General features: G+C 58.0%; 10 protein-coding genes, 1 long non-coding RNA gene and 3 other non-coding genes across 21 annotated transcripts; 3 read left to right on the top strand and 11 right to left on the bottom strand.

Annotated features, from left to right (window-relative positions):
- The first annotated feature begins 2,902 nt into the window (after nt 1-2,902).
- LOC136023362 (bone morphogenetic protein 8B-like) lies at nt 2,903-14,352 on the top strand. The gene is made up of 7 exons (XM_065697763.1): nt 2,903-3,329; nt 8,909-9,101; nt 10,025-10,173; nt 10,989-11,183; nt 11,805-11,884; nt 12,539-12,649; nt 14,126-14,352. The coding sequence occupies exons 1-7, from the start codon at nt 2,903-2,905 to the stop codon at nt 14,273-14,275; spliced, it is 1,305 nt and encodes a 434-aa protein (XP_065553835.1). The 3' UTR covers nt 14,276-14,352.
- A 1,906-nt stretch (nt 14,353-16,258) lies between these two features.
- PPIE (peptidylprolyl isomerase E) lies at nt 16,259-19,795 on the bottom strand. The gene is made up of 10 exons (XM_065697724.1): nt 19,728-19,795; nt 19,535-19,633; nt 19,408-19,451; nt 18,739-18,765; nt 18,484-18,565; nt 17,839-17,939; nt 17,588-17,711; nt 17,323-17,508; nt 16,675-16,817; nt 16,259-16,598 (listed from the first exon to the last, which is right to left on the bottom strand). Exons 1-10 carry the CDS (start codon nt 19,756-19,758, stop codon nt 16,530-16,532), a joined length of 906 nt encoding a protein of 301 aa, XP_065553796.1. The 5' UTR covers nt 19,759-19,795; the 3' UTR covers nt 16,259-16,529.
- Nucleotides 19,796-20,277: 482 nt separating this feature from the next.
- On the bottom strand, nt 20,278-34,539 carry PABPC4 (poly(A) binding protein cytoplasmic 4). 5 transcript variants are annotated; one of them, XM_065697661.1, is made up of 16 exons: nt 34,468-34,539; nt 33,530-33,785; nt 27,530-27,723; nt 27,100-27,215; nt 26,488-26,627; nt 26,148-26,242; nt 25,415-25,552; nt 24,750-24,845; nt 23,983-24,255; nt 23,634-23,721; nt 23,348-23,467; nt 22,657-22,784; nt 21,930-22,023; nt 21,715-21,845; nt 21,536-21,635; nt 20,278-20,630 (listed from the first exon to the last, which is right to left on the bottom strand). In XM_065697661.1, exons 2-15 carry the CDS (start codon nt 33,720-33,722, stop codon nt 21,549-21,551), a joined length of 1,893 nt encoding a protein of 630 aa, XP_065553733.1. In that variant the 5' UTR covers nt 33,723-33,785; nt 34,468-34,539; the 3' UTR covers nt 20,278-20,630; nt 21,536-21,548. The 5 variants fall into 5 exon arrangements, with proteins under 5 accessions (XP_065553733.1, XP_065553732.1, XP_065553734.1 ...); XM_065697660.1 differs by lacking the exon at nt 34,468-34,539 and adding an exon at nt 34,198-34,393; XM_065697662.1 differs by lacking the exons at nt 23,348-23,467; nt 34,468-34,539 and adding an exon at nt 34,198-34,394.
- On the bottom strand, nt 23,083-23,215 carry LOC136023517 (small nucleolar RNA SNORA55). The gene has a single exon (XR_010616620.1). It is a non-coding gene; the product is annotated as a small nucleolar RNA SNORA55 (small nucleolar RNA).
- Nucleotides 24,351-24,479, bottom strand: LOC136023518 (small nucleolar RNA SNORA55). The gene has a single exon (XR_010616621.1). It is a non-coding gene; the product is annotated as a small nucleolar RNA SNORA55 (small nucleolar RNA).
- LOC136023519 (small nucleolar RNA SNORA55) lies at nt 24,990-25,121 on the bottom strand. Its single transcript, XR_010616622.1, has one exon. It is a non-coding gene; the product is annotated as a small nucleolar RNA SNORA55 (small nucleolar RNA).
- A 4,004-nt stretch (nt 34,540-38,543) lies between the features above and the next one.
- Nucleotides 38,544-46,793, bottom strand: HEYL (hes related family bHLH transcription factor with YRPW motif like). Its single transcript, XM_065697722.1, has 5 exons — nt 46,563-46,793; nt 43,461-43,527; nt 42,924-43,007; nt 42,448-42,529; nt 38,544-41,058 (listed from the first exon to the last, which is right to left on the bottom strand). The coding sequence occupies exons 1-5, from the start codon at nt 46,640-46,642 to the stop codon at nt 40,391-40,393; spliced, it is 981 nt and encodes a 326-aa protein (XP_065553794.1). The 5' UTR covers nt 46,643-46,793; the 3' UTR covers nt 38,544-40,390.
- Nucleotides 46,794-51,341: 4,548 nt separating this feature from the next.
- LOC136023370 (uncharacterized) lies at nt 51,342-54,569 on the bottom strand. Its single transcript, XR_010616560.1, has 3 exons — nt 54,544-54,569; nt 53,212-53,622; nt 51,342-51,953 (listed from the first exon to the last, which is right to left on the bottom strand). It is a non-coding gene; the product is annotated as an uncharacterized LOC136023370 (long non-coding RNA).
- Nucleotides 54,570-57,853: 3,284 nt separating this feature from the next.
- On the bottom strand, nt 57,854-69,124 carry NT5C1A (5'-nucleotidase, cytosolic IA). Of its 2 annotated transcripts, XM_065697697.1 has the most exons (6): nt 68,911-69,124; nt 62,782-62,949; nt 61,965-62,094; nt 61,535-61,657; nt 60,920-61,104; nt 57,854-60,653 (listed from the first exon to the last, which is right to left on the bottom strand). In XM_065697697.1, the coding sequence occupies exons 1-6, from the start codon at nt 69,103-69,105 to the stop codon at nt 60,288-60,290; spliced, it is 1,167 nt and encodes a 388-aa protein (XP_065553769.1). In that variant the 5' UTR covers nt 69,106-69,124; the 3' UTR covers nt 57,854-60,287. The 2 variants fall into 2 exon arrangements, with proteins under 2 accessions (XP_065553769.1, XP_065553770.1); XM_065697698.1 differs by lacking the exon at nt 60,920-61,104 and having other exon boundaries at nt 61,557-61,657.
- A 1,536-nt stretch (nt 69,125-70,660) lies between these two features.
- Nucleotides 70,661-74,349, bottom strand: HPCAL4 (hippocalcin like 4). Its single transcript, XM_065697748.1, has 4 exons — nt 74,248-74,349; nt 72,762-72,931; nt 72,449-72,664; nt 70,661-72,193 (listed from the first exon to the last, which is right to left on the bottom strand). The coding sequence occupies exons 2-4, from the start codon at nt 72,921-72,923 to the stop codon at nt 71,996-71,998; spliced, it is 576 nt and encodes a 191-aa protein (XP_065553820.1). The 5' UTR covers nt 72,924-72,931; nt 74,248-74,349; the 3' UTR covers nt 70,661-71,995.
- A 5,646-nt stretch (nt 74,350-79,995) lies between these two features.
- On the top strand, nt 79,996-83,657 carry LOC136023277 (CYFIP-related Rac1 interactor B-like). 2 transcript variants are annotated; one of them, XM_065697580.1, is made up of 11 exons: nt 79,996-80,039; nt 80,487-80,566; nt 81,060-81,181; nt 81,258-81,363; nt 81,853-81,989; nt 82,130-82,207; nt 82,290-82,406; nt 82,534-82,613; nt 82,707-82,833; nt 83,102-83,172; nt 83,283-83,657. In XM_065697580.1, exons 2-11 carry the CDS (start codon nt 80,494-80,496, stop codon nt 83,344-83,346), a joined length of 975 nt encoding a protein of 324 aa, XP_065553652.1. In that variant the 5' UTR covers nt 79,996-80,039; nt 80,487-80,493; the 3' UTR covers nt 83,347-83,657. The 2 variants fall into 2 exon arrangements, with proteins under 2 accessions (XP_065553652.1, XP_065553651.1); XM_065697579.1 differs by lacking the exons at nt 79,996-80,039; nt 80,487-80,566 and having other exon boundaries at nt 80,912-81,181.
- Nucleotides 83,658-87,169: 3,512 nt separating this feature from the next.
- Nucleotides 87,170-102,822, bottom strand: TRIT1 (tRNA isopentenyltransferase 1). Of its 2 annotated transcripts, XM_065697616.1 has the most exons (11): nt 102,650-102,822; nt 96,375-96,514; nt 95,826-95,925; nt 95,466-95,614; nt 94,455-94,597; nt 94,093-94,204; nt 93,419-93,531; nt 91,866-91,943; nt 90,555-90,664; nt 90,114-90,231; nt 87,170-87,754 (listed from the first exon to the last, which is right to left on the bottom strand). In XM_065697616.1, exons 1-11 carry the CDS (start codon nt 102,797-102,799, stop codon nt 87,615-87,617), a joined length of 1,353 nt encoding a protein of 450 aa, XP_065553688.1. In that variant the 5' UTR covers nt 102,800-102,822; the 3' UTR covers nt 87,170-87,614. The 2 variants fall into 2 exon arrangements, with proteins under 2 accessions (XP_065553688.1, XP_065553689.1); XM_065697617.1 differs by lacking the exon at nt 90,114-90,231 and having other exon boundaries at nt 87,529-87,754.
- Nucleotides 102,823-104,802: 1,980 nt separating this feature from the next.
- On the bottom strand, nt 104,803-109,343 carry MYCL (MYCL proto-oncogene, bHLH transcription factor). The gene is made up of 2 exons (XM_065697548.1): nt 108,700-109,343; nt 104,803-106,585 (listed from the first exon to the last, which is right to left on the bottom strand). The coding sequence occupies exons 1-2, from the start codon at nt 109,202-109,204 to the stop codon at nt 106,026-106,028; spliced, it is 1,065 nt and encodes a 354-aa protein (XP_065553620.1). The 5' UTR covers nt 109,205-109,343; the 3' UTR covers nt 104,803-106,025.
- A 5,753-nt stretch (nt 109,344-115,096) lies between these two features.
- On the top strand, nt 115,097-124,022 carry MFSD2A (MFSD2 lysolipid transporter A, lysophospholipid). Its single transcript, XM_065697578.1, has 14 exons — nt 115,097-115,204; nt 115,303-115,425; nt 115,907-116,031; nt 118,837-118,960; nt 119,111-119,189; nt 119,429-119,601; nt 119,696-119,786; nt 120,354-120,475; nt 120,658-120,741; nt 122,073-122,156; nt 122,311-122,423; nt 122,607-122,750; nt 122,956-123,132; nt 123,447-124,022. The coding sequence occupies exons 1-14, from the start codon at nt 115,127-115,129 to the stop codon at nt 123,502-123,504; spliced, it is 1,575 nt and encodes a 524-aa protein (XP_065553650.1). The 5' UTR covers nt 115,097-115,126; the 3' UTR covers nt 123,505-124,022.
- The last annotated feature ends 269 nt before the right edge of the window (nt 124,023-124,291 follow it).

Raw genomic sequence — 124,291 nt, 5'->3', positions numbered from 1 at the left:
GGGGGAGGGGAGGGGGAACAAAAAGAAAAAAGAAAAAAAAAAAAAAGGAAAAAAAAAAAAAAAGGAAGCAAAACAAAGGTCAAGATGTGAAAGTGTAAAGAAAACCAAGCCTATAAATAGGATTTCTGCGCGGTGCAGGGTGCGAACCTGCTTTATCTTTTAGGATTGTTTCCTAAATGCATCTTTATAAACCTAACTTGCTGTCTCAGCAAGGTAAATTATATTTAAAAGCAAAGACCTGAATCCTGCAGTGTTCAAGGAACTCTCTTTTTTGTAACTCACAGATACCTCAACCGCAGACACGTGAGGTGAGGGGCCGGGGGGCTTCTGTTTCCATTCTCTTTTACAGCTGAGGTGGTTTTAGCTGAAGGAAGCGGGGTTTGACCTGACACAGTTTGCACACGCGGCAGCGAAGGTGCTGGCGATTCCTTGGCCTCAGAGCACAGTCCCGGCTGCTTCGCTTATAAAGGAGTAAATGGGGGGGGGGGGGGTTTGGGGAGGGGGTCACGCTGAAGCTGCCCACTGAAGAGCACGGGGTAGGGCTGCGGGTCTGGACCGCTCAGACCCATCCCTGCGCGGTGGCGGGTCCTACACGTTAGAGGGTTCTCCTGGATCGATGGGGCCGACCCACGGTGTTCACTGTTTTATCTGCATCTCTTTGGGGGTTGGTTTTTTTTTTTCCTATTTATTATTGAACTGGTCATTCCACTTCCAACCAGGCTGAGATGGATGCGACCTCTGCTCCTAGGAGAAATCTGGACTTAACGCGCACAGTTGCTTGTCCTTGAAACGAGTCTCACCAGCACACTTGCTATGAGCCCTGTCTCGCTTTTGTACGCTCCTTTTTCTTTGTAATAGAATCCAACTGACCAAGTGACCAGGAGACGGGCCGGGGCAGGGGCTCTCCGAGCTCCTCTATTTATTAACCACTGTTCCTCTCCGGCTCCGACCGTGTTGCTGTGTGATTCTCTCAATTGGTTTAAATTGAGGCAAAACTGAAGCTCTACCAATGAATTGTTTAAAAACCAGACACATTTTTGTATTAAAATTGCTTGCGGTAATAAACGATCTTGCCTCCTACTTTATTCCACAGTGTTGGATTTGTGAGTGTGAGAGCTGGAGCTGCTCAGCCCCTGCAGGGAGGCGATGGCTGAGCCCACCGTGGGGCTCTGCACACAGGTTTCCTTTGCAGGACAGAGCCAGGACACCCAAAATTCAAAGGCCCAGGTGGGTGGGTGCTTGCTGGTGTGGGTACCCACTGGTGATGGAGGGTGCTTGTTGGAGTGGGTGTTCGCCAGTGAGAGCGAGTGGCTGGAGAGGTGTGCGTGTGGTGTGGTGGGTGCTTGGTGAGGTCGGTGTCTCTGGAAGCGGGTGCACAGGGTGAGGACGTGTTTTGGGATGGGTGCTGCTGAGGTGGGTGTCTGTGAGGGTGGATGCACTGGTTGGGTGCCCATGGGTTTGTGTGCCCATGAGTTTGAGTATCCATAGAGGTGATTGATCATGGTTTGAGTGGCAGTAATGGTGGATGCCCATGGATTTGGGTGCCTACGAGAGTGGGCATCCGTTGGTATCAGTGCTCATGTGCATGGGTGCTCATGGGTTTGAGTGCCCATGGAGGTGAGCATCCATGTGGAAAAATGCCGATGGTTTGTGTGTCAGTGAGAGTGGCTGCCCACGGGTCTGGGTGCCCACAGGGGTGAGCATCCATACAGGGATGGGTGCCCATGATTTTGGGTGCCCATGAAAACAAGCATCCACAGGGATGAGTGCCCATGGGTTTGGGTGCCCACAGGTTTGGGTGCCCACAGGGGTGAGCATCCCTAGGGATGGGTGCCCATGGGTTTGGGTACCCGCAGGGGTGAGCATCCTTAGGAATGGGTGCCCGTGAGTTTGGGTGCCCATGGAGGCAAGCATCGCTAGGGATATGTGCTGTTTGTTCTGGGTGCCCACAGGGGTGAGCATCCTTAGGAATGGGTGCCTGTGAGTTTCAGTGCCCATGGAGGCAAGCATCGCTAGGGATATGTGCTGTTTGCTCTGAGTGCCCACAGGGGTGAGCATCCTTAGGGATGGGTGCCCATGGGTTTGGGTGCCCACAGGGGTGAGCATCCTTAGGGATGGGTGCCCATGGGTTTGGGTACCCACAGGGGTGAGCATCCTTAGGGATCCTTAGTGCCCATGAGTTTGGGTGCCCACGGAGGCAAGCATCGCCAGGGATATGTGCTGTTTGTTCTGGGTGCCCACAGGGGCGAGCATCCTTAGGGATGGGTGCCCATGGGTTTGGGTACCCGCAGGGGTGATCATCCTTAGGAATGGGTGCCCATGAGTTTGGGTGCCCATGGAGGCAAGCATCGCTAGGGATATGTGCTGTTTGTTCTGGGTGCCCACAGGGGTGAGCATCCTTAGGAATGGGTGCCTGTGAGTTTCAGTGCCCATGGAGGCAAGCATTGCTAGGGATATGTGCTGTTTGCTCTGAGTGCCCACAGGGGTGAGCATCCTTAAGGATGGGTGCCCATGGGTTTGGGTGCCCACAGGGGTGAGCATCCTTAGGGATCCTTAGTGCCCATGAGTTTGGGTGCCCACGGAGGCAAGCATCGCCAGGGATATGTGCTGTTTGTTCTGGGTGCCCACAGGGGCGAGCATCCTTAGGGTCGGGTGCCCATGGGTTTGGGTGCCTCTGAGGCTGAGCATCCTCAGGGGTGCCTGCCCATGGGTTCGGTGCCCAGCGCAGCTCCCCGGGGCCGCGGGCGGGGAGGGCCGGGGCGTCCCGGAGCCGGGGCCGGGGCGGTGCCGCCGGAGGGACCGTCCCTTTCCCTCGCCCCGCCGGGGCGGGCCGGGACCGTGCCCGTGCCCGGGGCCGCACCGCACCGGGTGGGGGGGTGGGGGGGGCCGGCCCGGTGGCGCGATGGGGCCGGGGCGCGGGGCGGCGGGCAGGGGTCCGGTGCGGGCGCTGTGGCTGCTCTGCGCCGTGGCCGCGCTCTGCCAGCTGGGCAGCGGCAGCGTCCTCCGCCGCCGGCTCCACGCCGCCGGTTTCCTGCAGCGGCGGCTGAGCGGCGGCGAGCGGCGGGACGTGCAGCGGGAGATCCTGGCCGTGCTGGGGCTGCCGGGCCGGCCGCGGCCGCGGAACCCCCCCTCTGCCCGCGGCCCCGCCGCCGCCGCGCCGCTCTTCATGCTCGACCTGTACCACGCCGTGGCCGGCGAGGAGGAGGCGGAGGGCGAGGAGGAGGAGGCGGCGGTGTCGCGGCCGGTGCTCACCGGGCTCAGCACCCAGAGCCCCCCGCCCGGCAGCGTCGTCAGCCGCGCCGACACCGTCGTCAGCCTCGTCAACGTGGGTGAGCGGCTCCGGGAGCACCGCGGGGAGCCGGGAGGGACCGCGGAGTGCGGGCGGGATCCAAGCCGCTTTGCTGGGACCGGGGCGCACCGGAGGGACCGGAGCCTGCGGAGGCACCGGGATGCTCGGGGAGGAGCGGGGCGCACGGACGGAGCCGGTGGGGGGACTGGGGCAGATCAGAGAGCGCGGACAAGGACCGGAGCCTGCGGGGGGACCTGAGGGACCGGCCGGGACCCCGGGTGGAGGCACCGGAAAGTACAGGGAGGTGCCGGGAGCAGCGCACAGCGGGACGGGGCGCACGGGGCGGCGGCGGCACCGTCGGGGCTGAGCATGGCACGGAGCTCTCCAGCCCGGGCTGAGCCGAGCCCGACCCAGACCCCTCGGAGCAAACCTCGGCCTCCGGCTGCAGGAGGGCACCGGGGCTGGCGAACCGACGGCTCCGAGCATCCCCCGGTGCGGCGGTGCCTCCCCCGGGCATCCCCGGTCAGGAAGGGGGCTTTTGCGAGGAGCTGAGCTTAATAACGGGCTGTGAGGGGCGCGGTGGGCGCGGGGTGCACCCCGCTGGGGTGCTGGGAGAGGGCACCGCGGTCCCTGGCCCCATTTCGGTGGGCTCACATGAACCGGTTGCAGGCACGTAGGCAGGACAGCAACAGCATGAACTCGGTTACCCTCGGTGGGACATTGAATCAGGGCTCAAAGTAAAATCCTTAAGGATGCTGATTATTGCTGGAATCTCATCCAGCTGGATACTGGGCAACGTCAGGCTCCAGAGACCCTCCAATTTCCCACCAGCATCAACAGGGATGTGAGCACTGGCACAAGAGGCGTCCCCTCATAAGGGTAGGCACCGGGGTGACCCAACCCCAGTAGGATGCTCAGGCCAGGCATTTGGGTACAGATCCTTTCCCTGCCTCTGTTCTCTTCTTTAAGGGGTGTTTGGGTGCCCCTGACCAGGCCAAAGCACGATGAGGCTTCTGGGGAGCGTCTGTGCAAAGGCTGAGGGACACGAAGCAGGGCAGGGGATGTCAGTAAGCGCCCACGGCCGGTGTCCCGGGCTCAAGGATGCCTCCCTGGAGCAAGGTTGGATTTGGCTGCTGCACCGTGGTGTGCCAAAGGGCTTGCATGGGGAAAGTGCCTCCCCCAGCACCCCCGAGGACCACACAGGTCCCCTTTGCTCCTCAACAACTCTCGAGGCCCCACAGGCAGTGCTCTGAGCATGGGGAGAAACCCGCCCGGAGATTCCTGGAGCTCAGCATTCCAGGGAAGCTGAGATCGTGGGGGGCAGATACCAGGGCATCAAATCCCAGCTGCCCTCAGCCTCAGAACAACACAGAAACACCAGGTTAGGTGACAGCCAGGGGGGGATGCTGGGGGAGATGCTGGGGAGCAGTGGTCCTGGCACAGGGGTGCTGGTGCCGCTCCCTTTCCTGGTGCTCCTGGAGCAGCCGGGAGAGTTGGGGAACACAATTCCAGCCTTCAATTTGAATGGCTTTGATTTCTGTGGTTTTGTCAGTCCCTTCATGTTAATTAAATTAATGTCTGTGGGAGAAGGCTAGCTCTCATTTGCATGCATAATTTGCTGCACAATTACCCTGATGGGTCATGCAAATGGGGTAAGTCGCTGCACCATTGGGCACTTGGACCTCTTTGCTCCCAGCTACCCCGCACAGGGCTGTGTGAGCCGGGCCGGAGCGCGGCTCCCAACGGCACACCTTGTTCCTGGGAAGGGGAGATGACAAACCTCCCCGGCGCACAAACAGGTCCCGGTTGGGGCGGGCAGAGCTCCCTGACTGCCTGCTGGGGGCATTCCGGGTGACAGGCACCTTCGGTTGGGTTTGGTGATGGTGGAGCATAGAATCCCCCAGCCTGGTTTGGGTTGGGAGGGACCTTAAAGCTCATCCAGCTCCAACCCTTGCCACGGGCAGGGACCCCTTCCACTGGAGCAGCTTGCTCCAAGCCCCTGTGTCCAACCTGGCCTTGAGCACTGCCAGGGATGGGGCAGCCACAACAGCCTGGCCCATCCTTCTTGGTGCAAAGATAAAACCCTTCCAAGCCTGACCCGTGCTATTCCTGGGTGCTGACTGGAGGGTGGGTTGTGTTTTTAGGCCTGGGATAAGGATGGGCTTTTTGGTTCCTCCTTGGCTGAGCCACCAGCCGTGAGTCACGATTCCATGCAGGGTGTAATCATGGAGCAGGGGGTTGTAATGGGAAGGCGAGGAGGTGGCTCACAGCATGCCCGAGTCCCCCATCAGCACCACGACACACACGTCCCCTCCTTCCCTACCTTGCCCTTGGTGGCTGTTTGTAGGGCTGGGGGATGGCAACGGGGGCTCAAGCTGCCCCACGGCCCCATGCAGCTGGGCCCCGTGTCCTGCAGCTCCTGCTCTTCATCCCAGGAGGATGGAGGAAGTGCTCAGGATAACTCCTGAATCTCTCCCTGCTTTGGAAAGCTTATTTTTTCCTGCTTGCAAGCAAAGGATAGCATCTTCCTTGCATCTCCTTTTAAACCTATTTTAGGACCCAGAGCACTTGATGTGGTTGAATATCCTGGCATTTCCTTTTAATTTAGTGTCTGAAATGATCATGGGGACCACTGGGAGCAGCCAGGACCAGTAATTACGACTGATGCGCAGTTTATAGCAACAGAGCAAGTTCACAATGAAAAAGTGCAGCTCAAAATAACCTGGGGAGCAGGATGAAGGGCAGGCGGCCCCATCACCCATCACCCCACCTCTGGGAAGAGATCAGGAGTGGGCTGGGATGCACCAGAGCCAGAGCTGGGTATCCCTTGCCATGGTCCCATGGCCATCTATATATGCCTCTCTTCTATTTCCTTACCGATGGTGGCGTGGTGGGAGCCCGCAGCAGAGGCGTTGGCATTCAGCTCCGGGGAAAGACTCAGCAGCTCTTAGGGGCGAGATGGGAAATGCCACAGGAGGGGGCAAGGAGAGCGAAGAGCTTGGGCTGGGTGTTTTTAGTGCGTCTCATCCGCAATCCGGATCATCCGCCCACAGCTAATTGAGGGTTGCGGAGCCGCTGAGTCAACCACCGCCAATCGATGGCCACTGCCCAGGCAGGACCGGCTCCGGGCTGGGGAAGGGGGGGCCCTTTCCCGCACACCCCAGCACCGCTGAGCACCCACTTTTCCGCCTGGGCAAAGGGTGCTGGGTGCGTTGGGGATGCGCTGCCGCGCTGCAGGGCTGTGGTTGTGTGGATGCTTATGGTCCGGCCAGAAAACACGGTGATGTGAAACCGCCTCCAACCTGCTGGTCATCACCGAGGGGCGGCTGGTGGCTGGTGGCTGTTTGTTGTTTGCAGTTTGATGTTTGCTGTCTGTCCGTGCCCATCACCCTCATCTGCTGCACTAACCCCGTATCAGTGCACGAGAAGATATTTCCCCCTGGGTCCTGCGCTACCAAGGGGGCTCTGCTCCACAAAAGGGCAGAGGAAGCAGGGATCCTCTGAGTCTTACCCCAGATTCTAGGCAGCTTGCTGCTCAGGCCAGCTCATTTGGTTCATCAAGGCGCACAGATAACTGCGGTCTCCTTTAGTATTTCCCTTTTCTGGCCAGGTACTGCCTGGGTGTCCCTGAGCTTCCCACCCCTCAAGCTCCCCCATCAATGCCTTTGTCCCCGGATGCCTCCATCACATAGATGGGAATATTTCATATTGGTTTGTGTTGGGAGGGACCTTAAAGCTCACCCAGCTCCAACCCCTGCCACGGGCAGGGACCCCTTCCACTGGAGCAGCTTGCTCCAAGCCCCTGTGTCCAACCTGGCCTTGAGCACTGCCAGGGATGGGGCAGCCACAGCTTCTCAGGACATAACCAAGAACTTTGCTTCTTCAGCAAAGGTTTTCACTGCTCCCCGGTGTCAAAGCCCTCCCTGTTTCTGTGTTTCTGGGTCCCTATGACCTTGGCCACAATTCCTCCCTGCCCTTCCCTGGATGAAAGGCTCACCAGCAGCATTGCTTTGCTGAAGGTGAGTTGCAGTGATTTCCTCTGGTTGAGTCTTGTTTGATGCCAGGGCTCAATGGGGTGACCCAAGAAATACGCAAGGGGACCGCACTCTGTACCCGGCTGTCCCTTGGGTGCCCTGCTGCGGGTTAACAGTGAGGAAATGGAGGTGATGCCGCTGGTTGTGTTTTGGTGGGATCCAAGGGTTTTGCAAGGGCCACGAGGCACCAGCAGGTTCAGGAGCATCTTTAATGGCCCAGGAGCTTTAAAGCACCAGTGATGGGTTGGTGGAAGAGATGGGAAAGCAGGAAAGAGCCCAAGGGGCTGCAGCAGGGCCGGGGGACTGATGTGACCCCCCCCCAGGGGTGCATGGGCTGGAGCTGGCTCCCCAGCATCCTCCTGCCCGCGGCCGGAGCCTCCCGCAGCAGGAAGCGCTCTCCACATCCTCCCAGGCTTTTTTTATCCATGACTTGTGGTGAGGTTGGAGCTGGAGGGAACGTGGGGCTTTAAACAGGGAAAAGGGGAAAAAACAAGAAGAAAAGGGGAAAAACAAGTAGAGGGAAAAAAAAAAAAAAAAAGACCCGAGGATGCATAATTAAAATCTCAGCGCTCAGTTTGGGGGGATGCGCTGCTCCCCTGTATAGAAACCAGCAGCTTTGTGGGGTGCTCCATTTGGAATAGTTTCACTGCCTGGAATGGGTTAAAAAAATGCGTTTTAAGCACACCCTTTTCTTTCTTTGAGTCTTTGTTTTAGTTTTCAAAGGAAGCACCTGGGCAGAGCTCTGCTGCTGCTGCTCATCTCGGGAAGAAGCTCTTCCCTGTGAGGGTGCTGAGGCGCTGGCACAGGGTGCCCAGAGAAGCTGTGGCTGCCCCATCCCTGGCAGTGCTCAAGGCCAGGTTGGACACAGGGGCTTGGAGCAAGCTGCTCCAGTGGAAGGGGTCCCTGCCCGTGGCAGGGCTTGGAGCTGGAGGAGCTTTAAGGTCCCTTCAACCCAACCAGGCTGGATTCTACGATATTTTGAGGTTTTGGATGTATTTTTCACCCTTTGGAGACTTGCAAAGGGCTGCAGCCCCTAAAATACAGCACAAGGGGCGGCTTCTCTGTGTTCCCACTATAACCAAGCCTTTCTGCATTTTATTTTATTTTATTTTATTTTATTTTATTTTATTTTATTTTATTTTATTATTTATTTTATTTATTTTATTTAATTTCATTTTTTTATTTTATTTTATTTCATTTCATTTCATATCACTTCATTTTTTGTTTAATTTCATTTATGATTTGATTTCTACTTTTTATTGTTTTATTTCGTTTCATTCGTTAATACAAAAGGATAGGGCTGGGAGGCTGGCGGGTTTACAGCAAAACACAGTTGGGGGGGTGTGCAGAAGGAGGGAGGGGTTGCATCAAGATGGATGGAACTGGGTGATCCTTAAAGTCCCTTCCAACCCAACCTATGATGAATAAAACCCTTAGGAGAGGAGCTCTGGCAGCAGCAGGCAGTGGGTGAGGAGCCTGGGGCCAGCAGGGTTTGTCCCCATGGGGTTTGGTGGGGATGCTGCAGGCTCTGACCGGGGTGGCCGGTGGCACACGGAGCTCCCATCCTGACCCCTTGGCTCCGCAGTGGAGCAGGACCGGGACATCTTCTCCCCGAAGCCGTACTGGAAGGAGTTCAGGTTTGACCTGACCCAGGTGCCCACGGGTGAGTCGGTGACAGCCGCCGAGTTCCGCATCTACAAGGCACGAGGAGTCACCCGCCACGGCAACAGCACCCTGCACGTCAGCGTGTACGAGATCGCGGCCGAGCACTCCAACAGGTGATGGGATGGTGGGGACGGGAGTGCGAATGGAGGTGGGGATGGGATGGGGGTGGGAATGAAGAGGATGGGAATGGAGATGAGGATGGGGGTTGAGATGAGAATGGGAATGTGGATAGGAGTGAAGAGAATGAGAATGGGGATGAAAACAGTGTAGACGAGGATGGGAATGGAGATGAGGATGGGGATTGAGATGAGAATGGAAATGAGAATAGGAATGAAGAGGATGAGAAGGGGGATGAAGAGGATGGGGATGAGGATGGGAATGGAGATGAGGATGGGGATTCAGATGAGAATGGGAATGCAGAAAGGGATGAAGAGGGTGAGTATAGGGATGAAGAGGATGAGAATGGGGATGGAGAGGATGGGGATGAGGATGGGAATGGAGATGAGGATGGGGATTGAGATGAGAATGGGAATGTGGATAAGAATGAAGAGGACGAGAATGGGGATGAAGAGGATGTAGGTAAGGATGGGAATGGAGATGAGGACTGGGATGAGGATGGGAACGGGAGTGAAGCTGATGGGCACGAGAATGGAAATGGAGATGAGAATGGGAAAGGGAATAAGAATAAAGATGGTGAGGAAGGAAATGCAGACGGGGCCTTGCCGCAGCCCCAGCTCCTCTCCTTCCCATCACCATACAAGCAGCACAGAAGCTGCTCCGCTCCCACACTTTCCCAGCAGGCAACGCCACATCCCGGTTTTGCAGCCGGGGCTGGGAAGATGCTTTTCCCAGGGAAGGGCCGGGGTGTCACCACCGTGTCGGGCACAGCCGGAGGCGCTGGGAGCTGCCCTCCTGACCTGCTCCACCGGGACCTGTACGGACACGGGCACCGGGAGCCGTTGCCATGAACTCTTGCGGTGCTGGTGCCCTTTGGGTGCTGTTACTCACCTGCCCCTGTTTTCTCCCATTCCCACAGGGAGTCTGACCTGTTCCTGCTGGACGTGCAGGACCTGCACGCTGGGGCCGAGGGCTGGCTGGTGTTTGATGTCACGGCCGCCAGCAACCACTGGTTAGTGGATCAGAAATACAACCTGGGGCTGCGGCTCTACGTGGAGACGGACGATGGTGAGTGTGCTGCCCGCCTACAGCATGGGGGGTACATCCAGGAGCCCTCTCTCCTGCCCTCCTGGTGCCGCTCAGGCCGTGGTGGAGCTCATCTGGATGCAGTTGGAGATTTCCAGATGTGATGGAGAAGCCGGCACCAGGAGCCGGCTGGGTTTGCAGGCAGGGCCTGATGGCAGAGCCTCCCAAAGGCTTCATGCTAATGGGGTTCCTGGTGTGGACTTTAATAACCCCATTAGCACTTAATGAATGTCTTACCTGGAGGCATCCTCCTGTGTGTGCAGGAGGATTAACCCTCTTGTGACCACAGCTTCAAATCTGCTCCAAAGATGCCTTTTGCAGGTGCACAGGCACACAAAGGGCATCTCCTCTCACAGATGGGGAAAATCGCCCATGGGATGTAAATGCCCCATCAATCCCCTTCCCTCCAAGCTTTCCTCCCCAGTGACAAAATCGGTCACTTGGGTCTCACTTGGTTTTAATCCTTGAATTGCTCTATTATGACCACTGCATGGGGAATACGAGGCTGTAACACGCATCATCCCCACCCTGGGCAACGGCAGCAGAACAGGAGGGTCCAGCCTCTTGGGATGCGCAAACCACAGCTCTCTGCTGCATGTTTCCTGCATTCTGTCCTCCTTGGCATCCCTGGCAGTGCTCAAGGCCAGGTTGGACACAGGGGCTTGGAGCAAGCTGCTCCAGTGGAAGGGGTCCCTGCCCCGGGCAGAGGTTGGAGCTGGAGGAGCTTTAAGCTCCCTTCCAACCCAAACCGTGCTGTGGTTCCAAGAGCAAACCCCTGCGTGGTGCTGTCCCCGCAGGGCACAGCGTGGACCCGGGCTCTGCGGGGCTGCTGGGGCGCCGGGGGCCCCGTTCCAAGCAGCCCTTCATGGTGACGTTCTTCCGCGCCAGCCCCGGCCCCGCACGCATCCCACGGGCGGCCAAAGCCCCGAGGCGGCGGCAGCACAAGAAGAGCAACGACCTCCCGCACCCCAACAAGCTGCCGGGGATCTTCGGTAAGAGATTTGTGGGGACAGAAGGGGTTTTCCCTATGGAAAACAGTGCCGTGCCCAAGAGACCTTCTGTTAGCAGCTTGCCCCGTCATAAACCCCAGTTTTGCCCCAGGGGTAGCAGAGCTCTGGTTTTTTAAGGGTTGGGGTTGTTTGCAGTGGGTCTGGGGTTGATGCCTTCGAGGAAATGAGGTTTTGGGGGAGTTTTGGGATACCTGAACATTGGACTTTTTGCATCCCTCCTCTTGGCTTTGAAGCTGCCCTGGGAGGGCATCACGCCAGGAGGGTGTCCCAGCCCCAGGAAGCTGCTCAGGCAGGAGGGGAACAGGAAGCCCCGGCTCTCCCAAAGCCATTTACCTTGGAAAACCCTCAAGGCTAGCTCCATGGTGAGCAGATTTAGCCCTTCCAAGGCTGAGTCCCCCTGCTCCGAATGCTGGAGCATTAAATTGCAGGCCAGTCTGAAGCTCTTTTCCCTTTATGCAACCACGGGGACTCCTCTTTTATTCTTTTGGACTAAGATCATGGGGGCTGTTCTATCGCACCCTTGAGCGGGGTGGCTGCAGGGGAGGGTGGGATGCGGGATGCGGGTACCAGGGGGCTGATGCTGCTTGTCCCCTTCTCCCACAGATGATGTCCATGCTGCGGATGGGCGGCAGGTCTGCCGGCGCCACGAGCTCTATGTCAGCTTCCAGGACCTCGGCTGGCTGGTACTTGTCTATGGGGAGAAGTAAACACCAAACCCCATGCGGCTGCCCATGGCCAGCAGCAGAGCGGGGCAGCCCCATCCAGAAGCTGGGAAAGCAAATGGGAATTGCCACAGCCCCAAACGCCACCAGTGCCCCACGGTTCAACCCTTGCCGCTGGCACAGCCACCTGGGGATGAGCCCATTGGGGTGGTGGTGTAATTGGGGATGGATGAAGGGGCACAGAAAGGGTGAAGGCCATGGCTGAGAACATTGGGGCTGTTCAGCCTGGAGAAGAGGAGCTGCGTGGAGACCTCAGAGCAGCTTCCAGTGTCTGAAAGGGGCTACAAGGATGCTGGGGAGGGACTCTTCATCAGGGACTGTAGGGACAGGACAAGGGGTGATGGGTTCAAACTGGAACAGGGGAAGTTTAGATTGGATCTAAGGAGGAAATTCTTTCCTGTGAGGGTGGTGAGGCACTGGAATGGGTTGCCCAGGGAGGTTGTGAGTGCTCCATCCCTGGCAGTGTTCAAGGCCAGGCTGGACAGAGCCTTGGGTGGGATGGTTTAGTGTGAGGTGTCCCTGCCCATGGCAGGGGGTTGGAACTGGATGATCTTAAGGTCCTTTCCAACCCAAACTGTTCTATGATAACCAGGGTAAACCCTTTGTACGTTGCAGGACTGGGTGATCGCTCCGCAGGGGTACTCAGCCTACTACTGCGAGGGGGAATGCGCCTTCCCCCTGGACTCCTGCATGAACGCCACCAACCATGCCATCCTGCAGTCCCTGGTCAGTGCAAGCCGGGGGGGGGGGGCACAGAGGGAGTGGTTGGAGGCCAATGGGTCCTAATGGAGAGCTGGATTTGGGGCTGGGAGTGGGGTTAGGTTGGAGCGTGCAGTTCAGCTGCAGCTCCCTGTAAAGCATCAGTGGCTGCCCGCACATCTGGATGGGCTGGTGCCTGCTGTGGGCTCACCACAAGGGGCCATAAAGGCAAACATGGAGAGAGCAGCATGAGGGCACACCGGGTCAGCAGCTCTGCCCATTGCCCTCAGCCACAGGGGCCTAACAGGGGGATGCTGCAGTGCTGGTGCTCCTCCACCTCTTGATGTTGTGACTGGCAGGATCCCGCTGGGGGTTAACAGCAGCAGGCAGGGTAAAACCAGGTGGTTTCTGCTGGGGTAACAGCAACGTCCCATTGGAGCAGGCTCTGGGATGAGCCCTGGTGCTCACAGGAGCCCCCAGTTCCTCCCCATCACCAAGGGCATCGTGTCTCCAGCATCCTCCTCAGCAGCCACACGAGGGTTTCATCCGGTCCCCATAGAACACCTCTGCGCTCAGCGCCCAAACCTCGGGCTCAGCAGATTCCAAGCAGGAAGGCTTCAACGCCCCGTTTTTCCCAAACCCACCCCGCATCCCAGCCGGTGCTTTTTAATGTCTGGAATTTCCTGCCCTGTGAGTGCTGGATTTCCCAATGGCAGAGGCCACACCAGCTCCGGGGTAATTACAGGGAGCACCGAGGCCTCGCATGAGACTTTGAAGGCGGGTTTAATCCCCGCACTAATGAAGCTGCCGGGGCTGGGTGCGATGCTGCAGCACGGGGAGGGGGCCCCAGCACCCACCCAGCACCTCTAAACCCAACGCTCTTCCCAAAACAGAGCCGTTTGGGCAGGATGTGACTCACCTGGCACCCGGATCCAGCCCTTCTGGGAAGCGCTGGGGCACAGGAGCGGTGCCAGCCCCAGCCCGTGCTGCAAATAGCAGCGTTGGGCAGGAAAATCCCGGACTTCCGAGCCGGGAGAGCGAAATGAGTCGCACATGGTGGGTAAAGGCAGAGGCCAGCAGCCTGCAGCGGATGCCTGGGATAACGGGTGTCCTGAGCCGGGTCAGAGGGGTGCGATGCGTTCAATGCGGGGCAGCGCTGAGCCCTGATGGAGAATCCCTATTGCAGCAGCCCCCCCCCGAGCACACGGGGAAGCTCTGCATGGCCCTGACTGATTTCTTTTTGGCCATTTATTTATAGGGAGAAAAGAGCCCAGAAATCCCAGGTTCCTGCAGGGGCTGCCTGGCCCTTGCAGTGCCCCGAGCCCTGATCCAACACAAACGGCAGCGAGGGCTGCCCAAGGCTCAGGATAAATATTTTTGCAGGAAGCTGGAAATAATCTCCCCATTCACGCAGGCTTTTCATGCCGTTAAGAACCGGTTCGATGCTTTCCTCCTGCCCGGAGCCGCATCCATCGGCACTGAAGGGCTCCATCCATCCCTTAGGTCCACCTGATGAAGCCGGAGGCCGTGCCCAAGGCTTGCTGTGCCCCCACGAAGCTCAGCGCCACTTCTGTCCTCTACTACGACAGCAACAACAACGTCATCCTCAAGAAGCACCGGAACATGGTGGTGAAGTCGTGCGGCTGCCACTGACGGCCGCGTCCCATCCCCACTGGAGCAACGCGACCCCGGGGAGGTGGGATCCCATGGGCTGCATCCCAGCAACGTCCATTCGGAATAATGAGCAATAAAAATAACCCCCTCCCACCCCTTCCTAGAAGTGGATGTAAATAGTACAAAGCTTTTATTCTCATACCACACTTCATGGGACACATCCCATATAGAGAGGAAAGAGAGGATTTGTGCCTGGTTACGTGTGCACTGATGTGTTTTCCCCTCACTGCAGTCTCCGATGGAGGCAGTTTGGGCTCAGGGGCAATGAGGACAAGGTTGCTGTGGGATGGAGCTGGGTCTTGTCCTGTCCATCCACCAACCCCCCTTGTCCCCTTAATGAACACAGCAGCAGGCAGGAGCCGGTTGCCTCCCCTGCTCCTGTTTACTTCAGGTTCATAAACCCCAGGCAGGGGGGGAGAAACAAAACTCAGAACCCACCCTGAGCTACAACACTGCTATAAAATAAACACCTCGTCTGGAAAGCAAACAGGGAGCTCCTCTTGCTCTGTGTGCTTTGGTAAATGTCACGGCACAGCAGCGCTCTGTTCAGGGCATGCGGTTTCGCAATGAAAACACACTCAGCGTTGGCTAAAAGGGTCGCTGTTCGCCCCAACCCGGCCCTGCCAAGCTGGTGGGATGCAGGTTTAAGGCCAGGCAGCATTGCCCCGGATGGGAGCGTGGCTGCACTCGCCCCTGGACACGTCCCGCGGGCTCGCAGTGGGGCTGTGACCGCAGCTTCCCCGCGCTGTTTGCACGATTCTCACTTATTTGCTCTGCTTTGAAAAGGAAAGGGCCTGGCCTCGCAGCTCCGGTACCCAGGGAACCGTGTGCCATTGAACAAACATCCTGGCCTAGCCACAGGCGAAGATCCCAACAAACCCACCACCGTCAGGTCTGCCCCGTGCCAGTGCCCTGCTACCCGAAGAAAGGTCTCACTTCTTCGGGAAGAACTGATCTGCTGACTGAATTCCACCTGAAACCCAGCTCAGGATGTGCTCCTGGCTCTGTGCAGCAAGGGAAAGGGCTTCCACTGATGCCCGAGTGGAGCAAGGGCTCCCCCTGCTTCAGGGGTTCTTGAAGGTGACTGCAAGGATTTGGCCTTTAAACCTCAGCTTTTTGGAGACAAGGAGGGAGCAAGGGAAGGAAACGCTGGGTGGGTTTGGCTGTTTGTCAGGGATCACATCCGGGTGCCTGCATCTCGCCTTGTCCCAGCTGTAGGGCAGTGCACAACCCCTGACCAGTGCGGAAAAGCAGGAAGGGAATAGAAGCAGCCTGTGTTTATTATGGAAAATCAACCTGCCCTGGGAGCAGCCGGGCTGGCAAACCTGGGAATTCCCAATAGCACAGAGAACATCCCCCTAAACCGCAGCCATGCAGCCCTCATCCCCCCCTCTGGTCTGGCATCCCCCATCCCTGCTTCCACACACCCCTTCCTGCCCAGGAACACACATTCCCAGAAGTACCCAGTGCCATCATTTCATGGGAAGCCCCAAAGCCCACTGATGGAAACTGTAAAAGTACGTGGCTATTCCCACTTTGAAAATTAAAGCACTACCCCAGCCTCATCACTTAGTTCTGTTCTTCTGACAACCAATCAAAGGGCTTCTTCATTTCCTGGAGCTTCTTGTCCCAGCCTTATTCTCCCACCCACATCCCAGTGAACACCCCCACTCTCAGATGGAGATGGAGATGGATCGGGCTGGCTTCCCAGCAAGGACATCCACCAGCCATGGACCTGCCTCCCTCTGCTGATGGGAAAGGAGACTACAGGGCCAGGGACACATCAGAACACCTGCATAGGAGGTGGAAAAGGCACGAGATTCCCTCGGCTCTTCTTGCCCCAGCGCACGTAGCTCCCATGGAGCCAGGATTTAGGCACCAGCTTTGAGAAGACGAAGAAACCACTACAGCAAAGACCATCCTCACCCAGTGAGAATTCAACAGCCGGGGGCAGGCCCTCGGTATTTGTAAAACTAGGCTTTATTTTTACCAACCCAAGGCCTTCCGAACACAGCAGCAGGACCAGCCCTGCCCTGCGCGGGGCAGCGTGGCCTGGAAGCGGTTTATCCCTGCAGGGATCGGCCCCCCGCAGCACGGCCCATGGGCATGTTCACACCAACAGCGTAGCAGGAATCACCCCAGCAGCCACTGGAGCTGGGCACTGCAGGGGGTACCACGGGGCCAACCCACCCCAGCCGGGTCCCAGCCCCTCCTGGCCAGGCTCAGCCCACGCTCAGGGGCACTCTCCGCAGTCTGAGATGATCACCTTCTGCTTCGGTTTCCCGTCCTTAGTGCCCTGAGCCTTGGGGAACAGAGCAGCAGGAGTCAGAGGCACGAAGCCCAAGGGTGCGAAGGAGGTCGGCTCTGCTCGCACCTACCTCGATCTGCCGCACCACGTCCATGCCCTCCGTCACCTCCCCGAACACCACGTGCTTCCCGTCCAGCCAGTCTGTTTTCTCGCACGTGATGAAGAACTGGGAGCTGTTGGTGTTTGGGCCCGAGTTTGCCATCGATAACAGCCCTGTGATCAAAGAGGGCAGTGCTCTGGTTGGGGTGGGAGAGATGAGCCCCAGCACGGGAGCTGATGCTTTGACCCAAACCCATTCCTACACCCTGCAAAACACTGCCAGTTTTAAGAGAGCCTCTGGGTATTAACACCAGAAACTACTGGAAACAACAGAGAAACACCTGCAAGCACGAAAGACAGAAAAGGGTAGAGATTGCTCATCCATTTATAGCTGCAGTAATAGAAAAGCTGTTTGCATGGAGATAAACCTGCTTGCTTTTTGCTGTGCTTCATAATCGCACCGTGACTCCTTCAAAATCAAAGGAAAGCAGCTTTGAAACTCTTTCCATCATGCAACCCTGGAAGTTCACAGTGTGTGAACACCAGAAGGGTTTTGCCAACAGAGGTTGTAATTCAGGGCTGAGACTATCAACACGGTCTATCAAACCAGCCCAAGGGTGGCCCCTGGATGACACTGAGCCCCTTTGCTCCCCAGCCCCTGCCCAGGAGATGGCTCTACCTGGCCCCGTGTGTTTCAGAATGAAGTTTTCATCATCAAACTTCTTCCCGTAGATGGATTTGCCCCCGGTGCCGTTGTGGTTGGTGAAGTCGCCGGCCTGGCACATGAACTGGGGGATGATGCGGTGGAAGCTGCTCCCTTTGAAGCCAAAGCCTTTCTCATGGGTGCAGAGGCAGCGGAAATTCTCTGTCCAGAGCAAGGGGAGAGAGGTGAGAGCTGCGTCTGCTGGAAGGCTCCACGCCGGGGAGGCTGAACCAATCCTCACCTACGGTCATGGGCACCACATCCGAGCGCAGGAGGATCTGCAGCCGCCCCGCAGGTTTGTTCCCGATCTTGATCTCCATGAAAACCCGAGGGTTCGCCCGGGATTTCTTGGCAGGAGGCTCACCCTGAGCAGGAAAAGGAAGCAATGGGCTGGGATGACATTCCTCTGCTTTGCCTCCAGCGGCAGTTAGGCCTCACGCTCTCAGCCTACAGGACAGCAGGGATACAGGCAGCTCTGTACGGTTTTCCTACCTCCTGCACCTCTTTTTTGGAGGCCTCTGCTCCTCCCTCCTCTGTGTTCTCTTCCAAAGTCTTCCCTGAAAACTTCTTCAGCCAGTCATCATCCGACCAGACTGCGATGGCAAAAGGAAGGGTCAGAGCACAGGAACCAAAGGGCCACACAGGAGCACACACATGAGCACACACACGCCTGCACAGGTCAGGGAACACCCTACCCCAGGAGATACAGCATGTGGGTAAAGAAGAGACAAAGTCACCTCTTCTTCCTCCCAGAGGTGCCTCCACGCAGGGTAAGCTTGTGGCCTGTTAGCTGCCACTGCCCATCACACTGCATGAGTGCTTGGCAAGCCTTTGGCCCCCTCTGCTTTCACAGATGTGTGCCCAGCTGTGTGCTCAATTTTGCCTGGCACGGCATGCACGCTGTGCCCTCTGTCAGCAGGCATGAAGATACTCAGAAGAGCAGCCAAGAGTGTTTCCACCCAAGGAATGAGGGACTATTCTGGGTTATGTGGTTATTAAGTTACTTGGATGCTGCTCAGACCCATGAGCTCTCCAGATGGGAAGCAGAGCAAAGGTCTCTGCCCTAGGGTCTGATGGCTGATGCACAAAGCTCTGATCACCCATGGGGATGTTCCCCCCTCCCAGACACCAACTCACCAGGTCTGGACGATCCTTCTTTAATTCGCATGGGTCTGGCCAAGTTCACCCGAATTGTCCTGCCAAAGAGCTCGGACTCGTTCTGCCGAGGAGAAAAGCACAACAAAGCCCACCAAAGGGTATAAAAATCACCGTGCCCCCCAGCTCCCCATAGAGGAGAACCACAGAGCTCTTGGTGTAGCCCACACCATGTGGGGCCTCAATGCTGGGAAGGCAGCAAAGCCACTCGTCCCCATGTGCGAACAGGGTCCCTACCATGTTGTCAATCGCTGCTGCTGCATCCTGCCAAAAGAGGTGAAAGAAGATCATTATTGTATCACCTCTTCTCTCCCTTTCAAAGCAAAGCTCAGCATATACATGCAAAAGCGACTGTCCAGGGACTGTGCTCCTAAACCTCATCTATATATGAACCAATGGATCTTGCAGGAGCTGTACCCCATCCAGTACATGGGGCCCCTCTTCCCACATTTGATCCCATAAACCCATTTTATTTAAGATGCTTTATTGCTGACACCAGCGTTTGGGAGAGGAGGAGAGACCGTGTGTGTGAAGCCCAGAACAGGCTGTAAGATCCTGGCAGTGCTCAAGGCCGGGTTGGACACAGGGGCTTGGAGCAAGCTGCTCCAGTGGAAGGGGTCCCTGCCCGTGGCAGGGGTTGGGAGCTCGATGAGCTTTAAGGCCCTTCTAAAACAACCCAGTCTGGGATTCTATGAAACACACAAATGGCCACGAAGCCAAGAAGCCCGCCCGCTGCTGCTGAGCTCCAGGAACAGCTCAGGTGAGCAGTGCCCATAAGAAAGTGGGAACTTGGAAAACCAGAGCAGCACCAGAGGTAGCCCCCGTTTGCTGCCGCCAACCGCATCCACCAGGAGGAGGCTCCAGCCCAAAGCCCCCCGTTAGGAAGTGCCCTCGCCCCTGTCTCACCTCTGCCAGCTCGAACTCGATAAAGGCGAACCCGCGGTGCTTTTCTGCAGAGGAAGAAGCGAGCGGTCACGGGCAGCACCGACACCCGCTGCCGCGGGCGCCCAGCAGCGCCGTCCGGGCCACGCACCCGTCTCGTAGTCCAGCGGGATCTGGATGTCGGTGATGTCGCCGAAGGGGATGAACGCGGCGTGCAGCACCTTCTCGTCCACCTCCTCCGCCAGCCCGCCTGCGGAAGGACACCGGTCACGGACACCGGTCACGAACAGCGGCCCCGGCCCCGGCCCCCGGTCACGGACACGTGCAGCGGCCCCGGCACTCACCTACGTACAACACCCGCTTGGTGGCCGCCATCTTCGCGCCGGAACCACGTGACAAGCGCGACCCGGAATCACGTGGCTCCCGCCCCGTCCTGCGGCGCGGCTCCGGGGCGGGGCTTGCTTGCTCGACGGCAGCGGCAGCGCTCCCGATCCCAAAGCAGCACCCAAACCGGCTCGAAGCATTGACTGACCCCACTGCGGGCATGCGGCAGCGTTAGAGGGTGGAGGTGGAGGAAGCAGCATCGAGGAAGCATGAGACGCACTCGATTGGATCCCTTTTACATCAACAGGCTCTCCAAGAGCAGCCAAACCATGGAACGCCAGCATTCAAATGCAGCCCAAGGGCAGCAGAGCTGCTCTGCAGCAGTGGGGGGATGCAGAGGAAGCCGCCACACACAGACAGCTCCTGGCACACCACTGTCACCCAGCCTCAAGCAGCCTTTCTCCACAGTCAGCCATAACTCCAATCACACTCTTCACATAGCAACCGTACACTCAAATTTGACTGCACTGAGCTCTATTCACAACACTTAGCAAATGAAGATGACAAATATAGTGGAATTTTATTCCTTTATTGATAAATGCTTTCCAGACTTTCCAAACTGGACTGCTGAGTTTAAAACCAAAACCACAAAATACTTCCAACCTAAAATCCCAGGCGTCCTCCTCAGAAGACACAAAGGGTAACTCTGTTCTGGCCACAACGGAGAAGCTCGTGAGCCCAGTTCTGGTTTGGGAGATCTACAGCTTCAGACCTGGCTTTTTAAATAAGACCTTAAAGATTAATTTACAAAATGCAATAAACTATGTGATAGGATGCATGGCATTGAGATCTGCAGGACAGGGAGGAGCCTCCAAACATCTTCAGCTGATGGCTACAAAGGGGCTATTTGGCTTCTTTGCATCCTAGAAGAAAAGGGGCAGAGGTTACCCACAGCCAGCACACCTCAATCCAGAGAGCCAAGTTCCCCACAGCACAAGCTGTGTATAATACAGCTCCAACATGAGCTTATTATATTAATATTTAATACATATATGTTAAAGTATATTTCAAGTGACTCCAATATCATTTGCAAGGTGCAGAAAGGCTGTTAACAGCTGTGGAAAATACCCATTTCTGATCATCTGACAAGAAACTTAATTCCTTGGATGGAAGTACCATTCTGCACTCCTGTGAGCTGGGACATCAGACCACAACAGCATCACAAAAAGAACTGAAGTTGTCAATTCTAGACAACCCACAGAAAAATGGATCATTAAAGCAAGAAGAGGCATTCAAATAATCAAAAACCTTATTAAGATTAAACAGGATCCAGCTCCAAACACAGGAGATGGCATTTGCTTGGGCAGACCCATGCAGTACAAGAACATTTCCAACACCACCACCTTAATCCACCCTGTAGGCAGATGATTGTCAGGCTAAGGTACAGGCATGAACAGACTGTGTTGACCTCACAGTCACTGAAGCATCTTGTGTCTCTTTTTATTTCCCAGATTAGCAGCTTCACAAGACTCAATATGTTAATCCTTCCTTGACGTGTCAACTGCTAGGAACATGTCAGGGACTTACCATCTTTCTGATGCTTAATGAAAGTAAGATTTCTGAAGAGTATTTCTAAAGCTTCCACAAAATAAGGATTATATTGGGGGAAAACCACATCAGGGGGTTGGGTTGAGATGGATTTTAAAGAATGGAGTAAACTCAGACGAGTGCTGCACAAGGGTCTCCAGACTGGCTGCATTCATAAACCATCACACTTTATTCCCTCCGACATGGAAGCTTTTAAGTGAGTTTGAGGACAGACACTCACCAGTCTTCCTGGTTTAAGAGGTAGCAGCAACCACGCCCACCTTCTGGGCAGCTTCCTTCTTGGCTTGGTGAGCCTGCAGCACTGCAACAGCCTCCTCCACCTCAGGAGACAATTCAAGGCATGAGAGCAGCTCTCCTGAGCAGAGCTCCCCATCCCACCTAACAGAACAAGCCATCTACCTTCGACCGGAGGGACTCCGGAGACTCCAGCATGTGCAGCAGCTCTGAGTTGTCAATCTCTAGCAGCATTCCTGTGATCTTCCCTGCCAGGCTGGGGTGCATAGCTTGGATCAGAGGGAACAAACGCTCTCCTGGGGGTTACAAAAGAAGGGAGTTCAGACAGCTGCGTTTCAATTACAAAGTAGTCTCTGAAACCTGGTAAGAGTTTCCCTTACCCAGCATCTGTTTCTGCTCCTGCGGTGGGGCAGCAGCCAGCATGGAGGCTGTCAGTGGCTCCTGTCCTTGCACATGGACTGCAGGCTGAGGTGCCTATGGAAGGGCAGGCATGAGGTTTCTGAATCAGGTACTAGGGCTGATTGCTTCATATTTAGAGACAATCAAACAACATCCATTCCCTCCCTTCAAAAACACAACCTTTGTCAAGCCTATAGCAGACTGGAGTTTCAAGAAAGGACAGGTAAGTGCCCTTGGTTCACAACATGCTCCCTCCAAGTCCTGAACTCAAAAGCCCAGCGTCACACATGGGCACTGTAAGCATCTTGCAGAAACTGAATCAAACATTACAACTGAGAAAGAGCAATGTCCACGCCTGCTTTTTTACAACACAGAGGTTTGTGGGAGAAGCAAACTGTGCCTTCAATGATTCCCGAGCGAGGATGCGGCAAAAAGGTGAGAGAAAAAATGGCTGCAAAATGGGAAAGCAAAGAACTAAGAAAAACATCCTTACAGCAACTCTGGATGGAAAAGAGTTTGCAAGTACAAGGCAGGTGAAGCAACTGCCCCTGGCAAAGGTACAACCGCCAGGTTTTTGAATTCCAAATCACAATGGTTATCTGGGTTATAAAAGTAGCTTCAGGTTTCTGCAGAAACACCTGAGCTGCACATAAATCCTGTCGGACGGCAGCAAGTGGAGAGAGTCCCCTGGCCAGCCCCTCATGGTACCTGCAGGGGCTGCACAGCCGGGTGCGGGCTGCGGACACTGGAGGCGTATTTGTAAGGGGGAACTGCTCTGGGAGCTGGGGCAGCCACGGGCGGGCGAGGGGCCAAGCTCTGCGCTGCAGCGCCCACTCCTGCAAGAGAAGAAGAGACCAGATCTACAGACACCTGCAGCAATGTGCAAGTTGGGATGTCTGCTGTTAACTGTTGAAGCCAAATACGCTCAGGAGAACTTCTTTAGGAACCAGACTGCAAAACACAACTGGCTACTTTACGAAGGGGCTATTCTCCCTGACAGTAACCCAGGGATTCCACATCTGGCACTTCAGGTACTTCCTAAACTATTCACTGGTAGAGAATTAATTTAGATGCTCTACTCTGAAAATGATATCCGTAACCTAAAGAGCCTTCTTTTTTATCTCTTTGAGTGGTAAATGTTGCAGAGGTGTAAGGATGAGTTCCAAACCAGTGGAGAACAACCCATCTGGATTTCCACTGCTGTGGTGTAGCACCAACTGCCCCCAGATCTGCAATGCACAGCAAGCAATAGGAAAGACTCAGGTGCTGTCTCTGCCCATTGATTCTAGTGATCTTTTGTTATCCGTATCTGACAACCATCTTTGGAAGCAGAAGTCAAATCTCGAGAGCATCCTCATCCCTCACAGACAAGGGGAGAGCCTGGAAGCAGACACCTTACCAACTCGCTGGGCAGCGGCAGGGAGGCCACGAGAGGCTGGGGCATTGCCAGCAGGGGCCAGGTGGCGCAGTGCTGGCCGTGGTCCAGACTGGCGCATGGCATTTGGCATTCCCTGGAAGCCTAATGGAAGAAATGAGGGGAAATCCTCAAAACAGAACTGACTGGCAAGTCAGGACAGTCAGCTACAGGAAGCAGGTTGGGGTTGTGTACACCAAGGAGAGCATGCGCATTGTTCTTGTTGGGAAGTACAGCCAAAAAGGTCATACAGCCAAAAATGTTCTCTCACCTTGAGGTCTTCCTCCTTGCTGCCAGCGTGGGTTGGGTCTCATCTGTGCCATTTGATTGGGTGCATAATAAGTGGGCCTGCTCTGAGCCTGAAGAAAGATTAGGCAAGCTCAGAGACAACATCTAAGTGAGTAACGAACACTGTTCACAACACGTTTTGGCAGCTGTTGCCAGGACTCGATGCTCAAGTCACATGAAGAGGCAGTTGGGAAGTCACAGAATTAACTCCACTGCCTGCACCCCTCATTAGGAGTTACTTGTTTACAGGTGCAGAAAGGCTCAGTGAGATTACTGCAGCAGAACCACCACAGCTCCAAGACAGGTTCAAAATCCACACTAGCTCAGCTTACCTGGGGCACAGCAGGCATGAAATAGCCCCCAGCAGCAGGCTGGAACTGGTTAATGATTGTGTTGGCAGGCAGGGCTCTCATCCCAGCGATGCGCTGCATGTACTGGTTGGTCAGATGGGCCTTTCGCTCCTCTTTCCTTTGGGCAAGTGCCACGTACAGCGGCTTTGAGCCCACAATTCGCCCGTTCATCTCTGTCACAGCTTTTGTGGCTTCCTCTGGAGAGGAAAAGCAGACAAAGCCAAACCCTTTGCTCCGTCCATCTTCCAGCATCACCTGCAGTAAAGATCAATTGCTAGTGGAGCACCATAACAAGAACTTAAGCTAAGAATCCACGTTTCAACACATCACATTTCAGGCAGGTTGGATGTAACTGTTGCAGAGGTGTAGAGGCAGGTACCCACTGAGAAGTCACCTGCCTGGATTTGCTTTGCCTTCCTGTATGCACCATGTGTCCCCAGGCCCACACTGAGCAGTAAGGAATGGGAAAGATTTGGTGCAAGCTCTAAAGGAAAATGCCATGTCATGCTTACTGGGAGTCACCTCCAACGAGCACTTTTCCCACTTCCTGCCTCCTCTTTTGATGAGGGAATGAAGCAATTTTTCAGCAAGATCCCACCAAGACCCAAAGAAATTTGTGTGTTTATTAGCCCAGATGTTCTCAGGATCACAATGATCAGTGAATAGAAGAACTGCCCCCTTCAATTCCAGGTCAGATGCAGTTCCTTCTTTAGGCTTTAAAATCCAAATAGTCCCCAAGCCCACAATACCTTGGCACTTGTTATTGAGCCAAAAGGTGAGAATTCCTTCCTCAGTTTTTCATCATCTATGGTGTCATCTAGGTTTTTAATATATAGATTAACACCCTAGAAGGGAGAGAACAATGAGGCATTCATAACATCAAAGAAAAACATTTGACTGTTAGCATCCATCTGCCAGAGCTGTAATTTATCTGAAAAACTCTTAATTTAGCATCGTGTTCCCTTCATACCACCCAAAGTTGAAGCAAAAAATGTTGCAAAGGCGTAGAGACAAGTCCCACTGCAGTGAAAGGGAGCTTGTCTGGATTTCCTCTGCTTTTCTGTTGCATCATGTATCCCCAGTTCAGCACTGTATCTCATGACCTGGGAAAGATGTGATGCAATCTCTGACATGACTCAGTTTCCCCATAAATTAGAGACAGCAGTAGAGGGTTTTGCTGTCATTTTCATCCTTCTAGGTATCCCCATTGAAAGTAAAGGAGACTGGCTGCTTTCTCATGTCCTCCTACACACTTGCATTGCCAAGACTATGCCCTGATGCCCCTTTGTCCCCAGACACCTTTACATTTTAACTCCCAGGATCTCTCACAGGACAATGACTACTTTGCTAATTTCATACAAGTCTCCCAGACTGAAAATGGTGTCTAAATTCAGGAGAGGAACAGACAATTCACCTGGTATCGGCTGAGTCTCTCTTGTTTTAGCTGTTCAAACCTTCGTTTCAGCTCTGCCTGGCGCTCAACCTTCTTCTGCGCGCGGCCTACAAACACCATCTTCCCATTGATGTCCTTCCCATTCATTTCTTCTACTGCCTGGACAGAGGGGTCAAGAGGAAAGTGCCAAGTGCTAAAGCGAGACAGCAACTATTCCTATTGAAAACAGGACTGTCCAAAGCTCACGTTGTATCACTGCCCGTCGGGCAATAAACCAAGGCTGACCCTTTATCTTTGCACTGTGTAACAACAGGCTAATTATAGACAAGCGGAAGGGATCAGGAGAGACCACACTGACACCACCACTCTACCTGCAGGACTAATGCAATTTGGGAATTTATCCGCATCTCTTCTTGAAATTAAGACCAAATTTTAATAAGCCTGCTGCTCAGAGAAGACCATTTTTAAGCAATGTTCTCACTCTAGATGCTTCCCCCTTCAAACCCTGCACTGTAGTATTTCTTCAGCACTTAATGTTCTTGATTATAGCACTATAATCTGTGTGGATCTAGGGAGCTGGAGAAATGCCAAGTTACCATTGAATGTCAAGACAGTAAGGTGCAAAAGGTTTCTAAGTTCCCAAATCTGAAAGAGGTTACACCTGAGGCAGAGTTTTCTCATTTTCACATTCTCCCCTGATAAACCAAGTTTTTCTTCTCTGAAGATACCCAAGCAGCATAAAAACTGGTCATACCTTGTTAGCATCTTCATGCTTTTCAAAGCTTACAAAGCCAAAGCCTTTGGATTTTCCAGTGGGGTCTGTCATCACTTTAACACTCAGAGTTTTACCTGTTACCAAGGGACAGGGTTAGCAAAATATCACAGAACTATTTCAAGACTAAACTCCCAGCCCTCCCTCTCTCATCTCCTCAGCAGCCTCTGCCTCCTGTCTAACATTTGGCACAACTAGTACCCACACATCAACTCTATGTTCCTCAGCTTCCAAGCGATCCAGGCAGAACCAGACACTGGTCTTGTTAAACTGCCATGGGTCATGAAATTCACAGCCTCACTGGAAGTGTTTCTGAATTTACCGTATTTGCTGAAGAGCTCCTTTAGTCTTTCATCATCCATGTCATCCCCAAAGTTTTTTATATAAACATTGGTGAATTCCTTTGCTTTGGCTCCCAACTCAGCCTCCCGTTCTTTACGAGACTTGAATCTCCCAACAAATCTGTAAGAAAGAAGGAAAATCCCAGTAAGCAGCTTGTTTTCAAGACTGGAAAAAGCAATGTGTGACTTGCAGTGAGGCAAAAAATGAGTGTGTAGTAGAAGCTGGGCACAGGGACAAGAGTGACAGCAGAAGAGAAGGACAAACAGGCCACAGACCAACTGGAAAAATCACCTGTCCTACAGTCGGCCAAGAATGCCCACCCAGCTCTGCAGTGGAGAGTACTGGCCACAGAAACCCACCCCAGCCCACTAGTGAAGAGGCAGCAAATCAAGGCTTGGTCAGGGAAACCCACCAGGCCCATGATGGAGGGGTAGCAGGCCATGGCTTGGGCAGGGTCACTCACCAGCCCTGTAGTGGAGAGGTAGCAGGCCAAGGCTTGGGGCCAGGAGAACCAGTGCCTTGTGTGTCCCTGTTAATACCGAGATGCATCCCGGGTCATGCGCTCGCTGGTGCTGCTGGCTGTGACACTCACACTTTGCGGTCGTTCAGCAGCATGCCGTTCATCTTCTCGATGGCTCTGTCTGCAGCATCCTGTGTCTCAAAGTGCACAAACGCGTAGCCCTTAGAGCCATTCTCATCACACACCACCTGTGTGGAAGGAGAACAGAATGTCAGTTCTCTGAATATGTTTTCTGCCTCTGTCACACTCAGACACAAGGTTTAGCACACAGAAATAGGTTACTGCCAAGGAGGAGCACTAGGAAGACATTATCTGTGTTTCAGACTTGTGCACTTCATGACCCAATCTGAGGTAACTTAAGCAATCCCTGAGCTTTTGGTTATCTCTGCCTTTACAGACTCCACTCCTCACTCGGTGAAAGGTGTCCCTTTTGCTTCCTACACTGGACGTGTCTGCTCACGTCACCGCTAGAACAGAATGGGACAAAGCAACCACATCTCACCTTGCAGGACAAAATATTCCCAAACGCTGAGAATGTGTCATAAAGTGCCTTGTTATCAATGGATTTGTCCAGGTTCTTAATGAAGACATTCCCAACCCCTGACTTCCTCAAGGAGGGGTCCCTCTGAGACCACATGATGCGAATGGGTTTTCCTTTGATCACATCAAAATTCATGGTATCTAGAGCACGCTCAGCTGCAAGAGAAGTCAAGAACAGATTTCTGTGGTTTGTTAAAGAGTAAAGGCTTCCATCAAGGGGGTGATCATTCCCTCTGAATTCTACTCAGCTCATGGAGGCATTTGGTGACCAATTCCAACGACTTTTTAACTCAGTGTTTCAAGGGAGGTCTTTGCAGCACAGTCATTAGACATGTTTGCAGCACAGTCATTAGACATGTTTAAGTACGGAATAGGCTTAATGACTCTTTTAAATCTGTATTAATGTTTTAACAACCACAGCAAAATGAATATCAAAATGCTTGGGATTTATCAGTTAGTCTTAACTATTATAAAGGTAAATTGCTCCACCCAAAGAAGGAAAGTAAATACAGGAAACCCTGGGGGAAAAGGGAAGCAACAAAAGTGACTGTTTGGCTTGGTTGCTTCTCACAAAGCTCACATCCACCCGCACTCATCTCTATGAAGAGAAAAGGATCATCTCCCCATCGCGTCAGGGAGAGCATGCACGAACACGTGGCTGGCTGAAGAAGGCATGAGGCAGCTTCTGACTTATGTGGCCAAAAAAAGATTCCTAAGTTGCTCAATCTAAAGACAGCAAAAGTGGACAAAACTCCTGGGGGGTGGGGGGAAAGCCCATAACCTGATCTGATGAACACGGAAGTACTGATCTAAACTCAACAACCCCAGCACTGTCATTTTAACCTACACTGAAACCCCCTCCACGATTCTATTTCTGCTGCCTACTGCTATATTAAAAGGATCATTACGTACACACATCAGGATCCTGTTCATAAAATTGAGATGCTTGGGACTCTTCTGTGCTAGAAAACACTCCCAGCATGGAGTGAGCAAAGAAAAAGACAGACTGTTAATCCCCAGCATAAAGAGGGAAAAGAGAGGGATAGACATGCATTAAAATCAAGGACTATTAACAGGGCAGAACCTGAGTTTTCCAGATTTGTTTGGCTCAGTTCTTCCAGGCCACTTTCACTCAGAGAGAATTGCTGATTAGGTTTCAGGAGCAGGAAATTCAAGGAAAATGGCAGTTCAAACACTTTCTTTCACGTGACTCTGTTGGTGCAGCCAGAGCTGCACTACTCAGCATTTCACAAAGCTAGCTCTAGGAACCCCAATGGGACATGGCCTACAAAAGCCTCCTGCACTCCCTATCCCCAAAATCAACTTTCCACTACTGCGCAGAAGTTTCCCAGAACGATTCAAGTGCTTTGAAATGTTCTTCTTGTTGCTTTTTAAACTGAAGTGGTGCTATTGCTATTTTCCCCACATACACCTTCACACATACACCCAGCTGGGAGGCAGGCTCTGCTGGACTTCATTCCTGAGGCAGCCAGGAAAAATAAAAGAAGGAGGGAAGTTATACTAGCAAGGACTCTGGTTGCTCTGTTCAGTCCAAGGTGTTAAATGCAACTAACTGCCATGCTAAAATGATTCCTCAGCTGCTACTCTGAGTCAGTGCAAGTGCAAGTGAGGTCCTTCCTGCAGCCCACTCCTAAGAGGCACTTCAGCAGGCAACTCAGTCCAGCTTGTCAAATTTGGCAGTGTTTATTTATAGCAGGGAGAGGTCCTGCAGAAGCATGTGTTGGCAAGGACACAAACCAGTTGCATATACCATTTGCAGCAGAAACAGGGCTCCTGCTGAAAGGTGACAAGCAGATGTAGCAGTGACACAGAACCAGAGGGAACTGTGAAACACTGCAGCAACTAGCAAGATACAGCCTAGTTATAAACTGCTCCCAGTTCTTTACAGCTTCCTCATCACATACTTAAGCACATACTATTGTGCTGCTCTTTCAATAGCTTGCTAGTATCGCACTATATCATTATAGTCCACTTAAAACTCACTTGGACACTTCTTGTGAGCATGGGTGCAAGAAAACTCTGGATGGGCTTCCTGATCTGAGGAAGGTCTGTCATACCCTCAGGTGGAAATGCAAACACATTACACCAGGACCTAAGAAAACCTGTAAAGGATCAGCATGAATTATGTGGCTGACTCACACTAAACTCATCTGATTCATTTCCTTAATCTGAGCAAACACCTTCTCATTTTTTTTCTATTTAAGCCATGAAGTTTCAGCCATTTCAGTTCCTGTATCTTTCTCTCCCACTGGTTCCTGTCATCTTTCCAACGGACTCAACTGCAACTCATATAGAACATTATATATTCTCTTAACCTCTTTCAGGCTTCCTTTCCATTCCTCTTCCACAGCCTTCTAGGTAGGGAAAGCACATGAACACTCCTTGCCGTTTGCCTGGGGCCTCAGAGTCATTAATCTGCCTTAGAGGCTCCCTGCTGCAGAGCAAACACAATGCTGGAATTAGCAGCTGTGGTTGAGCAACATGAACACATATAACCACAGGCACAGCCCAAGATTCACCCATGAGAAACTCTGCACAGGGACAGGCTTAAATCTCTTGGTTGCTGGAGTTAGAACAAAACACTGCTGGCAATGAAGCCCTCAGCTCTCCTCTTACATTGTCTTCTCCTCTAAGGAAGAGACAAAAACTTTAGCCATACACTTGTACACCTTGCTGTTTCAGAGCTATTTATCTCACCCCAGCTCTGGGTTCTGTCTTGGCTTGGGAAACATTCTGTTTTCTCTGTACTTCCAGAACAGCTTATCTCTGGAGCCATATTAAAGTTTCTCTGCTTCATTATCTGAGTTGTCATGTCATGAGTGCCATTATTATGAAACCCTGGAATGCAATTAACCTGCATGAGGAAGTTGTGAAAAAGGAAATTCAGCTTTTCTTTCAAGTGAAATGAGTTTTTCTTTCCCTTCTTCACAGTCAAAAAGAATAAATATTAAAAACTACAACTGAATCTGAACCAGCCAGACCTTTGAAGCTTAATCTGCCTATCACAGTACAACAGGTTCAGTGTTCAGCATTCACTGGTTACTACACCAAAGAGGTTCACCTGAAAACAGCAGAGCTTCTTTTCACTAAAAATAGTCTCTTTGCAGAGACTACACCAGTGAGACAATGCACAGCCCCTGCCAGGGTCAAGCATCTCTCCACCAGCTAACAAAAACAAAGGAAACAAGCAGCTTTGAGGCAATTCAGACACAGGAACTCTGAAGTACAGAGTGTGTTCAGGATCTAACAGTGTGAGCTCCTGGTGGCCCCACATCACGGGGAAGAGTTCTGGCTCCATGACTTGCTCTGGAGCCTTTCTCTAGCCATAAAGCCAGAGACCTGTTTATCACACTAAAACGTGATCCCTTGTTTTCTTCAGATTTAAAACCACTCCTCCTTCCACAAAAGATGCCAGAGAAATGCAAGGTATCATATAGCACATTCTTTAACACCTACCGCCACTTAAGCATACTAACAATGTGTCCACAAGAACTTCCCTACAATTTTTCAGAGCACAAAGCTTCCCAACTACTTTAAGTGGGATTTTGTAGCATCTCCTATCACCCATAAATCAAAACTGATCCCTTCCCGTGCTATGCAACACCCCACACCTCCTCCCAGATTCAGTAAAATGAAGCCCAAACGCATTTCTGATTATGTATTCCTGGAAGAAAATGCAGATCCCTCCTGCAGGAACCTTTAATCATCCCTATTCCTGCATTCAGCAACAAAAATTCTGCTCCTCATATTCAAGTGTGTTTCAGGGAGCCCACAGTACCCACCACCTTTCCAAAGCTATCTGTGTACATTTTCCCGCATTACATTCGGCACAGCAGCCGGTTTTCACTTAGGCAAAGTAACACACACTGCAGTTTGCCAGCCAGAAGAAATCAGGAGCATTTCACAAGAGATCTCTTCATCAGGGCAGGAGGAGTTCAAATATTTCTCCTCGCCCACATTAACTATATGATTAGGTTGAAATCTCTTGACCTTCTAAGACCCAGCAGTAACAGGACACCACTTTGCTGAAGTATCACTTCAAGCACTGTGACTTCCTAAAATGTCTGCTGCCTCACCAGGAGCCCTGAATGATGCAACCTCCCTCTAAAATCCTGCCTATTTATTACCATAAAAGATTACCCTGAAATGCATTGGAAAGCCACCATGCCTTCAGATTTGTATGAGGTGCAGAACTTTTCTGCTAAGGCATGCACACCACCAGTCACTCCTCCCTTTTAACATATGTATTATACAGGTCTTGTCTACTTTAAGAGAACTTTATCAGACTTTTGCACCCCATTTCCCCAATATTTCTCTAATCTGAACTCCGAGTTCTTTTTTGGCTTTATTTCTGCTCCTTGCTTTTATTTCTCTTATCCTGCAAAATGAGATCATAGCCTAAACACAAGCAGGATAACTGTACCTTTGCCTGCACAGCACATGAACCTCCCGAGGTGGTTTTCTAACCGGGAGTCAGAGCAGACAGGCTCAGCAGATCACATAATCAGGCTCTAAGGTTCTTTCCCTCTAACTGAGAAGTTTTATAACAGAAATACATTGCTTAGCCTGCAAAAAAAAACACTTCTGAGAGTTCCATGAATGAGTAATTATGCACTGGAGTGCAAAGCAGCTTTTCATCAGCCTGGCAAGAGAAAGGATCAGAAGTGCTGGATCAGATCCGCCTGCATCCCAAAGCAAGGGCATGCAGAAGGTACTCCGACCTAGGAGAGGATGGAAGCTAGGATGGCACATAATCACAACAGACTAAGTAAAATCCAAGCATTTCTCAACCCCAGAGGCTCTGCTGGCTTGCACGAATACAACTTGAATAACATTCCTGTTATTCTATATATCTACACAATACTTTGATCCAAAGTCAATGAAGCTGTGCCACAGACAGACCACTCTGCCATTGGTAAAAATGTAAAGCAGGAGAACCTACTACAGCCTAAAAGGAAGTTTACTTGCTGCTGAAGTCTGTGCTGTTGTGAATCGATGCTGAATTCAAAGGAAAAGTTCACTCTCATCTGTCCTTTGGATATCTCCATCACATGCAGATACTGCTAGGTGACAGCACAGAGCAGTAAACTTGCACCAGTCAACAAGCAAAGGCTCTGAAAACTAGGGCAGAAAATGCTGACCCGTTTTCCTTACAGAAAAGATGTGTTCCAAAGTGACCTCTTCTGTCCCATCTTTCACATGCTCCTGCTGCCTCAGCTCTAGAATACCTACGTGAGCAGGAACCAACTTAAGGTATGAAAAAAGAGTCTGGCAAGAACAAATCAACATGTGAGACAACCTGGTTTCCCACACACTGAACAATACATCTTCTTTCCCATCAATGCAGGAATACCACTTCCCAGACTGGGAGACCCATCCAGCTGCTGGCTGCACACACCAACTTGCAGTCCACCAGATCTCCTAAATATTAAACTGGAGCGAGTGGGCAGCCAGAGGCTGAACTAAGCATTCAGCCAAGCCTGACTACTCTCAACTTTTTTCACTAGGACTGACTGCACAGAGATGCACACAAATAGCCCAAACCAACATGAAAACAAATGGGAACACAGTGGAGATTATTCTCCTATGTGAAAAACAAATCCAAGTCTTTAAAGTTTAATATAATATCACTTACAGATAGGTCTACATAGAAATAGGCAGAAACAGATTTCTACCTAGAATAGGTAGAAATGGCTACCTAGAATAGAATAGGTAGAATACATAGAATAGGTAGAAATAGGTCTACCATCAGAAGTGTTACCAAGATGGGCATCTTGTAGACACCAAGCAGTAAAAAAAATTCCAGCTTGAGGCACTAGCAAGTTACTTACCCTGTAATGTTTTAATAGTGACAGACACCAACAGAAGTATGAATTAGCAAAACAGAAGTGAATAAAAGCAAAGGAAAGAAGCCACAGATGTGGCTGCGCACGTCACTTACCATCCGCCGGCTGCTGGAAGTTAACATAGGCATAGCCGAGGGACCGGCGGGTGATCATGTCCCTGCACACCCGAATGGAGAGGACGGGCCCGGCGGGGCTGAACTTCTCGTAGAGCATGGCCTCGGTGACATCGGGGTGCAGGTCACCCACGTACAGCGACGCCATCGGGTAGCTGCTGGCAGCCGCGTTCATCTTCCCCCACCACGTGCGCCCAGCGGGGAACTCACTCGAGTCTTGGGGCTTCTTGAAGTCGAGCTTTTGGTAAATATTTAAATTGAAGGGGGGGGGGGTAAACGCAAAACCCTGATTTTAAAGCCTCGCTAAGCCGGGGCCTGCAGGCACAGCCTGGGAGAGGGGGGGTGGCAGGAGGGGACAGAGGGGCTGAGGGGGGACAGAGGCCTGGAAACCAGAGAGGAACTAAGTGAAGCCTGCAGGAGAGCAGGGCTCGGCTATGAAGCCAAAACCCATCCGCAGCCTCCTGCGCCTTCCCACCGACAGCTCTCGGGCAAAACCCGCCTCGACCTCCCTTAAACCCGCGTCCCCTGTTTCACTTTAAGACCCTGATGTAGCCCCAGCTCTCCACAGCGGAGGCCGCTTGGTTTTCTGAGGTAAAAAAAGGCAGAAATTCGGAACACGCCCCCTCTCTGCACTATAGATTGATACTAACCTTTCATTTACAGTTAAATCTCCTCCGCTGGGGTTGTATTTTATGTATATATATATCTCTTATCAAACAGACCGGCTCTGCCGGGGCAGCACGCAGCGCGGCAGCGGCCGAGCGGGGCGGCCGGAGGGAGCGGAGCGGAGCGGGCCGCAGCAGCCGCAGCCGCGCTCGCCCGGAGCCCCGGCTCCTCCCCGTGCCCCCCCACCCCACCCCTCACCCGGCCCTGCCCCGCGGTCGCGGCCCGCGGCGGCGCCGGGCCCGACACCGACTCACACGCAGCGGCCCGGCAAGCGGAGAGAGGAGACGGCGCCGCGGCCGCCCCTTTATAGCCGCGACCGGGGCCCGGCGGGGAGCGACCCCCCCTACCCCGCGGCCTGCGCGCCGCCGCCCGCTGCAGCGACCCCAGCGGGGGGGAGGACCGCCGGCCGCCCGGCCCGAGGCGAGGCGGGGCGGGGCCAGCGCCGCGGAGGGGGCTCGCGGTTGCCGGCCGCCATTTTGGGGTCGGCGGTGGGCGCCCGTCGTGAGGGACATGGCGGCCCCGCGGCGTTGCTCTGCCGTCACCTTCGCTCTTGTGGCGTTCCTCGTGTGCCGCGGGACGAGCTGCGCCTCCGTTTATTTCCAGTGCAGGAATCCCGTCGGGAAGTTCTGTCCCCTCACGGTGAACGTACCTGAGTGCCACGCTGCGGGGCACTCTGCTTCACACCACAGCCCCTCAGCGAGACCGGCAGCGTCCACCCTCCCCTCCCGGGGATGTCCGGCTCGCCCCAGGCAGCAGCCAGCCCAAGAAATAAACACAGCGGCTGCTTCACAGAATGGGTTGGGTTGGAAAGGACCTGAATCTCATCCAGCTCCAACCCCTGCCACGGGCAGGGACCCCTTCCACTGGAGCAGCTTGCTCCAAGCCCCTGTGTCCAACCTGGCCTTGAGCACTGCCAGGGATGGGGCAGCCACAGCTTCTCTGGGCACCCTGTGCCAGCGCCTCAGCACCCTCACAGGGAAGAGCTTCTGCCTTATCTCCAACCTGAACTTCCCCTGTTTCAGTGGGAGCCCATCACCCCTTGTCCTGTCGCTCCTGTCCCTCACAAGGAGCCCCTCTCCAGCATCCTTATAGCCCCCTTCAGACACTGGAAGCTGCTCTGAGGTCCCCATGCAGCCCAACAGCCCCAATGTCCTCAGCCTGGCTTCATAATCCTTCAAATCTCTGTGGCTGCCACAGGAAGCAGCCCCCGGGGGTGGTTGGGGGCAGCAGTGCAGGCTCAGGCCGTGTCCTGACCCCATGGCCCCTTGGGCAACAGCAAAGCCTTGTCCCTGCTCCGCGCTGACCAGATTGAGGGTGAAATCCTCCATGGGGGGACATGCACCCACAGCCACAGCACCATGAAGGGTGGGTTTGGGGGTGTTTTCCATCCCACCCCATCCCTGTGAGACCAATGTCTCACAGGGCAGCTCGATCCCACCACCAAACAGGCCAATGTTGGCCAATGGGGACAAGGAGCAGGATGAGCAGAGGAAGACGCCGTGGAAGCGAACCGTTCCTCTGGGGTGATTTTTCTCTGTGCTCCAAGCTGCGGTGTTGGAGGTGTCGCTGGCAGGGAAATGAGCGGCCGTGGCTGGAGCTCTTCCCACAGCCTCCTCCTCTTCAGAGCATCACTGTGAGCTCCTGCACCAGCTCCCATCAGGGGCTGCCCTGGAGCAGGACCAAGGGTCCCTGTGGAAAACTCGCTATGCCGGGGTGAAGGTTGAACAGCGTGCAGAATAAATCATAGCATCGTCTACTGCAAAAAGAGAGGGATTCGCCCCCCCTGCAGTGTCCCGCAGCTTCATCCTCACGAGATCCAGCTCCAGGGAGACCCGGAATGATCTGTTTCCAGCATCTTCAGCAGAGCGTGAGGATGCAGCAGCGTGGGATTCGGGGATTCATCAGTGACCTTTGGGCACATGGATGTCCTCTTAAGGGGGACTAGGAAAGTCTGCAGAGGCTGGTGGCTGGTCTGCTGTGATGTCTTGATTGTACATTACCTTGCCTTTAATACGCTTTAAAAGTGGGATATGACGTTATAATATAAGGGATAGGATACATACCCCTTCATTACAGTGCAATAATGGAGAATAACAAAATAAAAAGCAACAATAGCAAAGCAAATTGTCGTATTCTGCACTATTTTTGGTCCAGGTTATTTTCTTCAGACACAAATCATCCTTCTGAGCTGATCTTCCCAACGGTGCTGGGATGCAACACTGCTGGGATCGCACTTGGTCCTCCACGGCCCGGCATCTCCTCCGCTGTGAAACCCCAGCCTGAGACAGGCGTCTTGGCTGCGGAAGGAGTTCGGAGTGGCTCCTGTCCTGACAGCTGAAGACAAAACACAGCTCAAGAAACATGTTCCCACATAAAACACCCTTTGGCTGCAAGGCCCTGCTGTGGCTACGCTGAGAATTGCTTTTATTTGAACCATCTTTATTGACATTCGCATCCTCTCCCAGGGGACACCATGCAGACAACTGCGTCCTCCTCTCTCCTAGCACGAAGTGATGACCTGGGGGTATCCTCTGCTGACGAGGGCCCAGAACTGCCCCAGGGACCCCACTCCTCTTGGTACCCTCAACACAAGAGAGCAGCTGCCCCCGATGACCACCAACAGCCTCCCGGTTTGCCCTCTCAAGACTTCCAGCAGTGCCTGGAGTGAAGGTTTTAATGTCTTCATCTTGCCAGTGTGTCCCCATCGATGATGCTGTGTGAGAGCCATCACCCTCCCAAGCCGCTCTGCTCCCGTGTATCGGAACGGTGCCTCGTCCCTGCCGGTCCTCACAAGGCAGCATCCGGTTTTCAACACGAGTGGCCAAGATTTCAACCAAACACTGACCCTGCCGTAGGATTTCTCCTCCTGAGCCTTGGAATTTCACCAGCAGAGGGCAGGCCGGGATTGCACCACGAGTGGAAGAACGCAGGCAGGAGGGAGCAGGCACCCGGGGCAGGCAGGAGCATCAGGTAAGCACCATTTGCCATGCAGGGCAATTCGGGAGAGCCCGACCCGCTCTGCACAGCAGAACTCCTGCAGCCTGGAAGTGGCCTGGTGCCCTCCGAGCAGCAGGCAAAGGCTGGCTCATCAGGACCCTGTTTCATGCCAGCCTCGCCGCTGTGGGAGCTGGAGCCGTGTTCCACACCGCTGGATGCCACGGGGCCAGCCCACACATTCCCATAGGCCTCTTCATTATGTTTTCCTTTGCCTGAAGAACAAGGATGAAGAGAGTGCACGGAGAGTTTGGGGATTTCCCCTACAGGGGAGATCAAAAGTTGCCAGGATGTGTTAGAGGAGACGTTTAGGCTAAAGAAGACCCTGGGAAAAAAAAATAAGCTCCAGTCCCGGGCTACTGCTCTAATCACCATGGTGCTGTGGGGAGAAAACCCCACGGGCCTGAACCGATGCCCTCCCACCCGCTCCGGCTCCCGTTTGATCAGCAGAGATCAGGAAGTGGTTTTGTTCCAGTGCCTCTGTTTTGGTTTAGCAGCGCAGCCCGCGGGGCTGGTCTGTGCCTGCCTCCCACAGCGAGGGCAATTCTGCTCCTCTCCGCAGCCAAGGCCACACCAGAGCACTGAGCTCCCACCACCGCCTCCAGCCGGGTCAGGGCAGCCCAGGCACCAGCGGGACAACCCGGCATCAATGGCCCTATTATTGCTCTTGAAGTTTCTCTCCCCTTCCAGACGGATGCTACATTACTCCATCACAGCTGCAGTTGCTCCCTTCCAGCAATTCCCAACACAGCACTTAAGGCAGGGATTTATGGGCGGTTTTGAAAGGCATTTTGGAGTGAGAAGGAGTTATGGGAAAGGAAGTTGAATTCCCACCATTCCCCACAAAATTCTCCCAGCATCTTTCACGAGAAGGATCAGTTGCTGGTCTTTTCCTCAAGACAGAGACCAGCTCTCAGCTGTGGCTCTTTGTTTAGCCCAAAGCATTTCCCAACAGCAAGATGCAGCCGGGGTTATTCTGCTCCTGCTTGCAAAGGCTCGGGAGGCTGAGGCGCCGGGCTGCCGGGCTCCACCAGACCCCGTTTGGCCACTGATATTTCTGTAGATGCTGCTAAATTAAATCATTCCTTCTCAACCCACAGATGATTGCCAGTCTGAGTGCCAGTGCTGCTGCCTGTCCGGCTGAGTCTGACTCCCGGAGTGGTTTGCAAAGTCAAAAGTCAGGGGACGGGAGAGCAGCAGCTATAAAATGACCAGCAGGGACCAAGCCCCACCTCACCTTCTCTGAAGCTTTTCAGGAACACAAGCTCACCTGCTGCAGAAGGAGCAGGCCGGATGAGCAGAACAGAGTCACATCAACACTACATTCACAACCAGGCCAGGGGTTTGAAAGACTTTATTTGACACCTTTGCTGGATGTCACAGCTCGTGAATCTAACAGCTCTCCACAGTGTGAAGTGAGGCTGGGCTACTTGCTGTGAGCTCTAGCGTGCCGACTAGCTGCAGGAACAACAGGGGTCCATGAGGACCTCCTCTGGCTTTGTTAACAACAGAATATGCTGTTCCTGGCTGATCCTGGCACTTCAGGACAAGGGTGGGGAGAAGCAGCGGAGGCGTTTCTGTGTGTTAAGTGGGATGACTTCCATCAAAACAACTGGGAGGCACTCACTTTCCAAACAATAGCAGATAGACACATTGCCATGCACATGGCAGATACAATCTGCAGGAAGGTAAACACCAGCTCATCCACAGTCTAACCGGCTGCTGTGTGTTTGACCTGAGGCGTGGGGAGAGCCGCTCCCATTCAAGAGAGAACTTCTCCCTCTTTATTTTCTTTCCACTGACCTCTCCACACTTTTCCTTCTTTTATTGTCACAGTGCTGTAGAGGGGGGTGAGACTCCTTGGCGTGAGCATGCAACTGGGTCCAGGCTATTCTGCTTGTGCACCCCAGCAAGTCAAGGCACAGATGCAGGAGCAGCAGCTGCTCAGACAAGTAGGAGCACTGAGACTTCCTGCCCTGGACACTACGGGAGTTCGGGATGTGGCACAGGAGCAGGGTGGCTCCTGTTCCTTTATGCTCGAAAGAGAGGAGGGGGGAACTGCTGGAGGAGCAGCATCTGCTCTGTCAGTTACCTTGGGGCATGCAGGCCAAGGCAGAAAAAGCTCTTGGGACTCTGGACAAGTGCAGCCCCAGGGCTTGCCAAGGTTTGCAGTGCAATCCTCAGTGGGCTTTGGTCCTGGCCCAAGGAGAAGGATGAGCAATGTGAGACCAAAACACGGTGCTGAAGAAAGAAAACAGAGACAGGAGGGGAGGCTGAGGGGTGCAGGGCTAAGAGAGAACAAGGGAGGCACTTCAAATGCAGGCTGTTCTGACCCATTCTCCCCCTTTGCAGTCACAGCTGTTCAGCAGGGGATGGAGGAGAGACGGGCAGAGGGAAAGGCCTTTTCTTCTCACTTTGGCCATCAGAGCCTTCCCCTCTGTGACTGACATCCCTTTGAAATCCTCCAGCTCGTCTCTTCACACCTCGGTGTGGAGCGGGGGCTGCGCAGGCCCGGCTGGCTGCTCCTGCATGGTTTGTGCAGGCATCCAGCGGAATTCCAGCCTGGCTGTGGGAACAAGCTCTGTTAAGCTGTTGCCTCACTCCACCTTAAGGGCACATAAGTGGGGAAGGCTGGTAATGCAGTAAGGAAAGCATGGGGATTAACAGGCAAGCAGTTCACTAAAGGAGCTGGGGGGACTGTAGCAGGGGTGCCAGCAGTGCTGGGGATAAGAGGAGCACAACATTAGGTGCTGCAGCTGGGGGACACATCGCAGGACATTGGCATAAGCAAGTCTCTGTCTGGCAGCTCAGGTCCCCCAGGGATATAAAACAGTATTTCAAGGCTAGCTCTTTTCCAAAGGGCTCTGCAGAGTGGTTTGCTGGAGGTGGAACAGGGCTGGGATCTGCGTGTGCCCCTTCTGCTGTAGCTGGAATGATCTGGGGGTAGCTGTGTGCAGACAAGTGCATCAAATTGTATGTGATTCCTGTTTGCAGGCATCATGAGGGAGCGAACATGTGATGGTGAGGCAAGAAAAGTGGTGCGAGGAGAGGGGGACGAGTAAAGAGGATTTTCTTTATGGATCCTTGGTTTTTGCAAAGCAGGAAAGATGCCTTTTCAGCTGAGTTTGTTCTTAGGCCTGCAGGCAATGAGTGCTGAAGAATTCCTGTCTCCGAATGGGAGGGTCAGAAAGCCCCGATTTCAGTAGCCCAGGAGCGGCAGATCCTCGATGTCCCAACCCTGATCCCAGGTCCCTGCGTGGCAGCACCCAAGGCAGGAGGTGCTGTGTAAGCCGGTGGCATGGGGATGCCAGTGGAGGCTGGTGAGAAGAGGAACGTGGCGATTTGGCTGCTCTTGGACGAGCCCTCTCTCAATGCACCCGCTGGTGCCGGCATCCTGGGCACAGCTGCTATGGCTGCGGATGAGCCTGCACCCCGGGCCCTGCGGCTGGAAGAGCCCATCTTGCTGGCCAAGAAACCTCGGCGGGATGGCAGCATGTCGCCGGGGACACGGCGGAGCGGGGCTGGCCTCACAGCGGGGCTGGGGTAAGCCAGGGAAGATGCAGTCAAAACAACCGGAGCGGGAGCAGCCTCCCTCCTGGGGATCTGCACGGGGCCAGCAGCGCTGTGGAGGAAGGACCACGGCCATGTCTGGATGGGCAGGAGCGAAGTGGCCACAGGCGAAGGCTCCATTTCTGCCACATAATTATTCAGATGGGAGAGGAGGCGCAGCCGGATGGGGTCAGCGGCGTTTTGACCCTCAAGGATGCCCAGGTACCTGACAACTTCAGTGAGGCATTCGCGGAAGCCAATGCTCCTGTAATCCACGGCCAGAGCTCGAGCATCTAAGAAGCCTGTAGGGAGAGGACGCAGTGAGAAGTCCATGCGGAGCTCAGGAATGTGCTTGGATTTCACTACCCTCTCTAACACACTGTGTATTTCACTTGAGGCACTTTGCTGCCGGGCGATATTCCTGACGCAGCCAGCCAAGTGGGTGTCCAGGACTGGACATTTGCATGCGTGAGAATAGCATCTGTGGTTATCTCATCGGGATAGAACTGCCAAGGTCATGAAGCCTCTTGCTCCAGCATGTGAGACAAGTAAGAGGTTTCATTAACTGTGCTCAGGAAGGAATTTTTCCTATTGGACTCTCTCGGTTATCGCTGCTGGAGACAGGTCTGTGGGCCAGATGGGCACTGGGTCCCTCTTTGCAAATAGACCATCTCTGGTCCTGCAGACTGGTGGGACGCTGGGTCTCCCCATGCTCTTAGCTTAGCACAGTTTTCTTCTGCCTGTGTCCCTATTTTTACCCTTCATTTAAGCACATATCCAGCTGAAGGACACAGAACAGTGGCAGACCGAAACCACTGGGCCAAGAAAGCTCAAAGCCACAGAAATCAACAGGATAAAATGCAACCCACGGCTGGTTTTTAGGCTTCTGCTCCCTACTTGCAGCTCCGTAAGATGATCAGCAGTAAAGCAGAGAATGTCACAGCACAGTGAAGCGCTTGGACCTCTTTGCTTGACGGGGTCTCTCGTGACAATACAGCCCTTTGTTGCAGTGCAGTCAAACTGAATATCTAAACAAATGTTCCAGACCAAGTTACAGCTCTGAACCAAAGCCTGGATGCCAACAATGTCCCCAGCAAGCCAAAACCGGGTGGTAAGCAAGCCAGAGGCTTCTTTACTGGAGCTGTGATCTCCATCCTGTTAACTGGAACAGGACAGAGGGTCTGTACCGAGGTCTCAGTACAAATAAGACCTTTGTTGAATCTTGCACAGGGCTCCCTCTCTCTTCTTATAACAACCAAGAGACACACAAAAAGAGGAACAGAGAGGGAAAAAAGCCTTGTTTATTTGCAGAGTCACCATGCAGAATCCAGCCTCTGCAGGAAATGTATCCCAGGAGGAGGTAAAGAGCTCAATGCTGCTTTTCTGCGAGCAGAGCAGGACCAGGCACGTCCCTGGCTGCACAGCTTTTAGCAGAGTGTGCGACAATGACAGTGGTAGCATCCCCATGCGTCTGTGGGATTTGCCATCCCATATACCACTGTCTGCCAAATGGATGCATGGAAACATCCCTCAAAGGGCATTTCCCTTGGGAAACAGACAGGGCAGCAGTCAGTTTGGTGCTGGCTGGTGTCACCCGGACATGCCAGCATCAAGATACTGCTTGGTGCTCAGGCTGACGGGGAATTTCCCTTTCAGTTTTTGCCTTCACCTCGCACACGTGCAGTTCTTACCTGCTCCTCCAGTGGCGTGAAGCATTTTTAAGTGATCTACTGTCATTTGTAGGATTTCTGCCTTCTCCAGCTTGGAAGACCCCTGTGTGTTGGGAGCAGGAAAAAGAGCAATTCATAATTTTATGGTCTGGGCTTTTGTGCATCTCAGGAGCTGCCCAGTGACCACCCCCCTCCAAAACCTTCCTGAAGTCCAGAAGCACTCAGATGGAGCAAAGCATCCATCCAGGACACTGGCTCTGGTTTTTACATCCCTCCTAAGGTGCCCAGATGCAAATTGTAGAAGCCCATTTCTGTGCATCTTCATATCTGGTTTATCCAAAACACTTCCTGGATTGACTTTATCCTCCCCAGGGCTCCTGAATATTTGGGAATATTGTTTTGCCACCCAGTTTCACCACCTACTTAGTCCCTGCAGTGATGATGATAAGACAGACAGCCCAGATGCGAAGAAACGTGGGTATCAGGGACACACTCACCTGCTTCTCAAAGGCGGTGGGCACCAGGCGCCGCAGCTCCGAGAGGCTGCTGTTGATCCGGTCCCGGCGCCGCTTCTCAATGATCTGCAGGAGATTCCCAAGGGGAGAGAAGAAACCAGGGTCATTTATGGCCACATCTTCACAGCTTGTTACCAGCTGAGGCAGGTTGGGGGAGGTGCTTAGAACAGGGCCATATAAGTCAGTGGTTTTGGTGCAAAAACTGAGCACAGAAACCTTGACTACTGTGATAACCACAGTGAAACAATGCACCTCCATCCCATCCCCACCCTTTCCTGCCAAATTTGAAGCCAAACCTCTGCAAAATAAGTCTCTGGGTGGCTGTGGGGAGAGTTCCATAGGAGATAGAGCAGGGAACACTGTGAAGTTCATTTCCCACTGTTCCCACAGTTCCCACAGGTTCCCACAGTAAGGACATGCCCACTGCATGCAGAGGATGTCACAGGGAGCCCTTGCAAACAACCTAGCTCCCCTGGGAGACATAGCACGGCCACCCTGGGCAACGTAAATGAGACTCACCCCTCTCCTCTTCTTCCTGGCTTGTATCTGAGATGTCGTAGTGGGAGACACAGACCTGGAGACATGGCTGGAAGGGAAGAAGAGGGATTCGTTTCTCATGCTAGCTGGAGAGGAACCTCTGTCACACATGTGCTTTACACACGTTTGCCATCTGCAGTTTCCCCCCTTCCTGAATAATGTCTTCTGTGGTTCCCATCTCATTTTTACCCACAACACAGAGCTCAGGAATTGGGGATGGGGAGCCAAGCAGACTCAAGTCCCACTCCGAGTCTCCCACCAGCCTGGGACAGATTTCTGCACCAAATTGTCCATCTGCTACCAGGCACTCGTCTCCTTCGATCTCAGCCAGTGCCGGCATCTCCATGGGGCTGGAAAAGTAACGATCCAAGCTCTGGAGTCGTGGCCTTTTCCTTCTCCATGTGCGAACCTCCCGGCTCTCGTGTCTGAGCCTGCCCTGTCTGCAAGGCTTTGCCTCTCAGAGCTGTGATAGCACCAGCACATCCCCAAGCTCCCACCCAGGAGTAGTGAAGGGCTGGCTGCTCCTCGGGGTGAGGCTAACAACAGCGTTGATGTGGTTTCTGAGGGCTTCCTGGAGAGTCACTTCACAAACCACAGGGTTTGGAGTAGGCTGTGATGTTCTGAATGCACCAGGGATATTCTGGATAACCCCAAATCAGGCAGAGGAGCCAGGAGCAGGGCAGGGGAGCACCCAGCAGGAGGTGATGGGGCAGGGACCCTGCCTACTGGCTGACAACTCTGCTCAAGGGACATGGGAGGAACAGGCTAAGAAGGGCCCCCACAAACTGTCTTGTGCCTGGTGGGCACGGGTGAGGTTAGACACCAAAGGTCAGCACTAGACAGGCACAGGGAGACGAGGTTCAATCCCCAGGTCCGCAGAGGTGAAGACTCCACAACAATGGATAACCCAGCATGGGAAACTCCTTGGAGCAAAGTACCACCACTGCAGGGAGGCTGCCCAGGGCCACTTTCCATCTCTACAGGCAGGGTTTCTCCCTCTGGAAAGCTGGACTGGCTTAGGACTGTTCTTCTGCCTTATGCAACCTGGTGCAGGGATGTTAACAGCAACCATAGCCAGCCTGGTGCTGCGGAAGGACCACAAGAGACACAGATCTGGGAAGGGGCATTTTAACAGGAGCCTATTAAAGATTCTGCATGGACAGAGCTGTCTGCACAGCAAGCCAAAGACCAGACCCAGTTCAGCCCATTAGAAATAGGTTCAGTTGGCCCCAAGTGGGGTGCTTTCAGAGCTGGTTTTACACACTCAGATGAAGAAACACGTTCTTCACTCCCCTCCCGAACAGCTGCTGGGTGGGCTTTTCCTGGGCATAGGTGCTGGCTGGCTCCAACAAGCACCAACACGTGTTGCCAGCATACATAAACACACATAGGATGAGCACCTATGATGTGAAAACGGGCTCTGGGGTCAGGTATTGTGCCAGGAGTCAGTATCAAAGCCGCCTGGGACACAGGAATGTGGAACGCTCACTCAAGGAGCTGTAGCAGGGAGTTCTGAAACTCTCCTTGCAGAGCTGTTGAACGTGCCTCTCTCTGTGAGCTGCAGCTCCAGATGTGGATATAAAGACCGAGCTCACTGCAAAATATGCTTTCAAAATATGCTTGACAGATTTGAACCACATAAAAGACACCCTCACGATGTTCTCTGATGATTAAAATTGCTGTGTTGCTCTCTGCTCAATTTTATAACTTACAGTACAACTTTGGCTGTTGATTCAGAACAAGAAGCAAAACCCCAAAGAACCCAGCCCTGTCAGGGCAGGAACAGCTCTTTTGGCTGTGTGTTGGTGTGACACAAGCAATGATACACACATACACAAACACCAGCTCACAGCACTGCCTGGTTCCATGACTTGAGAAGGTAAAAGTCTTAGCAGCACCAGAGAGATCAACAATTCGTCGCTACCATTCATTGAAACATGACAATTCCTCCGTTCCATCCATGGGGATACCGGAGAGTCAGTGCTGCACTGAGTATTTCACATGCAGCAGGGAGGTAGCTTAAACATTGATGTGCTTGGAAGCTGCCTAAGGGGTCAGTGAATTGGTGCAGGACGTTACTTCTCAGACTCCGCCGCGACTGCATCAGCGAGAAGCAGACTCCTGAATTTAGTCCCAAGAGAACGGTAACTTGGCACCGGGCAGGGCAACTTCTCTGCTTGGGATACGAAGCAGCAAAAGGGAATGAATTAACCTGAGGACTCACTGAACGCGAAGGGAGGGAAGGGGACACTTGGCTACTGAAACGAGTTCAAAAGCAGCTGGGTCTGGAGCAGAACAAGTCGCAGAGCCCTTCCTTCATCGCCAGCACCGCCTGTGTGCTCAGAGCCCGGGCACGGCTGGCACAGCGTGAGAAGCCGAGCTGCTAGGGATGCCCTTTACCAGGGGAGCTGGCAAAGCAGGAGGGCATGGCCTGGGGTCCTGCAGGGGTCCTGTGCTCGCCATTTCCTCACTATCTCCCCAAGCAGCAAAGCCCCAGAGCCGAAACCGCGGCTCAGCAGCGATGGGGCTGAGACTGCGGTACGGGAAGCGCAGCTCAAAGCCGGGCAGCTCTCCCCGGCCGGGCTCCCTCTTAATTAAGATCAAAGCCCCAGCTGGTGCATTACAAATGCATCCCCAGAGCTGAAGCGTTCGTCATGCAAAACCTCCCGGGTTCTTCCCCGTTCCCTGCGAGTCCGTGGATCGCTGGGGCTGCAGCAGCACCCGGTGGGCGCCTCTGCTCGGGGTGCTGCTGCCAAGAGAGCTCAGAGCTGCCCTTCTCCCATCCTGCAGGGGAAAGCTTTTGCCCTGGCTTTAGCGAGGCGCTTCCTTGAGCTCAATCAGCTCGTAACAGCTTCCATACCTGCGCCTCGACGGGGCTCCCCCAGCCCGGTCTCCCCACACACGCGGGTTGGGGTGAACCTGGTCCCCCCCGCCCTTCCTGCCCACGGCACCACCGGCCCGGCCCGACGGGGTTAACCGAGGTGAACGGAGCCGTGCTCCAGCCCCGAGAAACCGCTGCAAGCGCCGTGCCCGGTGCCGGGACCCCCCCACACACAAACTCCACCGCCGGCCCCGCGCCCTCACCGGTACTCCTCCTCCCGGCCCACGTCGATAGTGCCGTCCGACTCCGTGTCGGAGGAGCTCTCCTCGCACAACCGCTTCATGCTGCCGGCGGCACCGGACGGGCTCTGCTCGGCTGTCCTCAGTAATCACCACCACCAACACCACCTCCGTCCGTCCTCCCTCCTTTCTGCCGCCGTCCTCGGGGCAGCGAGTGCAGCCGCAGCCCGGTCTAACGCGGAGAAGCAGCTCAGGACCAGCCCCTCCCCTGCCCGCCCTCCGCCTTCCACACCCGGCCGCGCCCGGGCCCCCCGGTGAACGGGTTAATGAGGCACCATCCCCCGGGAGTGACGGATTGCACGGCCCAGGTTCCCAGGCCCCCCCCCCCCGCCTCCTCCCGCTCGCTGGTCGAAATCCCAAGTCTTCCTGTAAAAGGAACAGTCTGTGTGAACCGTCTCATGTCCCCGCCACCCCCCTTCCACCCGCCGCACGTTGGCCTCAGCCCCAGTTTAAAGGGACCAGTGACCTCACTGGCAACAGAAAACCGTGGGAAAGAGATGGGACTGATAAAGCCTTGAGTTGTTTCAGGGAAAAATCAACATCCAGCCCCACACGCACACACATGTCTGCCCCGCGCTGGGCGCAGGCACTCTCGGAGGCTCATGATTCAGATGGAAACCAGCTCACTGGAAGCTCACAGGGATGCTTGAGGACGTTGTGCAAAGAGCCCTCCGCTGCCATTAATCCCTGAGGGCCAGGACAACAGTGGTGGCACCACGGTTGGAAGCATCAGGATAGGTCCAGCATGATGCTGAACCGTTGCGATGGGTCCTGGTCCCACCAGGAGCTCAGCTCTCAGCCGTGGAGCATCTTCGAGTGCCAGCTCATGGCACTGCCGGGGCATTCACCACCTACCCTGTAAACCAAACCAACCAAACACGACTTCAGGTTTTATGACACCAGGGTGAATTGCTGTTTTCTTGTCTCATCCCATAACGCCGGAAACTCAGACCCACAGCCCGGCGTCTAGAGAGCATCTCGCCTTCCCTGGGCTTGCAGGAGGCTGTTTGTGGCTGGTTTTCAGAGTCCTGTGCTGCTAAAATCCCCCAAGGCATCAATAACTGGGGGGGGAGGGGGGGGATGTTGTTGGGGGAGACAGAGGGGAGGAGGGGGAGCGCTGAAGTGGAAGTTCGCAGTACAAAAATAACGCCTTTTAGTTGGAAAAAAAGAGAAATCCCATAAAATAATCAGCGCTGGGATCTGGCACCACGTGGGTTTCCCAAAGCCTTTTGCAGAGACCGTGGCGGCGATAACAGCCCATCAGCACCGGGGCCGGGTGCTCCTGCTCCTGCTCCTCCCTCCCCAAGGGAAGGAACAGAGCCCTGGTCCAGCCACCCCGTGCTGGGGTGGGAATCTGAGGTCTGGGAAGCGTTTGTACCCCCCCGAACAAGAGTACAACATTTGCTTTAGGTTATGGCACTTTGTTTCTGTACTGCTGGATGTTTTGATTTCCCTATAAGTGGTCAAGAAACCGAGCTGTTATTAGCTTATGTTTCAAAGTGGAGTTACTTTGAAGCAGAATTAGTGTTATTTTAGCGAGTTTGAGACCCACTCCTCCTTTCCAAAGTGATTTCACTTCAAAATACATATATCTCCAAACTAAACTTCCCATAAACATGTGTTTTTGAGAGATTAATACCCTTTCCACTGATAAAACCATTTAAATGGGATCCAGAGATTGGTTATTTCAAGCTCTTGCACATACCGCAAAGAGCCTGAACCAAGTGGAGCCCAGACTGCCACGGAGGAACACTTTTCGTCTCCATTAGAAAGGAATTCACTGTCCAGGCTCCGTCTTTCCTGGACTAGGCTTTCTTGTTCAAGTGTCATTATCTGGGTTCAATTGAAGTGTAATTGGCAACATGTTTTTCTAGGATTACACTTCATTATGAACAGAGCGGGGCCGAAACCCACTTCTCCTGTAATCAGATCCATTTTCCAGCCTGTGCTTCTGGAGAATCATTTATAATGGCCCCCGGCAAGCCCCGGGAGATCCCAAGGTCCATCTGAACCACCTGGGATGGGTGCAAGGATGGTGCTGAGATGATGCTGAGACCCCTCGAGATTGTTTGAATGGAGGTGACAGGGAAGGATTAAGCTGTGTGGGAGGGAAGCCGGGTTTTCGTAGGCATCACCCATGTCTTGCGGCAGAGAGTGGGACAAGGGATGAGGCTGGGGAAGGGGAGATGCGGTCCAAGAGCAGAAATGGGGTTTCTGCCACCTCCTTGCCTCTCACTGAGCAGCTGTTGTGGCTTAAACCCAACCACAAAGCTCGTTCACTCACTCCCCCCACTTCTTGCCCTCCCCCTGCTCCCGGCGGGACGGAGAGGAGCTATTCCCATGGCACACTTACTTGTGGTGGCAAAGCCTGACCCCAAGCACAGAGCCACAAACTGGGTGACCAACCTCCCCCCCACGCCGCTCTGCTCTTCCCTGAGAGCTACAGGCTTTGCCACAGGCAAGCCAGGGAATTATTAAAGGAAATCTCTCCCCAAGCCCTGGATGCTGAACCCTGGCCCAGTGTCGAGGGCTGTGTCCCCTCCTGCACAGTCTCTGGTTGCTCAGCGAGCATTGCTGCAGTGCTTGTCCCCAGGCCCGGCACCTCTGTGAGACCCTTAGGGGCTGGAGGCAGGCGAGAGCTGTCCCTGCTCCTGCTGGCTGTGCCTCTCGTGGTGGGAACTGTTTCCAGAGGATGGGTGTCACGAGGACGGGGCTAAGCCATCCATCACACCCAGCACTAATTGGCTACCCTGCTTCAGAGGCCGAGGAATAAGTGAGCTGCAAAGATTGATGTCCCGTCTCTGCAGCAGGAAAAACTCTCCCGGCCAGGGCTGAGGGTGGATCCCTGCCAGGGACCTGGGATTGCCCAGGTTTGGCGGTGCCAAGCCTGCTCCTGGGGGTGAAGGGCTCCAGCCCCAGGTTCCCTGGAGGGGGGGCACAGTCAGACCAGACACCAACCCCCCCACCCCACGTCCTGCTCCTTCCCCTCCCTCCTGCTCAACTCTGGGAAATGTCCCCAGAGAGCGGCCAGCTGTGAAAAGCTGCAGCAGCTGGAATGTGGGAGGGAGAGCAAGGCTCCTGCAGAGCCAGAGGCAGCAGGAGCAGGACTTATCTGTTACCTCCCCATGAACTGACACCTCTGGTTTAACCCCGTGCATGCCTGGAATGCCCTGTCCGCACATCTTCAGTCAACATCACCTCCCTAACCTCAGGTCCCACCACTGGCTGCCAGACCCACAGCTGTAATTGCAAAAGCAGAGGCCTCGCAGGGATGCTGGCCGGGATTCCTGGCTGCAGCGCTGTGGACAGGCTGTCTTGTTCCGCGGCTGAGCAGAGGGATTCATCACAGGCAGGAGAGTCAGGCAAGGCGTTCGGGAGGTGCTGGGGGATGAAAGCGTGTAGGTAGGAATGCGCTATCACCTCCGTGTGTTGTCAGATCTGGAGGGCAGCCAGGAGAGGATTGTTTGCCGTGGCTGCGCTCCAAGCCAGAGGCACCACAATTGTTGACTCCCCCCCTGCTTCCCCGGCCCCCGCAGTTCAGAGCCGGCCCAGCAACGGCTTGGGGCAGGCCAGGGGAGGGAAAAACAACATTTTCCCACAAACCCGTGGCCTCACCCTTCCCCAGGCAGGGACGGGGCAGATCCTGCACCTCGGTGCTGTGCTCGCCACGCCGCCAGCGCTGTCTGTGTCCTCACACCTATTGCCCTGCAGCAGGTCTATTCCAGCAGCCAGGCGCACAGCTCCGCTTGGGCAGCTGTGAAAGCACCATGGGATGGGGCTTGGGACACCTCGGAGGTGCTGCTGCCCCAGCAAGAGCTCCTGCCCCATAAGATGGTGTTTGTCCCCCTGAGCCTGTGCCCAGTGAAAGGCTGGGACACGCAGCCGTGGCCCTGGTGAGCGGGGCTGGGTGACGGCCAGGGGCAGGATCACGCTCTGCTTCAGAACCAGCAGTGCATCCCAACGGGCTGTGTCAGACAATGCCAGCATTTTAATCCTGGCTGCCCTTGATGTGATTCAGTTTCCTCACCCATCCTGATGCCAGCGCACTGGGCGCTCACTGGACAGAGGAACAGCAATGAGCTGTGTTGATGGACAAAGGTTTGCTCCCCTCTGGTGTTTCAGACCTGGAGAGGGCAACGCAGACAAGGACGATCTGTGTGAATACTGCAGTGGGCTCCTGGGCTCTTGACTTCCAGCTGCGCACCAGTCTCTGGGCACTGGAAGGACACGGATGCCCTTGAAGCTGCACCCGCACTACAGCAGCAAGAGCCGGGATGGGAAAACGGAGGCTGGTGAAGCAGCGAGGCCCTGTCCTTCCCCCGGGGCCAGGCCCTGGGGCTCGGGGAACACAACGCCTTTGTTTGCTCCTTGGCCCTGCACAAGGAGCCCTTCCCTCAGCTCCACAGCACCAAAAGGGCTGTGCCCCCCTCCCGTTCCCCCAGCGATGCTAATGTGCCAGGGCTCTTCCCAGGAAGCCTGGGAGAGATCAGCCTGGTTAGACAGTTTCACCACTTGTTAAATGTGTGTTTAGCGATCTTGTGAGTAGACAAGAACAAATACAAACAAGCCGGGCTGGAGAGCCCCTGCCCCTCCGCCCTGCCTGGAACGCACCAGCCCCAAAGCCTTTCTTCTCTAACCACTTCAAACTTTCATTTCTTCTGAAGCCACAACAAGGCACACTTTGTAAAGCAAATGAGTAAACAGCAACTTTCAGCTTAAAAGGAAAACAAGGGGGAGGGACTGTTTTTAATTACTGGATTTTATAAAGGGCTTTATTCGGTTAATTGCTTTCTGTTGTAAAATGTTCTTCTGCGCACAGCCCTGGTTCGAGCTGCGTTGCTGCTGGCCAGATGGCATTGCAGAGGTAATGACAGCATGTGCGTTCAGTGCTCGGGTACACAAGTGCCTTTAACATTCACAGACATCCCCCCGAGCCCTCCCAGCCTCATGGAAATGACACGAGGCACCCAGCTCTGCTCAGACATGACCAGCAGTTTGGCATGTCCAACTCGCATCACTTCCAAAGGACCGGGGGATGAGCAGTCGGCACGCACAGAAAAGCCTCTGCAGCGTTCCAAGCCGAGTTCCCAAAAGGGCTAATTGCTGATGATTGCCACGGCTGCAGCGCGTTACCTTCCTCGTCTGGGGCAACAACCCATGTTCGTGTGAGAGGTGCTGTGCTCGGCTCGGTCCTACCCTTCTGGAGCAGGGAGTGACAGCGCTGCGAGGGCTGGCGCGGCAGCGGCGTGCGTGGAGGCATCTGAGCACATACATGTGCATGTGGCTTGGTGCAGCAGAACAGATTCCGACTGTATCCCTGATGATTGCAACCAGCTTGGAAGAGACCCCAAGAGCCTGTGGAGACAGGGGGATTAGAGTGAAGAGACCCAGCTAAGAGGTGCACAAAGGGATCGTCAGCAGAAACGCCACCAGCGCAGAGCTGTGAAGCTGGGGACAGATGGCACGGGGAAGGGACAGGGAGAGGAGGCAGCGGAAGACTCTTCTCCAATTGCATCAGCCTTGGAGGGGAAGAGCAAGGAAAGGAAATGGAGCGGGAATGGCCTTGGGCTCCTGGCAAGTGGAACTGCCAGGGAAAGCCCTGCGGCTCCTCACTGCAGGCTGGGCACTGCAGGGGTGTCCATGGTGAGTGGGGGCCTCATGAGTGGCAGGAGTGTGCGCTCTTCCCTCCTTTGTCAGCTTAGAAAATACCAGGACGGAGCACACACGTGTGGGGAATAGGGGCAAGAAGGCTCCTGGTCCTCATTCAGTGGGGATAGGGATCACCTCCTGCCCCTCCCCACACTGACCAGCATCTGCTGCCTCAGTCAAGACAAGCTCCTAGCACAGAGGGGAGCAAATGCACATCCAAAGGGCGTCCAAAGCCACCAGCCCTCAGTCACAGAGGCCCCACAGTCAGGGAATGTGCAGAGTTCAGGGCAGAGGCTGAACCTGCAGCAATGGGGCCACTGTGCTGCTGTTCCCTCATGGCAAGCTCATGGCTTCTTGTGTGGCTGCTCCCTGCTTCACGTCCCAGCAACCCATGTTCATGCTTTCCATGTGGCTGCGAAAACAAAGGCAGGAGAGAACACTGACAGCAGTCCCAGGCAGGAGGGGAGCATCCCGGCTCACCTGGAGGCTCTCCGGAGCAGCGCTGTGCCTGGGGCAGCAGCAGCACTCCTGCAAGGAGACCATTCCCTGCACCCATCCCGGCGGGTGGCTCTGCTCCTGCCAGCAGTGATGAATGCTCACTTTCTCTAATTCAAATAGCAGGAAGCTGAATCTTGTTCCTTTGCCTTTGAGGCTGTCAGCTGGAACAATTGCCCACCTGTAGCCCCAGGACAGGGGTAAGGAACAGAACACAATGCTGCCAGAGGAACAGACCGCGTTCCCAGAAGATCTCCCAGTACTGCATTGCCACATTGTGTGCCCAGAGTGGTATCAGTGCTGTGGTGGGCAGTGCTGGTGCTTCCAGGCAGGATGGGGTGGGAATGAACACGCAGGGGACATGCACAGATCACAGCCATGGAGCACGAGTAGGGGGGTTGTGTGAGCACGTGTGCATGGGCTCGTGCGAGCATGTACAGCTATGTGAGTCCTCTCGGGAGACACATACCACATAGATGAAGTGCCAGGCGCTCTGCAGCAGCTGGGGTGAGCGGTGTTCCCATCCTCAGGCTTCCAAACTGGTTGGGTTTGTCCCATGGCTGCCCTTGCATCCCCAGCACCAGGCACAGGCTGCGCTCCTGCTCGCTTCCCCTTGCGCCAAGGGCTCTCCTGCTCCCCCCTGCACCCAACGTGCTTCCCTGCCACCTCCGGCACGCCATCGTCGGTTCACAGCCAGGCCCAGCGCTCCCATTGGGATGCTCCCACGGCAGCAGCCGTCACGGCTGGGCTGATCCTGACAATTACACACAGCTGGAGGAAGCCCAGATGAGGAGAAGGATGCAGGCAGTGAGGACCCTCGGTGCAGGACGGGAGGGCAGTGGGAGGCACCGACGCGCACACGCTCAGGCCAGCACTGTTGCTGCGGGAGGAAATCATTAATTTGCTGGGAATAAAGTCGGCAGCGAGTCAAAGCCCATCCTCCCAAAGGGAAAAGCCTCCCCATTCCCTGCCCACCAGCAGCCCTGTCGCCTTTGTGCTGGGAGACTGGTGCAACACAAGGGCATCTGTCTGGGCACCACGTCCCCGCGGCAGGATGAAGCGCATCCATCGCTCCCCCCGCGGGACTCAGGGCGCCCTGATCCCACCTCCCAATGCCAAGGCAGGAGGATTGCAGCCGCAGGCGTGCCCCCCCTCCCAGACATCTCTTTGTCAGTCACTGTGGCAACAGCCCTGGCCCAAATGCCGCTTCCCTGTTTGTTTTCCCTGTCTCCATCGCGGTGGCAGCCGCAGCCTCCCTCCCTCCGGCTCTGCGAGCGGGAGCCGGGGTATTCAGGGCTCAGCAGCCTGAATGAAGCCAGATCCCTGGACACATTCCTGTGGTTGGGGTTTTTTTTTCTCCCTTCCCTTTTTATTCCCCCCCCTCTTCTCCCTCGCTTGGCAAAAGCTAAAGGATTCAAAAGGAAGCCAGGCTTGGCAGACACGGGGGGAGGAGGGAGTGGGGAGATGAAAGAAGGCCTCTCTCCAGCTTTCCCTTCCAGTTCCCACACTCAGCTCCTAATGATTCCCAGCCGCACCTGGAGGAGGCCGCTGAGGAAGCGGGGGCTTGTTTATACAGCCATAGGAAAGGTCCCCATGGCCCGGCTGTGCTCTGTGGGGTGGCCCCACAGCCCCGTCACCCCAGGGGACAAGGTGCTTGAGGATGCCACCGGAGATGGTGGCTCTATCTCAGTGCCACACTGGTGCTTAAATGGTGCCCCGTGCTAGAGCTGGTGATGAGGAAAACTTCCCCATTCCCAGCTTGGGGGGCTTCAAGCATTGCCCTTCCTCCTGGAGGACGTACCCGTGTGGTGGTGTGGGCTCCATACCATCGGGGGGCTCAGGTGGTTACAGGGGTGTGCTGAGGCAGCGATGCTGTTCACACACTCCCCAAATGCAGGCCTGAAGGGGAAGGAGCAAGAGGTCACACCATGGAGGGTGGTGATGCCGCTTGAAGCACGTTGGCTCGTAAAGGATGCTGCAGCAGGGACTCCTGCCACCACGGCACCCTCCTGCCACCACGCAGCCCTTATTGCCCTCTTGTGGCACCCGCTCAGCACCACAACCATCCCTATCCCTGTCCTTGTCCCTGTGCCCATGGCTGTGGCAGCAGAAACAGGCTCCCCCGAGGAATCATATCCCCACCAGGATGGGTATGAATTTCTCTCCTGCTCCCACCCATGCACAAATTCCCAACAGATGCAGCCCTAACGCAAGCACCACACAGGGCCAGCTGAGCCAGGCTCCCCTCGCAGGGCAATTGGAGCAAGCTTTCCCTCATTCAACCTCCCTCTCACAGGATAAAGATTCCTCTGGTCCTCTCTCAGGGCTTGGCAGCATTTTGTGAACCATTGGTCTGGTTGTGACTGGAAAAGGTCAGGTAGGACGGCATCAACTCCACTGCCTGCAGATGATGACTTGCATGGCCCTGAATGGGTTTGAGGGGGAAACCCCTGCTTACTACAGATGACCACAGCGATGAGGACAGTGACAGGCATGGGCCAGATCCAGCTGCAGGCTGCTCGCATGTACACAGAGCCAGTCCTGGGCTCTGCATCCCCTCTTTGCCACATGGAGAAGGGATAACCAAGCCATGTGCCCTGAGTGAGAACAAGCAAAAGTCCACCCCTGCAGCCAGGCCTGCTGCAGTTCTCCAACACCCTAATGCCCATCTCCTCCCCAGTCATTCAGCCAGAAAGCTTGGCACAGCACAGGGCTGCCATTGCTGCACTGCAGCCCCAGCAGATCTCCTCCTCCTCTCCTCCTCCTCGGTGGGATTATGTGCACAGCCCTGTCCGGCACAGCGCTGCCAGCGCAGCTTTGAAGTGCAGCCCTGGTAACAAAGCTTCTGCTGCAGGAATGGGAAAACACCGGGACAGAGGCATCCCCCCCTCCATCACTCCCTGGCCGGGGCAGAAGTGGAGAAATGAAGCAGTTCTGCAAGAGGCAAATCTCCAGGCAGAGACCAGGGAATATTTGCTCTGCACACACAACATCTTTGCCCTCTTGCTCCAGCCCTGTGACCAGCGTGGGTGACACACAGAGCTACCTAAGGACCGTCATCAAGCTGTGGAACCCTCTGGCTCCCAGACAGAGCCGGACAAGCCCCAAATGTGGGGCTAAGGAAGAAGTGGGGTTGAAGGTGGGTCTATTTACCCCACAAACTGCTGGCCAAAGGCCAGGCCTGAGACAGAAACCGCCTGGTGCCCCTTCCAAGGCACTGGCCCAGTGTGGAGCTGCCTCCTTCCCCGTCAGCGGGTGATAAGCAGCTCTGCACACACTGCATTGAGTCGGTGCTTCGCTGGTGGCCTCCCCAGCACCGCATGGCCGAGCCCCGGGTGCACCAGGGGACCCGTTTTAGGCTCCGGTGACAGAGGCATCAGCAAACGCTGCTATAAATAGTGGTGTCGAAGGAACGAGGTGCTCGGGCTCTTCAAATCCTGGCACGGCCCCGCTAGCGCTGATAGCGAGTGCCCTTTGCTTGTTCTCCTGCCGCCGGGTCCTCTTATCTACTCCTCCAAGTCCGGGTGTTTCTGTCACCCCGTCACCAGGTCCCCTGCTCTGACATTTCAGCCTCCTGGGGTGGCTGCAGGTCCCTGCTCGCATTTGTTGGCCCTAATTCTGTGCTTCAGAAAGGATGCAAAACTGAATGTGCTGCAGGGACAAGGTGGAGCCCCCTCATGGGACCCCTCGTGGCCAACACCACAGGGGTGTAAGGACAGCCCTGTACTTGCATGGTCCCTGCACACCAGGACGTGCTGCTGGCCATGCAGGCATCGCTGCAGATACGGGGTTTCACTGCACTTCAGAGCACTCCTGGATTGCTGCTTTTCTTCTGCAAGGAGCTGGAGTCATCCTCCAGACCTGACGTTACCTCTGGACCACTCTGACCTGTTACGGTGATGGGGAAACTGAGGCAGGGAGGTGCACGACTTACCCTATGTGTAGGTGAGGACCAGGAGAGCAGAGCCCACACGCTGCCTGGCCTCCTGCCACGCAACTGCTCACCAGGGCTGTCACCTCCTCAGCAAGAACCCCCCGAGTCCTTGGGGTTAAATCCCAGATCTGTGATGAGAAGCAGTTCTGGCTGCTCAAAGACCGTGATTACCTCGTGAACATCTGCGCTGACAATAGCTGAGTGGCAGCGTAATTCTGCACCAGCTCTGCCTTCGCTCCCTCCTCCTCCGTGCTCTTCATTTTAAAGCACACTCATCACAAAGCCCGAGGAGAGCCCCAGAAAACGGGCGACAGAAACAAAAAGCTCAGGCTTGCAGCAAGCCAACAACGAAACATCACAGACCCAACGCTGGGCCCTGGGGGCAAGTCAAGGGCTCGGCGCGGTCTTTGCATGAGCATCGGAGGCGGCTCTTGGCTTTGGCATGGACATCCCGACCTCTCAGGGCAGTGTGGGCCCACCTGGACTTGCGCTGGTGCAATGTGGGCCTTATCAGTGCTAGAATCTATTGTTCCTCCAGGCATCTGGTGGCAGAACATGCAGGGCAAGCATTCCAGCGAGCAGGAACACTCTGCTGAGGGCCATCCATCCGTCCCTTAAACGAACACCCATAGCAGGGATGCTGCCCAGGGGCCTATGGACATTCCTTGGCTATATTTGGTGACAGATGGAGAATTTGTTGCTTCCCCTTAATCCATCTGTTCTCATTGGCAGGGAGGAGCCACCAGCAGAACTGCAGTGTCGCTATTCGGATAAAGCCGGTACTTCAGCAGCAATAAATCTCCTCTAAAAAGCTTTTGCTGCCTCCCACCTGTTGGCTGGGAGATGGAGTTGACAAAAGGCTTCTGCCAAACTGTATTTTTACCCAGGCCCTCATCACGAGCCCAGGTTACAATAAAAGCCTGCTGACAAAGCAGAGGGATGGAGCTGGATCGCAGCGCATCTCTCAACTGGCATCGCACCTCTCCCACAGCTCTCCAGTTCCCAGCTAGCTGCTTTGATTCTATTTTCTGGATGCCCTCAAACCCCCAAAAGCCCTTTTCCTTCTCATCACACTCATCCTCGCACCATAAACATGGGAGGTCCTAAGCCGGGACCCCAGGCTCTTGCTGACTGTGTTAGGAAGCCAAAATACCCATTGTGAGAATGGCAACAGAGCGAGGCTGGGACAACACAGTTTATTACAGAACAACACCCCGAGGGGTTCCATAAAAGCAGCCCATCCATAAGGAAAACCACCAGAGGACAATGAAGTGAAACCCACAGCAACAACACACAGTGGGAAGTCCAATCCTTGGCCAGGGCAGCACAAGAGGCACAACCGCACCGGCCCATCCGGGTGGGAGATGTGCCCAGACCTCATCTCCCAGCCCAAGGAGACCGCACGGAGGGGCACACAAGGGAAGTACGAGAGCAGCAAATCCACCCCTGCCAGTTGTAGCGATGGAGAGGAAACACGGTGAGAAGCCATGTGGGGAGAAGCAAACAGGGCAGCCACTGCAGGAGCAGAAACCCCTCCCTGCACAAGGGCTGGGGAGGTGCCGAGCGAGGTCTGCCTCACTTGGGGCGCATCTGCTGAGCCCCTAAACTGCGCTGGCAGCAGGAGAACCTAAGCAGAGTCACTGAAACTCCTGCCCGCACCATACCCCTGCCCCAGCTCCTGTGCATCTCAGGACAGAAAGGCAGCGGTGAAAGCTCCTGAGATCCAGGGCCGTGCCCCAGAGCCATGACACGTTGCACAGCACCTTCAGACAGGGCATCTCCTCCTGCACAGCACAGCCCTGCCAACACCTCTTATCTGAAGCACGCATTCCCCATTGCACCCAGCGCAAGCACCCACCGGCAGCGGCTGCTCTTGCACCCTTATCCAACCCCACCAGCACCCTGGGGTTGCCAAGGGCTTGCTGACAGCTCCATTCCTCTTCCAACATCACCGCCTGGGCTGGCAGGACACCAGGGATGTGTTTCCTGGGAGGCCCAGGCTGTTATCCCAGCTGCAAAAAGGTCTCCGAGATACAGTTCAGATCCCAGTATCTGGGGTTCACGTTGGAAAGACAAGACCTTGTTATAAACCCTGTTATAAACCCGTATATTAACAGGTTACGGTTTTAGCTACTCATTTCTTTCAAGACTGTTTTGTGTTTGGATTTGAGACTTTTCCCTTTGCTCCTCACCCAGATGTGATGAGTAACAGTTGAAGTGAAACAGTTCGGGGGGGGGGGGGGGGATGGAAAGTGCCATTTGCTTTATCACTGCTAGAGCAGGATTTAGTGCAAAGAGAAAAGAGTCTCCCAAGCCATGGGAGGCACCACCAGCTCGTTCGTATGATCATGCAAAGTGCCCTGCAAAGGCGAGCCAGAGGCAAACACATACCTCAGAAACCTCAGCCCACGGAGCTGGTGTTTGACAACACTGAGCATCCTTTGTGCCCAGGCATGGCTGTGCCATTTGCAAAAGACAAAGAAAGTAGTAATCTTTAATTCCCCCCCCCACAAGAGCATCCTTTGGGACAGGGCTTTGTGCAGAAGCATCAGTGTGATTTTCACACCCATCTGGAAGCAGCTCTCCGACTGATTTCTCTTCCTGTTTTGCCATTGGAGCTTTGTTTCTCCCGCACAGCATCACTAGCAGAGATGTCTATTTTAGGAAACACCAGAGGTTTTCAGAAGCTGAGGAGGAGATGATATCAACTCATTGGGCTCAGCCGAGAAAGGGGGAATAAATCCTTTCGTTAAATCCCCCAGGCTGAAATCCTCTGCGCATTTACCTAAATGGACTTCAAATGATGTCCCTAAAGGTCTGCCTTTCACTTAATCCAAGCCCCAGGCCTGTGGCTGCACACCCTGGGGTGCTCGCAGCAGAGCTGGCCATTGAAGGCCTCACTGAGATGATTATGAATCACACAAGTGGCAAACCCAAACCCAAGAACCTGGGCCCACACCTCGCTAACCCAGAGCTCTGAGCAGAAACCGGAACTTCTGCCTTTCTTGTTCATGTGTTTGCTTCTGTTTTCCCCAATTTTAGCGCAGGAAAGGAAAGCTGCTCAGCTGACAAAAACCCTGCTGAAAAGACAGGAAGGGTTTGCTGGCTGGGGAGGAGGGGCTGCCCCGTGTGAAGGAACAATATCATGGTGGAACTGTAGTTAAAAAGGGACAATATTTGGTTTCAAAGCTGCAAGAAGGGGCTTTGTGCGCTCCCACCTTTCCAGTCCAACAGCTCAGCCTGAACATTTGCTTTGTAAGCCAAGGCTTTGGGCATCACCTGGGGTTTTAAAGAAACACCAATAAATTAAACCTGGTATAAACAGTGCACAAAAGGAGGGCTCCATCCTCCAGGGGCTTTGCCTGAAGCAAGCGCAGAGGAAAGGGGAAACGGCTCATGGGGCTGCCCGGGAACAGGGACAACGCCAAGACATTGCAATAATACAGAGGCAAAGGGAAGCCTTTCATCAGCCCCTTCCTCCATCCATGCCCCCAGCACGGCTCCCGCTGGGAAGGACATCGTGCTCGCAGGGCAAACACTCTGCGCCTCGAGACCTCAGCCCAGGTCAGAGTGTGGCGCAGGGGTGAAGCTGTGCTGAGCAGCCAGCTCCACTACTTGCTGTTCGGGGTTTGCTTCTCCTTCACCGGCTGCTTGTGCTTCTGGGCGATGCCATAGGGGACATGGGCAGCAATGGTGCCCATCTCTTTGGCTCCCTCCACGTGGAACATCTGGTCATCAAAGAAGATGTGAGGACGGATCTTCTTCAGCAGCGGCCCCTTGGGAGCCCCAGCCAGGAACAAAGCCTCATCTGTCTCCAGGCCCCAGCTGCGCAGAGTCTTTAGTGCCCGGGCTCCTGAGCTGGCCGCGCTCCTGGCAGTGACCAGGTAGGTGCGAATGGGACATTCCATCCTCAGCCCCTTGGAATAGAACTTCTTCTGCAGCTTCCCCAGGGCCTCCAGGAAGCCCTTCAGGGGTCCCTGTTGGAGCAAGAAGAAACCGTCACTGTGCAGAGCTCCACATTATCCCTTCCTCCAGGCACCCAGTCCCAGCAGAGCCAGTGGCAAACCCCTTCTCCCTGTGGGCCCCAGAAACAACAGCATGGGGCCAGCCTCAGCCATCCCATGGGCCAGCTGACCCACGGCATCTCACACTCCATGTGCCAACCCCTGGCTTGCTTCCAGAGGCAAGAACATCCCTGCGGGCTGCCTTCCAGAGGCTATTTCTGGCTGGACCCCAGCGCTACCTGTGCCAGAGGCTTGTTCTCGTGAGCCTTTTCGTGCTCAAAAAACATGTCCAAGCCATGAGCCTTCACAATCTGCTCCGACTCATCAGAGAAGAGCACAGCATCACCATCGAACGCCACCCGCAGCTGGTTCTCCGACACCTCCAGGTCTTTGCTGGGGCTGAAGATGGTGGCTGCAGCGATCCCTGTGGAGGTAAAGCGTGAGGCAAGAAGCAGCAGTTACCCAAGGACCCAGCCTCGTGGCTTATTCATTGAGGAGCAAAGCAAAACGCAACAGGCTGGAAGCAAACGCTGCAAGGAGATGCATGCGCCCAGTAGCGCCTGCAGCTTGGCCCCAAGACCTTTTACAGCAAACAGGTGACAAACCTCCCTTGGCATACAATAGTTACTGGGGGAAACCAGTGCTTTTGCCTTGGAAGAGCTGTGGAGCTTGAGAAAACCCTTATTTCTATGGAAACTAGAGGCTCTTTGGAGCATCAAGGACGGGATATGGGACAAGGCAGACCCTAACTTTCACACTGGTGCGGGAACACTGGAGCTATAGCTGTTGACACCAACCCTCTGAGGGCTCCAGGCTCCCCCCACTTTCCCCCACAAGCCAAACCTCAGACTCACCCTCTTCAATGGCCCCACTCACTTTCTCGGCATCGGAGGAGAGGTAGAGGTTGGTGTGGTAGGCCTTGAGGTAACAGATGGGGCTGTTCCCTCCCGTCATGCAGAACCTCTCGATGAACAGATCTGAGGGCAGATGGACCCGGGGTGAGCCCGGCTGCCCCAAAAAAGCCTTGACACTGTTCCCCCGTGTCCTCCCAGGAGCAGCAGGATGGGGCTAACCTCGGCACCGCTGCTCAACAGCACGGCTGGCAGCCAGAGCATCCTCACCAGCAACCGATCACCACTCAGAGCCCAGGAAACAGGGGAGAGGTGGGCTCAGCGCGTGGTCTGGAGGGAGAGATGGGAGAACCCATCTCCTTATCCCACTGCCAAGCAATAACAATGGCCCAAAAGCCGTCGGTACCCGCACAGAGCACAGCTTTGCTCTCACCATAGTGGTTGATGCTGTTGATCAAGCGAACCCCAACCTGGGCATGGTTGTTGGTCATGAGGACGATGTCGAAGAGCTCCTCGCTGTCAGGGTAGAGCTCACGTAGCTTCGTGTTCACTGCTTCCAGCGCCTGCAGCACCCAGGGTGAAGGGAAGGAGTCAGTGAGGCCCCAACACAGCCCTGACCCCCTTCGCCCAGAGCAAAACACTTCTGTGACCAAAGCCAGGGATGTGACCGACCCCAACCGCACCGCGGTGACCGCGGCAAATGCCTTTAGCTGGGAAAAAGGGACTGACGTGGGGAACACCCGCGGAGCTGCTCTGCTGTTTGCACACGCAAAAGGTTTCGGGTTTGCATGAGGAGATGGGAATAACTCGGAGTTACAGGTAAGTGTTTTTCAAGCAATCAGAACCAAACCACAGCTTGAAATGCCTCGCTGCAAGGGGTCTGCATTAGAAGCTGGCGGCTCCAGCGAGGCTGAATTCAGCCAGTTTAAAAGAATAAATACAATTTAATTAAAAAAAGAACCCCAAACCAAATAAAACTATGAGAATCCCCCAGCAGGAAATGATCCAAATGGGTGAGTTCTTCAATTCCTGGGCTCCGCTGCCAATTTGGACAATCCAGCATTTCCTCAGTCTTGGAAGAAGCGCATCACTTGCCAGGAAGTTTATTCGACCTCTGCTCAGTGGCTACATCCCCTCTGCCACACTGCTCGCCTCCCACCCCTTCCCCACACGAGCACCCCATTGCTCTCCCCAGACACTTTGGGTGAGGACCACGGAGTGGGTCTTGGCTGCGGCAGGGGGGTGCTCACCTTGACGAAGGGGAAGGCAGCCCCGGGGAGGAAGGGCTCGTTCTCGTGGTCCAGCTGGTATTTCACATAGGCCTCCACCCCCTGCTCGCTGTAAATCTTCTGCTCCTCCTCCATGCGGAACAGCGCGCGCGAGGACACCGCGATGGTGATGGCGTTCTCGGGCTTGGGCTGCAGGGAAAAGGAGGCAATGGGGAGGCAGCCCCTGCACCAGACCCGAGATGGGATCTGCTGACTTCAGCATGAACGGCCATGGTGCGGGTGACACCGCCGTAGCGATGTGAAGGATAACGGGGCAGCTGCGACCCTGATCTCCCAATGCTTCACCAGGCAAAGCCCTGATGCGCCGTCCTTGTGCATTCAGGATACCCAAGAGCCTTTTTCTGCTGCTCACACCATGCCCAAGTCCCCCCAAAGCACACAGGCTCCCAGGATCCATCGAGACCCAAAGTGCTACCCCAGGAGAACCACTCAACCGCAGGCAGAAGGAATTTGGGTGGCTTTTCCCCACCTCCCCAGCCAGGAAAAGCCACACACTGTGGCTTGGCCTGCTCTGCACTCCCACGATGCTGTCCAGATGTGACAAACAGCCCGTGCCAGCTCAGCTCATAAAAACACTTGATATAGTTATTGTGGGCGGAAACATGACAAACAGGTGGTGCGAGCAGTGATTTATGAGTCATTATTATTAATGTTCGAGGGCTTGATCCAAAATCCACTGAAGTCAGCGAGGGGCCTTGGCAGCGAGAAAGGGGACACCAGGAAAGTCAATCTCGTCTTGACCCCCCCCGCCCCGTCCTTCCTCTCCCCTCGGGGGGCAGAAGGGTGCTAATCCCCATCACTTGCTCACAAGTATGAAAGCAAGTTTGTCACTGATGGCCAGCAAGAAATCCTCGCTCCCAGAACAGCAAATCCCAAGGGAGGAGAGCGGTGCAGCTGCCCTGTCCCCAGCACACTCTGCCCACAGCAAATCCCGGGAGCAGGACAGGGTTTGGGGCTCACACCAGGGATGCTCCCTGGGAGCAAGCCCAACCCACGCGATCTCTGGCTGTGCCCTGGGATGCATCTCCACAGGGAGCCTGTGAAATCCGGGTCATCAGCACCCCAGAACCACCTCACCCTCAGCTCCTCTGTGACTTCCAGGATCCTGGCGCTGCCCCTGTGAGTAATGCTCCAGCAATGCTGTTTGCCATGGGGCAGGAGGGCAAAGCCGGCTCCGCACACCCAGGTGCTCCGAAGTTCAAGCTCCCACCCCGCCTCGGGCTGAGCTGCACAGGAAGAGCAGGCGAGCAGGGGCACGGCACCCATCAGCACTGGGGATCCTGCCCTGGGGCTCGCTCTGCCCCCGGCCCTGCCCCGCTGATCCTGCGCAGCCTGGAGACGCACCCAAGGCTGAGTCAGTGCAGCCCCGATGCCATTCCCAGCCCTGTGAGCAGTACCCAAGGCCGGCCCTGCAGTGTGGCTGATCCCTGAACACCTCTCCAAAGCCACACGAGTACCCAAAGCCCCCGCACACAGATTACACAGCGGACGATGGGGACTTGACACACGTTAGCTCAGGCTGAGAACATCCCCGTGGCCAGAGGGATCCCTTTCCCACTGCTTTCGCAAGGAATTCCGTCTCATTTGGAAGCATCTCTTTTTCACAAGCAGTTAAACACCCCCCGGGGCATGAATGATCACCCACGTCCATGCAGAAGCTGATCAGCAACACCAGCATCACTCCCCGCAGTGAACCACAGCCAGGTCCCCATCTCACCTTTAACCCACCCAATGGGTGTTAGCTATTAACCTGGAGGGCCAGGTTAAGACTTGGCCTGTGACAACTCATTAATTAATAACCTTGGTGTCATGGGCCATTTATTAGCTGAAAATATTAATAACTAATAAAGGTCTTGGGACATCCGGCCGTTAGCCTTCAGCAGGGAGCCCTGCTGCTCCGCGCTGGTCCCGAGTTCCTGCCAGGGCTGGGTTATTTATCCAGGTACACAAGAGATCTGCTGGGTGTTTGCTCCCTGTTCCTGGTCCCCAGTGGACAATGGGGCAGAGCATCCTCACCAGAACTATGGGGAAAGCAGCACCCACAGCACAGGGAGATGCTCCAGGGTGCTGAGGCGCTGGCACAGGGTGCCCGGAGAAGCTGTGGCTGCCCCATCCCTGGCAGTGCTCAAGGCCAGGTTGGACACAGGGGCTTGGAGCAAGCTGCTCCAGTGGAAGGGGTCCCTGCCCGTGGCAGGGGTTGGAGCTGGAGGAGCTTTAAGGTCCCTTCAACCCAAACCAGGCTGTGGCTCTATGAGATGCGTGGGGCTGTAAGCAGAGCCTAACTGGGTTCCCAGCCCGGATTTGCACCTCTGCCTCCCCACACCTTGCGCTGGGCGGGTGCCAAGAGCACAAGCACCTTGCACAACAGCAGCAGGCTGCTCAAGGTCCCTTCCCTGCCATTAAAGGCACCAGCCTCCAGGAGGTTCATTTAAGAGGCAATAAACACAGCAATAAAAATAACCATAAGCCTGGGGCCTTGCTCTGCCCCGGCTTGGGCTGGGCTGCTGGAGCCCCAGCTGCCTCCGGCTGGGAAACCCGGCCTCTGGGAATGGGACCTGCCGGATCCTGTTCGCTCCTGCCAAGGAAGATTTGCACCTTTGGAGGACTTTCTGCAGGAACATCGCACCCGGACGCTAACGCAGCGCTGGGCTGGGCTGGGATTATCCCTGTTCGCTCGCTGGGAAACGCTGACGCTTACAGAATAAGGCAATTCTGCTCTGAGAGGAGGGATCTGCACTCGGCCATTCCTTTGAAGTGGAGGTTTCACTTGGAAGCGTTCCCTCCTCAAGGTTGTTTGGATGCCTCTCCATCCCCGCTGGTACTGCAGGAGATCATTACCACAGCCAAAAACTGGCTACAGGAACCGCAGCACCGCGAATCCTCCATCAGAGCCCTGCAAACAACCCAACAAACCCCACTTTGCCCTGAAACGTCGCAGTTTGGGGGAAATACCCTTCGTTTTTAACAGGAAGTGTGTGCATGCAAAGGTCCTGCTCACAGCCCTCGCTGGGACATGCTTAGTCCCACAAGCTGTCATGGAGCTCAGCACCCATCCCAACACAGCCGCTTGCTGCCCTGGCCCGGTGGGTTTGGGCACTCTGAATGGCAAACCCCGATTTACTCTGCAAGCAGCATCCAAGGTCAGCCAAGGTCAGTTAAGGCTCAGGAAGTGGCTGCAGGGCTCTGCCCAGCCAAATCCAATCGGATGTGCTGCTTGGGGATTCCTGGTGAGCTCGTCTCCCTTCCCATGGGAAGGTCAGATCCAGCCCCATCCTGAACATCAAGCAAGAGATTCATGATGTGTTTAACAGAACGAGCAGAGCATCCCACCCCTGGGCTCAGCCACACAGGAGAGATGACCAGGAACATGTCCTGACAGCCCAGCCTTCTGAAGAGGAGCAGCACCCCTTGGCACAGGGCCGATGGGTGCTCCACAAGGTCCAAACCCACCCATCTCAGAAGCATCAGTGACCCCTTCCAGCAGGTTCCAGTTCCATAAAGGGCAAAATCCACCCCAGACCCAAACACCCTGGTTTGGGGTACAGATGCATTTCTGTACATTGCACATCCTCCTTTGCAGACCCAGCAGCTGCTGCCTTCAAATGACTCCTTTAATCACACATAAATCCTAAGCACCTTCCCCAGGGACTGGGGGCAGACATTTGGAAATCCCACACGCTCCCACATGTGCCACAGTGGCACCAACACCAGCACTGCCCCCCCCGGAAGCCATCCCTGGCTGGCTCTGAGGCCGAGCCACAGCAGGGATCCCCTTCTGCACCCCTTGAACCTTTTGCATTGCCTGGAGCTGAATCAAGGACCCACCTTGACCCTAAAAACCTGGAGGAGCCCTGGCCCTTCCCTGCATGCTGCAGAAGACCAAAACTGTTGCCAAATTGGAGATGAATATCGGTGAGGTTCGGTCACAGAAAGGGAAGGGTTTGCTCCAGGCTCAAGCATGGTCCCTACCGCACCTAAAACACCCCCAAAATGGGCACCCCAGGGAGCCGGATGGGTCCCCACGGGTGCAGGGGACGGGCAGAGCAGGGTGCCCAGGGGAGCGGAGCTCCAGCTCCCACCATCCCAGCCTCTCCTCCCTGCAGTGTCACCGGAGAGGCCGGGGGACATATCCCGCATTGCTGAGGGGTGACAGGTCCCATCGCTGACCTCCCCGGCTGCCAGGAGCGAGGTGGGAGCCGGCTTGGGAAGAGCAGAGACCCCTGCAAAGCCGGGGAGCCCCGTGGGGACGTCCTGTCCACCCATACCCCAGCCTGGACTGGGGTCCTGCGCCTTACAGCCCCTCTCCAGGAGGAGCAGAGCCCACAGCCCGCTCCTGCTCCCCCATCACCGGTCCCTGCTCCTGCTGCCAGCCACTGAGCCAGAAGGACGGGCAGACCCAAGGGGACGGACAGGCCCAAGGGGACGGGTGACAGCGAGCTCCATTGCCCACACGCATAAGGGAGCCCCGGGCGGGTGCGAGCCCCTCCTGGGGATCAGATTAAAGTTCAGGGCAATGGCTGGGATGGTTTTGAGTTTTCCAGAGGCATTATTTATACCCAGAGAGTGCCCTGCAGGCATCCATCACGGCCCCGGCAGCTGCCTGGCAGCGCTGTGCCGTGTGACGGCAGCCGAGCTGCTGGCCATGGGCACAGGGGTCCCCAGCTTGCCCCATGGAGGGGGAATTGTCCCCAGCCCCACATGGAGGATGACACAGCCTAGTCCTGAGTGCCGGGATCTCAGCTCTGCTGCTGGGAATCTGGGAACACGCAGGGAGCTGGGGGTGATCCAGGTTGATCCCAGGCAACCAAAGGCAACCCAGGGATGCCACGGAGGAGTGGGGGCACTTCGAGAGATGAAGGGGTTCCCCAAGGACCTGGACTGAGATCGGGGCTCCAGGAAAAAAACAGAGACACGCAGGGGAACCCTGGAGAGGCTGGAGGACATGGAGCACCCAGAAGGTTCCATGGGGAACCCGGAGAAGGTGAAACACCCAGGAGGACCCTGGAGCATCTGCAGGAGATGGGGCACCCAGAGAGACCCAGAAAAGAGGAGGCACCACATCACTGTCCCGTGCCTCAGTTTCCCCAGCTGTACAGCAGAGAACGGCTCGCTGGTCACCGCGCTGGCCACAAGGAGAGGAAGAGGAGGAGCCTGGGCTGATGACAGCACCACACGAGAGCACCCAGCGGCATCCCACCACCAAGCCACGCTGCCCCTCTCCTCCGGGGATGGCGACGGCCGCAGCGCTGAGGGTTCGAGGGGGGCTGCAGCCGGGTCCCAGCACGGAGCCCTCAGCGGCTGCTCCCCGCCGGGTCCGCAGGGCCGGGGCGGTCTCCGGCAGAGCTTTGCCCCCGAGGTCCCCACATCCACACCGCAGGGACCCGCAGCGCCGGGGGCGGCCGTGGCAGGGTGGGCTCCGAGGGGCCGCAGCGCCCAGCCTCACGCACCGCAGCTACGGGCGCGCTTCCAGGCGCTCCCATGTTCGGCCCCGGTTAGATAACGCAGGCTTTCCCTCTGATCTCCCCGAGCAGGCGAGCCTGGCAGGGGCCTCTCTACCCCTGTGACACCCCGGGCAGGGACTGGGCTGTCCCCCTGCCCGGCTGCAGCCACCTCTCGTGTCCCTGGCAGGGCCTCCTGCCTTGGCACGGGCAGCTCGTGGGGCACGGAGCCGCTCTGCAAGGACACCTCAGCCCAGGAGGGACCCGGGGACACCCGGGGACGTGCGGGATCCCAGAGGGACGGCGGGGATCCAGAGAGACACCAGGCAAATGAGGGATGCCACAGAGGAGTGGGAGCACCTGGAGAGAGCCGGGAATTCCCCAAGGGCCTGGATTGAGATGGGGGCTCAAGGGAAAAACAGAGACACGCAGGGGGACCCTGGAGCAGCCGGAGGACATGGGGCACCCAGAGGGCTCCATGGGGGACCCGGAGAAGATGAAACACGCAGGAGGACCCCAGAGCACCTGCAGGAGATGGGGCACCCAAAGAGACCCAGCGGGACCCGAAGGAGATGGGGATGCGGGGAGGAAAGGGGGGAGCACCCAGAGGGGCCGGCTCCGCTCTAGGTCGGGGGCACCGCGGGGCTCTCACCGATTTGGGTTTCTTCTTGGGGGCGAGGTTGTCGTAGAACGCTTTGGCCTCCTCCCAGGGCCTCCCCGCCGCGCCCGGCGCCCCGGCGGTTCCCGGCGGCTCCATAGCGCGGCGGCTCCGGGGCACCGGCGGGTCCGCACGTACCGGGCGCTCCCGGAGCCGCGGCCGGTCGGCGGAACGCGCTTTATAAGGCATCCCATGAAGCTCCGGGGTTTCAGCCCACCGGGGCACGGTTTAACCGCTTCGGGACCGAGCCCGAGCCCGCCGCCCCCCGAACACCGGAGTCGCTCCGGGGCAGAGTCAGCGCCGGGGGCTGCAAACCCGAGGAGTGAAGGGAAGGGGCTGGGGTCGAGGCGGCACCAGCAGAGAGCGAGGGGAGGGCACCTACGGGTGGCACCGGGGGGCTCTCGGTGGTCGCCGGGGTTTGCCCACATCTGCAGAGCACAGGGGGGCACCGAGGGGCTGGATGGGCGCACGGAAGGGTCAGGACCGGGAGCCCGTGGATGCTCCGCGCTGTGTGTGGTTCATGGCATGAACGTGGGTGTCGATTAAGGCTCTTCACTAAACTCTCTCCCACAAGCGCTTGTGGGGTTGAGTCCAGCCCAAGCTGTGCATAGAGCCCCGGTGCCAGCTCGGCATGAAAGTGGACCAACAGACGCACACATCCCGCAGGGCCTGGGGAGCAGGAAGTGAACCCCACAGACCAAAACCCATCAGGCAGGAAGAGCCAAGGGATGAAGGATCCCACCTCACCTCACCCGGCACAGGGCAGAGCCCCAACATTGAGCCCAGCAGAAAGGTTTTGCCCAAAGCTCTGTGTCAGCAGCTGAGCACCAGCCCTGCCCCTACGGACCACAGCCTCAGGGACCCCCCGTGTCCCTGCCCTTTAGACAACCAAACACAACCTGGCCTGGTTCAGCCAGGAGAGCCCAGCTGGGTGAGGTGAACAGGGCTGGCTCCAGGGCTCACCCAGCTGCCTGGATCCCAAACCCTTTGGGATGCCCTCCTTGGAGTTTAACATCATTTCAGCCTCATCAAAGGCTCCTTATCCCTTTGCAGATCCCTCCTGGGACATACCCAAGCTTTCTTTAGGGGGGCCTCGAGGGAAGCAGGAGCTCTGAGAGCCCCAGGATCACTGAGGCCATTCTCGAGTCCCTTCCAGCTCGAGTTGCTGCCCTTTCCAACAGCAGTCCTGGCACGTCCCCAGGCTCCTACACAGCAGCAATGCCCTGGTGTCCCTTGTCCCTCCTTCCCCAGGCACTGCTGAGCTGCAAACACACACAGAGCCCAGGCGAACCCAAGGTGCAGAGCTCCCTGCCCAGCAGCACCCTTAAACATAGACACACTGCTCTGGCTTGGGCATCTCACATCGCTGTGCTCGGGTGCTGGGTGCTGCAGGGCAGATGAGATGGTGGTGAGTGCAGGGTGACCAAGCACCCAGCCACGAGCCAGCCCTGCCTGTTCGCTATGGAGAAGTGCTTCAAGCTGGTGAGAGCTCCCTAGCAACAGGCACTGTTGGTGCTGGCTGCTGATGGGGGAAGAAAGGCCAAAGGAAGATCCGTGTAGGGAAGATGGGGGTGAAGGCTGAGGAGGAGGAGGATAAAGATACAGTGGTAGCAGGTCCCAGCTGCTGGTGGTGCTGGGATGGGGCCCAGGACAAAGCCACCAGGTCCTCAGGCTATGCCCAGCCCTAAATGAAGGGCACAGCAACGGTCGGGCTCCTGCTTGCCAAGGGAAACACATTTCCAGGACAGATCCACCCCCGATGGGTAACATCCCCCTCCCCAAAGCTACCTGCATGGCTGAAGGGTTTCAGATTCACCCATCTGAGCCCCACTGTGCTGTTCCCGGGGGCTTCTCCATCTGTTGGAGTGTCGCAGATGAGACCTATGAATGATGCTCAGAGCGCAGCGTTATCATCCCGCTCTCCCCAGCAGCCATTCGGGGGAGCACCACACATGGGGGACAGTTTATTTTCCCATTAAAAAAATAGATAACAACTTCACCATTTAACAGATATTACAGTCAAAACCACCACAACGTGCAGACTAAATACCGGCCTGTGACAATATTCCTGTCCTTGGGCAGGAGGGACGGAGGCAGCAGGCTGGGATGGGGGGAGGAAGGAGGCAGACAAGTTTCTTGTGGCCTCAGAGCCCTGCCAGGAGGCTCAGCAGGTACCGAACCCATCCACACCTCTCCACAGCCCCAGTGCCCTGTAGTGCCATGCACCAGGACATGCCTTCAACACCCACACTCCTGTCATTGCGCCAGGGCAACCTGCAGAAGCCCCTGCCTTCAGTGTGGGACCGCAGGCATCAGCTCAATATCCAGGACCTCCACAGAGCATCCAAGATGCTGCTGGGGCAGTTGTGGAGGTCACCCCACTTGTTCTGCCAGCTCCCAGAGGTGATGGGGTGGAAGGTGGCTTCTGGGATCAGACACTGGCCACATCCAGGGGTGGCCCTGGGCACTGCTGCTCTCCCCTAAAGTACCCTGACAAATCCAGGCTGCTCCCAGCAGCCAAAGCAGAGCAAAAGAGCTGAAGCCAAGCACCCTGCCCCAGCTCCCAGCACCCCGGAGCCAGCCGCGGTCCTTCCAGGAAGGGAATTGCCAGTGAAGGACCAGGACCAGGGTCTCTTTTCAGCCTCCCTGGAGGCAGCACGAGCAATGGTGTGGGGGGGGGGATCAGCAGCAAAGGAAAGGAGCTGGTTTCAGTTAAGACGAGGGAACAGGCCAGGAGGAAGCAGCAGGGACATGGGAACAACTGGTCCTGGATGGCAGGACACACACCGTTGGCTGCGGGGAGTCCAGCTCCAGTATGGGAGAGGGTGGATTTGGGGCTAACCCCAAGCTCACAATACCCAGAGCAGGCTCTGTCCATCAAGGGAGAGCTACAGCCCATGGACCGCAGGCTGCCAAGGACGCAGTCAGGATGGGTGGCAGGAAGGAAGGATGGACGGAGCATGGCTCCTGCCTGGGGCAAAGCGGGCACAGGGACACTCAGCGGGAATAGGGATGGGGAAAACCCATCCCGGGGAGCAGAGGTTGGCTGCAGGCAGCCCAGCCACGACCCCGCCGGGCTCTATTTCTGCATGTCGCACTGCAGGAGGAGGACGATGGAGGGGTCGCTCTTCGCTGCCTCCTTGAACTCCTCCAGGGAGATCTGGTCATCCTTGTCCTTGTCCATCTTTGTGAAGATCTTGTCGACGCGCTGCTGCGGTGTCAGCCCGTCTTGGTTCATCCTCATCATGATCACAGTCCCCACCATCTTGTAAATGGCCTGGAGGAACAAGAGAGGCAAAGGACCAGAGTGGGAATGTTGGATGGACAGAAGGTTCCAGGACAAGGTAGGAGAAAGAACCTTTGCTTTGTGGGAGCCAACATGCAGCTATGCACAGCTACATCAGATGCTCACCAGGTACCTTTCAGACAAGGCTCTGGGCAGGAAAAGTCATCCTTTAGTGCCAAAAGGACCCAACAGCTGGGAAAAGCCTGGGGAAAGCCAGCTACCCCCGCTGCTTTTCAGCACCGGTACCTCAATGATCTCCAGCATCTCCAAGCGCGTGATCTTCCCATCCCCATCCAGGTCGTACATCTCAAAGGCCCAGTTGAGTTTCTGCTCAAAGGTGCCCCTGGAGGTGACGCTCAGGGCACAGATGAACTCCCTGAAGTCGATGGTCCCATCGCCGTTCTTGTCGAAGGTGCGGAAGGCGTGCTGGGCAAACTTGGAGGCATCTCCATAGGGGAAAAACTGCAGGGAGGGGAGAAGAGAGAGGCAGAAATGAGGAGGGGGAGCTACAGGGTGTTGGAGCCCTGGAGGCAGCCCTCAACCCCCCGGTGGAGCCCACCTTGATGTAGAGCTGCTGGAACTCCTCCAGGTTGAGGATACCGGTGGGACAATCCTTGAGGAAGCCCTTGTACCACTGCTTCAGCTCCTGCTCGCTGAACTCCGTGCTCCTCACCAGGTCATCCAGCATCTCCGGGGCCAGTTTGCTGCTGTGCTTGCCCATGGCTGCCCCTGGGAGGGAAAACATGGATCTGACACGGCAGGTATGGAGAGAGCTGGTGCTCCCAGGCCCTCCCTCCACCCCGGCAGCTGGTTAACCCCACACCGTGATGCCCATTGCCCTCTAAAGATGGGACAAAGAAGAGGCAACGCACACCCTCCCTGGCACCACTGGCTTCACAGCGCCCAGCTGGTGGCCGAGCAGGGGGTGAGGACGGGCTGTGCCGTGGGGCACCGGCAGAGCCTGTGTCTGTGTGGGCAGGATGTGGAGCCGCTCCGATACACGCCGTGCCCGCTCCCACGCAGCCCCGGCTGCCAGCGCGGCACAGCCCGAGCACCAGATGGTTTGCCGAGAGCTCCTGGAGCTCCTCTCTCCATGAAGTTGAGCAGAAGTTAACCTGGAGCCTGACCAAGCTCCATCTCCCTTCCAAGCATCCCATTTCCTGGCCATGTGGGCGCAGGGGACAAGGGGGTACCCTGCGATGGGCACAAGCCTCCCCTCCACCCCCGCAGGAATGTGGGGCTCCCATCCAGCCCCCTCCCAGCGAATCCCGCAGGCAGAGGCTGCTTCCTGCCCCATCATCCCACCGGCATCTGTCACCGTCTGCTGTGGCAGCGCTTAACCCACCACCCCTCTGCAGCCAGCTCTGAGGAGACATCCAGACACCCACAGAGCACGACGCTTCCCAGTGATGCCCAGCTCGGCCGTGGGGCTGTAAGAGCCCTCCTGGCATCAGAGCCCAGCTCTGATCCGCAGGGACAGGTTAATCCCCACCATGTACCACACTCACGTCCTCCTGCATCTCCCACCACCGCGCTGGTTGGGGGGTGCAGCCCCTCACCAGCTCAAGGGGCAGCTCTTCCCGTCAGAGAACAGCAGTGAGGACCTTTGCTAGAAGCATCACACCACATCCTGCAAGCAAGCCCTTAAAGATGCCAGGACTCAAAAGCAGCATCCTTTGGTCCACAGACCTCGATTCCCTTCTGAGCAAGACCCAGCACAGGCCATACCAGGACAGGGGCAGCAGCAGGGACATCACCCGCTTGGCATGAGCTGCTCTTCCCAAACCACCGATAACATCAGGGGCGATGGGCTCTTGGTCCCAAACCGGACAGAGGAGGGGTCAGCACGGGTGTGCCCCCCCCCCGGGTCTTCACCCTGGGCTGCGCAGGGCACCCAGCATCACCCACCTGATCGGCACCCATCGGGGAGCAGGGGAGGGGATGGTCGGGGCGGCGGGGCCGGGGGCTGCTCTGCTCACCCGGGGATAGCTCCGGGGCACGGATCCCGACAGCCCCGGGGGGGACGCGGCCCCGGCGGCCCTTACCTGTAGTGCGGTGCGGGCGGCGGGGCCGGTGCCGGTACCGGAGGGGCCGCGGTCCAGCCCGGCGGCTCTGCCCGAGCCTCTCCCGCCGCTCTTGTAGCCGCGGGCCGCCCGCCCCCCCCGGCGGCAGCGTTCGCCCATTGGCTGGGAGCGCTGTCAATCAACCGAGAGGGGCAGGAGTCGGGGGTCGAGGTGGGATATTGGGGGGTATTGGGATGCTGGTGGAGGGAAATGGCACTGGGATGCTGGGGGATGCTGGAGGGGAAAGTGGAGGGAGATTGGGATGCAGGGGGGATGCTGGCAGTGGGATGCAGGGGGGATGCTGGCAGTGGGATGCAAGGGGGATGCTGGCAGTGGGATGCAGGCGGTGTTGGTTCACCATCAGGGATGTTGCAGGCCCTGCCTGCCTGGAGGTGCCAGCCTGGTCACCAGTGAGCAGAACCTTCCTGCACTCCCTGCCCTGTTGCCACTCGCTGCTTCTGCTTCCTCCTCCTCACTCTGCCACGCTTACCTGCCTCTGGCTCCTGCTCCTGGTGTGCCTGATCCCAAAGCATCCCAAAATCCTCTTCCCTTGTGCTTCGGGGCTGGCAGAGGCCATGCTGCCTGTATCCCCCTGCCAGGCACCCAGCAAGGCCCACGCTGAGGGGGCACACCGGGACCTCCCTGCTTGCCACTGAAGCACAGAGGGGAAAGGGCCCATGAAACTGCCCTGATCTCCAGAACCAAACGTGGAGTGTTTCCATGGCAATCACTGGTGGATTTTCCCAGTGACCTTGATCATCCCACCATGATCCCAGTGCCACCCTTGCAGCTGGTGGCTGCTGAGCTGGGATGAGCTGGGATGAAGCTGGGAACCACATCCTGGTTCCCAAGGGGGCTGTAGGATGCCATGGGGTGGTCCCCTTTCCCATTGGGGCTGCAGGGACCCATCATGTTGGGGGCATGGACACCCCCATGGCTGGACACACATCCCTGCACCATGCCTTTGGCTGGATCCCCACCTGGGCTGGGGTGATTCAGCCCCGCAGCTTTCAGGTCCCTCCATGGGGCACATGGCCCCAGAACCTCTCCATGAGCCACCTAAAGAGCACAGGGGATGAGCCCCCCCACCCAGGCACCCCACGGCTGGTTCTCTTGTGCTCAGCTCATGGGGCAGGCTGTGCCAAAGGGACATGAGGTGGCTGGAAGAGGTTGGGGAGCACCAGGCTGTGGGTCCACAGCGATGCTGTGGGGTGCTGGGGTGCACAACTTTATGGGGCTGTGACACCCCAAGTCCTGGTGCTGGGGAAATGGGAATGGCCTCACTGGTGTTCCCAAGCACCGGGCTGGAGCACCCGGCTGAGCCCAGCAACTAGATCAGGGCACCCCAACAGCCTCGCATGAGCCCAGGCTCAACTGGGATGTCGGCCCTGGGGCTGCAGGGGGGCACCAGCCTGTCTGGGCTCTGCAGACGGCGCTGGCTCCGCGCTGCCCTTTGCTCCCCACTCCCCAGCAGCATCACCCCAGCCCCGTGCCCCCTGCTCTGTGCAGAGCTCAGGGCCCCCCCGGGTTCCCAAAAGTCCTCGTTACCCAGCGGCGCTGCGGATGCGAAGGGCTGCAGCTTCCCCCAGCGGCTACGGGCTGCAGCAGCACGGCCTGGGGGGGCAGTGCCCAACGGGGAGGGGACAGCATCACCCCTTGGGGAGCAGCCACACGAACCCCTCCTGGCCTGGTGCGGGGAGGACCCGAGGGAGGATGGATGGTGCCGCCTGGCCAAAACGGGCTTCCGGGTCTGGTTTGTCCCCATGGCAGTGGCATGGGGTAGGTTACATGGCTGTCCCCCCCCCCACCGGCGGGGAAGCGGTGCCATCCATGGGCTGTGGTGGGAGCTAAGGACAACGTGGGGCTTCTCTCTCCGCGCTCAGAACTGGCTGTGACGGGGTCGGGGGGGGGCACACAGAGGCACCCACTCGGTGCCCCCGCGTCCCCCAGAACCACGCAGCAGCCCCACAGCGGGACCCGCAGGCCGGGCCTCGGCAGCCGCCGGCGCGCAGGGGGTTAAACATCCCCGTCTTGCTCACACTGGAGACGTCACCGTCACCCGTGTCGGGCCGGGGGGGTTATGGTGGTCTTTGTGGTGCGCTCCGCGCTGGCGCAGGGCTCACGGCGCTTCCCGACGCTCCGCAGCACCCGCAGGCAACGGCCGCCGCCTTCAGCCCCCTCCGACACGGTGAGAGACCGGACACGGGGGCCACCGGGCCTGAGACCGAGGGGGGGGGGTGTAGCAGCCGCTGGTTGTGTCCCCCCGAGACCCAAACCCGTGTAAGAGCCCCCCTTTCCCTTTGCACCCCCAAGCCCGGTGCCCCCAGCGCTGGCAGAATGGGGATGCGCGGTGGGTGCAGCTCCCCACCGCGGGATGATGCTGCAGCCCCGGGGTGGGGGGGGGACCTGGGTGGGTGCGGGAGCGTGGCGGGGTGCTGCGGCTCGGCTCCTGCGGTAAATCCTGCCCCCCACCTGCAGCCGCAGCGGCGGAGGCCCCCGGCACCACAGCGGCCCCGCTCGGGGGGGGGGGGGGGGGGGCTGAGCCCCATGGCGGGACCCACTTCTCCCTCCAGCCATGGAGGTCCCCAGAGCCGGGGGTGACAGCCCCGGGAAGCCCCAGCTCCACCGCGATGCCCGGGCTCATCCTGCGGCAGCATCCGGCCCCGGCACCCCGGTTCCCGGGATAAGGTGTCCCCCCCCCCATTAAATAATCCTTCAGGCACCGCGCTTCTGACCCAGCGGCGATGCCAGCGTGGCCGTGGTTGGGGGGCAGAGGCAGGAGGGGCTCAGTGGCGGCTGTGGGCACCCAGCGGTGCCGGGGGGGGGGGGTGAAGGACGTGGTGCTGGCTCAAGGGAAGGGGCACCCAGCCCCAGGCCGGGGAGCGGCGCTGCACAAGGCTGCGGTGCCCACAGTGATGCTGCGCTGGTGGCAAAGGGGCACAGCCCCAAGACAGCCCCGGGTGACACCAGAATGGCCTGATCCAGGACATCGCTACCCCTTTGGGGTGGCCAAGAAGGGCTCCGCTAGCATGGGGGGAAAGCGATGCTCCTGGGCGCAGGATTTGGCCATCAGCTGGGATGTCCCCATGGAGGTGACACCCTCCATGGGGTTCCTATGGGGCAGGATGCTCGGGGGCAGCAGTGCGGGGTGGGTGCCTCTCCCAGCAGATTCGGGGAGCTCAGTGCCCCCAGTTCAGGCTCGTGGCACTGGGCAGCAGCACTGGTGCAAGCCCCTCGCCTGCCCCAACGGCACCCCGGGGGGGATGTGCTGTGGGTCCCCGGGCCAAGGGCCGCCGCGGGGGTAAGCACTGGGGCCACGGAGGGTGCAAATCGGGGCCCGAGCCCCAAGTGGAGCCGTCCCTGCAGACCAGGGGGGCTGCAGCCATCCCCATCCTCCCACCCAGCACCGAACCCCCTTGCCACGGCTCAGGCCTCCAGCCAGGGCAGCCTCATGCTGGGGACGGTGGGGGCCTGTCCTTGCCCCCTCCCTGGGCACAGGCAGGGTTCAGCAATGACAAATCTCAGCCCCAAGCCGCCTGTCAAGGACAACGGTGGCACCAGCAGGAGCTCAGCGTGTGCGGGAATGCCAGAGGAGCGGGTGCGAAACTCCCCCCGCTTCCACTGCTCTGGGCACCCCAGGGACCCCCCAGCACCATCCTGCGGGGCCCAGAACCCCTCCAAAAACCCCAGCACCCGGCAGGATGAACCCCAGGCTCACTGCACCAGGGCAGCCCTCGATGCCTTTGTGCCGCTCCGCAGGGCACAAACACCCAGCGCACACGGGGAATTAGAGGCAGGGGGTGCAGAGGGGAACCGGGGTGCTCTGGCTCCCCAAAAGCAGCCTGGGTTGTGGCACCAGCCTGCTGCCCCCCGTGCAGCCCCAGTGTAAAGCCACTGCTTCCCCGGCCCGGGAGGAGGAGGAAGGCAGAGCCATCACTGTTGATGCTCAGGGGCTGAGCTGGGGCTGAGCGGGGAGCTGCTGCTGCCTCCTTCAGCTCTTCCTCTCCCGTTCCCTCACCACATTAATTAAACCCGAGTGCTTAATTACAACTTGCTGGATCCCTCAGCTGCTTCCCAGGGCCAAACCCATGGGGACAACTCCGACCCCCCCCCCATCCCCTTAGGAAACGTTGGAGATGGGGGAACGTGGGGAGCATCCCGGCACCTGCAGGATTTGGGTTGTGGCTCAGCAGCAGCATAAAGGGATCTTCATGTAACGCGTGGAAAAGAGCAAACCCAACCAGCAGCGCCGGGAATGTCATCCCGGGGGGCCTTGGCCTCTCCAAGGGAAGATGGGGACAGATGGCTCAGCCCCGGGGTTGTCCCCGAGCTGTCCCAAGGGGATGGGGATGCTCAGCCGGCTGCTGGCAATAAGAAACGATCGAGGTCAATCAGATGAAGGCGGTGGCAGGGTGCGGGATGGGGGACCCCCGAGGGCATGGGGTGCCCATGGGGTGTCCTGACCATCCTGCCTTCCTGCCTGCAGGTCCCTGCCAGCCCATGAAGTGACTCAGGCGGGTGGCACAGCCCCTGCTCCTGCCATAGCCGCCGCACCGGGCACCGAGGTAAGGACCGGGGGCCGTGGCTGTGGAGCAGATGGGATGCTCCGGCGCGGATGCCAGAGCCTCAAACAGGGTCTGTGGGGCTGAGATCCCAATTGGAGCCTTACCCTGCCCATGGCGGGTGCCCAGCGCCGTCAATGGGGGAATTGCCCATGAGGGGAACCGGGGCGCCTTGTGGGGGGGGGGACGGGACACCCATTTGCACCCCGCGCCCCGCTCCCCCTTCCCTCCCCGCCGCCGCACTCGGTGCCGCTTGAGCCGCCGCTCACACCGGGGCTGGGGACCGCGGGGCCGGGCGCAGGTGGGTGCCTCGGTGGCGAGGGGCGGGGGGGGGGGGTCCGGCCGGCGGTTGCCGGTGCTGCCGCACTGAGCTGCGCTTCTCTCGCTCAGGTCCGCTGGCCATGGGCAACCTCATAAAGGTACTGGGCAAAGACTTAGAAAACTGCCCTCATTTTTTCCTGGATTTTGAAAGTAAGTCCCGGGAGCGGGGCGGGCCCGGGGGGGGGGGGGGGATCCGGGGCCACCGGTGCGGCTGCTCCCCGCACCACGGGGATAGGCACCGGTGTGTCCCCGAGCAGCTCCGTGTCCCCAGGCGTGCCCCACAAAGCGCCGAGTGGGGCAGGGGAGCAGGACCCGTCCCTGCCCCATCCCTGAACGTGCGGGGGGGCGGCCCTGGCTGAGCCCCTGTGTCCTGGCAGCGGGACCCGGCCCGTGAGGACCTCAGCCACTTGCGCATCGCTGTGGGGCGGTGGCACCGGGGGGCCGTGAGGGACAGGAGGGAGGCCGGGAATGCCGGGGAAGGAGCAGGGAAGGATGCGTGCGCCTGTGCTGCAGGACGGGCGGTGCGGCGGTCGCAGCCTGCACCCGAGGAACCGGGGTCAGGGACCCCAGTTCAGCCCAGGGGCCCTGCCCCGGCTTCCCGCTGGCCCGGGCTAACTGGGACACGGCTCAGACCTTCCCGGCTGGACACGGGTGTACGGGAAACGGTGGCCGCACGGCAGAATCGGGACCCGGCGCAGCCCCGGGCCCCCCCCACCTTTTGCTTCCTCTCCCCACCTTCCTTAGGGGCACGGCCCAGAGCAAGAGTAAGGGGGGGGTAAAAGCAGCGCAGCAGCAGCCGCTCGCCTCGGCCCCTGCTCGTCACAGGCACCTCCGGTACCGGCACGTCCCGAAGCAGCCGGGCTGGGGTCACGCAGCCGCCCCGCTCCCACGGTGAGGGACCTTCCTGGCTCCTCCTGCGGCCCCTGAGCCTTCGCCCACCTCCAGCCCCCTCCGCTGCCCCTCCACGGGGACGGGGCTGGGGGGGCTCCCCAGGACCCCCGTGTCAGGGCTGGCTCTGCAGCCGGAGGCGGGGACACTCCTGCAGCCAAGACTTGAGGGACTTGCTCCCCGCTTCGCCCCGCGGCTCTCGGCTCTCTCCTCCCCCTGCTCCCTCCTCTCCATCACCCCATCCGCCAGCGCTCATCACCATCGGGGGGGGGGAAGAGGCTGCAGCCGGGGCCGGGAGCAGCCGCGGGGTCACCCCCGAGCCCCAGGGAGCCGTGGGGCGGGGGGGGACGGGGGCTTCGGCCGCCGCCGGCCGCTTCCCGCAGCCCAGCGCCTCTTCCCCGAGCACCACCTCACCATCATGCTTTTTGCCTCTTGTTTCTTCTCTTGCAGGTTTCACATGGGGAACCTTCTAAAAGTGTTGACTTATAACGAACTTGACCAAGGCCCTAATTTTTTCCTTGACTTTGAAAGTGAGATGGGATTTTTATTTCCCTTTTTCGTTCCGTACTACTCCTGAGTTCCACATCCTCACCATTTTGAGTTCTTTGTCCCCGTCGCCCATCGCATCGCGCCCATCCCAGACGTCCTCCCCCCACCTTTGCTGTCCAGGGGTCTCCCCGGGGAGGGGGGGGCCGCGGCCGCAGACCCATGGCCGGGGGCTATCGCTCCCCACCCCGGGGCAGTTTGCAGCCCGTTGGGGCTGGGGACTGCTCGAGAACCCCCCCCCCTCCGTGAGCAGGACCACGGTCGCAGGGCAGCCAGGACTCACCCCCACCCTCCCCAGCCTCTGGCTTGGCTCAGGCTTGAGCAAGGAGATGGACGAGGGGGAGAACCCCGCCAGGAAGGGCTTTGGGCCGGCGGGGGAGCCGCGGGACCGGGGCGCTGCTCCCCACCGCGGCTCTCGCCTCTCGGGGCCCCGCTCAGAGCCCTCCGGGTTTCTCTCCCCGGGGCGCTGCCCTGCAGATGCGCAGCCGACGGCGGCCGAGACGGCGGTGTGGAACCAGGTGAACGCGGTGCTGGAGGAGGCGCAGGCCGTGCTGGCCGAGCTCCAGTCCTACACGGGCGCGGGGCAGGAGATCCGGGAGGTGGGTGCAGCCCCGGCGCCCGCGGCCGCGCTCCCGTTGTGCGCTGGGGCAACCGCGGGTGCTCCCCCCTCCGCAGGCCATCCAGAACCCCGCGGACCCGCGGCTGCAGGAGCGCGCCTGGGGCGCCGTCTGCCCGCTCGTCGCGAAGCTGAAGCGCTTCTATGAGTTCTCCCTGCGCCTGGGTGAGTGCCCCCGGCCCCACATCCCCCCGCCCTGCGGGGAGCACACACAGAGCCCCAGAGCGGTTTGCGTCGGAAGGGACCTTAAGACCATCCGGTTCCTCGCATTGGACCGTGATGTCCAAGGCTCTGTCCAACCCGGCCTTGAGCACTGCCAGGGATGGAGCATTCACCGCTTCCCTGGGCAACCCATTCCAGTGCCTCAGCACCCTCACAGCCTCTGTGGCTAACCCGAACTCACCCTGCTTCAGTCTGAACCCATCACCCCTTGTCCTATCCCTACAGTCCCTGATGAAGAGCCCCTCCCCAGCATCCCTGTATCCCCTTTCAGACACTAGAGCATCCCCCCATTGCATCCCACATCCCTCTGTGGATGCAGGAGCGGGGCAGAGTGGGGGGAGCCCTGGCCATGGGGTGGATGCCGCACTGCCCCGTGCCTCAGTTTCCCCAGCTGGGGACATGCAGGGGGGACCAGCGGTGCTTTGTCCCCAGAGAATGCGCTGCGGAGCCTGCTGGAGGCCCTCACCAGCCCCCCGTACGCCCCGACCCAGCACCTCGAGCGGGAGCAAGCCTTGGCCAAGCAGTTCGCAGAGATCCTGCACTTCACCCTCAGCTTCGATGAGCTCAAGGTACCTCCCCATGGGGTGGCTGCGGGCTCTGCACACTGGGACCCCCATTCAAACCCCAGGAGCCCAAACAGCCCCTTGGGACCCCCGAGGCTCCCCTCAGGCTCTGGCCGTGGCTCCTCACGCGGGGCTCTCCTCCACAGATGACCAACCCTGCCATCCAGAACGACTTCAGCTACTACAGAAGGACCATCAGCCGAAACCGCATCAACAACCTGCAGGTGAGGGGGGGGGGGGTCCCAGGGCAGGGCATGGCTCTGGGGGGGTTCCACCACCCCAACACTCCCCTCATCTCCCCCGCAGCTTGACGCGGAGAGCGAGGTGAACAACGAGATGGCCAACAGGATGTCCCTGTTCTACGCCGAGGCCACCCCCATGCTCAAAACCCTCAGCAACGCCACCACCAAGTTCGTTTCCGAGGTGAGGGGGGACCCTCGGGGTGGGGGAAGCCCCCTCCAGCCCCAGCACCACACGGGCATCAGATGGGGCTGGAGGTCCCATGGAGGGCCAGGAGGGGAAACAGCACCCGGGACTTGTTGGGTTTCAGAACAAGACGCTGCCAATCGAGGACACGACCGACTGCCTGAGCACCATGGCCTGCGTCTGCAGGGTGATGCTGGAGACCCCGTGAGTACCCCACAGGGGTTGGGGGGCACATCGGGGTGCTGGGGTCCCTTCTCCCCCCCTCCCCGGGCTCAGCCAGCCCCTCTCCTGGCACAGAGAATACCGGAGCCGCTTCACCAACACCGAGACCCTCCTCTTCTGCATGCGGGTGATGGTTGGCGTCATCATCCTCTACGACCACGTCCACCCCGTGGGGGCTTTTGCGAAGACCTCCAAGATCGACGTGAGTGGCAATGGGGTGCACCGGGGCGGGGGGTCACTGCCATAGAGTCATAGAATAGTTCGGGTTGGAAAGGACCTTAAGACCATCCAGTTCCAACCCCCCTGCCATGGGCATCCCAATGTAGATGTGATGCCAAGGTGATGGTCCCTATGGGAATGCCTCTGAGCTGGTCCGGAGGGGAACTCAGCGAGGAGGAGGATGGGGAGGAAGGGACCAGCCGCTCTCGGCACATCCGGGCTCTCACAGCCTCTCTCGCTCCCCCCGCCAGATGAAAGGCTGCATTAAAGTCTTGAAGGACCAACCCTCAACGAGCACCGAGGGGCTCCTGAACGCTCTGAGGTGAGGAGGGGGCCGGGGGCTCCCCCCCACCACCACCACGGTGCAGGGTGGGGGGGGCAGCGGCAGAGCGGGCTGGGGTGCCGGGGGGTGACTGTGCCCTCTCTGCCCAGGTACACCACTCGGCACCTCAACGACGACACCACCTCCAAACAGATCCGGGCGCTGCTGCAGTGAGCACGTCCCCGTGTCACCGATGCCATGACCATAGCGCTCATCCTGTACGGAGGGACGAGGGGCAAGGAGGGGTGCACCGAAAGGCAGAGAGATAAAAGCAGCCCGAGGCCGTGCCCAGGGAAACCCCTCCTCCCAAATCGGCCCCCGCTGGACACGAGGTGCGGGTGGCACCGTGGGGACACCGCAATCAAGTGCTGGGGCTGGGCAGGGTCACCCCTAAACCCATCCTCATCCCGAGGAGGAGGAGCAAACATCCCTGCAGACCTGCGCTGACCGGTGGCGACGGCTCGGTCTCCCCTCGTAGACTTTTAATGAGAGCAATTAAATCTCCACTCATCTTTTCTTTTCTACATGGATTTATTTGGGTGTGAAATAAAACGACATTTACTCTGCTGGTGGCTGGAGCGGGGCCGTCTCTGCTGCGTCCCGTCCCAGCCCCCTGCCCCATGCTGGATCCCTGTGTCCCATGGGCGGGACCACATCCCCCTTCCATGGCACTTATCCCTGCTGGGACAGACCCCATCTCCGGCCATGTCTCAACCCTACAGTGACACCACCAGGAGCTCCTGGAGGGACATGGAACAGGAGCTGGTCCGAGGGGCCCCCCGCCATGGCTGCCCCCCAAGCCAGCCTATCCAGGACACCCTCCATCCCCAGCGCTCCATCAGCTCCAGACTGGGAGCACTGGGAGGCTGCCGCTTGCCTTTGCCGGCAGATGGCCCTGTGACACCGCGACAAAGCAGTCCCGTGCGTCCCCCCCCAACCTTGTACCAGCTCCGTTGTGGGGGGACCCGCTCAGGCTGAGCCCCCGACCCGCAGCACAGGGCCCAGTGCCAGCGCTTGGCAGGGCTCTCTCAGCCCCATGGGGACAACCCTGGGATGCTCAGCCCAGCAGCCCTGGGGTCACTGGGGTTGGTGTCCCATCACCGCGCTTCCTGAGGGCCTTCCCGACGGGAAGCTGCCAGCGCTGCTGCCCCACAGCCCCCTGCACCGCCGGGGCCCGTGAGCACCCTGTGTGTGGCACCCGGACCCCACAGCCCTCATGCCCGGTGCCCGTGCCTCAGTTTCCCCACCTGTGCAATGGCTGCATGGGCAGGGTCCCCCTGGACACCCCCCTGCATCGCTCAGGGTGCCAACATGGGGACACCATCGCGCCCATCGCAACCGGGCTCAGCCCCGTGCCCACCAGCACGGCAGCCCCAGGGGACGAGGAGGTGGGGGCAGACCTGGCAGCCCTCATCCTGCTGGATCCCGGTGTTTTCCAGGCCCGGTGCCAGGATCCTTGCCACCAAAGCCGCTGCGCTCCAACGCGGCACCACCTCAGCAAACAGCTCCTTTTATTTCCAGGCTCTTGCAGCACACGTTCCGTGCCTCCCGCCTGGAACGCTGCCGAGGCCTGGGTGATGTGCCACGGGATCCGAAGCGCCCTGCCCCGCTCCCAGCCCTGGCAGCGGGCAGAGCACCTCCATGCACCAGCCGTGCCTCAGTTTCCCCACCCATGAGTTACCTTTGCTCTGGTGACCCCAAGGGCTCGCTCCCACTGAGCCCGTCCCCAGGGGCTCCGCAGCACCATGATCCCACCTGGGAACGGAGGAGGAGGCCAGGACGCGGCTGGGTCCAGCGGCTGGGTCCGATGCGTGCCTGCGGGATCTGCGGCACATCCTGCATCGGCGAGGGGGTGAAATTCCCCATGGGAGGCGCGGATCGGAGCATTTCACAGCCAAAACAGGGCAAGGAAAGGGAGCCAAAAGGTGAAGGAAACGAAAGCAAGCACAAGTCCTGGAACATCACAGCCAGACGCTGGATCTGGGACTAGCAAAGGGGCTCTGGCTGCTTTCTGCCCCAGGTATGCTGGCCTCACATGAGAGCCAGCCCCACCTTCAGTGCGTGATGCGGAGCTGTGGAAGCGGCTGGTGAAGGCTGGAGGCAGTAGGTGATGGGGAGGCGGATGGTGGGATGCTGCCCGTGTATCCCTGGCTCCGGACTCAAGGTTTCAGGCTGCACCGGCAGCCCTGGTGCCAGTCCATGGGGACAATGCCCTGCCACAGGGTTCCTCCAGCCCAAGCCCTTCAGCTGCGGTGCTCAGCCAGGGCAGGGCACCGAGGACTTTAACTGATGGAGAGCCAAGCCCTGCCAGGCCTGTGCTGTTTTCCTAATCCCAGTGGAATTAATGACCTTATCTTTGGCCAAAGCCATTTAGATTAAGTGGCTGGTGTGATGGGCTCGGCGGCTCCGGCTGCACAGATGGAAGAGCTGCGTTTGTCTGGGGATTAGCGAGGGCAGATGGAGGGAAGTGCCATTGCCCATCCCTAAAGCTCCGGCACTGCCAGCAGCCTGAAACCAGAGACCACAACAACTTTCTCAGTGACTCCTGCCTGGGTCTGCAGCGTGATTTGATCGGAGGCCACTGCCTCTCAGAAAGCAAACTCCCCTGCTTCTTGCAGCTGGCAGCATCCGGGCACGACCACCTTCCATGTCCTGCACCACACAGCATGAACAAGCAAGAATGAGGGTCCCATCCTGCTGGGACACCCAGGAGCTGCTGCCCTCAGACCAGGGCACTGCAGCAGTGACAGGGACCTGGAACACCCTGTCCATGCTGGCTGCAGCACAGCCTCTGTGAGTGGCTCTGGACCACAACAGGCAGACTGGCAGCTATTGCGGTAGAGGAGTTAACATTTATCAGTGGGGATAACAAAGTTCATATTAGATCGATTAAGGACATTGAATCTAACAGTGTAGTCATCTGCCTGCACCCAGGAGACAGCAGATAATCCCACCCCTCATTCACAGAGCTGCCCGAGGATCGCAGCTTGGCCTGGGGACATGACTGAACCCATCCCTGCTCAGCACACGGGCAGGGAACGGGGCTTTATACCCGGCCTCACCTCGTCCATCTGAGCCAGCAGAACCCTTTGGCCGTGTGCTCCAGCGCTGGGCTGAGCCCACAGCCACGTACACTGAGTCATTGTGGATGGCAAACAAGTCTGGGCTGGAGAAGAGGTTCAGCTGCTGCTGCACAGACCCAGCAACACAAACGTGGTGCCTGGCATCTCCGAAGGCTGACGCCCAGCTCTGCCCCAGCGCTGGCAGAGAAGAGCCAGCGTGAATTCCCAGCTCTTCCCTGCATCCTCCCCACATCCCTCTCAAACAGCCCGAAGCTGCTGCCCAGAGCAGTTACAGAAATCACCCCAGTGCTGAAGAGCACAGACTGGAGGGTTAACGTGATCCCACTGGAGCAGCACCTCCAGGGCCTGCACCCATACAGGCCTGCGAGATGGCTCTTGCCTCATGGTGTACCACAAGCAGCTGAAGGAAAACTGTGTGTTCTACCATTCAAAACCCTCGCAGGAGGAACCAACCGCCCTGATTGCATTTGCCAGGAGAGTCCCAAATGCCCATCAAGGCCCTCCCTGTTCCACCTGGCAGGAACGATGCTGTGGAGACCAACTGCCTGGAGAATGCGGCACAAAGAATTTGCTGCTCAGCAGCTCGGATTCGAACGCAGGGCTGGTTCCCATTGCCAAACCACAGCGTAAACCCCCGGGAATTCAGCTCTAACTGGGACAGCCTCATCTGCTGCAAACTGGATGAGATCACTTCCAAGTTCCTGTTTAACAGGTGCCAGCTCCTTCTGCACCTGCTCCGTGCATTGGGATCAGATGGCCTCCACAGGCTGGGAACATCTGCTCAGCTCCCTTGGAAGCTGCAGGAAAGGCGGCTGGAAGAAGGGACCAGGCCTGACCATCCTGCCCCATGCCCAGAGCAGGGAACCTGGGCCAGGTGGAAACAGAGCGCAAGAAAACTGCGCTTGGCAATGGGGAAAGGAACCCACGATCATCCTGCAACTTTATTTCCATATAAAAGAAGAAAATATTCCTCTCCACAATAAAGGCAGCAAGAGCTCGCTCAGCTCTGGAACTGCGCCCCTGGCCAAGCTGGAGGAGGGCAGGGTATTCCTGTCTCCAAGCAGGACACATTCACATGTCAGCTCTACCCTTCCAAGGATAACGCTGCGTCTCTGGCAGGAATTAACACTTGGCACGGGAGGATGCTCCCAGCAGCCTTGCCCCAGGGCCCAGCCCTTTCCAGGCAGGGTTGAGGAAGCATGGGAACACGGCACGATGACACCACATGAAGAGGATCCGATGCGGCCTTTGGCCATCACTCACACACTTGCCTCAGCCCCAGAAAACCGACTAGGCTCGCTCAGTCCAAGGCCACCCAGGACCAAGTCGCCTCCTCCCCTTCAGAGGCAGGCTGGAGCCCTACGGTGAAGGCTGGCTGCTGTCCTCATCCGAGGTCGCTGCACCCGCACTGTCCCCTTCAGCCTCTGCAGCTCGGCCGGCGGCCTCCAGCTTCCTTCTCCTCTTCAGATGGTGCAGGTGGGATTTGGAGCGTGTGTGAGCTGGAGCGAGAGGCAAACAGAGCCTTTAGTTCTGCGGAACAGCCAACCCCATCTCCCTGCGCAGTGTGGGGCACCTTCCCTTCCCATCCTCCTACACAATTCATTCCTGCAGAGAAGTGACTTCCCAGGCCATTTCCCAGGAATCTATCGGAACTCGAAGGGGGACAACCTTCCCAAGCCTCCTCCTGAGCACAGGGAGGATGGGAGAGGGACAAATCCCGGTTTTGTACATACAGAAGTCTCCGGATTGTCAGGACTTACTCAACTCTCCCAGCAAATCTGCTCCCAACCAGGACAACACCGGGAGGCTGGGAGAAAGGGAAGTGTTATCAAAGAGGCAGCACACTGAAGGATGCGGCAAGGTTGTGCAACTCTCCACCGCCCCATGGAGCCCTGCCAGGATCATTTATAGGCCTAGATGCCTGCACCATAGCACTGGGATCTCCTGTAAATCTGCAGAGCAGCTCCGGATGGAGCCCGGAGCATAATTAGGCTTTTGCATAACTCCAGGGCAAGGCCCCCAGCCATGAGAGCACTTAGCAGGAGGCAGGGGGAAGAGAGGCGTAATCCCTGTCATGCAGCTTGTCCTGACACAGCACGGCAGCAGGAGCTGCACTTGTTTGAAATCACAGTTAAGGGCAGTAAAACCTCCTGTATCAGTGGTGTTATCTAAGTAGAAGGCGCTTTGTCTAACCAGAGCCAGGAACCATCTTAGCAGGGTGGGTTTGCTATTTCCAAGAGATCAGAGCAGCAATTAAAGCAGCAAACTTTCTGAGCAGGGCCTTCATGAAATGAGGGGATGTGCTCACTGAATCATGACCCTGAGGGGTTTTCCAGACATCCTTTCCTGCCAAGGGATGAAGTTACATGCAAAGCTGCTGCTTTATCACAATTGCTGTAGAGTCACCTCAGCCTGAAATCAAGTCTCACCTCTTACAACTTGTCGCAAGCAACACCAAAGCTCCCAGTGGCTGGAGGAGGTGCTGCCTGGGAGCAGCACTCCACACAAAATCCACACAAATAGAACTTTTCCATCCCCCAGACCCAGTGGGGACTGGGAAACAGCTCCCAGGATGATGTGTAACTCGCCTACAGAACCCAGAGCAGACCTCACATCAGCTCAGCCCCCACTGCTGGTTTCACTTCCATTTTGCACTCACAAGTAACACCCAGTTTGGGACCGTTTTTCTCCCACCATCCGGGGGTGTGAGCCAAATTCAGCTGGATGCAGGGAACCACAGCTGGTCTTGGCTGAGGAAGGCACTGTCATCATCTAGCAGAATTTGGGATGACGTCCCTGGAGGACGTGCAGTGGCAGATGCAGTGTTTGTAGGGGGGGGTTGTGGAGTTACCACCCAGCCACAAAACCTGCTGGACCCTGATAGCTTTCAGAGTCCTCTAGTTCTGGAGGAGGCAGAGCTCCTTCAAAGCACCTCTGAGCTGAGACTGGCTAAAATAACAATGGCACTTCCAAACTGATCTCATTACAATGAGCTTCCTGTTCTGAGCCTCCTTCCATATTTGCTTTCAGCAGTTCCCTGGATCAATAGGAATAAGTGACTCGTTCAAATCCAATGACCAACGACCTGCAGAACTTATCTCTGCATTGTGCCTGCACACACTGTGTTTGGGCAACACATGGAGATTTACCAGTTCTGTTCCTGCAGCCAGTTTCTCTGCTACTTTTTGTTCCTGGTTCTCAGCATGAGCCTCCCAGCACAGATAAATTCACAGAGTTAATCTGATTCCAGCTGAGCTCTTTTAAAGTCAGTCTATTGAAAACAGAAAATCCTCTTCTATTATCATTGCAGCTAGCAATACTCTTTTTTAAAAGACTAAACACACAAATAGGAGATACTGGAGCAAACCTGAGCTATTAAAAACCATTCCAAAAGTTTCATTTTACACATCATTTTGGAAGAAACAAATCTGTTCTCTGCTTCAGGACAAAGCACCTGAAGTGCTGAAAAGGGCCAGCAGCCCTCACTGAACAAACAGCTCTAAGGCTCGATGGTACCTATAGATCCCCATGCCTGGCAGGGCAGTGACTGGGTGCAGGGAAGGGGGGAAGCCTGACAGATGGCTGCTGTGGCACAGTTCCTGCACCCCCCTGGGCTTGCAAATGGCTCCTTTCATCCCCGGCTGTAAACAATCCCTGAAAGCCCAAGATGATGTGCTGAGATGAGGGGCTGAGATGATGGGCTGAGATGATGGGCTGAGGGTCATCCGGCCAAGCAGCTATGCAAGGAAAGCTGCTCTGCTTCAGAGAACTGCCTCGCTGCACCCCTCTGTGTGACTGCACTCACTGGGCCCCCTCCCAGGTCCTCTTCCCCACCCACCCCCCTTCAATGGGCCCTACCTGCCCACTCCCTGTCCCCAATGATGAGTCTGTCGCAGAGCTCACACACGCGGTGACTCCGCTTGTTCTCATTTACATCGTGCTCCATCTTCACGGGCTCTGCCAGGGGCTCCCGGCCCTGTAGGTGAAATAATGTCTCCAGCTGGGGTCTGCTGTGAAATCTGCCTGGCTCTGTTCACTCTGGGATGTGAACGTGCCATACACAGACAGTAATGCTAGCAGGACAGATGCTGCAGTTGCACCATGCACGACAAGCGCTGTACTGGCCATTAGGAGAAATTTTCGGCTTAGACAACAGCCCTCTGCCACTGTGAGGGAAGCCCAAGGCTGGATACATGAGCAGACAGCAGAGAGACTAAGTGCCAAGTTAACAGGCCTGGAGACTGCCAAGAAGTTGGCTTCTTGGTCATGGCTCAGGTGTTAATGCCAGTTAGCCAGTACCTGGATGAAGCTCTCCACAATCTCCAGAGCAGGTTTCAGCACATTCTCTTCCCACCGCAAGAGATCAGACACCTCCAAGGCATACACTGGGGGCACATTGGGCCCGGGACCTATAGAGACAAAGAAAGACAACTCAGCACACCAGAACACCCCCATCATCATGTCACAGTGCCCTTGGGGCTACACTATGAGCAGTGTCCTGCTTTTTCCTATTGAGTTGTTCGTTAGCATTCAGAAGCAAACAGCACCAGCCTTTCCAGAGCCCAAATTACCAAAGACCTCAGCCTGGGGGGGGGTACCACCCTAGCAAAGAGCATGAGCACCTACGAACACAGGCAAGCATCTCCATGGTTGTCTGTTTGGGACAGCATTGTGAAATCTGAGCACGCCAACAGCCCAGCCCAGCAACAAACACTTCATCACTGCCATTGTACACAGGAAGCCACAGGAGATCAAAAAGCTAGATCTGGACACAAAGCCATCACACAAAGTTTACAAGGAGATGCAGGCACGAAGTCTGGATGAGGAATCCGGGGGTGCAGTTCCCCACTCAGAGCTGTAATGGCTTGTGTGGCTGCATCAGCCACACAGTGCTCCCAGCAGCAGACCACAGTGGGAGATGCTTTGTTAATGCCTCAGACAAGGCCCAAGTTTCAAAGCCACCCCTTTGGCCTCCCCCAGCCCAGTGTGAGGGCACGGGGCACAGACAGCAGCAATCAGAGCACCCGCTCGGACAAAGCCATCCCAGGCTGCTGCGTGCCAGGCTCCAGCAGCTGCTGCTCCTTAGTGCTGTAACCACAACCTCCTCACAAAGCTGGTCTGCAGCACACCTGCCACCAGAAAGGTGAGCCACAGCCACCAAGCACATGGCTGCAGGACAGCTCTTGCACCTCGTTCAAAGCCCGTCTTTTGAGCCCAGTTTCTCCCTGCCTGGGCTTTTTCTCTTTATTTTATTGTTGTTTTGCCCCTACCGAGCACCTTTCAACAAGTGCCCGGCTCCCAGCTGCTGCTGCTGGCCCTGCTCCAAGGCTGGGGCTGGGATGGGGAAGTCCCGCTGGCTCCCAGCCACCGCAGCCAGCACAGCCCATGCTCAGAGCAGCCAACAGGCTCGTGCTCCTAATCTGGAGGGCAACATCAACTGGGCACCATGTGTGACACCACGAGGAGAGGGACCATGCTGGGCACCCCCTGCCTGAGCCCTGAAGCAGTGGAGCCTCTCCTGTGCTCTCCTGAGCTAGGAGCAGGGGATGTGCTGAGGAAAGATGAGAGATGAACAGAGATGGTGAGGTAGGGTAGGAACAGAGGACTCACGTTTCAGGAAGCGGTTTCGGACCCATTTGTTCTGCCTCCGGGCATATCTCTTGGTCACCTGCTTCAGGGCCTGGATCCCTTTGAAACAGGGATTAAAACAAAGGTGAGTGTAAAGCTGCAAGCTGAGCTCAGAGCCCAAAACCTCTGCCCTGAAGCTTCTAGCAGGTAGAACAATCTGTTCAAGGGCCCCCTGCTCTCACAATACCCAAGTATCAATCTGTACAAATGGAGCTCAGGACTCCTCATCCTCCCCACAGGTGTCCCACAGGATGGTTGACCACTGTACAACCTGTCAATATTCAGCACCAGACTTACCGTATACCTCTGCAATGGTCTCCTGAGCAGACATAACAAGCCCCTTCTGTTTTTTAAGCCTTTTATCATTGCTGTGGTTTCCTCAGACTCCCATCCCCACTTTGCACTGAACCCTCCCCAACACAGATCAACTCTGCCTGGAACCTCTGCGTGCTGAGGAGCAGAGCAGCTCTGTCATAGAATCATAGAACAATTAGGGTTGGAAAGGACCTTAGGATCATCCAGTTCCGACCCCCTGCCATGGGCAGGGACACCTCACACTAAACCAGATCACCCAAGGCTCTGTCCAGCCTGGCCTTGAACACTGCCAGGGATGGAGCGTTCACAACTTCCCTGGGCAACCCATTCCAGTGCCTAACCACCCTCACAGTAAAGAACTTCCTCCTTATATCCAATCTAAACTTCCCCTGTTTCAGTTTTAACCCATTGCCCCTTGTCCTATCACTACAGTCCCTGATGAAGAGTCCCTCCCCAGCATCTCTATAGGCCCCCTTCAGACACTGGAAGCTGCTCTGAGGTCCCCACACAGCTTCTCTTCTCCAGGCTGAACAGCCCCAACTTTCTCAGCCTATCTTCATACGGGAGGTGCTCCAGTCCCCTGATCATACTCGTGGCCTCCTCTGGACTCATTCCAACAGTTCCATGTCCTTTTTATGTTGAGGACACCAGAACTGTGCACAATGCTCCAGATGAGGTCTCACAAGAGCAGAGTAGAGGGGAAGAATCAACTCCTTCGACCTGTCCTCTAACAACAGTCCTGAACTCCAGAATGGAACATGCCATCAAACAGTGCACCACTACTGACTCATGCTGTGATCTGCTAGATCCCCAGGTTCCTTCCCACCATAATGCTGCTGAACCAGATGCTGAGTTCTGCTGCATTCCCTATTTCTAGCTCAGCTCCCCACAGCATTCACACCCCAGCTGGGATCCCATCACCCAGGTCACTGCTGGACCAGCTCCAGATCCGAAGACACACTGTGCCCAGTACAACTTGCAGGGAGGCCGGGGGGAAGGGAGGGGGGAATTGCTCTGGCTGTGCTCAGCAATGCTCCAAGCACTGAAAAAGGAGTCCCTGTCCCCCTGAGCTGGCAAATATGGAAAATGCAGAGAGAAAGGTGCAGCTCAACCCCAACAAGACCTGCGCTAAGGTCTGAGCTTGGTTCAGCCCATCAGGCAGTGTCACCTGGAGCTGCATGGGGCTGAGGGATGTAGGGCATGCAGGGTGCTCCTCCCACCTTTTTGCAGCAGCAGGGCACTGGTCTCTGGTGAGCAGCTCCCTTCACTGATGAGGTATTCATGGAACTCCTTGAAGCCAATGGACTGGAAGATGCCATGCTGGTAATCCTGCCTGGAGAAGAAGACAAGAGGTAGGGGTCAAAGCCATCTCCTGTAGAATACTGAGATACCTCAACCCTCCCCTGAATAACTGAGGTCTCTGCATCCCACCCTGCAGGAACCTCCCCAGGTGACAAAAGCCCATGGGTTCAGGGGACAAGCCAAACCAGGTACACAGGAAGACAGACTGGTGCCTTCAGGGCCTGCCCATGTCAGCCTCCCTGTGTGAATGCTTAGGCAGCACCAAGTCATTTTTACTGAGGGAAAATGACAGATATGGTCCAGGCAAAATTAATTCTCAACACTAAGACCCACAGGGACTCTGCTGTTTGACCAAATCTGCTCTAAGGGTTCTGGCAGGAAGGGAAGGAGGCCAGGAACTGCTGGAGGATCCGGCTGGTCCACACCTCTCCACGATGGTGCCCCTGCAGAGGCAGGAACCCAGAGCAGATGCTGCCAGGAGAGGGCTGGGAGCAGGAATGCACCAGAGGTGCTGCAGGCAGAGTTGTTTTGGGGCCTGCATGGCTCTGGCAGCGGGGAGCAGGAGCAGGAAGGGAGCTGGCTCCTCACCCACCGGTTCTCAGCCACCTTCTGTTGGTTGTAGCGGCGGTGGAAGTCGCGCAGCTCCTCCAGCAGCCCCGCAGCCAGCATGTCATCCACTCGCTTCTCCAGCCGCTGGTCCAGAGCTGGGAGGAGGAGAGCAGGGCATGCCCTCAGGAGGCCCACAGCTGGACCACGTGCCAGAACATGCCCCAGTACTGCCGCCCTCCCCATCCCGCTGAGGAAGGCGGAACCCAGCAGGCGAGGGCAACAAGTCCTTTGTCACGCTCACTGATGCCAAAGGAATCGCTGCCTTGTTCAGGGAGGAGGCTGGGGCAGGAGCAGGGCGTCAGCCCTCATCTGCATCACCTTACTCAGCAAGGAGCTCACTCTCACCTGCCTGGTCTGCATGGAGCCACAAGATGCAAGAATGTGGGTATTTCAGGGGCCCACCTAAGGGCCCCCCACCTTCCTCCTCCTGCTGCTGCTGCAAGATTTCACTATGGGGGATCCCCGTCTCTTCGAACACTTGGAGGCTCCTGCAAGCAGAGACAGACAGAGCTCAGAGGCTGGGTGAGGATGAGCTTTTCCATTTCCCCAGCAGCCCTGGGGGCTGCAGCAAAGGGAACCGCAGACACTCACTGAAATCCATCCCTCTCATGTGGGGGGAGGGCAGGTTTCTGCCCCCTCCCGTGCCCGGCATCCTGAGCACACCCAGGTCCTGGGGGTACAATGCAGTGCAGAGCACAGTGATGGCACCCAAGGAGCCTAGAGCACAGCCACCCACTCCTGCCTGGCACCGGGACAAGTCCTGCAGGGGACAGGGTTCTGGCTCCAGCCCTGCCCTTTCCAGCCAGGTAGGGCTGCAGGGAAGAGGCCAGCACTGCCGATGCTCAGCCCAGCCCAGGCAGGGAGGTGGAGGAAGCTGCTGGGGGTGCCCAACCTCCTGTCCCCCCGCACCGTGCGAATGGGGTGGGTGGTGTTCTGCTCCCCCCAGGCCAGGGCTCAGCAGGGATGGGCCCGCCAAAGCAGCAAGCCTGGTCTTGCTGCCGTGCTGTTCCCACAGAGCTCAGCTATGTTACTCAGCCAGCACAGCAGCTTGCTCTTTAAATAGCTTCAGATAAACCCTGCTGCTGGGGCACTGGAGCGGGAGCAGCCCCAGTGCACACGAGCCAGGAGCCATGCACCATCCTCATCCCAAAGGCTGGGGTGTTGCATGGCCAAAGGTCTCAGATCCCAGAGAGCTCCCCAACACCAGTGCTCCAAGGTGCCCAAGCACCTTGCTAAGAGGCTGGGAGCACCCACCTGGGATGGGAGAGCCTGTCTTGCTGTGCTCCCTGGCACATGATTCCCTTGGGAAGGGGTACAGGGCACCCCAAGCTCACCCCAAGCTCACCCCAAGCTCACCTGGCTACTTTGCGCTTGTCGTGGGGGTGCAGCTTGGCTGCCATCTCGGGGTCCACCCTGCTCAGGCGGCGATAGAGCTCACCACCATCCAGCTGCTCCAGCTCCACCTTCCTGTCCCTGACCAGCCCCGGGGCTGTGCTGGCCCTCTCCTGCGGGACACAAGGCTCCCCTCAATGGAGACACTCATCCACATGCAAGGCCAGTGCAAGCAAGAACATCCCCCAGACCCACAGGTGAATGAGGGGCTTTTGGTTCTCTTTGCCCCACTCTAGCAGGGGGGACACCATGCCCAGTTGCAGAAGGCTGCTCTGAACATGCGCTCACCCTTTCCCAGTGGGATACGCAGCCCCCCCGATGTACCTTAGTGTTGATGAGGACCTTCCAGAGCAGGGACTCGATGTAGTAGTTGGTTCCTCCCACAACAATCGGGATCTTGTCTCGGGCAAAGATATCTTCAATGTGCTATAGTCAAGGAGCATAAGCATAGATGCACAGCAGGGAGGAAGGGCTGTGGGGAGCAGCAGCCTGCTGGCCCAAACCTCATTTGCCCAGCTCCATGGAGCTGGTTAAGGCTGTAAGGCAGGGTTATAGGTGTCCCTCATCGGTCACTATCCTCTGCTGCCTGTGTCAGCTACCACCAAAACTCAGGGACACCCAGGGACTGCCAGGGAAGGCAATATCTGGCTCAGATCCTCCCCAGCCAGACCTGAGGATGGGCTGCCCTGAGCGTGAGCTGGGTAAAAGCAGCTCCAAGCTCCCTGCGCCAGCAGCATCCCCTGAAACCCAGAGTTATTTGCAATGCAAAGAGCCCAAGTCTGAGGCAAACCCTGATCCCTCTTGCGGGCCTGGCTGTGGAGGGGAGAAGTCCATAACTGCCCACCCAGGCAGGCTGCAGAGTGAAGGGATATGAGAGGCACAGCTTTGTCCCTGAAATCTACCACTGTGTAGTTGGAGACAAGGGGATCCACAAAGCTGATCATGTGGTGCCTGCACAGACGCTGCTCCTGCGGAGAAACCTTGTTCGTGATGATGTCCAAGCCCTTGTACACCTGCGGAAGAGAAGAACCCGTCACTCACCTCTATGTCCCATGAGACCCCCCCCGACCACTGCTCCTTTCCCCCACAGCTCGTGACTGTTCTCCTGGCCTGGTGGAACCCTGCAGTTAGGGATGGATCAAGGTCAGTGTAACCAGCCAAGCCCAGCTCCAAAGCACGGAGCTCCACAACGATGAGGATGGCTGCCTCCAAGGTGCCATCTCCTCATCTACTGCTCCTGGAGCTAAAAGCTCAGGTTTGCCTCTCTCCAAACACCCCCCATCAGCACAACACTGAGTCTCATTTGAGGACAAGGATCACTGCTTCCCGTAATGCACAAGTGTCTCTCTGGATGCAACGTGCAACTCCATGGAGCCTCCTGAACATGCAAATGGTCTCAGCTCATGCCTGAGAGACACCAGTGAGTGCAACCGGGAGCATCTCGCTGCTTTGAGGTGCGTCTTCAATCCCAAGTTTGGGATATAGAACCTGGGAGAGCACTGCTGGGAGGTGCTCACCCTCAGCTAAGAGCAGAGCAGAAAGAAAAGCCACCAAACCAACCCCTTGGGAGCATTCTTGGTGAAGAGCCAAAGCAACCTGCAATCCCAGCAGCATGCACCTGAGTCACAGCCCAAATCCACCCTCCAGGCTGCATAAAGCAGCAGCCAAAGCCTAGCCCACAGACCCTGCAAGTACCGGAGCTGCCTCAGCCTTGCATCCTTCCCCCGCAGCTCGGCTGGGTCCTGGGGGAGATGAGAGCATGTTTCACCCAGAAGGGAGGAAGGCTCCTCACGCTGCTCCCCATGGCATGCAAACACAACCCCCTTCAGCACAGGGTGCCCCTGTGCCCAGCACTGCTGGTCAATGGGTGCTGCAGACAAGCAGGTATCAGAGTGGGGACCTGCGCCCCGAGGGTGCTGGCAGCAGGCACATGGTCACAGCGGGCACTTTCTGTCCAGCCTGGCTCTGCACTGTGTGACACAGCGGCTCAGGCTCTGCTTTGTGCCGCTGCTCCTGCTTGGAACAGTCTCCCAGTTTGGACTAAACCAGGCCGATGGGAGAAGGGGCTGGAAATGGCTGTGCTCTTCCTTCTCCACTACCCAGAAACCACCCCAGCCAGAGGGCCAGACTTCCAGAACCACATTTCCCCTTCATTCCCTCTGAGGAGCTGCCAAGGCAGCGCAGCCTCCACCCACTGCCTGCCCTCATCAGACACCAGGCCAAGGTGACACGGAGGTGACCTGCGGGCACAGGGCAGCAGCAAGGGCCGATCCGAGGTCAGTGGAGCAGGGAAGCCCGGAGCTGCCGGGGCGGCTGAACTGGCTGCGGCCCCGCACACATTTCCCATCCTGCCAAGCCCTTGGAACTTGCTGCTCAGCGGGCAAGGGCCAGCTCCTGCTCCAGTCCCTCGGTAGGGAAAGGCTGCCTGGGGGTAGGAAGCAAGAGGGGAGCGGGAGGGCAACCAAATGCTCTTCCTTTTTGCCCTGCAGAAACCCAGCTGGCTCCAGGGGATGGGGAGCAGACGGGAGGAGAGGCCCAAGAGGCAGCTCTGTGCCAACACGCCCCGTGGCTGGCTGCAGCCTATTGATCCCCTTCCATCACCCGGCCCCGGGCTGAGCAGCACTATTCAAGGCAGGTCTCCAGTCGGCACCGAAAGCCTTTGAATGCAGGGAGCGTTGGCTCAGTGCCTCCTCTCCCCCGGCAAGGGCCAGCCCAGCCCTGCAGCTCCTCCGACTCCCACTCGTCTGCCTGAGATCACGGTTAATACCGAGGGCTGATGGTGACGGGGCGGGGGGGGCTCGGAGGCAGCCGGGAGCTCCCAGTGCCCTGCACAAGCACAAACAGGATTTACTCATTCAGGCTCCGATCCCCCAAGGTTCTGCTGGAGATTAAACACCGAGAGCCTCCCCGAATATCGAGCAACAAGGGGAGGAATGCGGTGTCAGTGAGTGGGCTGGGAGGAAACAAAGGCGGCCTTTTACATACATACAGGCAGCAAAGCCCCGGCGAAGGTTTCCACCAGCTGGCTGTCGCACCCAGACGTCCTCCTGACACTCATGGCTATTTTCAGCAAGCAGCTCAGATAAGCCTTTGTTGCTTTCTAAGGCTCCCAAAACAGATTAACAGCAAGCAGCCTGGAGCAGCAGCGCTCCGACACACCAAGCACAAGCTGGGGACTGAAGATGCTCGGCCTTGGCAGCATCATAGAATCATAGAATAGTTTGGGCTGGAAAGGACCTCAAGATCATCCGGTTCCAACCCCCCTGCCATGGGCAGGGACACCTCACACTAAACCATCCCACCCAAGGCTCTGTCCAACCTGGCCTTGAACACTGCCAGGGATGGAGCACTTACAACCTCCCTGAGCAACCCATTCCAGTGCCTCACCACCCTAACAGGAAAGAACTTATTCCTTATATCCAATCTAAACTTCCCCTGTTTCAGTTTTAACCCGTTACCCCTTGTCCTGTCACTGCAGTCCCTAAGGAAGAGCCCCTCCCCAGCATCCCTATAGGCCCCCTTCAGACACTGGAAGCTGCTCTGAGGTCTCCACGCAGCCTTCTCTTCTCCAGGCTCAACAGCCTCAACTTTCTCAGCCTGGCTCCATACAGGAGGTGCTCCAGTCCCCTGCTCATCCTCGTGGCCTCCTCTGGACTTGTTCCAGCAGTTCCATGTCCTTTTTATGTTGAGGACACCAGAACTGCACACAGTGCTCCAGGTGAGGTCTCACAAGAGCAGAGCAGAGGGGCAGGATCACCTCCTTCGCCCTGCTGGTCACGTTCCTTTTGATGCAGCCCAGGATACGGTTGGTTTTTGGGCTGCGAGCACACACTGCAGCTGGCTCATGTTAATTTTCTCATCGACCAGCACCCCCAAGTCCTTCTCTGCAGGGCTGCTCTGAATCTCTTCTCTGCCCAACCTGTAGCTGTGCCTGGGATTGCTCCGACCCAGGTGTAGGACCTTGCACTTGTCCTGCATCCTCTGACCCTGCACTGAAGGCCCCGCACGGGTCAGCCCCACAGCTCCCAGCTCTTTGCTGGGAGGACAGGGCCATCTCCCCTTCTAAGTGCTCCTCAGGAAATGGTGCCCTGAGGATCCTCAGCCTGGGAAGGGCTCTCCCAAACCCTCACTCCGGCACCAGTTTCCAGCCCAGCCCCAAACTCCAACCCTTTGTCACCATCTGCACCAGAGGGATAAAGGCACAGTACTCCAGGCTGTGCAGCACAGGGACCCCAAACACAGCCAAGCCACCTACAGCTGGGAGTGTGAATATTGCACAGCAACCAGGGGACCTCCCAGCTGGAGAGGGGCATGGAGGGCCCACACCAAGCCAGGATGCAAGGAGAGCACAACTCACTCCCCACTCTGACCCCTGCCATCAGAAGGATGTCAACAAAGGCTCTTCAGATGTCCTGACTTGGACACACTAAATGGCAAATGTACCCAGTCTGCTACAACATCCTCTGGAGAAGGATGGCATCCAGAAGGGACAGTGAGATCAGGAGCGGATGGGGCCCTCCAGCAAGCTGGGATCAGGAAGAACGAAGAAACAGGACTGGCTTCACCCCCTCTGGGTTTCCCAGGAGCGACTTAACTCCTAAAGGAAACTCTCTGGGATGACAAACAGTAACAGAAAGGACAAAAAAACCCCAAGATTAAGAGGCCATCAGATTAAGCAGAGCTCCTGAGCTGCAGGCAGGCAGCAGCTAAATCTGTAACATGACCACAGCGACCCACAGCCATGACTCAACGCCCTGCAGAGAGAGGGGTGCCTGTGTACGAACAGGTGGGTTTGGGGCTCCCGGCCCCTTCCCGAGCCTGGCTCCAGCTCCAGGAGCTGCCCAGGACACTGCCAGCATTAGTCAGAGCCCACCGGGGCCGCAGCGATGAATGGACACGGAGACTGGCAGCTGCCAGTTGGGAATGAGCAACGGGAGCTTTAAAACTCATGGCAAGGCCACCGGAGCCAGTGCTGCGTGGCAGAGGGATCTGCAGTGGGGAGGCAATATCCCATGGGAACAAAGCCAGGGAGCAAGCAAAGAGCTGGCTGCGGCCACTCGAGCAGGGCACAGGGGTTAGTGGGACACGGGCTGCTGGAGGCTGCGCCTTCAGGCGGCCTGAGGCCACGCTCAGAGCACGCTGTGCTGCGGGATAAAGGCAACAGAGCTGCTCCCGTTCCACAGTCACGCTAGAATGGGATTAAAAGGAAAGGAGGACAAGAGCCACTCAAGCCCAGATGCCATTGGGTGCCTGCAGCCAGCGTCCTCCCAGCCCCTGCATTCCCATAGTGGGACCTGAAATAACCAGAGCACAAAATACACGCCTCAAACCATCCACCAGCATGAAACAAGCACTTGCAGCGCACCAGTGGGCTTGAGCCACGTCTGCAGAGCTGGGGAGGCAGCAGGAGCCTCTTGTTTGCAGCACTGCTCAAGTCAAGAGCCACGAGTCCCCACACTAAAGCCTGCTCCGTGCTGGGCAGGCGGTCACTGCGAGGTCCGAGAGCCTCAGCGTTACCAGCACACAACCAGGCACAAACGACTGAACAAAAGCTCTGGGTTTGTCTGCATCAGGAGGGTCAGCACCAGTGAAATCCCACCAGCCAAGATCTGATCAGAGACACTTGTGGTGCAGACACGAGAGCAGAATAACTCGCCTTGCAAACGTAACAGCAGCCACCTAAAAGCCACCCCAGCCCAGAAGAGCAGTGCAGGGCAAACCAGCTCACAGGCAGTCGCACCCTGTGCTCGAGGAGAGCAGGATGGACATGGAGGTCCTTCGCTACAGAGCACACGGTGAGGGCTTGAAGCACTGGCATGGCTGGGCCAGGCAACTCCAGACAAAGCTTCTGCACCTACATGAATGCTTTGCCCCTGCAGGACTCAATTCAGCTCAGACCTCAAACGTTCTTTGCCCAAGAGCTTGTGGAAAACATCCCTCAAAATTAAAGCTTCCAACGGCTTGCTCCAGGTTGAGAAGAGGGAAGTTTAAAGTTTAGCTCTCTAGGACACGAACAGTGACCAGCATCAGCAGCCAGGCGCAGGAAAGCAGGAGGTGGCTGCAGGAGAGCGCGAGCCCATCCCCGGGCAGCAGGAAGGGTGCAGCTGGCAGCAAACACCTTTAAAGCAGCACAATGAATACGCTGAGCACTGAAGGCTGGGGGAGCTCGGGTGCTACAGAACCAGAGCAGCCAAAGCGGTGGTTACGAAGGAAACATTTTGCTGACCAGTAACGAGCCCTCTGTGGTGGCTGAAATCTGCATCTGGTGATGGAGCTCCTGTGGCTGGATGCAATCAGGACCAAAAAAGAGGCTCAGCTCCTCCTGAACCCAACACAGAATCATAGAAAAGGACCTTATATCATCTGTAACTGCTATCTCCCACACTGCTAGGAATGGAGCATGGAAGGAGACGAAACCACAGGCTCTCGAGCAGCAAATACAGCCGTTAACATCCTTTCCGTTATCTCTTTGGTGTCCCTTTGCTGCTGAGCGAGGAGGGGAGCGCTCGCCTCCAGCTGCCACATCGCACCTCGCTGATGCTCCATCCGTACAGCAGCCCCTGGCAGGGCGGGCGGCAGAGCCGGGACACGAGGCTCAGGGCAGGGAGCAGCGGGTCTCGGTCCGGACTCCCACCGTGTCCTGCGCGGCTGCCACAGCCCAGGCTCCTCACCAGCGCCCGCAGGACTGATCCTGAGCACCGCTTGGTTAACCCCAGCCGCTGCCTTCGCTCACTCAGCCGCTCCCCAGACCTCCGCGTACCTCCTGCGGGTCTAGGTTAAAGCCCCTCACTCGCGTTTCCTCCCCAAGGGAGCCTTTACCCGGCAGCGGGTGCGGAACAGGCCAGGCCCCGCAGCGCTGCTTGTGCCACCTCGGTCAGCGCTGACAGGCGAGCAGGGCCCGGCAGGAGGGGGCTGCTCCCCACAGACACCGCTCGGGGCGCCCGGGGGAGCCCAGCCCGCACCCCGCGGGGCTCTGCGGGCCCCGAGCCCTGCTCCCGGCCGGGCCGCCCCCCAGCACCCCCCGCCGCGGCCTCCCGCAGGCCCAGCCCCGGCCCAACCCTGCCCGCAGGCCCCGACTGCGGCCTCCTCAGGCCCAGCTGCGGCCTCCGCCGGTCCCCAGGCCCCGCCGCGCTGTGTCCCGGCCGTACCTGCATGGAGTCGGCGCTGACGATCTCCCCGCCGAGGCGCAGGCCCAGCTGCAGCGCCAGCGCCGACTTCCCGGTGCCGGTAGCGCCGAGGATCACCACGAGCGGCCGCGGCGGCGGGGCCCGGCCGAGGCACAGCGCGGCCGCCGCCATGGCCCGGCCCGGCGCCTGCCGGGGGGACGGGCGGGCGGGACGGGGGCGGGCCGGGGCCGGGGCCGGGGCCGGGGCCAGCGGCGGGGAGGCCGCAGCCGAGCTCCGTGCCCCGTGGCCCCCAGCCCGGCGGGGCTCCGGTCACCGGCCCGATCCCTGCCCCTGCCCCGGACCCTCGCGGGTCCCCCGGGGCCCCCCTGCCTCCCCCCGGCCCCTCACGCCCGGCCATGCCCACGGGTGGGGTCCTGCCCCCTGGTACCCGTTTATTTTGGGGTGGGGTGGGGGGGGATGTTGTTGCCATAGCAACAGGGCAGGAGCGGGGCTGTTGCCATAGCAACAAGATAGGGGCGCTTTGCCGTGGCAACAGCAGCCTCCACTCGGGCTCGTCCTCCCCATCGCCACGGCAACACGGGGAGATGGGGAGCCGGCGGCTGTCTCCGTGGCAACAGAGAAGGAGGGAAGGCAGGGAGACGGTTGCTATGGAGACAGCGGGAGGAGGGTATCTCCCTGGCAACACACATCCTCTGCCATAGCAACAGGGAGCGGGGAGGCTGCGGGGGATTATCGCCGCTTCGGGAAACTGCCCTAAAAATTTGCCAGCCCAGGCGTGAAGGCGGCTCCGCGGCCGAGAACCCCGAGTACAGCGAGCGGGGGGAGAAGAAAAGGTGGTATGGAAGGGGGGGGGTGTCACAAGGAGCAGGGGGTGAGCAGGGCAACGGCACTGGGACATAACTGTTAGGGCTGGAAATGCTGCATTGGAATGGTCCCAGCCGACACTGGCACATCCCAGCACTGAGGAGGAGCCCTGTGTGCTTACTTGGTTCACTTATGGGTGCTGTCAGTCATGGCAATACGAGAGGAGACATCTCCGTTATTAACCAGGGAAGTCTCAGGTGTATATATATTTAGGTATGTGGCTTTAAGCAGGAAAAAGCAGAGGTACATTGTAGTTAAAACCAACCGCATTTTCCCCTGGTGATGGTCCCTGCTCGGGCCGTGGATTTGCACATCATGTCCAAGAGAGAAAAGTGTTTTAAACACCCTGCATGCCTTCAGCACGAAGAGCTAAAGCACACCCTGGTAAAAACCTTACCGGGAGGCTCACCTTGAGCTCAAAAGAGACACCGGTGTGCAAGTGTCAGCAATAAGCAATTGAGGGACTCATGCAGCTGGGCTTTGTTCCCTGCACAGGGGCAAGGTGTCTGATTTAGGTCACCCTGCTCCGTGTTTAAGCTTTGGCTCCTGCGAGCACCTTTTAATGCAGCCCTAAAAGGCTTTGACACAGCATGATGCAACACGCAGCAAGTGTGAGACAGTGCTGAAGCTGAAGGGAATGGGAGCATAGGATTCCTGCAGGGCGGAATTGCTGCTAAGGCTGCTTCCCCCCCCAGGTGACTGCATCTCCTGCAGCAGCTCTTCTGCCTGCTCAGCAGTAACAGAATCGCTTGTCCCTCTCACATTTAAGGCAAGACTTTCACTGTCACCATGAAGGAAACCCAAACACATCGAGTTTGGGGCAGCAGGGAGAGCACGCACGTGTATATAATTTCATCCACTTGGCAGATCTGGGGAGATGAAGATCTCCAATGCCCCTTGAAGTGAGCGGATTGCATCCATTCCTCCCTATAGGGTTACTACCAGCCCCAGCCCCACAGGGCAGTGATCACCCCACACTGGCTGCCCTGAGTCCCATTAAGGGGGTTTATAGTTACACACAAGCCTTCTCAGAGCTCAGCATGGGCTCCCTGCCCCTCCTTACCAATAAAGCCACTTAAAAAGGAGGAAAAATAATCCAGGTGATTTGTTTCCCTGGCCCCACTTCCCTTTCAACCGCTGGGAGAAAGTCAGGACAAAAGACTCAGTCTTGCTGGCAGCCAAGCCCTGGTGCAAACGGATTCATTTCTGTGTCAGGAACACCCCAAAACAGAGGGTCCCACCCCAAGGAGCATCATGGCCCAACGCACAGAACCCCGCAGCCACCTGCATGGAAAAAAAGCCAACCCAGGTTGTTGCAAACGTATTTATTTATGAAGTGTGAGGTAATGAAGAAAGTGCTAAATCCAACCACAGTGTTAACTCTAACAGTTCTCAGCAGGTCAGCAGGGACCCAAGGGTGCTGCCCTGTGGGGCCACCCCTGCCAACACCCCAGGAGGGGACAAGGGACCCTGCCACCACACACCCCACCGCAGGATGGCACAGGCAGGGGGAAGCCTCAAAGGCAGCACAGATGCCCCTTGCCCCCAGCCTGCCCCCCCTCCAGCCATGCTCATGCAAAGCCCAAAGCTTTGCAGGGGATGCTCAGTGGCTGCTGGTGAGGGAGCAGTTGCAAGGGTGGGAAAGGAGGACACAAGGATGGGAAAGGGGAAAAACCCCATTATTGCAAATGGGTGGTTTGGAGGGGGGGGAACCAGCCTCAGCAAGGGCTCAGCTCAAGGGTCCAGCAGGAGCCAGCCCCTTCCTGATCTCCCTAAAGTGCAGCAGGACTGAGCCCTCCCTGCAGCAGGAACCCCCCTCCAAAACAAGAGGTTTTTATATATATATAAAAAAGCAAACTCTTTACCAATACTTCTCAAAAAGTGGTACAAAAATACAGTATAAAAACACAGCCTCCAGTATAAGACTTGCAGTTACAGCAGCAGTTTCTAGAACATCAAATCCAAGACAAGCTACTGCATGATGTGGTAAGAAAGTGAGGTACGGTCCAGCCAAGGAAGGGGATTGCCCACAGGGTGCTGTTAACCCCAGTGAGAGACATCCTGCCATCACCATCTCCATCGGGATGCATCCAGAGGTGAGCCCTGGGCTGGGATGTCCGTGTCTGTCCCTGCCTGCTTCCATGAGCCAAAGGTTACTTGGCATTTTCAGGGCGAGATGGATGCCCTAAGAACTCCCAGCAACTCTATCAGTGACAAACAGCAGAGAGGGGAGCAGGGGCTGCCAGGGAGGGGGAAAGGAGCTGAGCCCATGAATTGAAGCAGTCACTTGAGAAAGCTTCACAGGGGGACAGGGAAATCTTGCAGCACCCAGTGCTAAGGCAGGCAATGCCTCTGCTGCGGCCCCATTCCTGCAGCTGGGACCGGCACCACATCCACCCCACATACAGCAACCACCTCGTGCTCCAGCCCCCTGGGGCCAACAGTTCAACAACTGAACCAAACAACAACATTAAGAAATGTGCAAATTGTGAGGGATCGGGGGTTTGGGGGGGGCCGGGGGTGCAGCCGGGCGCTAGTGCCCCTTGAGGTGAGCAATCCGTTTGAGCAGCTGGGTCTGCCGCAGCCGGAGCTGCCGCTTCTCGGCCACCATCCTCCTCTCCGCAGCCAGGAGCGACTGCAGGTACTCGGAGGACTTGCTCAGGATCACCACTTTGGGGGTCTTGGGGCAGCTGGCGAGCCCGGGCACCTGGTCCCGCAGCGCCAGGAAGCGCGAGCGCAGGTCATTGCGCCGCTTGCGCTCCAGGTAGTTGTGGTTTTTCCTCTTGGCCACGTCCTCGCTGTCAGAGCCGGGGCTGCTGCTGGCTTTGGGCAAGCTGGGCTCAGGCAGCGCGGTGGCAGGGGCTGGCTCTGCGGTGCTTGGGGGCTTGTCCTCATCCTGCTGGGGCGGCTCTGGCAGGGAACACGTGTCTGGAGGGGAGCGGGCGGCGTAGTTGTGCTGCTGCTGGTGGACGGAGATGTGGAAGCGTTTCATGCAGGGGTCCAAGGGGTCGGCGCGCAGCGTGATGGTGACCGGCTTCCTCAGGCCGAGCGATTGCCTCTTCTCCACTGTCACCACATCGATCTCTTCACCTTCTGCTCAAAATGGGCATGGAAAAAGAAAGACCTCTTCAGCTGGAGGCCCTGGGCACCCCTCACCCTGCCAGACCTCCCCACAGCCCCTGCACCATCATCCCGCTGCTGCCCCACAAAAGCCTGCTCGTGCACTGCAAAGCCACTCTGCAGCCTCCAGAAGAGGTTGTGATTTAAGGGCTCTGCCAATATCATCCCAATGGAATCCTTCCCTTCACATTCCAGGGTCTGGCCTCCCAAAACTGAATGGGGCTTTACTTCTGCCTCACTTCAGCACCAGGAGCAGCACGTGTCCAGGATAAAGGATCATCAGGCAAGAAACACCCAAGCCAGGGGTGGGGATAGGAGCAGCAGGATGCTGGGGACCTGGAACAGCCTAACTCCAAAGTTCATCCTGATCAGGTGCTCTCCTGGTCCATTGGAATTGTAAATGAGGGACTGGGGTGGGCAGAGCTGCCTTTTGTTCCCCTCAGCAGCAGCTTCTCACTCCAGTGACTTGTTACTTCTCACAAGTGATAAGCCCCATTCAGCCCAGGCTTCCCGGGGACAGCCCCCTGCAGTGCAGGGGGGCAGGGAGAGGCAATGGGATCCCTCTAACAGACTTGGTGAACCCCGAAGGCATCCCAAGCCCGGGAGGCAGCGGGTGTGGTGTGTGTACATCAGAGCTGTGAATGGCAAGACCCAAACAGAGTATAACCGGACCCAAAGCACCCTGCCTGTTGTCATCGAGCTTGTCCGGCTCCAGCAAGGCCCAGAGGCACAAAGCTGGCCCCTGGGGGCAGCGTGGTCACCTGGCTCCAGGCACAACTTCAGTCACTCTTGCTTTAGGGATGCACTTCCACCTTTTCCCTTAGTTTGTTTTGGGGGGGAAATAGAGGCACTTGCTAAAGGTGCCCCGAGATGCTCAACATCGCTGGCAGAGGATGGTCCCCAGCTCTCTGTGACAGGGCCAGTGGTGGCCACAGGAGATGGGCCCCGGGGCACCCTCCTGCTTGTGACCCCCAACCCACACCGCGGCCCCCCACACCCCGACTCGGGGGGGTTCTGCCCCGGACACTGGAGCTACTGGGGGCACCCTTACGGGCCATCACTGTCACAACACGGCCGGTCTCAGCCACGTGGGCACACAACATAACCCCCCCCCCCCGCCCCAGCCGCTCATTAATAAAAGTCAGGCCGCGAAACCCCGCCCACCAGAGCCGCCCATTGGCTGACTGGCGGGGCCGGCCGGCTGCCGCGCGATCCCATTGGCCCTCTCCCCTGCCCGTCAGCGAGGCCGCTCTCATTGTTTGCAATCTGTTGCTTTTTGTTCGGCGCCCACGTGGCGCCACCGGATCCGGACCGGGACCCCCCCTCACAACGGGACCGGTCCCACCGGTTGGGTTTAAGCCTCTTAACGCCCGCGACCCGCTTACCGACCGCGGGCCCCTAATGGCATTAAGTGCCCGTTTCGCTCCGTGACTCACCGGCACAGCACCGGCGGATTTATTAACGGGGTCAAGGCACAGCGGGGCCGCGGCGGAGTAAGCCCGGCTTCAGTGGGAGAGGGGAAAACACGCACGACCCCGAGCGGGTAGGGTCTGGGGGTGCCCAAGCGTGTGTTTGGAAATGGGGGGCTGAGGGTCCGAGAAGCGGGGAGCGGGTGGCCCCACTCTGCGCTGGGGTCACAGACACGCATCCGCTCCGCAGCCCGACCCCCACGTAAACGCCGTCCCACCCCACCGCGGACACGCTGCAGGGGATGCGCGGTGTCCCCGCCCGCCCCGCGGAGCCCCGGGGAGGGGGGAACTTTGCTTTTTGCCCCCCGGAAAGCGCGTCCCGGGGCGGGCAAACCGCGGCGGTTCCGAGCTGCGATGCTCAAAGCCCCAAAGCTTCCCGCGGGGACCGCGTGTCCCCTCACCCACCTCCCCGCGAGGACGGGGCGAGCGAAGGGGGGGACCCCCGAGCTCCACGCACCCCGTTGTGGAAGGGAGGAAGGGGAGCAGCCGAGCCCGCTTTGTTCGTGGGGCCGGGAGCGGGGCCCGCAACAAAGGCGCTGCCCGGCCGGAGACACGCGTGTCCGACCCGCGCGAGCATCGCTGCCAGAGGGGGAACCCACCCCGAGACCCCTTCCTTACCGGAATCGCTTTGACCCTCGGATCCCGAGGACGCCGGGATCTTGCTCTCGGCCAGCGGGCAAAGGAAGACGGCGGCGGGATCCACGCACTCGCTGACGGAGCTGCTGAACCCCAAATCCTGCGCGAAGGAGGGCTTGTGGGGGGTGGCCCTCTGCGTGCCCGTGGAAAGTTTCTCTGTCATCGCCTTCTCCAGCCGCTCCCGGGCTGAAAACCCGCTCCACATGCAGTCCTTGAGGATGAAAGCGCTCAGGTTCCCGAAGATCTCGCTCGTCCCTATGAGATACTCCGGCTCTTCCCCGGGCCGGTAGTACCGGGAGGGCCCGCTCGAGCGCTCCTCCGCCCCGGAGCAGCAGCCTTTCTCCCCGGGGACACCCAAGGGAGACATGGGGGGAGTGGGGACCAGCTCGAACTTCTTCCAGATGTCCTCGCTGGGCGCCGTGGAGCGGTGGAAATCCTCCTGGGCGTCGTGGTCGTAGAAGTAGTGTTGGTACGAGTCAAACTCCATCTCTGCATGGGGATGGGGGAACAGCACGAAAAGGGGGCACTCCCCCCGCTCGACCTGCAGCCCCGCTCAGCAAAAGGGCACCCCCAGCCCCATGGATGAGGGGGAGACCCCCACCCCAGCGCACGCACCCCGCCCGGCGCCAGCCCCCGACCCGGGACGGCGGGGGCATTGTTTCCCCCCCGTTCTTATAGCCTGTGTAGGGCACCGGCCCCGCCTGCCCACCAATCGCCGAGATGAGATTTGCATAGAGGGCGGGATCCTGCCCTTTTCCCGCCCTCTTGGGGGGTGGGGGCACGGTGTGAGTGATGTCGCGGTTCCCCCCTAACTAGCGGTGATGCTAACGGGGACGGTAACGGGGCTATTACCCAGTGGCCAACCCCCGTGCCGGGCTGGGAGACCCTCGCTGCCCCCTGAGCATCCTGCCAGCTCCCGATGCCGTCCTCAGCCCATTGGGAAGGTCACGGTTTGGGGTCCCCCCTCTGCGAGCAATGCAGGAAGAGGAAGGCTTTGGCTGAGGACACCCAGGGCAAGCACAGCGATGCCGCCAGCCTGGGGACATCCAGCTCAGCGTGACAGCAAAGCAAGCTGGGCAAATAGGGACAAGTCACAGGGAGCCATCGCCCACTGCCAGGGGCCACCCCGAGTGCCCTTTCCCATCACTCCCCCCCAGAAGCCTGGGCATCCCCCCACTCCCCATTGGGGTCCCAAGCCCTCACCAGGCCATGGCCACGACTCTCTGCTGCAGCCACTGTCACTGTGTGGCCATTCCCTGAATGGCTCCGGCCCTGGGCACCACTGGGGTCCCTTAGTGTTTGTGTCCTGCCCATGGTGCCACCCTGGGTGCCACCTGGAGCCACACACTCCTCAAAGCCCTCACAGGCCTGGTTGGGAGCTTTGCTGGAGCACCAGGAAACCAGCATTGGAGGATGTGGCACTTTATTCTCCACACGCACACGAGGAACATTGTCCGTGCGTGGAGAAAGGGCAGGGATGTGATGCTGGCAGCACAGAGGCTGCAGGGCTGTGACCCCACAGGAGTGTCTGGGAGCTGCTTTTGAAGCCAGGGCTGGCTTGGGATGCAGCAGAGCCCATCTCACACGTGCAATTCCTACCTCATTGCCGCCCAAGCTCAGCTCTGCCCATGCCCAGCACATCCAGCCTCAGGGTCCGAAGGGACTCGCTGTGTCCCGGGGCCCCCGGCCAAGCCCAGCAGGATGCTCCATCCCTCCGCTGCCAAGGTCCTTCTAGGAAAGCCAACAAATGTTGTGAAAACGCAGCGAGGCTTCCCCCGGCCGCCCCATGTCACACACACACACACGTGCTGCTGCAAAGTCCACCCGGCTCCCTGCACTGTGCGCTCACCCGCTTCAGCCCCAGCGCCCTCCCTTTGACACCCGCTGCAAATCAGGGCCCCGGGATCTGCCCTGCCCGGCGCTGCTGGGACCTGGCGAGGCTGGGGGCAAGCCCGGCCACCAGCACGGCCCAGTACGGCCCAGTGCAACTCGGCCCAGTACGGCCCAGTGCAGCTCAGCCCAGTACGGCCCAGTGCAGCTCAGCCCAGTACGGCCCAGTGCAGCTCGGCCCAGCACGGCCCAGTGCAGCTCGGCCCAGCACGGCCCAGTGCAGCCCAGCGTGAACCAGCGCATCCCAGCGCTGCCCAGCACGGTCCCGCACGGCCCCGCCCCCGGCTGTCCCCAGCTTCCCCCGTCCCCCCGGTCCCTCCCGGTCCCCGGCACCGGCCGCCGGCACCGGCGGGCGCGGGGCGCCACCTGCTGGTCCCGGATGGGACCGAGGGAGGGAGTCCCCGTCCGCGGGGCGGCGGGGCCGGGGGGCAGCACCCCATGGGCCCCCCTGGGCTGTCCCGAGCAGCCCTGAGCATCCCAATCCCGCCCGCTTCAGGCAGGAGCCCTGTACCCAGCATCATCCGGATCCCCTTCTCGTGTCCCCTTTGTGCTCCTGTCTCATCCCCAGCCCAGTTGGGAGCCCTGGGCATCTCCCACGGCGTCCGCAGCCAGGCTGCTCCCGGCCCGGGGCTGCTCCCAGCCCTTTGGCTCCTTGGGAAGCATGGCTGAAGCCATCACTTTCTTTTAGGAGCCAAATTGTTCTGTCGGCACTAAGAGCAGAGGCTGCGCTGCCGCAGGGGCTCATCCTGCCCCAGCACCTGCAGGAACAAGATGTCACGGTTGGGGACAGAGCCAGCACTGCCCCTGCCTGCCTGCTCCAGCACCAACACGTTTCCAGGCACAGGAGCAAAGCTACAACCGGTAGCTCTCAGCCGCGTCTCCTTCCCCTCCCTGCTGGCCTCAGAGACCTCCCCGGCTTTTCCCAGTGAGAGGCAGGAACTTGTCCCGGCTTCAAGGGGTTCCGGACGCTTTGAAGGTGCAAGAGCAGCGCTGGAGAGGGCCGGCGGGGCCGCGCACCCCTTTCATCCGGCCTCTCCAGGCACTCTGCAAACAGGAACCCAGCGCCTCTTGTGCCAGCGCCGCCTGCGCAAACAAGGGTGGGAGGTGGGTGGGAGCCCCAAGGGCTGGGAGGGCACCCACGGGCCGGGCCAGCCCTTGCCGTGCCCCCCCCCCCCCCCCCCCCCGAGCCGCAGGGCACTGGCACGGCTCCACCGCCAGCACCGAGCCTGTGCCCCCGGCCCTGGCCCGGCTGCGGCTGGCGTGGCTCTGGTGCATGACGCAAGGCAGTTCTCGGGTCCCCCCGTGCCCTTTGGATCCCCACTGACAGCAGGGATGGACTTTGAGGCTCCGGTCCCAAAGAGCTTCCCCACGGGGGACACTCACCCCGAGCCTGACGGGTGTCCGGCGCGCCCTGAGCTGGGCTCTGTGTCCGTGTCCCCATCCCGCTGCAGCAGCAGCCACCTTCGAGCCACCCTGCTGTCCCCATGGCGGTCCCCAGGGACAGGGGAGGCTGCGAGCTCTGGTGTTGACACATCCCAGCCCCGTGTCGTCCCCCTCATCCTCATGACACGCTCCCCAGGGTCTCACCCAGGAGCAATGTGGGCAGTGCAGGGTGGCTGCTGCATGCTGCCGTGCAACGTGTCCCCTTTGTCCCCATGTAGCTGCTGGGCAGCAGCCACAGCTGGCTGGACCCTTGTGAAACACCAGCCCGAGCCCCTGGGGGGTGTGGAAGCACCATGAAGTCCTGCCCGGCCATGTAGGGCAGGGGACGCGCTGCCAGCACCGAGATCGAGCAGGCTGCAGCTCCCTGGAGTGCAGGCACCCGCTCTGGGTACAGCAGGCAGTGAAACCCAGAGAACGGGGAGGAAAAAGCCTCATCAGCTCCAGTCCTGCTGCCTCCTCACACACACCCCCGCCAGGACCCATTTGCACACCCTGCCTGGTGCTAGGAGATGCCCCAGGCCCTGGAGAAGCTCTGCAGCCGCAAGCTGAGGAGCCTGGCTGCATCTCACAGCCCCTCACCAGCCCCATGTGTCCCCAAGCCGGTGCTCCCGGTCCTGGCAGGGCTGTCTGGTTTCGGATGCTCTCACGCTTGCTCAGCTCCGGGCTGTGACGGATCCATGGCAGCAGGAGGTGTGGGTGGGAGGTGGGGTGGCAGAGCTGTCATCTTCCGGAGCAGCTCCCATCCCTATCCCTGTCCCCAGTGCTCAACCATGTCCCCAAGGGCAAGCGCCTGGGTCCCAGCCCCTAAAGGGTCGCCCCAGGAGCCTGGTGGTGTTCCCAGTTCTGGGATCACGACAGCATCACTGTCAGAGGGGCGTTTGAGCTCCGGTCCTGCCTGTGAGGCCATCACCATGGTCCTGGTGCCAAGGGTGAGCCTGCGAGTGGTCCAGTCCCACCCACCTGTGGGTTGCTGAGGACACCAAGCTTGGTGGGAGCTGCTGCAGCAGCATCCCCACTCGGACCAGCCCTTGGCGGCTCATTTATTGCCATGAGGATCTCCCAGAGCATCTGCTTGGGAGAGAGATCAAAAATCCCCCACCGGCAATTGTGCAATACCAGGTTTGTGGGGGAAAATCCTAATCTGAGGAAATCCTCGTCTTCTGGTCTCTCCCACATCACTTGCAAGGCAGGGCTACACCTATCTGCAGTCTGTCAGCACAACCTCTGGCACAAAGCACGGCTCATTGTTCCCCTAAAGCTTCGTTTGCCCAAGAGGCAATTCCTCAGTGTTTCTCTCAAGGACAGGAATGCCAAAAGCTTGGAACAAAGGGAGCAGAGCAATAGCACTGGGACCAAACAGGATGGAGAGATGAGAGCCTGATTCCTCCAGGAGGCAAGTGCCACCATAGGCACAAGCCCATCCCCAGTACAATGTTCCTTTCTCCTGGGGGGTCTGGGGGCCCCCACCTCACACTGGGTGTCTGTCCTGAGGCTGTGGGTGCCTGATGCACTGGAGCCAGCTCAGCACAGAGCAAGGAGCCCAAGGCAGGTCTCTGCTGAACTGGCCAGGCCAGTGGTGTTGCCCACACCTCCTTTCACTTCAGGGTCTTTTGTGTCACTGAGCAAATTCAGACATCCTGAAGCCTCCCATGGCCCCATCCCCAGGGGGTAGCATCCCTGAGCACCCAGCATGGCCGGGTGCAGGGCCATGTTGTGTTGGAGGGGCTGGAAACCCTGCGACAGCAGTGACACCGCTCAGCTCAGCACCCTGCGGAGTTCAGCTCCCACCGGGGAGTGCTTGGAGCTCCAAGGCAGCGGCCACCCATCCCGCTCATCCCCAGCGCGAGGTCTGCTGCGTCCCAGGTCCCAGCCGCCTGCCCCTGTCCCCAGCTCAGTGCCGCTCCAAGTCCAGCTCCAAGTGGCAGGCAGGCAGTGGCCCCGGTTGCCACGCTGGCCCTGCTGGCTCAGCCCCGCGCCGCAGCCCCGTCTCACAGCACATCCCAGGGTGATCTTTGAACCTGGTGGCCTGAGCCGAGCGGAGCTGGTGGCTGTCACTGTGGTAACACAGCGCTGGCACAGGCCTACGTGCACCCAACAGCCGGCAAACAGCACCCGGCACAGCTGAGAGGTGCCGGGATCGATGTCCATGCGGCCGTTTGGCGAGGAGGACACCGCAGTGGCCCAGGGCAAAGGGCTGGGGACCAGGAGCCACCATCACCTCTTGAAGCTGTTGTGCAGAGCCAGGGGCCATGTGTGCTGCTGCTGGGGGGGGGCTCCTGCTTCACATCAGCCCCTTCCATGGGCCCATGCAGAGCAGGGTTAAGCGTGGGGCTATGCTGCGGGTGGCACTGAGGGTCTGCAGCCCCCAGCCCTCACTGGTTGGTGCCACAGTGAGTGGGGCAGGAGGGTGACGGTGCCTCTTCCAGCCCTGTCCCTTTGTGGGCCAATGCAGCCTCTGCCATCAGTGAGGGTACCCGGAGGGAGGAGGATGGAGGGAATTGGGGCTGTTCAGCCTGGAGAAGAGAAGCTGCGTGGAGACCTCAGAGCAGCTTCCAGTGTGCGAAGGGGGCTACAAGGATGCTGGAGAGGGACTCTACATCAGGGACTGTAGGGACAGGACAAGGGGTGATGGGTTCAAACTGAAACAGGGGAAATTCAGGCTGGATCTAAGGCAGAAGTCCTTCCCTGCGAGGGTGCTGAGGCGCTGGCACAGGGTGCCCAGAGAAGCGATAAATGTCCCATCCCTAGCAGCGTTCGAGGCCGGGTTGGAGGGGGCTTGGGTGCCATGGTCTAGCGTGAGGAGCCCCTGCCCATGGCAGAGGGCTGGAACTGGATGATCTTGAGGTCCTGCCCAACCCAGAGCACTCCGTGAGTCTACGATGAGGGGGATGCAGAAAGGGAAGGGCTGGGCTGGAGGGAAGGGATGCAGGGGGGGATGAGGATGAGGGTGGGCCGGGGGGGGGGGGAGGAAGGGCCGGGCCGGAGGAGGAGGAGGAGGCGGAGCCGTTCCGGGGCGGGGCGCTGCCGGTACAAGGCCCGCGCGGGCGGCGGCGCGGCCCCATTCATCGCGCGCGGCATGGCCGGGGGCGGCGGCGCGGAGCGGGCCCGGGCCGGGGGGCTCCTGCCGCCCGCCCGCCGCCAGCCTCGCCGCAGGGTGAGCGCCGGGGCCGGGCTGGGGGGGACGGGACGGGACGGGGGGGTTGTGTTGGGGGGGGGGGTGTCCGGTCGCGCTAACGCCGGTCCCGGTTGCAGGAGAGCCGGGAGCGGCTGTCGGTGTGCAGCAAGCTGTGCTACGCCGTCGGGGGGGCCCCTTACCAGATCACGGGCTGCGCGCTCGGCTTCTTCCTCCAGATCTACCTCCTGGACGTGGCGCAGGTACGGCCGGGGGCGCCGGGGCAGGGCTTTGCCGGTTGTCGGGGGGGGGGGGATTGGTCGCGGTCCTGCGGGTTTCTGCCCCAGGCGTGCAGCCGAGCGGCCGCTCCGTGCCTCGGCTTCCCGGGGCGGTGAAACACGGGGTCGTGGTGGGTGTCCCGTGGGATCGGGATCCATCCCACAAAGCCGCAGCGTTTGGTGTGGAACAGGGAGGGAGAAGCAGCCGTGGGGCACCTCGTGGTGGCTGTTGGGGGGGGGGGGGGTTGAGGGAGCTCTGCTCTGAGATGTGGGAGTTCGGTGCGGAAGGAGTGTGGTTGGGCAATGCTGAGAGGGGCTGGGTCACCGTGCCTCAAATCCCCCTGGAAGTGAGCAGAGGATGAGGCTGTGGGGTCCCTGTGCAGCTGGGGAGGTCCTGAGGAGCTCAGGAAGGGCAGCCAGGGCCATGGGGTTTTGTGTGTCCTGACACGAGGTCTTCTTCCTGCAGCTGGACCCTTTCTCCGCTTCCATCATCCTCTTTGTGGGGCGAGCCTGGGATGCTGTCACAGACCCCATGGTGGGCTTCTTCATCAGCAAGACATCATGGACCCGCTTTGGCCGCCTGATGCCCTGGTAAGAGCCGCCTGCAGCACCCGCATCCCTGCCTGGTGTGTCATAGCGCTTCCAGTCAGCTTTGGGTGTCCCTTGGCACGAGGTTTGTGGGGCCGGATGTGCTGATGCCCTATTTCACCCAGGTCAGGTGCCAAGTGCCCCAAAAAGCCCCAAGGCGCTGCCAACAACTTGGGCTTCCAGTCTGTGCCTGTGACTCTGACTGGTCCCAAGCTGCCCTGTACAAGCTCTCCCCTGTGTCACTGCGCCTGCAGCAGCTCCTCCTGCCCCGAGACCTGCCCTGGTGCCACGTTCTGATGCTGGACTTTGTTCCTGGGGTGGCTGTGGAACCCTGGCTGGTGCCAGCCGAGCGGATGGCATCGCACGCCTGGGCAGGAGGGACGGGGGGGTGCGTGGCCGAAGCGCTGGGGTGGGAATGCCGGCTGACAGTCACGAGGATGCTCTTCAGGCAGGAAAACAGCTGTTGGGGATCGGGATGTCTGCACATGAGCACTTCTGCCGCCCTCGGAAGCAGGGTGCTGAGCAAGGGGATGCCGAAGGGAGTCGGAGCAGGTGGGATGGGGTTTGCAAAGCCCCAGAAGGGTTCGTGTCTGTGCCCAGGGCAGACATAGGATGTCTGTAAGCACCTGCCCCTGTACAACGACGTGTTGCAGGGTGCTAATGCCGAAGTGTGGGCATGGCGCGTCCTGTGCTAAAATAACCCATGTCCTGGGCGCCTGTGGGATTGCTGAAACACAATGCAGCCAAGAGGGTGGGCATGGGGGGAGTGGAATTAGAGGGACACGGTCCTTTCCCCCACAGATTATACCCTCCGCTTCCAGGCTTTCCTGGAATAGCTCTGGGCAGCGGCGCTCGGCTCCATGCATGGCCTGAAATAGCTCCTCTGCAGGCGCGCGTGCGGCGGGGTCTGGGGTCTGGAGATTAGAGCCGGGCTCCGTAATCTCCTGTCCTCGGGGCAGGGGTGGGGATGGAGCCGCCGCATTCCTCCAAACGGCTCCCGCTTCCTTAGACTTAGCCAGAGCTCTGTGCCGCTGCTGGGCCCCTGCGCAGGGCCTGCGAGGAGCTCGCTGCTGTTGAACGTGGCTCAAGGGCAACCTCCTGAGTCCGGTCTGGATGGAGCTGAGCTGAGCCCAAACCCCCTGAGCCTGGGGTTTGTCCTGCGGAGCTGCTGCCTCGGTATCCCCATGGGAAAGCGGAGCCAGGAGCTGCTGCCTGACCCCGTGTAACCCCCCCGCCATGTGCGAGGGTTTATTGCTCTGGAGGGTCTGATCTGTGAGGCTGCTGGTGGCCATAGCTCAAAGCTTGGGGCTCCCCCAGCTCTTTGGATGGGAGAGGAGACCTCCCCCGAGGGCCACCCCCTCTTTCCCTTTCGGTTCTTCCCTTTGGAAAGCCGTTTTGGCGCGTTTTGCCCCTTCCTCGCCTCCGCATCCCCCTCGACCGTGGCCGCCGTTGCTCCCTCAACCGTTCCTTGACGCGGCGGTGACCAAAGAGCCCCGGCTTTGACCACCCTGCCCCGGCCGTGTGCACGCCGTGACCCGCGGGGCTGGGCAGGGGTGTGCGAGCGCGGCACAAAGGAACACACCATCGCGGCGCGGCCAATGAGCGCCCGCGCGCGTCACCGCGGCCTCCAGCCTCTCGCCCGGCTCGGGGTCACTCCGGAGCTGCCGGGGGGGGGCCATGGCGGTGCGGGCCGGGTCCTGCAGTGATTCATTCACAGCTCCCTCCACTCCGCGCTGCGATGAGCTGGAGCCCAACGCGCCCCGTTCCCCCCCCCCGCCGCCATCACCATCCCATTGGGTGACGTGTGCGTGGAAGAATGTGCATGTGTCGGGTGCTCCCCGTCTGTAGGGATTCGGGTTCTGCCTCTTCCCTGTTCCTCCTCCTCCTCCTTCTTCTTCTTCTTCCTCCTCCTCCCCCCCCCCTCCCGGCTTGAAACCGTGCGTCCTGTACGTCAGCCCGGATGGAAAGATCTCCCTGTCCCCGGGTAGCCGAGGGGAAGCCCTGATGACGGAGCAAGGCTCTGTCCCGTGTCCGGTTGTGCCGACTTTGTTCCTCATCTGCAGTCTGTAGAGCACAGGGGGCTTGTAAATCCCCAAGCAAAATCCATCCCTAAACAGACGTGGATGCAACCTCAGCATCTGGCTCGCTTCCCTCTAGGAGGAGGAATTCCTTCTGCACCCCACAAGTGATGGGGGGGACCTGGGTGTTTGTTGGTGTCCTGGTGCTGGGTAGAGCTGCTCCCTGCCTGGGCTGCAGCAGGGCGAGGGTTATGATGAAAGAGATGCTCTGGGTGGCTTCCTGCTGCCGTCACCCTCATTGGCCAGTGCCGGGAGTGTTGCCAAAGCCCAGCCCTTGAGCAATCCCCCTTTTCCCGATCCTCTCTTGCACTTCATAGCCCGTGCCCCTGTGCCCGCAGCTCTGGGAAGCTGGGCAGGGGTGGAAGAGGGAGCCAGGCTGCTGTTGGCTGGTGGTTTGCCCCATCCTTGCCCGAACGGAGGTGACCCCAGGCTCGGGGGGGGGCATGGCAGCAAAGCCAAGCTGGCGAGAGGCATTTGGCTGCCGGCAGCTGGGCTGTGCTGCCTGGCTGCTCCCCAACCCTTTGCTGGGGCAAGGGAGGTGATTACACCCCGCTGGACACGTGGCAGGGCTGCCTGGGGGAGAGAACGGGGCCGGGGATGGGAGCCATCCTAGGAGCCCCCAAAATCAGATGCCTGAACCCCACTGGATGTGTTGCAGTGGGGAGATCTGGGCTGGTGGGGTTACCCTGGTGCTGTGTGCCTATAAGGCTAATGCTGTGTCCTCCCAAAGGATCATCTTCTCCACCCCATTCGCTGTCATCTCCTACTTCCTCATCTGGTTTGTGCCGGACATCTCCAGAGGCCAAGTGATGTGGTACCTTGTCTTCTACTGCATCTTCCAGACCCTTGTGACGGTGAGCTGGGTTCTGCACACACCAGGGCCAGTGGGTGAGGGATGGAGAGGACGAATCTCTCACCTCGCTGAGCAGGGGCAGGTTCCCCCTGCCCCAGGTCCCGTTGGCTGTTGCAGCACCTCTGAGCTAATTCTCCTCGTGCTGTTGCAGTGCTTCCACGTGCCTTACTCGGCGCTGACCATGTTCATCAGCAGGGAGCAGAGCGAGCGGGACTCAGCCACTGCCTACCGTAAGTGCTTGCTTCCCTCCTTCTCCATGCCATGCAGCAGCGGGAGCAGCGTGACCAAGCCTTGGCCTCTCTCCTTGCCTCAGTTTCCCCATCACTCTCCTTCCCTGTGGCTTTATCACTTGGGGATCTGGGGGGAGCTGCAGGAGAGCTGGGCTGGCTCCTTTCTCCTGGGGCAGGGCAGCAAGCGGCAGCTCTGGGTGCTCAGGGCTGGGCTGAGTCCCGCTGGCTTCTCCCTCCAGGTATGACAGTGGAAGTGCTGGGCACTGTGCTGGGCACCGCCATCCAGGGCCAGATCGTGGGCAAGGCGGTTACTCCCTGCATCGAGAGCCCCCTCTTCATTGGCAAAGCCAACTCCTCGGTGGCCATGGAGGAGCTGAACATGACCCACGACACCGGCTCGCTCACAGACACGGTAAGTGGTGGGGGGGACCACGCTGCCCTGGCCTTCTCAACCCATCTGCTCCTGGGACATCCCCGTCCCTCACGATTCCCTCCTCTCTTCCCAGAGGAATGCCTACATGATCGCTGCGGGGGTCATCGGGGGGCTGTACGTCCTCTGTGCCGTGGTGCTGTCGGTGGGCGTGCGGGAGAAGAGAGGTGAGGCTGGAGACGCGCTGCGATGCTCTGCGCTGCTGGGAACGCGGTGGCTCCTGCCAGGGGCTCCCCTGGCTCCACTCTTGGTCCCTTGTTCATGGCTCAAGTCCTGGGGGATTGGGGCAGGAGGAGCTGAGGTCTGGGTCTGGGCCATGGGGAAGGAGCTGCGGGAGCCGGAGCATCCTCAGGGTATGTTGCAGCACAGCCATGAGGACTTAGCTCTCTGCTCTGCGCCATCAGAGATAAACGTTATCATGCACAGCTCTGCCTGGCCAAGGTTTGCCAGTGCCAATTAGGGCATTCCTGGGGTGACACGACAGCCAAAGTCCAGGACCTTCTGTTCTTCCCTTGCTCTGCTTTGCAACCAGCTCCGCTTACCCTGGGTGAATCACCAGGTCATCATCTCCTCTCCTTGGGGCTGATGGACCCGTGCGTGAGGCATTGCCCTGGGATGCTGTAGGTGGGCAGGGGCTCGTGCAGGGCAGTCAGCAGCAGGCAAGAGGCACTGCAGGCATTGCACCCAAGGGTGCTGTTTCTGTGGGTCTAATGATGGGCTTGTTTTCTCCCCAGAGTCCTCTGAGCTGCAGTCGGACGAGCCTGTCTCCTTCTTCCAGGGGCTGAAGCTGGTGATGAACCACGGTGCCTACATCAAGCTCATTGCCGGCTTCCTCTTCACCTCCCTGGCCTTCATGGTAAGCACAGCGGGGACAGGGAACGGCAGCAGCATAGCTTGGGGATGGCTGCGGGGACCCAAACTGGATCCTGGTGGGCTGGGAGCTGCCTCGGGCAGAGAGGATGGATGTGGCTTTGTGCCCTCGGATGGGTGGGATGTCGGGGTCCTGTCCCCCCTGACCATTGTCTGCTTCCTCCACAGCTGCTGGAGGGGAACTTTGCCCTCTTCTGCACCTACACACTGGGCTTCCGCAACGAGTTCCAGAACGTCCTCCTGGCCATCATGGTGTGTATGGCCCCGTCCTGGGGCCGGGATGGGTGCTGCGAGTGCCGTGGGTGCTCCCGGAGCAATGTGGGCTGAGGAGGGGGGGAGGCCGTGGGGCTGCAATGGGCTGATGTGGGGACAGTGACCGAAGGTCTCCTGGGGGAAGGAGCTGCCAAACGTCCTGCAAAGTCCAGGCGGGTTGGTAGGAACAGGGGAGCCTTTGTTCCCGTGTGAAGGCGGCCAGAGACAGGGCAGAGCAGGAGCCGCGGGGGCCTTTTGTCCAAATCCTGCCTCTTACCTCCCTTCCCCCTGCCTCAAGAAAAGGATCTCAGTGTTTACTGCCAGGAAGATGGAGCAAAACAACTCCTTGAGAGCCCTTTCCAGCTTCTCGTCTGTGGGAGCCCTTCCCATGCTCCCTGCTCCGAGGGGTGGAGAGGTCCAAGGTGCCAAGGTCCCAGGAGCCTGGCTCTTGGCCATGGGGTGCGCAGGCAGCGGTGTCAGGATCAGGTCCCTTCCCAGCACTGAGGATGGAGCTGGGTCCTCCCTGGTGTAGGCTGGTACCGGCTGTGCCCCGAGGGTGCCGCGGCAGGAGGTGGCCCCATGCTCCTGCTCCAATTGCAGCTCCCCTTCCCGGGAGTGGAGGCAGGTGAGGAATGGGGTGAGGGCAGGGGCAGGAGCATGGCCACGCGCCAGCCCCGGAGCATGTGGAAAAGCTGGAAATAGAACCCCCCCTGCAGCCCTGATCCAGCTCTGGGGCAGCAGCACAGGAGGGACGTGGAGCTGCTGGAGCGAGGCCAGAGGAGGCCATGGAGATGCTGCGAGGGCTGGAGCAGCTCTGCTCTGGAGCCAGGCTGAGAGAGCTGGGCTGGGGCAGCCTGGAGAAGAGAAGGCTCCTGAAGGGGAGACCTGAGAGCAGCTCCAGTGCCTAAAGGGGCTGCAGGGAACCTGGAGAGGGGCTTGGGACAAGGGCCTGTAGGGACAGGCCAAGGGGAATGGCTTGAACCTGCCCGAGGGGAGACTGAGCTGAGCTCTTAGGCAGAAGCTCTTCCCTGTGAGGGTGCTGAGGCGCTGGCACAGGGTGCCCAGAGAAGCTGTGGCTGCCCCATCCCTGGCAGTGCTCAAGGCCAGGTTGGACACAGGGGCTTGGAGCAAGCTGCTCCAGTGGAAGGGGTCCCTGCCCGGGGCAGGGGTTGGAGCTGGAGGAGCTTTAAGGTCCCTTCCAGCCCAAACCATCCCATGATTTTATGTGATGAGGGAGGCTTCGCCCTGAGGCTGCTCCTCGCAGGGAAGAGCTTCCCCCATTGGAAAGCCTGAGCAGTGAATGACGCCATCACCCCCTTTTCTGCCCACAGCTCTCGGCCACGTTGACCATTCCCCTCTGGCAGTGGTTCCTTACCCGCTTTGGGAAGAAGATGGCTGTCTACGTGGGCATCTCGGTGAGTGGGTCCCCGTCAGCAACGAGCACGGTGTTTCCCATGTGGGGTGAGCGGGGTTGTGGCCCAGCACTGGGGCAGGGGCTGCTGCTAACCAGGATTTGGTGCGTGGGTCGGGTACTGCTGATGCCAGCCTGGTTTTGTGTCCCCTCTCCAGTCTGCCATCCCCTTCCTCATCATGGTGGTTGTCCTGGACAGTAACCTCATCGTCACTTACATTGTGGCTGTTGCAGCTGGGATCAGCGTCGCAGCTGCCTTCCTGCTGCCCTGGTGAGTGCAAGATCCTGGTGCTGCGCAAGGGACTTCCAGGGCTGGAGTGGTTGGAAATCCCTGGAGGCCTTTTCGGGATGTTTTCAGCCCAAGATAGAGCTCATGAAGGGAAATCCTCCCGGCAGGGAGAGGAAACGCTTTGTTAGCTCAGTCCTGGTGTTCACCACCCTGCTGTCTGCACAGGTCCATGCTCCCGGATGTCGTAGATGACTTCAAGCTGCAGCATCCTGACTCCCATGGCCATGAAGCCATTTTCTTCTCCTTTTATGTCTTCTTCACCAAGTTTACCTCTGGGGTCTCCCTGGGCATCTCCACGCTCAGCTTAGAGTGAGTTCTTGCATGGGAGCTGAGGGCAGGGAGGGTGCGAAGCCAGCCTTGCACCTCTGCATCCCGGGCATCCCTGCTTCCCAAGGGCTGGGAGGGAAATGGGGGGGTCTAAATCCCGTTGTGGCTCTGCATCTCTGCCTGCAGGGACAAGCTCATCGCCTACAAACTCAGTTTCCTTTGCCTGAAGGTACCTTTCTGTCCCCAGCTTTGCAGGGTACCAGACCCGGGGCTGCTCCCAGCCCAGTGATGTGAACTTCACCTTGAAGATGCTGGTGTCGGCTGTGCCCGTGGGCCTGATCCTGCTGGGCCTGCTCCTGTTCAAGCTGTACCCCATCGACGAGGAGAAGCGGAGGAAGAACAAGAAAGCGCTGCAGGACCTGAGGTGAGCGGGTGCCCGTGCTGTGGAGCGCTGCGCGCCAGCGGGGTGTGTGGGAGCAGGATCAGGCCCAGACCGGCTGGGACACACTGCGACTTGTCCAGGAATCCTTTGGGACCTGTGGGTGGTGGGGTGAGGGATGGCCCGGCTGCTTTTCCCAATCCCAACTTCCGAAGTGATGGCGTGAAGCGCTTGAGATCAACGGGAACACGTCCCGGTTGCCAAAGGAAACCCATGTGGGGACTGCGCCTCGTGAGCTCGGAGGCAGCTCTTGCTCCAAGGCTCATTCCATGCCTCCTTCCCACCCCTTTTCCCCACAGGGAGGAGAGCAACAGCAGCTCCGAGTCGGATAACACAGAACTGGCCAGCATCGTGTGAGCCGCGCCGGGGCTCTCCGGGGGACCCTGCCCCGCAGGGCTGGAGCAGCCACCGTGGGCTCGGAGCATCCACGACCCGAGGACGAGATCTGTGCCGGTCTGGTGCCTTCCCCGGCATCCACGGAGCGCTGGTAGTGTACATTACACGAATAGACCCTGCGGTAGCTGGGTGCCTCACGAGACACAAGCACTATTCCCTGCTGGGTCCCGGGGAGCAGGAAAAGCCTGGAGCGCAGGATCCTTGCGCCCATCGGTGCCTGGCTGCTGTGGGGCCGATGCCTGTGGGACCGGCGGTAATGGTTAGTGTACATTACACTGTCAATGTGACCGCGCCAAGGACGTGAGCTCACCTCTGCTGTCTGTACATAGGACACCCATTTGGAAAGCTGTTCTTTTTTTATAGCTCCTAATTAACTTAATGATGTAAATACGAAACCATTTCCTATTTGTATATATCTGTACAGAGACGGAACTCGAGGACCTATTAATATTAATTTACATAAAAGCGGGAAGCCAGCAGCTGGGTCTGGAGCATTTCTTTGTCAGCAAGCCCAGGGTCCCTTTACACAGCATTGAGGGGCAGGGCTGACTTCTCCCGAGTCAAAGGCACAGGAATGCCATAATCCAGGCAGGCGGCTGTGCCCGGCAGCCCCTTACCCCGTGCGGCTCCTTGCTCGGTGCCTTTGCCGCAGCAGCCCAACAAAGGCTCTATTCTTTTCCTCCTTTCCAAGAGGGACCCGGGGAGGAGGAGGGAGGAATGAAACCCAAGTGCTGCCAACAGAGCCTGG

This window comes from Lathamus discolor, chromosome 18 (genome assembly GCF_037157495.1).
Source record: "Lathamus discolor isolate bLatDis1 chromosome 18, bLatDis1.hap1, whole genome shotgun sequence".
In the NCBI taxonomy this organism is placed as follows: Eukaryota; Metazoa; Chordata; class Aves; order Psittaciformes; family Psittacidae; genus Lathamus; species Lathamus discolor.
This window is presented reverse-complemented; position numbering and strand designations above follow the sequence as displayed.

Coding starts and splice junctions, on each gene's coding strand:
- LOC136023362 (XM_065697763.1), top strand. CDS start 2,903: ATGGGGCCGGGGCGCGGGGCGGCGGGCAGGGGTCCGGTGCGGGCGCTG. Junction 3,330..8,908: donor CGTCAGCCTCGTCAACGTGG/GTGAGCGGCTCC, acceptor TTGGCTCCGCAG/TGGAGCAGGACCGGGACATC. Junction 11,184..11,804: donor CAAGCTGCCGGGGATCTTCG/GTAAGAGATTTG, acceptor CTTCTCCCACAG/ATGATGTCCATGCTGCGGAT.
- PPIE (XM_065697724.1), bottom strand. CDS start 19,758: ATGGCGGCCACCAAGCGGGTGTTGTACGTAG. Junction 19,452..19,534: donor CCCGCTGGACTACGAGACGG/GTGCGTGGCCCG, acceptor CTTCCTCTGCAG/AAAAGCACCGCGGGTTCGCC. Junction 17,509..17,587: donor TGTGGTGCCCATGACCGTAG/GTGAGGATTGGT, acceptor TGCTCTGGACAG/AGAATTTCCGCTGCCTCTGC.
- PABPC4 (XM_065697661.1), bottom strand. CDS start 33,722: ATGAACGCGGCTGCCAGCAGCTACCCGATGGCGTCGCTGTACGTGGGT. Junction 27,724..33,529: donor CTTCCAGCAGCCGGCGGATG/GTAAGTGACGTG, acceptor CTTCTCTTGCAG/CTGAGCGTGCTCTAGATACC. Junction 26,628..27,099: donor CTGCTGAACGACCGCAAAGT/GTGAGTGTCACA, acceptor TCTTTCTTACAG/ATTTGTTGGGAGATTCAAGT.
- HEYL (XM_065697722.1), bottom strand. CDS start 46,642: ATGAAGCGGTTGTGCGAGGAGAGCTCCTCCGACACGGAGTCGGACGGC. Junction 43,008..43,460: donor CCAGGAAGAAGAGGAGAGGG/GTGAGTCTCATT, acceptor AATCTCCTGCAG/ATCATTGAGAAGCGGCGCCG. Junction 41,059..42,447: donor TCACGCCACTGGAGGAGCAG/GTAAGAACTGCA, acceptor CTCTCCCTACAG/GCTTCTTAGATGCTCGAGCT.
- NT5C1A (XM_065697697.1), bottom strand. CDS start 69,105: ATGCCTTATAAAGCGCGTTCCGCCGACCGGCCGCGGCTCCGGGAGCGC. Junction 61,658..61,964: donor CAACAGCATCAACCACTATG/GTGAGAGCAAAG, acceptor ATCTGCCCTCAG/ATCTGTTCATCGAGAGGTTC. Junction 61,105..61,534: donor GAGTGGGGCCATTGAAGAGG/GTGAGTCTGAGG, acceptor TTACCTCCACAG/GGATCGCTGCAGCCACCATC.
- HPCAL4 (XM_065697748.1), bottom strand. CDS start 72,923: ATGGGCAAGCACAGCAGCAAACTGGCCCCGGAGATGCTGGATGACCTG. Junction 72,665..72,761: donor TCCAGCAGCTCTACATCAAG/GTGGGCTCCACC, acceptor CCCTCCCTGCAG/TTTTTCCCCTATGGAGATGC. Junction 72,194..72,448: donor AGATGCTGGAGATCATTGAG/GTACCGGTGCTG, acceptor TTGTTCCTCCAG/GCCATTTACAAGATGGTGGG.
- LOC136023277 (XM_065697579.1), top strand. CDS start 80,912: ATGGACGAGGGGGAGAACCCCGCCAGGAAGGGCTTTGGGCCGGCGGGG. Junction 81,990..82,129: donor TCAGCTTCGATGAGCTCAAG/GTACCTCCCCAT, acceptor TCTCCTCCACAG/ATGACCAACCCTGCCATCCA. Junction 82,407..82,533: donor CCACCAAGTTCGTTTCCGAG/GTGAGGGGGGAC, acceptor GTTGGGTTTCAG/AACAAGACGCTGCCAATCGA.
- TRIT1 (XM_065697616.1), bottom strand. CDS start 102,799: ATGGCGGCGGCCGCGCTGTGCCTCGGCCGGGCCCCGCCGCCGCGGCCG. Junction 90,665..91,865: donor CCGAAACCGCTTCCTGAAAC/GTGAGTCCTCTG, acceptor TTGTCTCTATAG/GTCCCGGGCCCAATGTGCCC. Junction 87,755..90,113: donor TGGGGACAGGGAGTGGGCAG/GTAGGGCCCATT, acceptor CTCTCGCTCCAG/CTCACACACGCTCCAAATCC.
- MYCL (XM_065697548.1), bottom strand. CDS start 109,204: ATGGAGTTTGACTCGTACCAACACTACTTCTACGACCACGACGCCCAG. Junction 106,586..108,699: donor CGAGGGTCAAAGCGATTCCG/GTAAGGAAGGGG, acceptor CATTTTGAGCAG/AAGGTGAAGAGATCGATGTG.
- MFSD2A (XM_065697578.1), top strand. CDS start 115,127: ATGGCCGGGGGCGGCGGCGCGGAGCGGGCCCGGGCCGGGGGGCTCCTG. Junction 118,961..119,110: donor TCTTCCAGACCCTTGTGACG/GTGAGCTGGGTT, acceptor GTGCTGTTGCAG/TGCTTCCACGTGCCTTACTC. Junction 119,190..119,428: donor GGACTCAGCCACTGCCTACC/GTAAGTGCTTGC, acceptor TTCTCCCTCCAG/GTATGACAGTGGAAGTGCTG.